The sequence below is a fragment of the Oryx dammah genome, unplaced genomic scaffold (assembly GCF_014754425.2).
Source record: "Oryx dammah isolate SB20612 unplaced genomic scaffold, SCBI_Odam_1.1 HiC_scaffold_19, whole genome shotgun sequence".
Taxonomy (NCBI): domain Eukaryota; kingdom Metazoa; phylum Chordata; class Mammalia; order Artiodactyla; family Bovidae; genus Oryx; species Oryx dammah.
The window spans coordinates 55,044,107-55,188,285 of NW_024070203.1; the positions used below are offsets into that span (position 1 = coordinate 55,044,107).

A 144,179-nucleotide genomic window follows, 5' to 3' on the forward strand; every position below is an offset into this window, starting at 1 on the left:
TGGTTCTCCAGGGTAGAAAGCAAAAACATGTGATATATTAGCTACTGCTGCCTCGATCGATAACCTTCAAAGTTAGTAGCTTTAAACCACAAGCAATTATTTCATAGATTCTGTGAGTCAGGTATATAGAAGTAGCTGAGCAGTTCTAGCTCAGGGTCACTCATGATGTTGGAGTCAAGAGGTTGACCCAGGCTTCTGTCAACAGAAGGCTTAATGCGGGCTGATGGGATCTGCTTCCAGGACGGCTCACTTACACGGCCGGTGGCAGTTCCTCACTGGCTGTTGGCAGAAGGCCTTATTTACTCATCACTGGTCTCTCCATAGGGCTGCTTGAGTGTCCTTGCAGCATGGCAGCTAGCTTGTCCCAGGATGAAAGTTCCAAGTCAGACAGTAAGGCAGAAGCTATGACGTCTTCTATGACCTAACCAGTAGTATCTATGCTGTTGGCCACACAGACCAATCCTGATATAGTATGGGGAAGGACTATGCAAGAGTGGGAATATCAGAAGGTGGAGATAATCAAGGGTCATCCCTTAGGCTGGTTACCACATGTGATTATGCACTGAAGGGGCACTGGCAGCACAAGATATACCAAAACCTACACAGAACTGTCTACCCCAACCTTGGCTGAATAACCATATGAGACCATGAAGATAAAAGTTGCGGTGTCCAGATACCTTTTGGAACCTTCCATCACTCAGATCAGATCATTTCTTGGGCTCCTCCAGTTCAACCCAGAAGGATGTTCAAATTAAACAAAGAGTTCAGAAAATACTGATGGGCAGAGCTAAGCTATAGAGTTCTAAAATACAAATGCAACAGATGATCTGAAAATGGCATGCATCTTGGATTGACTAAACCACCTCAGAAAGTTTATTTCTAGGTTTTCTTTCACTCCTAACCTACAGCAAACAGGCTACAGAAGCCAATACGAGACTGTCTGCTTGTAACAGGGAGCAAAGCTGATCTGATGCTCGAGTTTTAGGGAACAGGGCAAAACACAACCCTAAGGGGAAGCAAATTTGTGTTAAAACACTAATGTTAATTGAGTGATTCATCAAAGAAGATTCATTTTGGTTGAAGTCCAGTTAATGCTGCAACAGACTCTTTCAGATTGTTGGGAGTCATTGAAAGACATGTGACAAATTTTGCATGGGTATAGAAAAAAGCATTTTCACCTGCAGAGTAGGCTTAAAAACTATAAGTTGCAAACACAACTAATTGTCCATCCAACACCCATCTTTCCCCTTTTCCTAATTACAGAACCTAAACCTAACTTTCATACTTAGTTTTAGAAAGTTTCCCATCTTCTCTGGCAAAGTGGAGTGGTCACGTGCCACTGTTCTGACCAATAAAATTCATGTGAAGTCTGCTGATGAACTCTGTCTGAAGTTTTGCTTTCCTGATACACAAGTCACTGTTACTGCCTAGAAAATTGAGACAGTGACTCGAGCTGGAGCATAAGCAGCTACCTTGTAGCCATGAGGAAAAGACCAAGAATCACAGATATCTTGAACCACCAAACAACCAGTCACTAAGAACAAGAAACCTCTCTGTAGCTTTAGCCACTATCATTGGCTTTTCTCTTACATATGGCTGAACCTAATCTTTGATAAATACAGCTCACACAAATGTTTCTGGATCACCCCTAGCCAAGTGGGCTTCCCTGGTGGCTCAGTAGTAAAGAATACACCTGCCAACGCAGAAGACACGGGGTGGATCCCTGGGTCAGGAAGATCCCCTGAAGAAAGAAATGGCAATCTACTCCAGTATTCTTGCCTGGGAAATCCCATGGACAGAGGAGGCTGGTGGGCTACAGTCCATAGGGTTGCAAAAGAGTCAGACACAACTTAGCAACTAAACAACTTCAACAACCAAGTCATAATTTTACTGCATTAGTTAAAATTTAACATTTTTCTCCATCTTCAAAGAAACAGTTTCAAATTGTAGGTTTTGTAAAACCATCATTATTGATTTTCTCCTGAAAAAATACTCTCCCCATGATAATCCTTTGGAATTGGAATGAAAACTGACATTTTCCAGTCCTGTGGCTACTGCTGAGTTTTCCAAATTTGTTGGCATATTGAGTGCAGCACTTTCACAGCATCATCTTTCAGGATTTGAAACAGCTCAACTGGAATTCCATCACTTCCACTAGCTTTGTTCGTAGTGATGCTTTCTGGCCTGGCGTGCTGCAATTCATGGGGTTGCAAAGAGTTGGACACGACTGAGCGACTGAACTGAACTGATGATAATCCTGACACTTCTGCCCACTGATGTTTCTTCAGTCTGCATCTGGCCAAGCTCTTCCACAATTCCAGGTCTTCATACATGTCCCTGCCTCCAGGTTCCCCCGTATTTCCTTACTGAGGTTCTTCAATCTAAACCAAGTCACCCAGTTATAGTTTCATATAAACAACTTTTTCTTTATGGAACTTATCAAGTTTCTGCTCATATATTTATTTTTGAGAATATGTGTATCCTGTCTGTTTCCTCACTGAAATGAAGCTCGGGGAGGCCAGGGCTGTACCAGCTTGGCTCACCCTTGTAGCCCAGTCTCCACAGTAGTGCCAGGGGGATTGTGATGGCCACACTATATTTCAGGGAAGCCCTGGAAAGTTTAAGCATCGTGCTCTTGTTCTGAGGATGTAGAAAACTCAGACACTGTCAGAGGTGTTCCTCATACTGGATTCTGCTCATTGAGATGTTTAAGCTTTTCCACTTGTTTCTCTTTGTTGAGTATTCCTTGCTGAAATCCTCCAGGGAGCAGGAGTACCTCCAGGAATAGGGACCTCCACCACAGTCCAGGTGGGTTTCCATGAAGTCCAGACAGGTTTCCATGAAGTCCAGACAACTGGTCAAGCTTCCAGGGGGACAGGCCAGGTTCTTACCCCTCAGTCTCCCTAAAAAGGGGGAAAATACTACTAATTGTCCAAAGTTAGAGACGAGAACCTCTTAAGGCTTTTGTAAGTGTGTGTGCCCGTGTGTGTTTTAAAGGGCTGCATTTTGAAGAGGTAAATACAGACTGAAAAATATCTGTTTACACTCTGGTGGCAGAGCAAGCATCTGGAGAACATTTAACTATGGTGATACTTTGCTCCCAAGTAAAGGTTCTGTTTGTTACAATATGACAGAGTTATTTGGCTTTTCAGAAAGACGCCATTCTCCTTCTGGGTTCTCTACAAACTCGAAGACAAGATAAGCTATTTTGAGAATATTAAAACATGCACAAACCAAAGTGAAAAGACCAGGAAAGACTGGAAAGGAATCCAACAAGCCATGAGAAAAATTGAAAATATATTACCTACTTGGAAAATATGTTATCGTTTGCTGCTGCTTCTGTTTCTTTTAAGCACCTACTACCACAGAAATGCCCTAGGTGAGCCTTGCCTACCCAGAAGTCTAATTAAGCCAGACCATCTGAGGCTTGAATGATGAGGAGGCAGGAAGTGATATAAGACAGGTGAGGAGGAAGAGGTTGGTTGGATGCTGCATCTCCAGGCAGAGATTACACAATGTGAGGCTGAGAGGTCTTAGTTACAGAGGGTCAGCTTGGAGATAAGTGTTTTGAGATATTTGGGTGCTTACATATTTAGATCAAGGAGATCAAACTAGTCAGTCCCAAAGGAAATCAAGCCTGAATACTCACTGGAAGGACTGATGCTGAAGCTGAAGCTCCAAGACTTTGGCCATCTTATGCAAAGAGCCACCTCACTGGAAAAAACCCTGATGCTGGGAAAGATTGAGGGCAGAAGGAGAAGGGGACAACAGAGGATGAGATGGATGGATGGCATCATCGTTCAATGGACATGAGCTTGAGCAAACTCTGGGAGATGGTGAAGGACAGGGAAGCCTGGCGTGCTGCAGTCATGGGGTCACAAAGAGTAGGACACGACTGAGCAACTGAACAACAAAAACAAATATCCAGATAACTCAGCTTCCAAAGGAGCCAAGGAGAAGAATTTCTATTGAATAAATTAAATCTTCAGTTCAGTTCTGTTCAGTTCAGTCACTCAGTCGTGTCCGACTCTTTGCGACCCCATGAATCGCAGCACGCCAGGCCTCCCTGTCCCTCACCAACTCCCGGAGTTCACTCAGATTCATGTCCATCGAGTCGGTGATGCCATCCAACCATCTCATCCTCTGTAGTCCCCTTCTCCTCCTGCCCACAATCCCTCCCAGCATCAGAGTCTTTTTCAATGAGTCAACTCTTTGCATGAGGTGGCCAAAGTATTGGACTTTCAGCTTTAGCATCATTCCTTCCAATGAACACCCAGGACTGATCTCCTTTAGGATGGACTGGTTGGACCTCCTTAGCAGTGACTGGATTCAAGGTAGTAATTTTTATAAATTGCTCATTTTCTCTTGGAATTTTAGGATATAAATCCTAAAAAATTAACATTTAAATGACTAACAATGAACATAAAAGTAGGCTACATGAAGAGGGACACAAATCAACTTATGAATCCTTTAGTATTTGAGAGATAACTACTTGAAGAGAGAAAATATACTATTATTGAGGTTCTTAGTGTAACCTCAATACCTAAAAATACAGAGACAAAATAATAATTTTTAACTAATAATACTTTTCAATGCCTTTTAAACAAGAACTTATCACAGGTTACTGGTAAGTTATCTACCAAAGAGGTGACATATCATAAAGAATTGACCAGAAAATATCAGAAACATGGAGAGAATAAATCTAAGATAGAGAATTGTATACTTTTGTACTTTCTATATCTCTATAACAAGGGTAATAGGTTTAAATTCAAAGAGGAGGTATTGTCTTGCTGGAGACAGAAATGTTAAGTTTGGATGTTTTTCCACTGGAAAAGTTTTTTTTTTTTTTTTAATTTAATATACTTTTAAAGGTTACTCTCCATTTACAGTTATTACAAAACATTGGCCATATCCCCCACGTTATCTAGTACATCCTTTAGTCTATTTATACCCACTAGAGTCTACCTCCCACTCCCCCACCTTTGTATTGCCCCTCCCCCCTCCTCACTGGTAACCACTAGTTCTCTATATCTTTGAGTTTGCTCCTTTCTTCTTATATCCACTAGTTTGCTGTATTTTTTAGATTCTGCATATAAGAGATATCATATAGACTTTGTCTTTTCTGACTTCTTTCACTTAATGTCCTCCATGTCCATCATGTTACTGCAAATGGCAAAATTCCATTCTTGTAATGGCCGAGTAGTATTCCATTGTAGCCATATATAATCACATCTTTATCCATTCTTCTGTTGTTGGACACCTAGGTGGCTTCCGTATCTTGGCTATTGTAAATAATGCTGCTATAAACTTTGAGGTACGTGGATCTTCTTGAATTTTTTTTTTTTTTGGATGTCTGCACCGGAGTGGGATTGCTGGGTCATATGGTAGTTTTATTTCTAGCTTTTTGAGAAACCTCCAAACTGTTTTCCACAGTGGCTGCACCAATGTACATTACCACCACCAGCGTATGAGGGTTCCCTTTTCTCCACATCCTCGAGGACATTTGTTATATGTGTGCTTTTTGATTGTAGCCATTCTGACAGGTGTAAGGTGATACCTCATTGTGGTTTTGACTTGCATTTCCCTGATGATTGCTGAGGTTGAGCATCTTTTCATGTAGCTGTTGGCTACCTGAATTTCCTCTTCGGAAAAATGTCTGTTGAGGTCTTCTTCCCATCTTTTAGTTTACTTGTGAGTATCTAACATATACATATAACTCATACAATTCAACATCAAAACAATTTTTTAAAAGCCAAATGGGCCAGAATATCCATCTAGAAGTTATGTACTTATAATTAAAGTCACTTTCAAGTCCACAAAAACAGGGTGCCCTCTCTTTATCTAATCCCTGGGGGATCAGATACATAGAGCTGAACTTCCAGCATATAGATTGTATCAGTGCCAAAAAAGTTTAGATAATGGCTTTAAAAAAGTTTTTTTAATTGTTGCTGTTTTAACTACAACTTGGGATGAACACAGAAAAAGAACAGTTCTACATATCTGTTCTGAAGTTCTACTAGATAAATGAATGAATAAATTCCTCGACCTTGCCCTTGAGGGTATATGTAAGAAGACTGTCTGATGTCATAAGTGAGTCTAGCCGGGCCTCTTTCATAGCTCCACTGCTTACATTTTTAGGTAAATAATAGAAATATTTCACCTACTATGTCACAGCTTAATCCGTGGGACTTGGGCTAGAAGAAACACAGATGGAACGGATGGAAGTTTTACTGTGTAGACCATGCAATTACTCACTATGTCTGAGTGATGTTGTTTTGTGTATAGACATGGAAAAAAGTTTAACAAGCCATTGTTAATTATGAGAATGGTGGCATAGGAGGGGTTCTCAAACCAAAGAGCAGAGATTATCTCTTTGTGAGGACAAATTTGATTAAGAGGCATTCTTGTTCACTTTGGGGGCCACTGAACAGGGAGTCAAAAGATTAGCTTCAGTGGAACCATCTTTCCAGCATCTTTGAGTAAAAAGCTGCTTGTCAACACTTGGGTAAACAACACCTCTGAGTGATGGAGGGAAGAGTACCGAGAGGCAGAAAAGCAGTGGGCACTGAGGCACCAGACCTGTGGGCAGTTCATGAACATACCGGAAAGACACCCCCCCCCCGCAAAAATGGAATTCAGGCCTTCCTTTCCTGTCTCCTCAAACTTCCCACATCCTTTAGGCTCAAGAACTTCTTCCTGGGTTGCAATGAATATAGTGACTACTCGAATGTTTGTGCCAACAGAGAAGAGCCCAGTTAACATAAAATAATGAGAGGTCCTGTCAAGTAACATGCACAGTTACTGCCTCTGTCCCTGCTCCGCAGGCCAGCAAAATGCTGAAGTAGGAGATACAGGCCCAGCAATCAGTTTTTGCTAGAAAATTATTAGGAGACATGAACAAGACTCAGATGGATACATAAAATCTGTTCATGCAGCATCACCTCTCGAGCTTCTGTTCAAAGTCTCTAAAACAAATGGTGGCTCGGAAAGCACGGGGTGGCAGTGAGGGGAGGGGTGGAAGTGGGGAAGAGCAACGTGGAAGGGAAGCCAGGAGGTTACTGGTACCAATCTCACTGAAAACTGTCTGCTTCCTACCATGAGGGGCAGAGTTCAGAGACCATCTAAACTTTTTCTGTTGATAGAGGTTTTTCTACAGTGGTGACAAAATGAGACCATTCAGTGTACACTGCATCAACTAGCTTACATTAAACAGATACAGATGGATATTTCCTCTGTGTCTGATACTGTGTTGAGCACAGAAGACATGAAAATGAGTAAAACATAATCCCCATCTTGGAGATATTTACAATTTATTAAGAAAGTGTAAATAACTCTCTAAGAAATAAATCCACAAAGTACAGTACTAATAGTGTTCAAAGCAGAAATAATTAATCAAACCATTCATTCATCACTTATTTACTTAGATTTAGATGCTTTGGGCCTGGAAAATTGTATCAGAATACTCCTAAAATTGATCTAAAATCTCATCAATTATTTTCTTATTTGTTTTTCTCTTTTTTCTAAAACCTTTCATTTCAGTGATAGACTGATAGCAATTTTTGGCATCTACAACAGAGAGGTGGTCCTGAAAATAATGGATTAAAAGGCTTCAAATAGAAAAATAGATATCACAAAATGTGTGCACATTTCTACAATTCTACAAAATATCTCTCAACCCTCTTCCAAACTAGTGTAAAACAAGCTTTTAAATTAGACACAGAAAAGAACACTGACTTCAACAAAACTGACAGCTGACAGAAGAGGAAGGAAGGGGCCAAAATGCCTGAAGCAAACAGAAGAGCTGAAGGAGAGTCACTGAGACTCAGTTAGTGTATAGCCACAGTCCCGTGAAGTTAGATTACGGGCAGCATGGGGATTATGAGAAGAAACAGGTACACTGGCGTAAGTAAAAAGCATCAGGCAATAGCAAGGGAGGTGACAGGCAACAAGTTTAAAAATTTCAAATAGTGCAATGGTCCTGGACCACTCAGTAGGAACTGGCAACTCTACTCACCTTCATAATCCCTGGGAAATCACATCATTATGAAACTGTTTTCCATAATGGTGGCCCTGAGTCATCAAGGGAAACTTTAAATCCTGTTCAGTATTCTCTATTTTGAAAAGCAGGAAATGTCTGGGGGTGGGGGTGGGGCAGAAGACTGAGTAATCCATTTTAGAGGTTTTTAGGCAAGATTTCGGAGAAGGCAATGGCACCCCACTCCAGTACTCTTGCCTGGAAAATCCTGTGGGTGGAGGAGCCTGGTGGGCTGCAGTCCACGGGGTCGCTAAGAGTCGGACACAACTGAGTGACTTCACTTTCTCTTTTCACTTTCATGCATTGGAGAAGCAAATGACAACCCACTCCAGCGTTCTTGCCTGGAGAATCCCAGGGACGGGGGAGCCTGGTGGGCTGCCATCTATGGGGTAGCAAAGATTTGGACATGACTGAGTGACTTCACTTTCTCTTTTTCCTTTCATGCATTGGAGAAGGAAATGACAACCCACTCCAGCGTTCTTGCGTGGAGAATCCCAGAGACAGGGGAGCCTGGTAGGCTGCAGTCTATGGGGTCGCACAGAGTCGGACACGACTGAAGCGACTTCACTTTCTCTTTTCCCTTTCATGCATTGGAGAAGGAAATGACAACCCACTCCAGTGTTCTTGCATGGAGAATCCCAGAGACAGGGGAGCCTGGTAGGCTGCAGTCTATGGGGTCGCACAGAGTCGGACACGACTGAAGCGACCTAGCAGCAGGCAGCACCAGGCAAGATTTGGTTGTGTAGACATTTACATTTTTCCGAGCAACTGACATCTCTCTGATTAAACAGGAGTTTACCAAATTTTGGATCAATAAAGATTTTAAAGAATTTTCTTTAATAAATACCACACATGTTAACATATAATTAGAAATGGCTAATCAGAAAAATACATTTTCCATATATCCCTAAAATTATTTTTAGGTATAAATGTGGCTTATACTGGGGAAGGCATTTTGTGTTGAATGTGTATTGATGAGAGATGACAGGGAGAATATTGAAAGTAAAACAACTTGAAGACTGTGGTGTTTCGGCGCCTTTGCTAATGCTAGTGTGAGCTCACTGTGCCACCAGGTCTGTGCTGCTCAGCGCATGACAGTCCAATAAGCAAGAGGCGTTGGGGCAAGGAAGAGTGACTTTATTTAGAAAGCCAGCAGACTGAGATGACGGTGGACGGGTGTCTACATCTTGCCCTAGTTTGGATGCTAGTTTCTTTCATGGAACAAAGAAAGGGTGGTAAGGAGGGAAAGCAAAAAAGGCAGTAAATTGTTGCGAATATTTTCTGGTTCCGGCCAAGACTCTGGAAAGGATGTGTTAATTGCTTGCAGCCATTTACAGGTTGGCCAGGTCAGTATGTTTCCTGTGAGCTAAAAAGAGGTATTTTAACTTAACACTCAGGCATGGGAGGCAGAACTCCCAGAGATGGACCATTATGTGTACTTTAAGCTATATATAGGTAACATCCCTTTGGTGATTAACTTGTTTTGTGTGTTAGTCCCTCAGTCATGTCTGACTCTTTGCGACCCCGTGGACTGTAGCCTGCCAGGCTCCTCTGTCCATGGGATTCCTCCAGGCAAGAATACTGGAGTGGGTTGCCATTTCCTTCTCCAGGGAATCTTCCCAACCCAGGGACTGAACCTGGGTCTCTGGCATTGCAGGCAGATTCTTTACCAGCTGAGCACCAGGGAAGCCCTTGTAGCAAAAGCAATAGATACAAAGGCTAAAGTAAGAGAAAGGGATCCAGTACGGAGTCAGATTTGGTCTTCCCCATTACCACTGCACAGGGACTGTGGTGGAAAGAGGAGGTAGGTCCCCACAGGTGAGGCCCTGAGGTTTGGAGAACATGCCTCTAAATATCTCGCTGCAGCAGATGTGAAGACTACAGTGTTTTACCCCAATATGCAAATCCTGTCCAGGCCCTGCAGAAGGGATATACTTCTGGGAATGGGAAATAAACCTGACAAGCAGGTCCTTACACAGGGGAGAGAAGACACCTAATTTTCTAAGAGCCTCGTTTTTCTGGGCTTTGACTTGGAGCTGTCTAGATACACTTGAGGTGCTGTGTGAAGGAACGCCTGGATGAAAGCAGAAGCTGCTGTCTTGAGACAGGAAGGTAGGGACAAAAGCCCAAACATACCCTCGGGTCTTACAAGGATAAGCAAGTCTCGTCTAATGAGCTCAAGTTCTTTGTTACAGGTGGGTTCTGAGTCTGTTTGCCTGAATAACTGTGGAAACTTTGTAGAGTCTTCCCTAAACATTACAGCCTCTTCTCAAGTGGTCATCCAGTTCACGCCGTAAATAACCATGATGGATGACTTCCTAGGCTTAGAGAATCGTTTAGAAGGTAGTCACTGTGAAGTTAATTCACCTCACATGAGTAAGACCTTCATTTGTGGTTTACCAGAGGATCTCACTTTATAATCACTCTTCTTGCTCTTTGTGGAATCATGCTTTTTCTGTTTTTTTCTAGTTCTGCTCCACACCAATCAAGGAACATTTAAGTTAGAATATGTGGAGGCTGATTATAATATCCACTTGGTAGATTTTCCAGGACGTTTTCTCATCCATTAGTCATTTCAAATTTTAACACCTGCACTAGAGGCTGAGTGGGAAGGGAAAGGTGTTAACAAAGATAGAAATGACTAATGGACCAGAATTTTTTAAAAAACGAAATGATAGGCATGGGATTACCTTAAATTATCACCTATCTTATGTGTTTTTATGGAAATTTACTAGTGTATTGGTCATCACTAAATATATCTAAAAGATAGTCATGCTGGAACATAACTCAGAAGTACCACTATTTCCCACCAAGAGACTTGCAGGGTTTTCCCACAGTCCTTGTCTCAGCTGCCTGCCTTAATGGAATTCCCACTCCTTTGGTCTGGTTTTGGGAGTTAGGACATCATTTTTATCTACTGGCTTCTGTGGTATTTACTGCATCTAAAAATGAAAGATGCTGTATTTAAATGTTGCCTGGAAAAACAACACAGTGTCTTACTTTCTTTTATTCTTTTGAAGTAATTATTGCTATCACAGTCTCATGTGCATTTTTCCCAAACCATAATGATTTGAGACTTATATGTAAAAAAAAAAAAAAGTTGGACTGTTTTTTCAAGCAGGCAATTTTGTAAAGCAAATGCTAGTAATCTGAGCCACTTTTTTGGTTTCTAAAGATTTCATCTGTCCACAGGATGATTTCAGGGTCCCATGCAATTTCTTACCTGGAGGCTAAGACCCTGTGTTCAAAATCCTGTTTTCCATTTCCTACACATAGAATGCAGGTGTGAGAACATAAAAACACACACATTCATTCATAAGGGTTTCCCATATCCTTTGGCTTAGAGCATTTCTGAGTTCTTTGTAATTCATTTAAAAGAAACATGGGGGGAAGAGTTACAGTCATTTCAAATAAACTACAAGTTTCCTTTAGGAATTTATACTAAAATTAGTATTTATTTTTAAAAACCAAATGATATAAATATAAGACATGCAATACTGGGTCAACCCAATGGTCTAACCAGCCTGTGGTTTCAAAGTCTCGTAGTATTGCATTAACGCTGGCCTCAGAAGTTTTGGGATTCATTTCAAACTCCCTGGTTTCCTTTATTACTCAAATCTGGATTTACCATTCATGGATTCATATAAATGTTTCCTGAACTTACTCATATCTTTAGGGTATATCAATTATGGAAACAATGAGTTCCCCAATAGCAAGGGTTGTACACCCCATACATCATGAGACTATAAGCAGGGGTTCTACTACAGAAGAAAGAAGAAATGGAGAGAAAAAATTCAGCCTATTTTGGTTGTCCTCTTGGATACAACTATTCACATCTCACTCACATGAAAAACTTATTCACTCCCATCCAATGACCACCCTCTCCCCTAAGCCTCATCTAATTATGGTATTTGTCAAAAGATCAGGATCCTATGATTTGCATCAGTTCAGACTCCGCTACTCTCAACCCAGAGACCTATACACTGAATAGAAAATTATCTTTCACATACCTAAGGCAGGAAGCCTCTAAGATAACCCCAGCGGCCCCTACCTCTTGGCATACATGGCCTTGAGCTATCCTCTTCCTTTTAGTAACCAACTTCTAATCAATAGAATATGGCAATGGTAAGGGGATGCCACATTTGTGACTAGGTCACATAAAATAGTGACCTTCATCTTGCCAGCAGTGTCTTTCTTGATGACAAAGTGTCACATGGAAGATGCTCTGAGGGTGACCTCTACTCAACAGCCACCAGGGATTTGAAGTCTTCAATATAGAAACTCTCAGGGAACCGAATCCTGCCAACTCTGTAAGCGAGTTTGGGAGAGAGTCTTTCTCTAGTCACACCCCAAACTCTAGCTGACAACTTGAATGAAGGCTTGCGACAACTCAGAATCAGAGGAACCAGTTAAATTGTGCCTGGAGACCTGATCCACAGAAACTGTGAGATAATACATGTGTGTCATTTTAAACTGCTAAATTTGGGGATAATCTGTTACTTAGCAATAGATAATTACTTTAACACCTAATGTGCAATGCTGGAACATGATGACAATAATAAATACGATTTAAAAAGGTAAAAAAATAGAGGGCACACAGCAATCGCTGAACCACAGCAATTCTACAATCCCACTAGGTGTTACAGACTCCCTATTGTTAACCAGTCAAGCCCCTTTATCTTAAGAGGTGTTCCTTGATTAGACCCCTATTCTGCATCACAGGAGTAGCTCTCAAGTCCATTTTTCTCCATGGTTCCTGGGTTCTCTGAGGTCCTTTCTGTTCCATCATGCTCCTTGCTATCTTTTGACAGGAACACAAGTACATAAAAACATACCAGCTAAGCCATTTTTTAAAGACCCCTTTCTTGCTGTAGGAGTCCAGGTCCATGAAGTCTTTTTATATCTTGAACAGTTTCAGTCTAGACTGGAAGCACTTTTGTCAAAATGTGTCTTCCCAAAACTTTATGGGCTTTCTACTTATTTGATTCCAATAACATCATTTGCCAAAAAGCACGCCCCCCCCCGCCTTTTTTTTTTGAGATAAGCCTTTATGTCTCTAAGCTTAATTACCTCACTTTGGGTACAGTCAGGCTTCTATGACACTTTGTCCTTAAGATTTCTGAGTTCTTCTGTTGATCTGAAAGAATCTACTAGACATATTTTAGTCCTTTCGAAAAGTCCTTTCAAAATGTTTTAGTTACATTCTAGATTTGGTCTTTACCCTGGGATCATGTCAACACTGTGGATTTTACTTTTGTATGAGCTGTTTTAATGCCTACACCTTTGATAAAATTGTTCCTGAATTCATTTTAGTACCTGATTAAGTGCAGCTTATGCTTTCAACATTCTGCTTCAAAATTTTTTTTTGCCCCAATGTCTCTGTTAATTAGGCAATTTTTCTATCTTCTAAGTTACCTTAGGTGACAGTTTTAACAAATGCTTTGCTACTATTTAACACAGGCTGCTATTTTTTCAGTCCCTCATTAACCTTTTTTTTTGCTGCCCACCACTCTATCCCAGGACCAGTGTCACTTTCAGGTACTAATTTCTGTATCAGTTAACAAAGAGCCACAAAAATGTCCGTGGTTTGTAAGCTTTCACTTCACTCACTGGTCTACAAGTCTGGGATGGTTCTGTTTCAGGCTTGACCCTACTGTGGGTCCATTAGGCTTGGCTCTACTTTGAGGGTCTGTGCCACAGAGCAAGGCCAAACATGAAGGCATGCTTCAGCCTCTGCTCACTGCCATTAAGATACCATTGGCCTAACAAAGTCATACACCCAAGTCCAAAGTCAAGGGGTAGGAAAGTATACTTCACAGACCATGTTGTGGGTATGCATGTACAATATTACTACGTTGACAGGAAGAAGCAAGATAAACAATCCAACCTTTCACACCAAATAAAATTTTATTTGAATAAGGGTTTCTGTGCTGATGGATGTTTTAAATTCCTAGCCTAAATGATTTCTAGTCTTTCCTAGTTGTTTGAAACATCATAGAAATAGAAAGAACATTTGCATGGAAAAGGGCAAATCAGAAAATACAGAAAGAGTCCAGTACTTTTTGTCAAAACATGGAGGGTGGTTGCAGATTTCATTAAACACCTGAAGGGGTACAAGAAAGCAGTCTGTAAAGATGCTGCACAATGAACCAGCTTATCTTGAATCAGCCCATTATTTCTTATGGGATAGTATATGTCTCTTGCATGCCCCAAGTTGTTCAGGTAATGGACTCATTCAATTGCAGGTTGAAAACTATATACTTATATACAGACCATTCAGGTATGGTCAAATCCCTTATGATTATACAGTAGAAGTAACAAACAGATTGAAGAGATTAGATCTGACAAAGAGCCTGAAGAACTATGGATGGAGGTTCATGACACTGTACAGGAGGCAGGGATCATGACCATCCCCAAGAGAAAGAAATGGAAAAAGACAAAATGGTTGTCTGAGGAGACCTTACAAATATCTTAGAAAAGAAGTGAAAGGCAAAGGAGAAAAGGAAAAATATACCCATCTGAATGCAGAGTTCCAAAGAAAGCAAGGAGAGATAAAAAAGCCTTCCTCAGTGGTCAGTGCAAAGAAATAGAGGAAAATAATAGAATGGGAAAGACTAGAGATCTCTTCAAGAAAATTAGAGATATCAAGGGAACATTTCATGCAAAGATGGGCACAATAAAATTGTATAGATCTAAAAGAAGCAGAAGATATTAAGAGGTGGCAAGAATACACAGCAGAACTATGCAAAAAAGATCTTCATGACCCATATAACCACGATGGTGTGATCACTCACCTAGAGCCAGACATCCTGGAATGTGAAGTCAAGTGGGCCTTAGGAAGCATCACTATGAACAAAGCTAGTGAAGGTGATGGAATTCCAGTTGAGCTATTTCAAATCCTGAAAGATGATGCTGTGAAAGTGCTGCACTCAATATGCCAGCAAATTTGGAAAACTCAGCAGTGGCCACAGGACTGGAAAAGGTCAGTTTTCATTTCAATCCCAAAGAAAGGCAACGCCAAAGAATGCTCACACTACCGCACAATTGCACTCATCTCACATGCTAGTAAAGTAATGCTCAAAATTCTCCAAGCCAGGCTTCAGCAATATGTGAACCATGAACTTCCAGATGTTCAAGCTGGTTTTAGAAAAGGCAGAGGAACCAGAGATCAAATTGCCAACATCTGCTGGATCATCGAAAAAGCAAGAGAGTTCCAGAAAAACATCTATTTCTGCTTTATTGACTATGCCAAAGCCTTTGACTGTGTGGATCACAATAAACTGTGGAAAATTCTGAAAGAGATAGGAATACCAGACTACCTGACCTGCCTCTTGAGAAACCTGTATGCAGGTCAGTAAGCAACAGTTAGAACTGGACATGGAACATTTCCTGGAGTTTGCTCAAATTTGTGTCCATTGAGTTGTTGACACTAAACTTAGCAGCTTTCAAATATATGATACAGTATTAGTAATTATAGACACCATACTGTACATTACATCCCCGTGGCAAATGTATCTTATACCTGAAAGTTTGTACTTTTTAACCACTTTCACTCATTTTGCCCACTGTTACCACCATCAACTCCTGCCCTCAACTACCAATACATTCTTTATATCCATAAGCTCTTTTTCTTAGATTCCACATATAAGTGAGATCATAGTTTCATCATTCTCTGACATTTCACATTACACAGTGCCTTCAAGGTCAATCCATGTTGTCAAAAATGGCGAGATTTCCTTATTTTTTAATGTCTGAATAATATTCCATTATATATATGATGCATGTGTGTGCATGTATATCACAGTTTCTTTATCCATTCACGTATTGATGGACACTTGAAAGTGTTAGTCACTCAGTTGTGTCTGACTCTTTGCAACCCTGTGGACTGTAGCCTGGCAGGCTCCTCTGTCCATGGAATTCTCCAGGCAAGAATACTGAACTAGGTAGCCATTTCTTTCTTCACGGGATCTTCCTGATCCAGGGGTCAAACCTGGGTCTCCTGCAGAGAAAATCAGTTTCTTTATCCATTCTTTCATTGGTGGACACTTAAGTTGCTTCCGTACCTTCGGCTATTGTAAATGCTGCTGCAATGAACACAGGGGTGCATATATTTTTGAGTTAATGTTTTCATTTTCTTTGGAAATACCCATAAGTGGAATTGTTGTATCATGTGATAATTCTATTTTTCATTTTTTGAGGAATCTCCATAATGTTTTCCATTGTGGCTGCACCAATTGACATTCTAATAGCTAGTGCACCAGGATTTCCTTTTAAAATTCCACATTCTCGCCAACTCTTGTAACTTCTTGCCTTCTGATGACAGCCATTCTAACAGGTGTGAGGTGGGATCTCATGGTTTGACTCATTTCCCTGATGCTGAGCACCTTCTCATGTAACTCTTGGCCATCTGTATGTCTTTTTTGGAAAAATGTCTATTCAGATCCTCTGCCCCTTCTGCTGTATTTTTGTCCTTAGCATTCATCACCATCTAACATGCTATTTATTTTACTTACTTGTCAATTTCCCCAGCCAAAGGTAAGCCCTAATAGGCAAGCAATTTCATCTGATTTGTTTACCACTGTTTCTTTTGTATTTAGAACAGTGGCATACACATAGTGAACACTCAAAACATATTTATTGAAGGACAGAATTTCTCAGTACAGTTTATGCTATTCCAATCAAAGGAAAGAACGGGCATAAAAATAGGGGGAGGGGAGATACAGCTAAAGAAAATTCTAACAAATAAGAGCTATAATTATAGCTTTCATTGACTATGTCTTTTTCTAATCACTTATTCATAATTGTCTAACTGTGTTCTTGAATATCTGCATTCAACATAAAAGGAGTGAAAGCACTCAGCAAAGTTCATTTACTTTTCACGACGTTCCTCTTTTGATTTTGAGTCTTTACTCTCCTGGAGTCCTAACAGAATTGCTTCAGCCTCTACGATGGTTGTATCTGTTGTCGCTCCCAGGAACCTAGATGTGAGTTCAAGATCTAATAGTCGCAGCCGGACTCTGGTTCCTTTCTGGTATTTCCTAAATAGTAAGAAAAAAATTCCATTAATTCTTCATATCATAGAATGAACAACTAAAATCAAACTCAAGTTCTAATTCTAATTTGTGTTGGCTCCAGATAAGGAAATTACCACTGGCATCAGGGAAATAGTTGTTTTTGACAGAAAAGTTATTTAGTTGTATCAGAATTTTTATGTTAAAGTCACCTTTAAAGATTTTATAACTGAAATGAAAATGTATTCCAAACTGAAATTCAAACAAGTTGGTCCTTGAAACTGACATTTATTTTAATGTCATTCATTTTTAAAGTCAAAGAGTATCAAGGGGAAAAAATGTTTTCAGAAACATTCTGTCTTCTAAAATTAGTATCTTCTTTGAAAAACAAAATGGAAAAAAGTCTCACTGCAAAATACTTACTATAGGGGATTGACTGCACTGTAATTAAAATATAATGCTGGCCCCAAAATGTATGATGGCTCAATTTGGTAAAAATAAAAATATTCAAGTATTTCACAATACCAAGTGAAAACTGATGCCCATTTATCTTTCTTCCTTGATCAATCATTTTAAGAGCTTAATATCAACATTATGAAAAAGTACAGGAGAGTGAAAATATTGCAACTGAATGAAAATCACAACTCTTTCTTAAAAACATTTAAATATACACCTCAAGTACCCTAAGGTAATTTTTAAATTAAAATAATTTTATATAAACAGAAAATGAAGAAACAGAGTTCTCCCAAAAAGAGAAAATGATTTTGGTAGAGCATACAATGAATAGTCTCCACATAATGTTTGATTAGGTATTCTGGAGGAATTTATAGGTGATTCATCAAGTAAACCTGTAGGTTATTTGGCTTTTTTCTAAGGCATTTTTCTTTCTGATTACAGAACAAAATGTCCTGGCAAATCAAGGGTGGGACTCAGGAATTTGCTTTTTTTCTTGTTAAGAGTTATGTTTTTTTGTCAAGAGTTGGTAAAATTTGAAAAATCATGACGTCAGTCACACTTCCTAGGCTTTCTATATGTATATTTATATATATGTACGTGGGTGTCTGCATGTGATAGCACAGATCATACTTCTTTGTTTAAAATAACTGAAGAGATATCCTAGAATAGCAAGGCCTAGCTTTATACTCTTAGAAAACAGAAATTCCCATCCTACCCCTCTTTGCCTTTTGCACTGCAGCACTGCTTGGACCTTCCTTATGAAAAAGTCCTGTTGGTTCCCAGGTATCCAGGTAGAATGTATCAAACGCAGCCCTTGAGAGTTTCCACATTCTCCTTATCAGAATGCAGATTCTGTCACTGGAATTCCCAAGAAAGATGGCGTAGCCAAGTAAGCACAAATGTTAGTGCCGTTCACTTACCTCTATTAGTTATCTGTGTAAATCTCTGATTTCTTATTAGATCAAACACTCCCCAAGATCTGTCACTGTGTTCACATCTGCATCCTTCCAGGGCCAATGCAGCAGGAACGCAAATGTTTGTCAATAAATTAACAAGACGCTTGCTGACAAAAGCCACCAACCACCTCATCGACAGTCTAGATACTCCATTCTCTTGGCTTTAGCAGCTGTGTGGCCTGGTTCATTTACTCAACCTCCCTGAAGCTTGCCTGGCCCAGTGCCTGGTACACCGTGGTTAATAAATGTTAGTTTTCTTCTCCTTCCATTGTTTGGAGTTGGACAATAAACTGACCATGATAAAGGGGAACAGTGATTTTTTTTTTTTTTTAATGAAAAGAGTTGAACATGCACAAACACTTGGGACACGCTATCTGGGCATAGTCACACTGAAGGGGCAGCTCTCAGTGGAGACAGTCCTGTGTCTTGTAAATGTTAGCAATCTCCTGTTACAAAAATAAAATCAGAAATACCATGAGTGTCCAGTATGCTTGGTAGTTTATGGAAAGCAAAGCTGTCCCTATGTTTAGATGGCTGCTGCTGCTGCTAAGTCAATTCAGTCGTGTCCGACTCTGTGCGACCCCATAGACGGCAGCCCACCAGGCTCCCCCGTCCCTGGGATTCTCCAGGCAAGAACACTGGAGTGGGTTGCCATTTCCTTCTCCAATGCATGAAAGTGAAAAGTGAAAGTGAAGTTGCTTAGGTGGAGGAGCCTTTAATAATATCAAAGTTTTGCCTTCATCTCTAAAAAGTATGGAAATTTAAGAAGCTATCCAGTGAGTTGGTAACCGAAATGAAAAGTGAGCTGCAGGCCTTTACGTGTGCTGAATGAATCAAGAATCACCCACACTGTGTACTAAACAACAACAACAAAAATACCTCTAGAAGATTCTCTGACTTCAGTTGTCTGGAAGTAGCTGTTTCTACTTTTATGGTACTTAATTTTCACTGTGCATTATTTCTATGTGTTATCTTCCCTAGCAGACCATAAGCTCATTAAGGGCAGGGCTTTTATCTCATCTGTCTCTCTTATAGTACCCAGAGGAGACCTATACATTTCATACATCAAAAGCAACTGCAGTGCTCCTTAAAAATGCAAATGAGGGAAGCAACCCCAGAAAGTGAGTTGGCAAATCTAGGGTGGGACTCAGGAATTTGCTTTTTTTTTTTTTGTTAAGAGTTATGTTTTATTCAGCGGGAACTTTTAGGACTTCAAGCCTGGGAGACAGCATCTCAGGTAACCCTGAGAGACTGCTCTGAGGAGGCGGGGGCATGGAGGGGCAAGGAGCGGGGAGGAGTCAGGTTATACAGAAGTTTTGCAACAAAGGGCGGGTAGTCTGAACATCAAAAGTATTTTTGTGAATTAAAGAAAACCAGATTATCTCAAAAGTTAAGGAATTTGGTGCTTTCTACTTTTCTATGTATGGGAAGACTCAAGTGTTGGGGCTCACTGAAATCATTCCTTCCACAGGCATCTCAGTGATCTGGGGCCCATATGCTGAGATTTTTCACATCCTGAGTTCTTCAGTGCTCACCTAGGGAGGGGCTGCAGGGGAATTTGCCTTTTTAAAGCTCCCCAGGTAACGCAGATGCAGTCTTCTCTGATCAGTATTTGAGAAAAATCTGGCCTAGAATTACCTGTATTATATACAAGGCAAGGCATCCTACATACATACAAAGGACCAATAAAATGAGGACCTCTCATGGACTTTGCGGCCACCATGAACAGCCTTTGAGAGTAACAGCTGTTTTCCACAAGTGATGACAAAACCAACAAACTTCAGGATAAGTAATTTAGATTGACAAAATAAAATAAAATAAAGCCAGGCAATGACAATATATAATGCAGAAATGCTCCTTAAAAGAGCCCCTTAAACAAAGCCTGGTGACCACTGGGGCAGGACTGACTCTCCCACACACAGACTGTTCTCTCTGAGAAACCCAGGATGTGGAACGGTTGGTAGTCCTCACTCACAGGAACAGCAGCCATATCATTAATGTGGAGTTTATCCTTGCTTTAAGTTTGAAATACTTCATTAGAGGGAAGTAAAGAAACAACTGATGTATTTCGGAGAATTCCATTTCTGCCAATGTAATTTGTGGTGACCCTCCAGTACTGCAGTCTTTGATAATCACTTATACCACTTAGTCTTCCCATTCAGGTCTCCACTGTTTCACATAACAAGATTTAAAACGAAAATGCCAGTACACTCTTTCCCCAAGACCGCATTGTTCATACAGCTTCCAAATGCTCCTTTTAGTCAAAGATTTTGGCCTAAGTATAAATATCCAAAAAGGCAATGAGGTGGTGAAGACTGCAGACTCTGGAGCCAGATGACTAGAAACGTGCCGAGCTCCATCCCTAAACATGCAGCTCTGAGCTAGTTATTTCATCTCTGTTTCAGTTTCCTCATTTGTAAAATGGAAATAATAAATATGGGCTTCTCTGGTGTCTCAAATGACACCAGATGAACTTCCAGGTGAACTTCCAGATGTTCAAGCTGGTTTTAGAAAAGGCAGAGAAACCAGAGATCAAATTGCCAACATCTGTGGATCATTGAAAAAGCAAGAGAGTTCCAGAAAAACATCTATTTCTGCTTTATTGACTATACCAAAGCCTTTGACTGTGTGGATCACAATAAACTGTGGAAAATTCTGAAAGAGATGGGAATACCAGACCACCTGACCTGCCTCTTGAGAAACCTGTATGCAGGTCAGGAAGCAACAGTTAGAAGTGGACATGGAACAACAGACTGGTTCCAAATAGGAAGAGGAGTACGTCAAAGCTGTATATTGTCACCCTGCTTATTTAACTTCTATGCAGAGTACATCATGAGAAACACTGGGCTGGAAGAAGCACAAGCTGGAATCAAGATTGCCGGGAGAAATATCAATAACCTCAGATACGCAGATGACACCATCCTTATGGCAGAAAGTGAAGAAGAAATACAGAGCCTCTTGATGAAAGTGAAAGAGGAGAGTGAAAAAGTTGGCTTAAAGCTCAACATTCAGAAAACTAAGATTATGACATCCGGTCTCATCACTTCATGGCAAATAGATGGGGAAACGGTGGAAACAGTGGCTGACTTTATTTTGCGGGTTCCAAAATCACTGCAGATGGTGACTGCAGCCATGAAATTAAAAGATGCTTACTCCTTGGAAGGAAAGTTGTGACCAACCTAGACAGCATATTAAAAAGCAGAGACATTACTTTGTCAACAAAGGTCCGTCTAATCAAGGCTATGGTTCTTCCAGTAGTCATGTATGGATGTGAGAGTTGGGTTATAAAGAAAGCTGAGCACTGAAGAATTGATGCTTTTGAACTGTGGTGCTGGAGAAGACTCTTGAGAGTCCCTTGGACTGCAAGGAGATCCAACCAGTCCATCCTAAAGGAGATTAATCCTAGGTATTCATTGGAAGGACTGATGTTGAAGCTGAAACTCCAATGTTTTGGCCACCTGATGTGAAGGGCTGACTTATTTGAAAAGACCCTGATTCTGGGAAAGATTGAGGGCAGGAGGAGAAGGGGACGACAGAGGATGAGATGGTTGGATGGCATCACTGACTCAACGGATATGAGTTTGGGTAAACTCCAGGAGTTGGTGATGGACAGGGAGGCCTGGCGTGCTGCATTCCATGGGGTCGCAAACAGTCAGACACACTGAGTGACTGAACTGAACTGAACTGGTGTCTCAGACAGTAGAGTCGACCTGCAGTGCGGGAGACCCAGGTTTGATCCCTGGGTTGGGAAGATCCTCTGGAGAAGGAAATGGCAACCTACTCCAGTATTCTTGCCTGGAAAATCCCATGGATGGAGGAGCCTGGCAGGCTATAGCCCATGGAGTCGCAAAGAGTCAGACAGGACTGAGTGACTTCACTTTCACTTTCAGGTTACTATGAGCATAAAATGAGTTAACACCTGCCAAGTCCTTATACATGCTCAATAAATGTTAGCTACCATAATCAATCACCACCACTACTACCACCATCACCATCAAAACAAACCCAGTGACAACAGATGTTCCAGCCTTGGCATCATGGAGGTACAAGAACACTCTCAGGGGATATAGATATATGTAAGGCTGATTCACTTTGCTATCCATCAGAAACATCAGCAGTGTAAAGCAACGATACTCCAATTAAGAAAATTAAGACTACAAGAAAAAAAATAAGAACACTCCCAGATATAATTTCAAGTTATAATTAAATCAGTTAAAGGATTTCTATAGATAGTAAGCTTTGGGGATGGGTTTTCTTTCAATAATTTGCTTTGATTCAAATCTTACTTATTTTAATGATATAAACATTCCTCTCTTAAAATTTATTATAAATGTCCTACCAAAAAGAAAACAACTATTTGAAATGAATGTTGAATTTCTTTTGAGGATGTGAGGAAAACTAGCACTGAACAAAAGCAAGTAAAACTCACAGAACTACACACCACATTCACGCCACATTTAATGGTCCACACTTCCCCACCTTAGCTACATTATACCTGAAAACAATAAAGTAGAAATATATGGTGAGTCACAGAAGGGTCACAGTGACTCATCCACTCTAGTATTCTTTTTGACAGGGGCTCAGTGAACACTGAGGGGCAGGCAGAGCTGTCTAATTTTACCTTCTCCTGGGCTTCCCTGGTGGCTCAGAGGTTAAAGCATCTGCCTGGAATGCAGGAGAACTGGTTCGATCCCTGGGTTGGGAAGATCCCCTGGACAAAGAAATGGCAACCCACTCCAGTACTCTTGCCTGGAGAATCCCATGGAGGGAGGAGCCTGGTAGGCTACAGTCCATGGGGTCACAAAGAGTTGGACACAACTGAGTATCCCCAAAGCTTACTCTCTGTAGAAATCCTTTAACTGATTTAATTATAACTTGAAATTATATCTGGGAGTGTTCTTATTTTTTTTTCTTGTAGTCATAATTTTTTTAATTGGAGTATAGTTGCTTTACACTGCTGATGCTTCTGATGGATAGCAAAGTGAATCAGGCTTACATATACCTATATCCCCTGAAAGTGTTCTTGTCCCCTCCATCATGCCAAGGCTGGAACACCTACTGTCACTGGGTTTGTTTTGATGGTGATGGTGGTAGTAGTGGTAGTGATTGATTATGGCAGTTAACATTTATTGAGCATGTATAAGATACCTTCTCCTATCACTCCTTAATTCTTCATGGAGTTCAATGAATCTATTTTTAGCACATAACTATTTCTTGGAAGGGGAAGATGATCCTTTCAATAGGTTCATAATTTTTCTTCTTCGTTTAAAACGTACCATCTCAATAGCAGACTTAACTTCGAACCTGTCAGATATCCCTTTCTGTATAGAACTGACTCTACCTCCTCTGTCTCCTATGTGTCTCAGTCACTTGGTCATGTCTGACTCTTTGTGAGCCCATGGACTGTAGCCCGCCAGATTCCTCTGTCCCTGGAATTCTCCAGGCAAGAATGCTGGAGTGGGTTGCCATTCCCTTCTCCAGGGGATCTTCCTAACTCAGGGATTGAACCTGGGTCTCTTGCATTGTAGGAGGATTCTTTACCATCTGAGCCACCAGGGAAGCCCTTTTCTATAATGAGGTTTTATTTTTCTTTTGGACTTCCAAGGAGGCATAGTTGGTAAAGAATCCACCTGCCAGAGCAGGAGATGCAAGAAACATAGGTTTGATCCTTGGGTTGGGAAGATCCCCTGAAGGAGGAAATGGCAAACCATTCCCATATTCTTGTCTGGAAAATTCCATGGGCAGAGGAGCCTTGGCATGTCAATGGGGTGCATGGGGTCGCAAAGAGTCAAACACTACTAAGCATGCACGCACAAAAAGATTATTCTTTTAATTAGTTTTCCCTCATTCCTTTTATTGTATCAGTGGACTCTTCCTTCTAAAAATCATACAAATGCCCATAAACATAACTGGGGTACAATTTCAAGAGGTTCACAGATTACCTGAAGGTCATCTATGGACCTCTAAGATTAAGAAGTTCTGTTCTAGATTTTAAGTCTGTTTATAATTCTGGATATAATCATATAATATAATTGGGAAAGGAGTATGACAAAGCTGTATATTGTCACCCTGCTTATTTAACTTATATGCAGAGTACATCATGTGAAATGCCAGGCTAGGTGAATAACAAACTGGAATTAAGATTGTTGGGAGAAATACCAACAACCTCAGATATGCAGATGATACCACTCTAATGGCAGAAAACGAAGAGGAACTAAAGAGCCTCTCAAAGAGGGTGAAAGAGGAGAGTGAAAAAGCTGGCTTAAAACTCAACATCGGCGTCCGGTCCCATCACTTCATGGCAAATAGAAGGGGAAAAAGTGGAAACAATGACAAATTTTATTTTCTTGGGCTTCAAAATCACTGTGGACGGTGACTGCAGCCAGGAAATTAAAAGATGCTTGTTCCTTGGAAGAAAAGCTATAACAAACCTAGAGAGTGTATTCAAACATTGTTTTGCCAACAAAGGTCTGGATAGTCAAAGCTATGGTTTTTCCAGTAGTCGTATACAGATGTGAGAGTTGGACTATAAAGAAGGCTGAGTGCCGAAGAATTGATGCTTTCCAACTGTGGTGCTGGGAGAAGACTCCAAAACTCCCTTGGACAGCAAAATCAAACCAATCAATCCTAAAGGAAATTAGACCTGGATGTTCATTGGAAGGACTGATGCTGAAGCTGAAGCTCCAATACTCTGATCACCTTATGAAAAGAGTCATTTCATTGGTAAAGACTCTGATGCTGGGAAAGACTGAAGGCAGGAGGAGAAGGGGATGACAGAGGATGAGATGGTTGGATGGCATCACCGACTCAATGGACATGAGTTTCAGCAAACTGCAGAGATGGTGAAGGACGGGGAAGCCTGGCGTGCTGCAGTCCATGGGGTTGCAAAGAGTTGGACACGATTTAGGTATGTCGTGTCCAACAACAATAAATAGTTTCTGAGGTAAAAGGAACGAGTTCTCATTCTATCTACACAACAACATGGCCTTATAATTATTTCTGTTTTATTTCCAATGTGTTTCTTAAGGAAACTTAGGACTTCAGTGAACAAGCTCACCAGGCCACTGCTTGCAGCCACACAGCTGTAAGTGGTAGAGCGAACCTCTACCACAGCCTCATTTTCTAGTGTAAATAAGACAAAAGTTCACCGCATATCCAAGTAAAGATGGAATTTTTCTTTTATTACCCCTGGTCACTTCCTTAAGTCTAACCCTATTATGAATGAATAAGGACAAGTCTTAAAGAGAATTAGGTGCACAGCAGCATAATATTTTCAATTAAAAAAATATGGAACAGGGTAGAGAGGAGGGATAAATTAAGAGTTTGGGATTAGTAGGTACAAACTACTATATGTAAAATAAATAAACAACATGGTCCTACTGTATAGAGAATTATATTCAGATCTTATAATAAACTATAATGAAAAAGAATAAGAAAACATATATAACTGAATCACTTTGCTGTATGCCAGAAACTAATAGAATATTGTTAATTAACTATCAGTTCAGTTCAGTTGCTCAGTCGCGTCCGACTCTTTGGGACCCCATTGCCTGCAGCGCACCAGGCCTCCCTGTCCATCACCAGCTCCAGGAGTCTACCCAAACTCATGTCCTCTGAGTCGCTGATGTCATCCAACCATCTCATCCTCTGTTGTCCCCTTCTCCTCCTGCCTTCAATCTTTTCCAGGATCAGGTTTTTTCAAATGAGTCAGTTCTTTGCATCAGGTGGCCAAAGTACCGGAGTTTCAACTTCAACATCAGTCCTTCCAAAGAATATTCAGGACTGATTTCCTTTAGCATGGACTGGTTGGATCTTCTTGCAGTCCAAGGGACTCTCAAGAGTCTTCTCCAACACCACAGTTCAAAAGCACCAATTCTTTGGAGCTCAGCTTTCTTTATAGTTCAACTCTCACATCCATACATGACTACTGGAAAAACCATCTAGCCTTGACTAGACAGAACTTTGTTGGCAAAGTAATGTCTCTGCTTTTTAATATGCTGTTAGATTGGTCACAACTTTTCTTCCAAGGAGTAAGCGTCTTTTAATTTCATGGCTACAATCACCATCTGCAGTGATTTTGGAGCCCCCCAAAATAAAGTCAGCCACTGTTTCCACTGTTTCCCCATCTATTTGCCATGAAGTGATGGGACCAGATGCCATGATCTTCGTTTTCTGAACGTTGAGCTTTGAGCCAACTTTTTCACTTACCTCTTTCACTTTCATTAAGAGGTTCCTCACTTTAATTAAAAAATAAAAAACATGGGAAAAATTAAATTTAAAAATGTATGCAACAAAAGAACAGGCTTAAGATGATGATCTTGAGAAGTTGAAGGAGGCTACCGTCTTGAATATTTATACCATAAATATTTATTTATACCAAATATTTATATCAAGATCTGTTGAAAGTGTTCAGAGGTGCTGTTTGGTTGTCACAAAGATCAGGCTGACATCTAGCAGGAGTGGATGGGATGGAGACATTATGTAATGCAAGGAACTCTTCCATGCAAGAGTTGTCCTGCTAGCCATTGATAAAATCTGCTTGCAATGATCTAAGCCTGGAACTCTGTCTGCTAAGTATTTTTTAAAGGTTCTTTTTTTAAAAATAAGAGTTTAAGTAAACACTATATTTTCAAGAATGAGATTACAATGTAAATTAAAGGAAGACTGATTTTGTCTAAAATATTACCAAGAGTTGTTCACAGTTTCAGAAAAATCACACTGTCATCAGCATCACCATCATTTCATTTTTGTGTCTTGCTACATGGGTTAAGGGCTTCCCAGGTGCTGCTAGTGGTAAAGAACCCACCTGCCAATTTCAACCTGTAAGAGACGCAGGTTCGACTCCTGGGTCAAGAAGATTTCATGCAGAAGGGCATGACAACCCACTCCAGTATTCTTGCCTGGAGAATCCCCTGGACAGAGGAGACTAGGGGGTTATAGTCCATGGGGTTGCAAAGAGTCGGACACAATTGAAGTGACTTAGCATGCAGACACACACACATAGGTTAAATGTATCTTTACAGCTTCAACTTTGGCTTATTCTTGGCACTGGGAGGAGATCAGTCTCCTCTATACCTGATAGCTAAAAATATACAATTTATCTTCTTGGCTTTCAATGGAATAAATTGATAAAACTCAGCTTCCCTCCTAGCTAAGTTGGTAAAGAATCTGCCTGCAATGCAGGGGACCCGGCTTCAATCCCTGGGTCAGGAAGATCCCCTGGAGAAGGAAATAGCAACCCACTCCAGTATTCTTGCCTGGAGAATCCCCATGGACAGAGGTGCCTGGTGGGCTACAGTCCATGGGGTTGCCCAGAGTCGGACATGACTGAGTGACTAAGAACACTGGCATACATACCTACTACCCCAAAATATACAATTTATCTTCTTGACTTTCAATGGAATACATTGATAAAACTTAATTAAAATATCAACAATTCCCAAACATAACTTTCTACAATGACAGAAACATTCTATATAATGTGGTCATGGAACACTTGAAATATAACTAATGTGGAGAGGAAGCAACTTTCTAATTTTATGTAATTTCAATTAAATTTAAACAGCCGCTTGACAGTGCAGCTGTAGACAACTTCAAATTGACAATAAAAATAGTAAAATACTTGTCTTACAAATATATAAACATATCAGTGACAGAAACTCTAGTTTTACAGGAAAAATAGCACTTTGAAGTTATTTGTTATAATAAATAACTATTCCTAATTAGATTCCAGCAAGAGTAAACCATCAGATCCATGCTTGCCATTCCTAACTGCTCATGTGTTTCTTTCCATTCTGTTACCTTTTATATTTTTCCTCATATCTGCGTGACACTGCACTAGACACAAAGCAATTGAACTGTCTTTTAGATATTCAGCGGTTAAAACAAAATTCCCTGTAAAGATAGCTTACACCACGTTATACGCAGAAAATTAAGATACATGAAATCATTTGCCAATACCACAAAGTTGTATAAGATGATTTAGATTTTTTTCCCTCTTCCTTTTCTTCAGTTCTCAATTACCTTGACTTCTTCCAAGAACTGGAAACCTAATCCCTTTGGCAGTGATAAGAAGTTACCACTTAATGTAGTCTCATAATGTCATCCCTTTGAAATAAAATGTAAACCATGTTGCTGTCACCCAAGTCATTGTTTTAATTAGAAAAATGGTTACTTTCAATGGTAACAAATAATAAATTATCAAAAAAAAACCACCCCCCAAACCTGAAACTGTATGACTTTATGCAAGGTTGTCTATTTTTCATACCTTTTTTTAATTAGGAGGAAAAAAAACCTTAGATATTAGTTTTTCAGAAATGCTGCATTTCATATTAGAAACATTGAATACTGCTGTCCTGAAAGCGAATAGGACGTCTCCAGTGAGTATATTCAAAATGAAAATAGCCCGTGTTTTCACTGGTCAATGTGTTTCTTTAACTTTGAACGCTTGCCTCTGCTGGATCTTTGTGAATTCCAGCCTAAACGGATTCAATCTCAGCCTTCACCATGACTGCTCTCTTCCAATGTGCACTTTCGCAGACCATATGCTGCAGTAGATGAGTCTGCATGTCTGAGCTGTTTAGGAAAAGGGCAATTAAATCTGGTTTTGCATTTCTGTATTAAGGACATGGTTTAAAAACTTTTCTAAGGAGGGGGTTTTGACATTCTTTCTACATTCTTTAACATCTGTCAGTGCAGGCTGGTGACAGTTCTCATAGACTTAAAATAGAGACAGTGTCTTGACTAGTTCTTTGATATACATAAATTAAATAATACAAAGCCAACAAATACAAGTCTTGGATTGAATCTCAGTATCCAAAGAGAATTTTGTAAGGAATTCTGCCTTTGAGAGTCAATGTAGCTGCCTTACTATAATCAAAGTTCACAGAGATTTCAAGAATAGTTGTTTTGAAATCATTAACCATCTATGTTTTCATCCCAACAAGTTAAAATATTTTAGAACTTTTCCTGATTTTCTTATGATTTTGTTATTTTAAAGTTTTAAGACTTTGGAAATAAAATTTTCTTTTCTTTTTTGGAGAGAAACAGCTAAGATATCTTTAATGGTTTAATTACTCCCTATTTGTTTTTTCTAATTCATTCAAACGTGCGCAGTAATGCTGGCCTCTCTGTGAAGCCAGCACTTTGTGTGTGTGCCTTGCGCACGCATCTGTGAGGGAAAGTGCCTGCACAGGAGAGTGAAGGGATGTGTGTATTATACTCTCCTTTAATTGAACTCTCTGGGGATCAACTTCCTCATCTTTGAAAAGCATAAGCTTAGAACAGACCTAAGGTCTTCTGCAGTTCAATGATTTTATTCTACTTTTATACAACTTAAAGTGTTTGAAAACTAAACAGTGCCGAGAGCTACTGAGTGCAAAATTGATTCAATATACATACAAAATGCAAAATGTTAAGACTTTTTATTAGCTACATATGATATTATAGTCTTAAATATTTGATTAACAAGTAAAATTTTCTATGCAGGCTCTTTGGTATATTTCAGATGTGTCTCCCTTTTTCAAACACCATCCACTGGGTTTATTTGACTGTGTTTCTAGTCTGCTGCTTCTTTCTGCTCAGTTTGTAGGATGCCTATGAGATTGACTCACCACCATACTAACTATTCTGTCTTATTAAGCACAACAGCCACAGTTAAAAAATAAAGGTAGAAAGTGCTAGCTTTCTATAATTCCAATAATTATAACTCCAATAATTCAACTGATTAAAATTTAAATCACTGTTCATAATGCTAAAACGTACTTCCTCAAATTGCAATCATCCTGGAACTTAATCTTTTTCTGCAACTCTATGGTAAACATATGATTTTGTTTTTCCCTTAAACCAAACGCTTTTTAACCTTGCCCTGCTAGTTAGTATTCTGTACCACAAACAAGCTTTATCTCTTGTTCAAACATTGATTTATTTTGTGAAATGAAACATTTTTAAATGTCAAATAAAATATTTCACTTTTTAATAATGTAGAACATGCATATAATGTAATACATTACATATAGCATAAATAATGATAGTTATAAACTTTTCTTAGAGTTAGCAAAATAAAATGTGTCAAGAAATTAGGGAAAGAAATATCCTAAAACCTAATGACTATATAGAGTCTATTTTTCTGAAAAAAAAAAAATATATATATATATATATATGTGTGTGTGTTGCTGGTCAGAATATGCATATGCAATAAAAAAGAATATATATATTTGGAGGGACAAAAAATCCAAAGGAAACAGAAGGAATAAATGCCTTCAGGCACCTGAGATATGCTGATAACTAACATTAGATCAAAGCTGGAACTAGAATTGGAGTATCCAAGAAAAAAAGGATATACCTTGTGGTATACAAGTTTTGTTTTATGAGAGAAGAAAATATATACTTTTCTTGTCAGAGATAAGTTTTGTCAGGGTACAGCAGAGGAAGGAATCTGAGCTTTAAAATGTCATCGAAAGGCCTAGATCTGGCCATGACTGAGCGTGAGGCACTTAGCTCGTGCGGACTGCTTCCTGGGTGCTCAGTGCTCAGTTGCTGTCATGTCCGACTCTGAGCTCCCACGGACTGCCAGGTTCCTCCGTCCACGGAATTTTTCAGGCAAGAATACTGAGTGTTGTCACTTCCTATTCCAGAAGATCTTCCCGACCTGGGGATCGAACCCCTGCCTCCTGCATCTCGGCACTGGCAGGTGTATTCTGTACCACTGAGCCACCTTGGAAACCTTGGACTGCTTACTTAGCTGTAAAGTGAGTATATAACACTTGGTAAAGCTGCTGAGATGATTAACACATTATGGCACATAGCACATACTCAATAAATAATAGGTATTATGAAATTCATTACATTGATTCTTATGTATAATATAAAGTGTAACAGATAACTAAAAGGATAATAATTTCAAATATAAACTAGAATATTGCTCAGATGGACAAATCTGACAGCAGCCTTCAATATATACAAGAGAAACAAAAGGAAGACAAAACTGACTGAAGGCATTCTTTGAGTCTGAGTTTGGGGCTGAGGGATGAGGATAATAAAATCCAGAAGTTACTTTATAATTTACAGAGACAGACTTATCACTCTGCAGGGAGTCAGAGCTCAGAGGCAAAACACAGTCAATTGGCTGTGGAAGATTTTTACAATTGTTTTCTTTCCTTTTTTATAAAAATATTGATGCCTGGGGTCTAACCCAGACCTACACCATCCAATTCAGTAGGGTGGCGCTGGAGATTCATGCACATTTAGGAAAAACTTCTCAAATGAGTCTGGTTTGAAAAGCATTGGCTACAGTATTCATAAGTTACATTCTCTGAGTCTCTGTCTCAGTCAAACTCCAGATAAATGGTTCATGGCAGTCAAGGGACCAACCTGAATCTTGGTCAATTCAAGTTTTGGTTTCCCTAACAAGGGCATGCAGTGCAGACATTACATAGAAAGTCAAAGTTAGAACTGCACATTTTAAATATCAAGTATGAGATAAGCAAAGCTGCTTTCCTATTATGAAACTGAAGAGATTAATATGTATTTCTCTCTAAACAAGGGGCTTCCCTGATGGCTCAGATGGTAAAGAACCTACCTGCAATGCAAGAGACCTGGGTTCGATCCCTGTGTCAGGAAGATCCTCTGGAGAATGGAATAGCAACTCACTCCACTATTCTTGTCTGGAGAATTTCATGGACAGAGGAGCCTGAAGGGCTACAGCCCACAGGGTTGCAAAAGAGCTGGACATGACTTAGCGACTAAACAACAAAGTACAGGTTCAACGTTATATTTCCCACATAATAATTCCAATCTCCTTTCACTTTTCTGACCACATCTCGGGAACTGTCATCTGTTTGGAAAGAAGACAGTCAAAGAATCTTGTAGTATGTAAATGAAAAATTAAGGGAAGGAGCAGTTTGAACAAAAAGTAAAGAAGGATCTTATACCTGTCTAAAGAATCTGGAAATCTTTAATACTAAAGAGGTCACAATATTTATTTTGTGCATCTATTTTGTATGCCTCCAAGAAAGCAGAAATAAGAAAAATAGTTAGAAGTTATAGGGGATGGCAGATTTATGGCAGATTCAGCTTTAATATGTGGAAGAACTTCTAACAGAGTTGGCTGGAAGGGGAACTGGTTGTTTTGTGCATTACTAGAGGAAATCACAAGGAATTTTCATGACAGATATGCACTGTGTCATGGTCATCTCATGATGGAGTTTGAATTCAGTAAGGGCTGAATTAGATGACTTCCAAAATTCCTTTCATTTCTAAAATTTTATGAGTCTATGACTCAAAATACTTATTAGGTCTCCCACTATCAGGAAGCACAAAAGCTGGAAAGCAAGTTAAAGAAACAGCAGCCAAACAGTCAGAAGGTAGGCTGGGTATGCAGTAAAAAATTTTAAATCAATTTTTAGTGTACCTTTCAGTAGTTAACTCTTTCAGAGCATGAAGTACAGTTACTCTCATTAATGACTTACCACCTCCTTTGGTGGCTGGACTTATTTCTGGATAGCAAGATCTGTTAGGCATAATTAACTTACTCCTCTGGCTTGAATCTGAAACTAAATCATCCTTCTTGACATGACTGCTTGCCAGATGGCCAGGTAAACTTTGTTTCAGATAGAATACCCTTGTGGCTCAGCTGGCAAAGAATCCCCCTGCAATGTGGGAGACCTGGATTCGATCTCTGGGTTGGGAAGATCCCCTGGAGAAGGGAAAGGCTATCCACTCCAGTATTCTGGCCTGGAGAATTCCATGGACTGTATGTATAGTCCATGGGGTCACAGTCACACACGACTTGAGTGGCGTTCACTTTCACTTCACTTCTGCTTGGATACAAGTAAGAAGAGTGACAAATAAGCTAAATATAGCTACCATTTCCTGTTACCTACGGTCCTCTCTTTAATAAATTTATGTTAATGTGATACTTTTAAACCTCTACTTGGTAGCACTGTGCTACACTATACATAATAGGCATTTGATCACGTCTGCGGAAGACCATAATCAATACACTGGAGAAGGAAATGGCAACCCACTCCAGTATTCTTGTCTGGGAAATCTCACAGACAGAGGAGTCTAGAGATCTACAGTCTGTGGAGTCACAAAGAGTCGGACATAACTAAGTGATTGAGTACACACACGCACACACATACACAGTGAATATATATTCTCAGTTCAGTTCTGTTCAGTTCAGTCGCTCAGTCATGTCCAACTCTTTGTGACCCCATGAATCGCAGCACACCAGGCCTCCCTGTCCATCACCAACTTCTGGAGTTCACTCAGACTCACATCCATCGAGTCAGTCATGCCATCCAGCCATCTCATCCTCTGTCGTCCCCTTCTCCTCCTGCCTCCAATCCCTCCCAGCATCAGAGTCTTTTCCAATGAGTCAACTCTTCGCATGAGGTGACCAAAGTACTGGATTTCAGCTTCAGCATCATTCCTTCCAAAGAAATCCCCAAGTGCTGCACAAAACTTCTGCAACTGGTTCTGTAAACTGGGAGTCTACATTTGACCCCAGTGCATTCCACCACCAGTCATATGTGTCTTAACTGAGCTCTAGTCTCAGTGCCACACAGATTTATTCAAAGTCCCGAGAGCAGCCTGCGTGTTGTCAGTGGGTTATAGGATGCTGCACATGCTGCCCGATCGCTGGGTCCTTCCTAGCAGAACAGGAATGTGACTGCACAGTGACCAGAGGCTTCTGCTCAGCCAGTTGAGGATTTTTTTTTTTTGCTTCCAATTTAAGAAAAGTAATCGTTTCCTATTAACAGCTAAAGAAAGCCACTGTTTATTAGGACCATGATAACAAACTGACAGTGTCTAAAAGCAATTCTGTTCCCCAATTTACTCATCTTATGCAAACAATTCTATGATCATTATGTAATGCTGGGCAAGGTTATCTTTATTGTAAAAAGGGAATCACCACAGTATCTACCTCCTAAGACTGCTGAGAAGATGTCCAAGAGAATGCAAATAAAGGACGGAGGAAGCGTTCAGTGTGAGTCGAGTTTGGACAGGCCTTGCTTTAACAAAGCAATAGTTCAGGCATATAACTTGCTCCGTCACAAGTAACGCAGGCCTGGCTGTAAGGCTCACTGGGGCCGGCAAGCTGACTTGGCACATGAGTTGATCTGGGGATAGACACCGGTAGACAAAAAAAGTTTTCAAAGATCTCCTGCTCAAAGAGATTAGGTTTAACTTTTGACGGATGTTGATTGCTTATCTACTGGATACGCAGCTGGACTCTTGATGAAGAAGTGTGTTCCTAGGCCCTAAATGGACTTTCTGTGGCTAGCAGGTCTCCTGTGACTAAGGATACAAGAACAGTATATGAACCCTGAGAAAGGTGGCCCGCATGAGTGCTTGCCGGGGACCCGGGGCTCCAATCTGTCAGTTTGTTTATTGCTTCATTCATTCAACAAACATTTCTTAAAGGCCCATCTGTGGCAGGCACTCTTCCACATGCTGGAGTAACCAACAAGAAAGGCAAGGTTCCAGTGCTCACTGGCTCATGGAGCTTACGTTGTAGCAGGAAGGAAAAGACAAATAAACAAATCGGACAGGAGTAAGAGCTATGCAGAAAATTAAAATAAAGTGGTATTACAGACAGGAGACATGTCATAGGGTGGTAAAGGAAGGAATCTCTGAAAAGTGACATTTCAGTGGATCCCGGAATGGTAAATCAGGGGCCAGCTGTGTAAAGATGGGGGCAGAGCCTTTCAGGCAGAGGCACAGTGAATTCAAAGGCTCAAAGACAAGGACAAGTTGGCATGTCGAGAGAAGCAAGAGAAGGCCACTGTGGCTGGAGAGCACCCAGTGACAGGGACACTGGGAGGAGTCAGATGGCAGACAGGAAGGCAGGGGGCAGGTCACCCATAGAGCCTCAGACGCCAATGGAAAGGGTGTGGGGAAACGCACCACCAAATTTGTTTTTAAGATCATTCTGGCTACTCTTCAGAAAGTGAATTGTAGGAGATGAGGATGGAAAGACGCTGGGTATGGAGGACTGAAGTGCTAAGTAGGAACTTATCCGTGGGCAAGGGTGTTGCAGATACACCTGTGTTGGCACACCACAATCCAGGCTCAAAGATCTAATCCTACTGATAACGCTGCATGTCTTGGTTACACTTCATCCAGGATCACAGTAGAACTTGGCTGAATCTTTAAATACACCGCTTGTATTCTTGTTTTAACAAATAATTTATGCCAGTGCAGAGTCACCTACTTCCTGTTATAATTGGCAGAGCCTGGCTGCAAGGTCCTCTGGGCTGGCAAACTGCCTTGGAAATGGAGTCGGATTCTTATGGAGATAGACAGCGGTTGACAAAAGTTTTCAGAGATGTGTGGTGGGATCTGGGGAGGCATGGCTTCTGAGATTTCCTAAAGCAATGTCTGCTCTTACATTTGTTCACGGAAGTGCATACTAGTGTGTTTGGGCTGCTGTAACAAAACTAGGTGTTCAAACATCAGGAATTCATTTTCTCACAGTTCTGGAGGCCTGAAGTCCAAGGTCAAGGTTCTGGCTGATCTGGCCTCTGGAAGAGACTCTCTCTCAGCTTGCAGACTGCTGTGCTCTTGCACACAGCAAGAGAGGACTCTCTCCCTTCCTTCTGTCTCCCCCTCCTTTTGTTGCAGGAAAGGGGACCCCTTCCAGGGCCCAAAATGGAGCTTTTGTCTAACACTTGGAAATGAACTGTCTGAGGAGAAACACATACTGACAAAGCAAGAGACTTTACTGAGAAGGGGCGCCCAGGCGGAGAACAGTAGGCAACGGCACCCGGAGGACTGCTCTGCCACGTGGCTCACAATCTCGGGTTTCATGGTGATGGGATTAGTTTTTGGGTTGTCTGGCCTATCACTCTGATTCAGGGTCCTTCCTGGTGGCACCTGCATTGCTCAGCCAAGACAGATGCCAGTGAGAAGGATTCTGGGAAGAGGTAGGATACGTGGTGTTTCCTTCTGACCTTTCCTCTTCTGGTTGGTGGTGGCTTGTTTGTTCCATGTTCCTTACTGGAACCTCCTGTCATCAAATAACTCATGCAAATATTAATAGTTACTATGGCACCTGGACTGGGTGGGCAGCTTCAGTCAGTGGGACACCAATCCCACTGGATACTAACCCCACTTAACCCTTAATGTCTTAACTTCATCCTGATCTCACTTAACTTTATTACCTCCTCATAGGCCCTACATAGTCATAATGGGAACCAGGGCTTCAAAATATGAATTTGGGGAAGACAGTTCAGTACATAACAATGTGTTATTATGAATTCTTTTGTGTGAGTACATGCAAATGTTAAACTTATTTGAAACATATTTATTGCCATTATATGCCAAGGAGATATTCAGGATATGAAGAATAAATCTGTGATTTCAAGACATTTTGCTATTTATTTGCTCAGTTGTGTCCAACTCTTTTGCAACCCCATAGACTCCAGTCCGCCAGGCTCCTCTGTTCACAGGATTTTCCAGGCAAGAATACCAGAGTGGGTTGTCATTCCCTTCTGCAGGGGATCTTCCCGACCCAGGGATGGGACCCATGTTTCCTGCATTACAGGATTCTTTACTGCTGAGCCACTTTATATTAGCTCAAAGTGAGTCATTATGCTTTGGGTAATTGATCTCCCATGAGGATTTCCTTTTTCCTGCTTCCTTTCCCTAAACTATTCCCTCCTCCCCATCTGCCCATACCTCATCCTTGGCCCAACAATGAAATGTGGAACACTATACTGGAGGTTAGAGGGCATTTATACTAGAGGCCATTTCCTTCTTCAGAGGATCTTCCCAAGCCAGGAATCAAACCCAGGTCTCCCACATTGTAGGCAGACACTTTACCATCTCAGCCACCAGGGAAGTCCATACTAGAAGTAGTATATATTAATGCAGAGAATTCTCTTAGGCGAAAAAATGTCAGGAAACCCATAAGAAGAACTTAAAGTTATGTTAAATTTTAGAGAATGAGTGGGAATTCACCAGTGAGACAGACAAGAAAATCCAGACCTACCTCAAAACTCAACTTCTATGAAAAAGATTTTCCTTGACAGCCTGAAGACATATATCCTTTTACTGAGTTTCAAGGATAATTATTGTTTGCACAGTTCCTTTGGCCTTTAAAGTACTGCTTTGAGATACAGCTTCCAGTATTATCTTAAATTATTAAGTCTTTCATTATCAGCAAGTTTTAATGAGTATATGCTTATGTTTCTTGAAGGTAAAAACCATATCTGATGGATCGTTCAAGAGTAGTAAATGAACATTCTTTGATTTAATGACACTGAAGGATGTAGAAGAGAGGACTAAGATATGAGAATTAAGAGCAGTACAATCAGGTTCTGACACCTCATTAACAGAGAATATTCCTGGTTAACTTCTCTGAGTCTCCAAAAGAGAGTTGACGTTTTTTGCCAAAAGAAAGAGTTGACTAGGTAGGTATCTATGGTTCTGACGAAGTCTGTGAATATACAAGTTGAATCTCCATGAACCTTCAAGTACACACTAGTTCAATTTCTCATTCAACAACCCTATTTAATTAGGATTTTCTTAAAGGTACTAATCTTTACTACTTTAAAAAAATTTCCTTTCCATTCTCATTCAGATTTTATACAAGCAATTAAAAGTTCATAAAAACTCACCCAGTATGATATTTAACATACAGGGGGAAGGAAGGAACAACAACAAAAAATTCAATTATCAATCCTTCAAGTTTAAATGTTAACCTTAAAATACAGTTAACATCTAAGGTAAACCATATGGAAAATCAGGACAGAAAATACTGGCAAGCAAATTATATACTCACTTTTGCTTTCTAATGATTAGATTTAAAACACATGGTCCAAGCATTTCACAATGTAATATTTATGTTTAAACAAAAACACACTCCAGCTATACACAAAGAGATTGCTAAAATGTAAAACATATAAGCCATGCACCTTTTGTAACAAAAGCTCATCCCAAATGATCTAGTGGGTTGAGAAGAAGCAACTCAATTAAAAAGATATTTTCTACAACAATTCAGAAACAGACTAGTTTAGTAATTATCCAAAAACGGAAGAGTTCCGTTTGAAAAGTTGGTTACAGTTCTAACTTTACATTCACAAACTCTTTTGTGGGATGATGTGAAACAAATTGGTTGTTAAAAACTAGTGCTTGCAAAAGGAATTCTGATGCCCAAGTAAGGAACAGGCTCCATGACCACAAACCTATGCCAGCTCTACCTTTTCAACAGAGTTTGCCAAGATGAGTGTGTTATTAGCCAGGCTTGGCTGGAACAATCTACTGCCCACAAAGTTACTTTAATGTACTGTCTCTATTGAAAATCACTGTAATCCAACAATACATCACGATACTTTCCCATCACTGCCTCATTCCCACCACAGGCAACACTTTGTCTCCAACAAAGAAGCCTCACATTCTACGTCTGCACAAACCCTGATCCTGCCTAGTCCTGTGTGGCGGCCAAGCGGAACATCTGTGTGCTCGACAGTACACAAAACTGGCTCTTTTCTTTTTTCTTTTTCTTACTTTCTGTTTGCTTCTTTTTTATTTCCTAGACAATAAACTGTGTGATTGCTGGTAAGGAAATGGTCTTTCATTCCCTTCCTCTTCCCTTTTATTTATTAGTTTGTTTGTTTAAAGTGACAAACAACTACATCTGCCATTTACTCTCACTTTAATTCTAAATCCCAAAAGCAAAGTATTTTAAGTCCAAACCCTGATTCCCTATGCGTTTAGACTTGTGGTCATCTGAAGACTATTGATTTTAAAGATAAAGATCCTTAAAGGTATATTAACAGAAAGAACATATTCAATTCTAAGAATATTCTAGAACTTCATTTATATTTACAGAGTGAAAAAAAAACCCACTAAAAAATGGTAATATACTCAAGAGAATAAAAAAACTTATAAAATAAAGTTTGTAGAAAGTTTACAACGAAAGCTATTTTTCCATAAAGTATTACATTTTGATGTTTCATGCCAAAGAAAGACTTTTCTATTATGTTTTTCCTACTATATTTCACCTCAAATCAATATTTGGGCTTAAAAAAGTAAAAGAAATTAAGGCACATAGAGAAAAATTACATATTATAAACCAACAACTTCTATTTGCTTCCCAAACAAAACAGAAAAAAATGTTCAATTTCATTAGTCATCAAACAGACACAAATTAAATCTGGATACTTTTGCTATCAATATGACTAATATTTAAAAACAGAGTACACAGGTTTGCAAAGGAATGGAACAGTGGGCATTTTAAAGTAGTACTACCTTTCCAGAGAGCAATTTGGCACTATGAGTGTTTATATTTACTGGCCCAGCAATTTCACTTCTTGGATTTTATCTAAAACAAGTGAGAAGACAGGCATCCAGATGTCTACTTTGGCTTTATTTAAAATAGAAACAATTTAGAAACAGATAAATATCCAATTATAGAGGCTCTGTTAAATAAATTATGATACATCTCTCTGAGAAGTACTATACAACCAAGAACAATAAAGTTTAAGGGAATATATAATTCATGGCATAGTTGAAAAAATTTATTGCATAGTTAAGTGAAAATAGCAGGTTATAAAATATGATACATAATGGCAATCCACTTTTTAAAAAATGTATGCCTGCTTAGGAAAAATAAAAAATGTTAACAGTATTTTCTCATGATGATGTAAAAATAAATTTCTCTATTTTATAATAAACATGCCTTTAGTTTTAAACCAGAAAAAAGTCCCTGAATCATTTCTTCTTAGAATTGATGGCAAATTTTAATTTATTATCATTAAAAAAATAAAGGGCAATTCATTTCTTCTCAAAGATACATTAACATTTTCCCAGGTTTTCAAAACCTGTTCCATTGAAAATCAAGTAAAATTTCATATGAAAGCAGTATCAAGAAACAAACAGAGGGAATCTCTACAAAAATTTCAGATTGAGAATGGAAAAATCTCTTAGATTTACCATTTCAAGTAGAAGTAGGCAATCATACAATTGTAGCTCAAAAAGTTTAATGAAGATAGATAGAGCTGACATTGATTTCAGAGCCTGAAAGATCAGTCCATGTGAAATGTATCTCTAATTTTAGTAGATTAAAACAACATAAACAAACAACTATAATTTATCTGTGTGTGCTTATTGACAGAAATGGAATAAATAGAAAATAATGAAGTTTTTTAGTCTTTAATTCAAAGACAATATGAAGAGTGCTTTTTTTCTACCTGTCTTACCTTATACTACAAAACTAGATTAATAAGGAAGTGACTTTCCAGTTTTATTCTAACAAGATAAAAGGAATTTTCTGCTACTTTATATTTAATATGTTTACTCTCCTCTGACATCTTGCACAGGAGCCAGAAAGCTACAAACAGAAGATCTGTGAGTTCCGAAAGCTGACAAAGGATGAGCTTTATCCTTTGAGTTATATCATTCTTTTACTATGACAAACTCTATAAACTAATTTTATGCTACAATCACCTGGGTATTTCTTTTGAAAAAAAATAAAGTCAACTGCTAAAATGGCCATACACCAAATAAAGTGTCTGCAAAGCAGCTGTTAAAGAAATGAGACAGACAGAGCTGTACTCTATTAATTGACACTAGCTTACTACGTGGTATTTAAAAGCCATCACTGGAAAAGCAATAAAAAGTGTCCTGCTTTGTGATCTGGATTTCCTTTCACTGGACACAGAGTTCATGTGATGTTTTTAAAGTATTATTATTTTATATGCTAACCTGTCCAACCATTCTTTACATTCAATATGACCAAATATGTTCATAAGTAAAATTATGTTCACTAATATATGATCAAATACATTCAGAAGTAAAATTAACCCCATGCATTGGAAGCATGGCGTCTTAACTCCTGGCTGCCAGGGAAGTCCCAGTCAGTGCTCTTTTTACCAAGTTATCGAGTCAAGAGAAGTAGATTGATTGAACGCTGAAATTGTAGGACCCCTAAGTTTCAGCAGTAACAGCATCAGATCAAAGATACCTTACTTGTTGCCAGTGTTTTCCCTCTCCTCAAGACACCTGCAAAGTCCATTTGTTATAGCACAAGTTAGATCCAAACCACGTGTTTGACATGAGAATTTATAGATAACTGGACAATGATTTTTTTTTTTTTTGCAAATCTGTCAAAAAGGCACAGCAGACTGTCAAGTTCTAACCTGACATCCAGAGAAGCTGAACTAACAGATATTAATGAGTTTTCTGTTCAGGAAATTTTTATTTAATCACATAAACAAATGAAAAAGAAACAAAATTAATCTTTACATACATTTGAGACTATTAAGTGAAACCAAACATTTAACATAAAATCCATGAGTGGGGCATTCTCTGCCTGTGGGAAAGGGAGGAGGGTGGCAAGATGTCTGTAATGACTATTACTTCCACTTCTAGTTTCTATTGATAGGCACTAGCAATCATAGTTTGAGATAGTTATTGAAAGATTAGGGCAGAGTTTCTCTATGAATTTCTTAAGACTGATTCAGCCACCTGGTTTCATGAATGATTTTCATCCTTCCCTTCAGGATGATTTTGCTTACACTGGAATAAAATACCTTTTGTGGCCGCACCACATTCTCACACATTTCAAAGTGGGTCAAAACTCCTTTGACAAAGTCATTGCGCACTGAGGGGCTTATTGATTCCTAAAGTCTCATCACGATAGAGTCAAGCAATCAAATATCATCCAAGTCATCAATCGGCCATTTAGCATTCTGTTAATCTGTTAACACTTTGCCTGCATGATAATTTATTACATTTTTATTGGAGTATAGTTGATTTACAATGTTGTGTTACTGCCAGGTGTACAGCAAAGTGAATCAGTTATACATACACATAGACCCACACTCTCTTTCTTTTTTTTTTTTAAGATTCTTTTCCCATATAGGCCATGATTGAGTACTGAGTAGATACATGGTGATTTTGAAGGAGAAATGTATACCTATTCAGAGTTGCCTAAAATATACATAATTCCTTGCTTTTTTTAGGTCACTGAGAATAGAACTGCATCTAAAATTTTATTGTACAAGCAATATTATAATAAGAGGTAAAACTTAAAAAAAAAAAAAAAAGCCCAGCATGGTCTCAGTCATCATTAAGATGACTTGGTACTTGCCTCAATTTCCCATTTAGTTTTTATAAGTAAACCACTTCTGATCTCCTCTTAGCTGAGAAACCCCCCAAAAAATCTTACTAAGAAATACAGGTTAATGAAGGTTGGTGAAGCTCTTTACAAGCGTTGGAATTATACAAATATTCATTTGGAGTAAGCACTTGAAGTAGCTGAGGGATGTGTTAAAGGCTAATTTCTGGGCCTCATCCCCAGATGTTCTGATTTGGGGTAAAATTAAGGGATTACATATGGAGCAGAAAATATCTAATAAGAAGATACCAGGTTTTAACACAGAAGTTCTGTGGCCACTGTTTTCAGAATTCCACATTATTTTCAGGTTCTCTGCTTTGTTCTGAAGAGCTATCATTATCGGAGTCTTATTCTAGATAAGTGATTTTTAAAGCTTTTCTTATAAATTTTGCTTTTGAAATCAGTCTTGTAGGATGGGGTGCATACTATAAATTTGGAAAGAACAACAGGCAAATGATTAAGAAGTCCTGACTTTATTTCACAGCCCAAGAAACTACGCAGCAGAACTATATCCTTCTACTTTTCTGTATATTTATTCTATCAATTTTTAAATAAATTTATTTGTTTTTTAATTGAAGGATAATTGCTTTCCAGAATTTTGTTGTTTTCTGTCAAACGTCAACATGAATCAGCCACAGGTATACATATGTCCCTTTGTTGTGTTATTTTTGAAAGTTTGACATTGAAATTCCAACTACAAATCTTAATTTATCTACTTACAAAATAATTGTGATATATAGTGGAACTGTCCCTAACTTTGTTCTGTATTTTCCAAGTCTCTTGTAAATGTGTTATCATACTTTCACAATTTAAAAAAAATTAAAAAACAAAGAGCAAAAAGAAACTATACAGCAGAATCTTTCTTTTTTTCACCATCTCCAGAGGTGGCGTGTAGCTTTCCCACAGTATCGGGTTGCTGGTCTAGGTACGAGCACAACCTAGGTGATAATTCACTCAGATTTAAACTACTTTTTTCAAAGCCAACTTTCCCCAACAAAGCATCATCTACATTTTAAATGGTAGGTGAAATTCTACCACCACTCGAAAAGAAAGGGACAAGGAGGTGTTATTGTACTGGACAAAAGAAATGGAGGAACCTATTGACAGTACAAACAATCTATAGCACCCCTGGGTAGAAAGATTTGTTGAAAGTTTTCTCACACGAGAAAAATGCAATGAAGCATGTAACATTCATTATATTTCATGAATTTTTGGACCTAGGTGTTGAAATACCTGAAAAGAAACCATCATTTGTGAATATGTGTAATCCCTTTTCCCCTACTAAAATCAGTGATATAATCCTATGCTTAAATATAAAATTAAAATGTTAGATTAGCAGGACATTAGAAAAATAAATGTCTTTAGAAAAAGTAAGACATATAATCAATTGCTGGTTGCTGCTTTATAAAATTTAATCACTTGGAGAAATCTATGAAAAGCTCAACTATTCCAGCCCTTCCTCAATTCCAAATGTGGGAATGTAACATCTTGATCTGTTTGCTCTCTCTGAAAGATGCTCCAAATGGCACAAAGATATAACTATTATTTTCCACATCCTTGAATTTGTATAATTTTTAAAAATTTTTTTATTGAAGTATAGTTGATTTACAATATTATATTAGTTTTAAGTGTACAGCAAAGTGATTCAGTTTTACATATATAGGTATTCAGCTATATACATATATATTTAGTTAATACATACATTTAGTTATATATGTATATATATATATATGTTCTTTTTTAGATTCTTTTCCATTATTAAGTTATTACAATATATTGAGTTGAGTTCCCTGTGCTATCCCTGTAGCCCTTGTTGTTGGGTTTGTACAATCTCAAACCCAGAGATGTTCAATACTCACACTAAGCTCACGCTAAGTTCCCTACACTAAGCCATTACTGATTACGAAAGGGATCTGCAGAACAGAACAAACTAAATATAGTATAAAATTTACCTTCTTGAGGTTCTGAGAAGTCACCCAGTCAAACCTCTTGCCCTTGGTCCTTCTAAATCAAAAAGCTGTATACAGCCATCCTAAATCAACAGGAGCCTGAAATACAGCTCCTCCAAGATTTTAGGTTCCATTTTTTTCTTTAAAGTCAAAATTAGCTGGCATTAACTAATGAGCTGAAAATTAATTTGAGAAGTTTGCTTTTTTTTTTTTTGTGAGAAGTTTGCTTTTAAATGTTGAAAAGTTCAGTGTTACGTGCAAAAGAAGGAGAAAACTGTCAACAATTTATTCAGATCTAAAGAGAAGATAGATATATCTTCCATTATACCATCTGTCACAAAAAATTATAATCAGTACTGGACAGCAGAGCAAAAGGGATTAAGGTAAAAAATGTCTTTCATGTTCATGCTCATATTATTACTTTGACCATTGCTATGGAAGAAGGAAAAGCGTAGTATATGCATTTAACTTGGATTTATGTGGTCAGATGGCAAGAAAATTTGTTGAAGAGGTTAGTAAGTAAGTTACATCAGATAAAGCACCTGGAGGTCTGAGACTCAACTTGACTCCCTAATGCACACAGAATTTCTTACTGAGGGGACAAGATGTCTGAGAATGGTGACCTTAAAATCTGGGGGTAACACATGCCGGGTGCAACTAAGTCCGCACACCAAGAGAAGCCTGAGAAGATCCTGTGTGCTGCAACTAAGACCTGCTGCTGCTGTTGCTGCTAAGTCACCTCAGTCGTGTCCGACTCTATGTGACCCCAAAGACGGCAGCCCACCAGGCTCCCCCGTCCCTGGGATTCTCCAGGCAAGAACACTGGAGTGGGTTGCCATTTCCTTCTCCAATGCATGAAAGTGAAAAGTGAAAGTGAAGTCGATCAGTCGTGTCCGGCTCTATGTGACCCCAAAGACGGCAGCCCACCAGGCTCCTCCGTCCATGGGATTCTCCAGGCAAGAGTACTGGAGTGGGTTGCCATCACCTTCTCCAACTAAGACCTGCTCCTGCTGCTAAGTCACTTCAGTTGTGTCTGACTCTGTGAGACCCCATAGATGGCAGCCCACCAGGCTCCGCCATCCCTGGGATTCTCTGGGCAAGAACACTGGAGTGGGTGTCCATTGCCTTCTCCACCAACTAAGACCTGAGACACAGTCAAATAAATAAACAAGTATTTTAAAAAATTTTATTCAGGTAAAAATAAGAACATTTTGCTTTGCTTGAGGAGGTTCAGGGTCAGTCTTCTAATCCCATAGTTCAGTTCAGTCGCTCAGTCGTGTCCGACTCTTTTCGACCCCATGAACTGCAGCACGTCAGGCCTCCCTGTCCATCACCAACTCCCAGAGTTCACCCAAACTCATGTCCATCGAGTCGGTGATGCCATCCAGCCATCTCATCCTCTGTCGTCCCCTTCTCCTCCTGCCCCCAATCCCTCCCAGCATCAGAATCTTTTCCAATGAGTCAACTCTTCGCATGAGGTGGCCAAAGTATTGGAGTTTCAGCTTTAGCATCAGTCCTTACAAAGAACACTCAGGACTGATCTCCTCCAGAATGGACTGGTTGGATCTCCTTGCAGTCCAAGGGACTCTCAAGAGTCTTCTCCAACACCACAGTTCAAGAGCATCGATTCTTCGGCAAAAAATCCCATAGAGAAGTGGGTAAGGAGATGGCGATAGAGATTACACTGACTCCCCTGGCCAGGCCAGGCTGCACCTAAGGAAGCAATACACTTCGAAGATGGGTAAAGGTAAGGTCACAATTTCAAGAGAGCCATACACTTTCAACAGCATAAACTGTGTTTTGCAGCTACCTCAGGATGGCTCGGGTTCAAGAACTGATTCTGCTCAAAGTGAAGGCATGACATTTCTGGGATTTTGAGACTCATCTTCAAAATCCTAGAATTATCCCCAAATTTCTGGCTAAATGACCAATTCCAGGCAATGTTTGTATCCATCTGGTTCTGTGACACTAATTTCTTTCATAAAATTTCTGTGAACAAAGCCAAGAGGACCAGTACTTCCAGGCCTGGAGTCAGAGTTGTTATGGGTGAATGTGAATTTATCCAACCGTTCTCAAGAATACCAGTGTATTCACTGACTTCATCAAAACCCATCTCTGTGTAATACCAGACCACTATTTGTATGCTTTTATCATCTAAAGTTAATTAAGCTGGTCTTAAGAAGTAAAGTGAAGAAGTGAAGTCACTCAGTCGTGTCCGACTCTTTGTGACCCCATAGACTGTAGCCCGCCAGGCTCCTCTGTCCATGGAATTCTCCAGGCAAGAATACTGGAGTGGGTTGCCATTTCCTTCTCCAGGGGATCTTCCCGACCCAGGGATCGAACCTGGGTCTCCAGCACTGCGGGCAGACGCTTTAACCTCTGAGCCATCAGGGAAACCCTAATGGTCTTAAGCTGGTTTTAAGATTGTTTTAAAAATACTTTAAAAATTAGTATTTTTAAAGTTTCTAACAAGTCATTATAACTATGGCTAACCTAAGATAAAACCTCATGTGCTGTCTATAGATAAAAGGAATTTTTAATATGTGGACCTACTTTTGAATAAAACAGTTGTATATGTCCCTATCCCAAATAACTCAGGAAGGGTAGATTGTGAGGGAAATAAAAGGCTAGCAAAAAAACTCAATTAAAACTACTTTACTCTCTTTCCATTAATTATCTATATTTTTAGAGGAATCAATAGCCCTATTCCATTTGAATTGGCCAAGATCTAAGATTAAAAGACTCAACCCAGCCCCTGCCAATTGTCTTTTTCATACTTCTGTTAAATTTTGTTGTTAATACCAAGTGCTATTTCCCCAGCTGTGAAGTCAGGCTAGCAGCTGCCACAGCAAACCATGCCAACTAACACTACAACAATATATAAGGACAGCTGCCTTGTCTGTCTTTACAGATGAAAGAAGGGTGCTAAAGGCCTAGAAAAATCTCTAGTACTGGCAATGGCGGTGTAGGCAGCTGCCTGCCCATCATACTGCTGTAGAGTGTGCTATGTGACAATAGCTACAAGAGACCAAGAAAAGATGAATACTACTAATTTCTACCAATGACACATCCTATTTCCAAATTGTTTTCTCTTTAGGATATTACATGGTTTTTGATATTTAAAATTTTAGATTCTTCACCATTCTATGCACAGAGGCAAAACGTCACTATTAAGTAAACAGTACTGATTTCTATTTTAATAAATTAAGCAATAAAGAATCTTACAGATTTGCATACAAAAATTTAAGAGTTACAAACAATAAAAGATTTTTCTAACATTAAGAAGAGGTAGCAAGAATACACAGAAGAATTGTACAAAAAAGATCTTCACAATCAAGATAATCACAATGGTATGATCACTCACCTAGAGCCAGACATCCTGGAATGTAAAGTCAAGTGGGCCTTAGAAAGCATCACTAAGAGCAAAGCTAGTGGAGGTGATAGAATTCCAGTTGAACTATTTCAAATCCTGGATGATGATGCTGTGAAAGTGCTGCACTCAACATGCCAGCAAATTTGGAAAACTCAGCAGTGGCCACAGGACTGGAAAAGGTCAGTTTGCATTCCAATCCCAAAGAAAGGCAATGCCAAAGAATGCTCAAACTACCACACAGTTGCACTCATCTCACATGCTAGTAAAGTAATGCTCAAAATTCTCCAAGCCAGGCTTCAGCAATACGTGAACCGTGAACTTCCAGATACTCAAGATGGTTTTAGAAAAGGCGAAGGAACCAGAGATCAAATTGCCAACATCTGCTGGATCATGGAAAAAGCAAGAGAGTTCCAGAAAAACATCTATTTCTGCTTTATTGACTATGCCAAAGCCTTTGACTGTGTGGATCACAATAAACTGTGGAAAATTCTGGAAGAGATGGGAATACCAGACTACTTGACCTGCCTCTTGAGAAACCTTTATGCAGATCAGGAAGCAACAGTTAGAACTGGACATGGAACAACAGACTGGTTCCAAATAGGAAAAGGATTACATCAAGGCTGTATATTGTCACCCAGATTATTTAACTTCTATGCAGAGTACATCATGAGAAACGCTGGACTGGAAGAAGCACAAGCTGGAATCAAGATTGCTGGGAGAAATATCAATAACCTCAGACATGCAGATGACACCACCCTTATGGCAGAAAGTGAAGAGGAGCTTAAAAGCCTCTTGATGAAAGTGAAAGAGGAGAGTGAAAAAGTTGGCTTAAAGCTCAACATTCAGAAAACAAAGATCATGGCATCTGGTCCCATCACTTCATGGGAAATAGATGAGGAAACAGTGGCAACAGTGTCAGACTTTATCTTTTTGGGCTCCAAAATCACTGCAGATGGTGACTGCAGCCATGAAATTAAAAGACACTTACTCCTTGGAAGAAAAGTTATGACCAACCTAGATAGCATATTGAAAAGCAGAGACATTACTTTGCCAGCCAAGGTCCGTCTAGTCAAGGCTATGGTGTTTCCAGTGGTCATGTATGGATGTGAGAGTTGGACTGTGAAGAAAGCTGAGCGCCGAAGAATTAATGCTTTTGAACTGTGGTGTTGGAGAAGACTCTTGAGAGTCCCTTGGACTGCAAAGAAATCCAACCAGTCCATTCTAAAGGAGATCAGCCCTGGGTGTTTTGGAAGGAATGATGCTATAGCTGAAACTCCAGTACTTTGGCCACCTCATGCGAAGAGTTGACTCATTGGAAAAGACTCTGATGCTGGGAGGGATTGGGGGCAGGAGGAGAAGGAGATGACAGAGGATGAGATGGCTGGATGGCATCACCGACTCGATGGACGTGAGTCTGAGTGAACTCCGGGAGATGGTGATGGACAGGGAGGCCTGGTGCGCTGGGATTCATGGGGTTGCAGAGTTGGACACAACTGAGCGACTGAACTGAACTGAACACTGTTATAAAGCTTCAAAATAATCTGACAATCATCCCAGGGTACAACTGACTTTGATATTGACAATAATTTGATGGGAACTAACATTTATAAGAGTGTTTCTGTTTCATTAAAATGGTCCACTTTGTATACATTTCATATGGATTAAAGTCCACATAGAGTTTATAAACAGATCTGATATTTAGATTTCTTTTTTAGAAGACATGTTACTTTAATAAAAATATTGCATACCATACTTGATCAGGATGCCTGCAATTTACTTTGAAATATTTAAAATTATACTTACATACATTTCAGAGGATGTTCAAGTGTAGTCATTAAAAAAAAAAAAAAAAACCATATTCTTAAGGTAGCCCCTATAAGTTCCTCCACCATCTGTATTTCAGAGGACAACTGATCTTTTGCTAATCACCATACTGTCAGAAGAGGTTTTGCTGGTGAATATAGAGGCCTACTGGAGAAGGAAATGGCAACCCACTCCAGTAATCTTGCTTGGAGAATTCCATAAACAGAGGAGCCTGGGAGGCTACAGTCCATGGTGTTGCAAAGAGTCAGGCATGACCGAGCAACTATCACTCACATAGAGGCCTGTATCCAGCATGATGAATATTAAAAATAGGGTCCCATTTGGGAAATAAAAAGCATTTAAAAAATATGGGCTGGATTAATAGCATTTTATCAACTTGTGCCATTCTTTCATGAGACGAGCCTAGGGATCAAGTGGGCATAGATGCTTTCCTTGATGGACCATGCCCTCCTTTAAATCCAATATTCCTTCATCAGTCTGAATCATGGAAGACTCTGCTTGCCTGTTGCTGGTATGAAGGAGGCAGAATTTCCCTTGTGGTAACCTCTTTTCTGCAAGGTGTTGGTCAGAGCCGCTGTGAGGTCTTAGAACAGGGATTTCCTCCTACTCCAAGTAGAGTTTTCCTCCTGTTTCGAGCACTCCTTTGTGCCTTGTTAATACTTAAGCAACAAATTTCTATATGTGTGTCTTCAGGTGCAGCAGAATCAGGTCTGAGATTTGCTTTCATTATAACTTGACAATGATGTTGTAAGAAGTAGCTTAGTCCTTACCTACTTCAAATTTCTTTGGAGGTTATCATTATCTACAAAAGGAGCCCAAGAGTAGGGCATAACCACACTTGCTTAGGTCAATGTAGAAGAGCAGTAAGATATGTATAGTTTAAATTAATCCTATTTAAAGCTACAATCTTGTCAAACACAAAACTGCAGATCAACTATTACTATCAAGGGGTGTTTACTAATAACACAGATTGATAAGCATAGGAACATGTGACTTCACACAAAACATATAACAAGTTTCAACAAAACTAGTATATCATTTTTGAAAGTTCTGGCACCCTGGTCACATGGAAAGCCATTCAGAGACCTTTTATCATATTAGAGAAAAATATACATATATAACCATATAAAGAGAACAACTAGAGGGATGTTGGAAAGAAGCTTAACCAAAAGACAGTGTGTTTATAAATTTACTTTTCTAAAATCCCTCAGCAAGAGAACTGAGAATAAATAATGCTGAAACAAACCTAAGTAGGGAATTTAGTATATAATAGAGAAACTATTTTAATCTTCTAGGAAAAAGGAAGAATCATTCAATAAATTGTATTGTACAAAAATGGGAAATATCTTTTTGACCTCAAGGTAGGAAAGATACACAGAATACAATTATGACAGCTGGATAAAAAACTACCCTAAAACAGTGGCTTCAAGTAACAACAATCATTTATTATGCTCAAGAATCTGAAATGTGGCCAGGACTCAGCAAGGACAGATCATCTCTGCTCCACATGTCTGCTGGGGTGGGTGGCCTGGGACTGGAGGATCCTTCTCCAAAAAGGCTACTCACGAAGGTGGGAGGTGAGAACTGGCTGCTGGTTGCTGTCCACATGTAACATCCTACCGGGCCTGGGCTTCCTCACAGGATGGGGGTTTTACTTCAAAAACATCCCACGAAATAGGAATTACATGTTACCGGTTTCTTAAACCCTGGGCCCCCAAACTGCCACAATGCCACCTCTGTTCAGTCTATTGTTCAAAGAATCATACGGCTCAGATTCAAGAGGAGGTACAGACCCATCCTTGATGGGAAGAATGTGCATAGAATCTGAAGGCTGTGTTTTAAGACTTAAAATAGCCATTCCTGAAGGAAAAGTTGGGCAGAGTTGACTACACCAAAATTTAAAATCCTTGCATAAGTCACTGTGGAAAAGGTAAAAGGTAAAACATAAAGACAATTTGAAAATAGCCAATTTGTAACACTGACAAGAAAGAATATCTAGAAAATATTATACACACACACACATACACACACGCATCAGGGGAAAAAGAAAAAAACAGCAAACAGAGAAATGGATGAAGAATATGAACAGTCAGTTCATAGGAGGGAAAACCTAACTGGATACTATATGAAAAAGAGGCTCAAAATCATTTTATAGTGATGAGGAAAAACCAAATCAAAACATATCACCTATTAGACCGTCAAAGTCTTTAAGACTTAAAATACCCAAAGTCTGATGAATATGAGGGAAAATGGCAACCACCATAAACTTTGAGTTTTAAATGGAATAATGATGTTAGCAATTTGGAAGTATTTAATAAAACAGAAAAAAATATATATATATATAGTTTTTAACCAAACAATTAAGCTTTCAAGATGATATAAGGAAACAAATGCATCTGTCTCTGGAGACATAGAGAAGAATGCTAATGCTCATAATATTCATAATAGTTAAAAACTAGAAACCAACTCAAGTTTCATCAATAGGGAAAAGTATAAACTGCTGCTGGGAGGGCAAGGATTATATTTCCCAGCACCTTTTTGTTGAGGTGGAGTCACGTGACCAAGAGAATATTAGCAGAAATGAGGTTGGTCACACAAAGACCAAGGAACTTAATTTTAAGCAGTTGGAATGCCTTTCACAGTCTCTCTTTTCTATCAGTTTGATCTATACGAGCACTGTGACCTTGGAAATGTGCTGAAAATGGTGGAGCCACAAAGTAAAAGGAGTCTAGGTCTTTCCATCACCAGCCATCACCCAGGAACAGTGAGTGACATGGCACTGTACATGAGTGAGAAATAGTTGTAAGCCATTAGAATTTTGCAGCTTGCTTTAGCTAGCTTTACCTGAATAAATTTAATATACTGAATGACTTCAAAATTTTCAAAACTATATAGAAAGATATAATGGTCATCTGAGTTAAATTCACCCATTCCAGTCCATTTTAGTTCGCTGATTCCTAGAATGTCGACGTTCACCCTTGCCATCTCTTGTTTGACCACTTCCAATTTGCCTTGATTCATGGTTCCTATGCAATATTGCTCTTTACAGTATCGGATCCTGCTTCTATCACCAGTCACATCCACAACTGGGTATTGTTTTTGCTTTGGCTCCATCCCTTCATTCTTTCTGGGGTTATTTCTCCACTGATCTCCAGTAGCATATTGGGCACCTAATGACCTGGGGAGTTCCTCTTTTGGTATCCTATCATTTTGTCTTTGGAGTAGCCATCATGGTCAACAAAAGAGTCCGAACTGCAGTACTTGGATGCAATCTCAAAAACAACAGAATGATCTCTGTTCATCTCCAAGGCAAACCATTCAATATCACAGTTATCCAAGTCTATGCCCCAACAAGTAATGCTGAAGAAACTGAAGTTGAATGGTTTTATGAAGACCTACAAGACCTTTTAGAACTAACACCCAAAAAAGATGTCCTTTTCATTATAGGGGACTGGAATGCAAAAGTAGGAAGTCAAGAAACACCTGGAGTAACAGGCAAATTTGGCCTTGGAATGCGGAATGAAGCAGGGAAAAGACTAATAGAGTTTTGCCAAGAAAATGCACTGGTCATAGCAAACACCCTCTTCCAACAACACAAGAGAAGATTCTACACATGGACATCACCAGATGGTCAACACTGAAATCCGATTGATTATATTCTTTGCAGCCAAAGATGGAGAAGCTCTATAGTCAACAAAAACAAGACCAGGAGCTGACTGTGGCTCAGATCATGAACTCCTTATTACCAAATTCAGACTTAAATTGAAGAAAGTAGGGAAAACCGCTAGACCCTTCAGGTATGACCTAAATCAAATCCCTTATGATTATACAGTGGAAGTGAGAAATAGATTTAAGGGTCTAGATCTGATAGACAGAGTGCCTGATGAACTATGGAATGAGGTTCGTGACATTGTACAGGAGACAGGGATCAAGACCATCCCCATGGAAAAGAAATGCAAAAGAGCAAAATGGCTCTCTGGGGAGGCCTTACAAATAGCTGTGAAAAGAAGAGAGGCGAAAAGCAAAGGAGAAAAGGAAACATATAAGCATCTGAATGCAGAGATCCAAAGAATAGCAAGAAGAGATAAGAAAGCCTTCTTCAGCGATCAGTGCAAAGAAATAGAGGAAAAGAACAGAATGGGAAAGACTAGAGACCTCTTCAAGAAAATTAGAGATACCAAGGGAACATTTCACGCAAAGATGGGCTTGATAAAGGACAGAAATGGTATAGACCTAACAGAAGCAGAAGATATTAAGAAGAGGTGGCAAGAATACACAGAAGAACTGTACAAAAAAGATCTTCACGACGCAGATAATCATGATGGTGTGATCACTAATCTAGGGCCAGACATCCTGGAATGTGAAGTCAAGTGGGCCTTAGAAAGCATCACTACGAACAAAGCTAGTGGAGGTGATGGAATTCCAGTTGAGCTATTTCAAATCCTGAAAGATGATGCTGTGAAAGTGTGCACTCAATATGCCAGCAAGTTTGGAAAACTCAGCAGTGGCCACAGGACTGGAAAAGGTCAGTTTGCATTCCAATCCCAAAGAAAGGCAATGCCAAAGAATGCTCAAACTACCGCACAATTGCACTCATCTCACACACTAGTAAAGTAATGCTCAAAATTCTCCAAGCCAGGCTTCAGCAATATGTGAACCGTGAACTCCCTGATGTTCAAGCTGGTTTTAGAAAAGGCAGAGAAACCAGAGATCAAATTGCCAACATCCGCTGGATCATCAAAAAAGCAAGAGAGTTCCAGAAAAACATCTATTTCTGCTTTATTGACTATGCCAAAGCCTTTGACTGTGGGTCACAATAAACTGTGGAAAATTCTGAAAGAGATGGGAATACCAGACCAACTGACCTGCCTCTTGAGAAATCTGTATGCAGGTCAGGAAGCAACAGTTAGAACTGGACATGGAACAACAGACTGGTTCCAAATAGGAAAAGGAGTGTGTCAAGGCTGTATATTGTCACCCTGCTTATTTAACTTCTATGCAGAGTACATCATGAGAAATGCTGGACTGGAAGAAATATAAGCTGGAATCAAGATTGCTGGGAGAAATATCAATAACCTCAGATATGCAGATGACACCACCCTTATGGCAGAAAGTGAAGAGGAGCTAAAAAGCCTCTTGAGGAAAGTGAAAGAGGAGAGCAAAAAAGTTGGCTTAAAGCTCAACATTCAGAAAACTAAGATCATGGCATCTGGTCCGTCCCATTACTTCATGGGAAATAGATGGGGAAACAGTAGAAACAGTGCCAGACTTTATTTTTTTGGGCTCCAAAATCACTGCAGATGATGACTGCAGCCATGAAATTAAAAGACGCTTACTCCTTGGAAGGAAAATTATGACCAACCTAGATAGTATATTCAAAAGCAGAGACATTACTTTGCTGACTAAGTTCCGTCTAGTCAAGGCTGTGGTTTTTCCTGTGGTCATGTATGGATGTGAGAGTTGGACTGTGAAGAAGGCTGAGCACTGAAGAATTGATGCTTTTGAACTGTGGTGTTGGAGAAGACTCTTGAGAGGCCCTTGGACTGCAAGGAGATCCAACCAGTCCATTCTAAAGGAGATCAACCCTGGGATTTCTTTGGAAGGAATGATGCTAAAGCTGAAACTCCAGTACTTTGGCCACCTCATGCTAAGAGTTGACTCACTGGAAAAGACTCTGATGCTGGGAGGGATTGGGGGCAGGAGGAGAAGGGGACGACCGAGGATGAGATGTCTGGATGGCATCACGGACTCAATGGATGTGAGTCTGAGTGAACTCCGGGAGTTTGTGATGGACAGGGAGGCCTGGCGTGCTGCAATTCATGGGGTCGCAAAGAGTCGGACACGACTGAGCAACTGAACTGAACTGATATAGAAAGATACTCTACAGCCTAAAAAGGTGGGAGAGAACAAAAGAAAAAGTCCACATAAGCAATTCTTTCCTAATTAGAAGAAAAACAGCTAACATTTCCTGAGCACTGAGCATGTACTTTGGGGCTTTCCTAGTGGCTCAGCTGGTAAAGAATCCGCCTGCAATGCAGCAGACCTGGGTTTGACCTCTGGGTTGGGAAGATCCCCTGGAGAAGGGAATGGCTACCCACTCCAGTATTCTGGCCTAGAGAATTCGATGGACTATATAGTCTATGGGGTCACAAAGAGTCAGACATAACAGAGCAACTTTCACAGTGTTTTAGGCTCACACTGAATAGCTGTCAATGATAACAGCTAACATTTTCTGAGCACTTAATATGTGTTAAGTACAATTTCTTAATGTTAACTCAGTATGTCCTTCAAACTATACTGTAAGGTACACTATAAAGCCCTAATTTAAAATGAGAGTGAAAGAGATGATTGAGAAATCTTCCTAATACTACTAAATCTGTGTTAGGAACCCATCCAAAAAGGTCTAACACAATTTCAAGAGCAAATTTTGCTTATCCAAGGTTCTTAAAATGGAAATCTAAAAAATCTTTTTGACATCAATGCTCAATTTTATATATCAATTCCATGGCTTAATACTGTCTAAATATTTCATGAATCCATTCTTGCCTTACATATCGAATCAGTTGAGTTCAGTTCAGTTGCTCAGTCGTGTCTGACGCTTTGCGACCCCATAGACTGTAGCACGCCAGGCTTCCCTGTCCATCACTAACTCCCATAGTTTACTCAAACTCATATCCATTGAGTCAGTGATGCCATCCAACCATCTCATCCTCTGTCACCCCCTTCTCCTCCCACCTTCAATCTTTCCCAGCATCAGGGTCTTTTACAATGAGGCAGTTCTTCGCATCATGGCCAAAGTATTGGAGTTTCAGCTTCAACATCAGTCCTTCCAGTGAACACTCAGGATTCATCTCCTTTAGGATGGACTGGTTGGATCTCCTTGCAGTCCAAGGGACTTTCAAGGGTCTTCAACACCACAGTTCAAAAGCATCAATTCTTCGGTGCTCAGCTTTCTTTACAGTCCAACTCTCACAATCAAACATGACTACTGGAAAAACATAGCCTTGATTAGACGGATCTTTGTTGGCAAAGTAACGTCTCTACTTTTTAATATGCTGTCTAGCTTGGTCATAGCTTTTCTTCCAAGAAGCAAGCATCTTTTAATTTCATGGCTGCAGTCACCATCTGCAGTGATGTTGGAGCCAAAAAAAATAGTCTGACACTGTTTCCATTGTTTTCCCATCTACTTCCCATGAAGTGATGGGATTGGATGCCATAATCTTAGTTTTCTGAATGTTGACCTTTAAGTCAACTTTTTCACTCTCTTCTTTCACTTTCATCAAGAGGCTTTTTAGTTCTTCACTTTCTGCCATAAGGGTAGTGCCATTTGCATATCTGAGGGTAGTGCCATTTGCATATCTGAGGTTACTGATATTTCTCCTGGCAATCTTGATTCCAGCTTGTGCTTCATCCAGCCCAGCATTTCTCATAATGTACTCTGGATAGAAGTTAAATAAGCAGGGTAACAATATACAGCCTTGACGTACTCCTTTTCCTATTTGGAACCAGTCTGTTGTTCCATGTCCAGTTCTAACTGTTGCTTCCTGACCTGCACATACCACTGCCCAAAGTTAAATCATTAAGTCAAAGTTAAATCACACCTTGACTATGGCAGTCATCTGGTACCTCTCTTCTGGGCTCATCTCACCCTTTCCTCCACCTAGAAAAAACTTAGAAAATTCTATGACAACAGTCATGTTTTGATACACTACACTGTGGCTTTCTTGGATTGCTCTCTTAATATGTGTTTGCTTGAAGGGAAGAAGGAATAGATGTTGGAACATAAGTTCTTTCCTACTACTGAAAATACAAACAATCCTCCTAGCCAAAAGAGTTTAACTTTTTTTTTTTTTAAGTGAAATCCAATTTAATATTCACTTGGAGGTTCAAAATCTTATAGGAAGAGAACCAATTTGCCAAAATTATAGCTAGCTTTTAAAAATATTATTCAGTCCTTCTCTGTTCAAGATATCCTACTTGGGAAACAAATCCTCAGACTCCAACACACTGTTTTATTTCCAAGGGTCATTTGCGAGTGGAATGACGCATTTTCTTGTTTCTTTGTTTTTACATAATTTCTAAATTTTCCAGTTACTTTTACAGTAAAGAAAAAAATATATCAGCAAGTTTGATCCTAGTTGTAGGTTTTACATGCGTGCATGTTAAGTCATTTCAGTCATGTCCGACTCTTTGGACCTATGGACTGCAGCCCACCAGACTCCTCTGTCCATGGGACTCACCAGGCAAGAACGCCGGAATGGGTTGCCATGCCCTCCTACAGGGGATATTCCCAACCCAGGGATCAAACCTGCATCTCTGGCTACTCCTGCATTGTAGGTGGATTCTTTACCGCTGAGCCACCAGGGAAGCCCTGTAGGTTTTTCACAGATGTCTGTATTAAGTTGAAGAAGTTCCCTTCTATACCTAGCTTGCTGAATGTTTACTATTGAATGTGTGTTGAATTTTGTCAAATGCTCTATGGCTGATTATATTATTCTAATAACATGATAAATTACACTGTGCAAAGCTTACATTCCTGGAGAAAAAACTACACTTGGGTCAAGACTCCTTTAAAAAGTTATTTTTGGCTTGCTAGCATTTTAAGGATTTTTACATCCAAATTCATGAGCTATTGTCTGCAGCTCTCTTTTCCTGGGACACTTTGGTCTAGTTTTGGTAGCCTATGTGCACGCATGCTCAGTCTCTCACTCTTGTCCAACTCTCTGTGACCCCCGTGGACTGTAACTCGCCAAGATCCTTTGTCTGTGGAATTTTTCAGGCGAGAATAGCGGAGTGAGTCGCATTTCCTACTTCAGGGGGTCTTTCTAACCCAGGGATTGAACCTGGACCTCCTGCATCTCCTGCACTGGCCAAGTGGATTCTTTAACCCAGTGCCATTTGGGAAGCCCTTCTATTCTGATCATTATGAGATGGTGGAGAGTGGGCCACCCCAAGGAGATCTCTCAGCTAGTTTCATGAGCGTGTGACCAGTGCAGTCACTCAAGGCCTTATGCACAGAGAGGCCTGTGTTTGGGGTCATGCTTTATGGTCCTTGACATGAAAATTTTAATAAATTGACCTTTGCATTTGTATTTTTAAGTGAAATATGATGAAACAATGGTGTATGCACTCAAGGCTTCAAGCCTTGACTTGCGTGTAGTCTTGCCTTCCTAGGGCAGGGTCTCAGCTCCCCTCCTCCATGCCATGATCAGTGAGGAAAAGCCCACACTCCACTGTCACCCTCCATCCACAGTGGGGGGCCTGGGCACAAGTCCAGGAGCCCCTCACTCATCTGCAATCCAGGTTCCCCGGTTGTCCCCCATGGTGAATTAGGGTTGTGGGACCACAGGAAGGGAAGATTAATTTCCTTGCTCTTGATTTGGGCATCATACTTTCAGTCTGTACTGAATCTCGCAAATTTTGCAGCCAGCCCGAGCAGATCCTGACAAGTCTGAATCAGTCATGGTGGTCTGTTCCACCAATTCTGCTTTGTACCTTGGCATATGTTGAAATTCCAGCCAATAATAGAAGGAGGAATATTTGCAGGGGAACTTTTGGGAAGGGTTTCTTACTCTTAAAAGAGACATAAGAGACTCCCTTTTTGCATGTGTAATCTGCCAATTCTGGATGTGATACTTGTACTGTCACCACTATTTTACAATCATAAAGAGACCAGCCTGAGTACAAACCTATATGGAGGGGAGAGCTAGTTAGACTACAGAATGACGAAGGGGAGGACCCAGGGCACTTATCACAACTAAATCACAACTGTCCTACCTCTGGATTCCTTGGGATGTTAGTTAATACATTTCCTTATTGTTTAAGACAGAGTGGCACTTTCTGTTAATTGCAGCTGAAGCATTCTAAGTGCTGAAGACATTTTGATATATAAGATACTACAACTTTGATAGCAATACAGACCTCATAGAACCTATTTTATCAACTGTGAAAAATAACTGCCTATTCCTCTGAGTGAATTCTATGTATTACACTGCTCATATTTTAAACTAAACCATTCAAAAACATGCCCTTTCAAACTTGCTAGAATATTCTCAGTGGTTTCTAGATCATAGCTAGCTAGTCAGAAAAAATTTATTCCTATAGATTCAGGTGAATCATCATGATAGATTAACATGGATAGATTTAATATTAGAAAGAAGCCAACTTTCTATTAAATCTATTTTCTTTCTCTTCCTATCTTGGCCTTCTAAAATCAAGCTCACCATCAGTGAAAAGTGAAAGTGTCAGTCACTCAGTCATGTCTGACTCTTTGTGATCCCATGCACTATAGCCCTCCAGGTTCCTCTGTCCATGGAATTCTCCAGCAAGAATACTAGAGTGGGTTGCCATTCCCTTCTCCAGGGGATCTTCCTGACCCAGGGATAGAACCCAGGTCCCCTGCATTGTAGACAGGTTCTTTACTGTCTGAGCCACCAGGGAAGTCCAAGCTGGGTACCACATAAACAGAGAAGAGGAGCATATTTCCACTGAAACTAGATATGTATGGCACTGTATTCTATCTGGTAAGAGAATGACATGAGCTTTTGGGCAGAGGTAAAATGTTCTTCCTATGGAGCACTGCGGTACCAAGATCCAAATGGTCTGGAATCTCATCTCCACACAGCAAATCCATCATCAAGGAAAGCACCCCAGCAGAGGCATCCCTGTTCTCCTACTCCACACATCTGGGTCCTCCACACAAGGAAGGGTCCCACACCCCCAACAGGGTTCTTTTTTTTCCCAGGAGCAGTTTCTCTGCTACAGAGAGCCAGCTGTTCGATACAATAGATGGTTAGGCGTCTTCTGAGAGCTGCCTGGGTCTGCACAGCAAACGGTCTATTCATGGACAATCATAAAAAGAAGACAGCATGCTGACATTCACAATTGGAGAAACGATAAATCTGTGTTAGGTAAAGCATATGAGCTTTAGGGACAAAAATCTCATCAGATTTGGGGGGAAAAATCATAACTGACTGCAAAAACCCCAAACCAGTTAAAACACACGATTACAGCTTTCTTAGAGAAAACTAATTAAGCATTCCTTGGAAGCCATGGGGCTGAAGTCAGTGCGCTGACTAAGGGAGCAGCTGTCAGTGCAGAGTGGGTTTCTGTCCTAGCCCTGTTCTGACCTCAGACTTGAGCCTGAGAACCTGTCAGAAAGGTGCTCTCACAGCGCAAGACATCGAGCAGCAGCTGCCTGCGCTCTGCAGGCTGCACCCGCTGTCTCTCAATTAAAAAAACACACACCACCATTCTGCTTGTATACTGCATGACACACGGGGTGTGTGTTAGTTCTCCTGCCACCACAGAGGAGAGTGAGGTTTCGACTCCATTACTATGAATACACTCCTGTCCCGCGACAAAAATGACTCTACTATTGTCACAGACAGGAACACGGTCATCTCAACAGGCTAGCAAAAGAAGCCAGACACCAAAACCACCTACTCCACCGGTTCCATTTAAACAAAGGCAAAAACCAGCCAAATTCATCTCTGGTATTAGATGTCAGGAGAGGCCTGACCTTTGCACAGGGAGAGGAGAGGAGGTGAGGACTGGTGGGGTAGTGGAGGGGGAAACGTGAGGCACTTGAGGTACTAGTATTAACAGTTTCCTATTCCTTACAACATCCCTGGTGACTCAGATGGTAAAGAATCTGCCTGCAATACAGGAGACCTGGGTTCAATCCCTGCATTGGGAAGATCCCCTGGAGGAGGGCATGGCAACCCACTCCAGTATTCTTGCCTGGAGAATTCCATGGACAGAGGAGCCTGGCAGGTTGCAGTCATGGGGTCACAAAGAGTCGGACATGACTGAGCGACTAAGCATAGCATAGCAAATACCTTAAACTGGGTAGTGGTTACATATGTATGTTCACTTTGGGATAAGTTATTGAGCTGTACACTTAGGATTGGTATACTTTTCTTTATGAATGGTATTTTTCAATTAAAATATTGAAAAAAGAAAAAAAAAGATTAATTGCCAAACACAACAAAACTCATAACCACTCTGACCAAACAACCTACCAACCCCGAATTAGGCAGCAGTTCTCAGCCAGGGTTTCCCACATGGTTTCCAGGCACGGAGTGTAACATTAGATATGGCTGGGACCTCAGCTGGGGCTGTCACCCAGGATACCTACCAACCCCGAATTAGGCAGCAGTTCTCAGCCAGGGTTTCCCACATGGTTTCCAGGCATGGAGTGTGACATTAGATATGGCTGGGACCTCAGCTGGGGCTGTCACCCAGGATACCTACGTCTGGCCTCTCCATGTGATCTGGGGTCCCTCACAGCATAGTGGCTAAATTCCAAAGCGGAAAGTAGGATCACATTATGACCTAGCCTCAGAAGTCAGGTCACTTCCTCAGTCACTTCCATGGCCTCCTATTTGTGAGAAGTGAATACATTAAGGCAAGCCTGTATTCAAAAGGAATGGAACTAGATTCCACCTCTAGGTGGGAGGAGCATCAGAGAGTCTGTGGATATGTTTTAAAATCACCACAGCCCAGTGATGACCACAGATTATTTCCATTCCATGCCCAAGATCTCCACAAGTCTCATTTATAAAAATAGCCCCAGGCTGAGGCTCAAAGTCCAAGGTTTCATCATCTAAGTCAAGTCCAGGTGCAGAAGAGATGCCACTATCAGGGTTTCATGGGAGCAGATTCTTTATAATAAGTCCTCTTGATATGAAGCCCTGTAAACTGAAAACAAACAGAGTGCATACCCTATACATAAACACCCAGTGAACAGTAGTGGGAGAAGCATAAGGCAACTGCTCTAAACACTCTGTTCTAAAAAGAGGGGAAATAGGAAGCACAGAGCAGATTGTAACAACTCTGAAATCCAGTCAGTGTTGCCAGTTGCTTGATTAGGGCTTAGTCTCACTATCTGGGAATATCTCTCCAGGGCTCTTCTCTACATTCTTGCTTCCTCTGAATTATTTTTCCTTTCTCAAAAAATCCAGCCTGCATTTGCAGAAGAACGGTAGTTTTCTCAGCCTGGCACCTCCCCTTAGAAATCCAGGAGTCCAAATACCTCTTCATTTTAGACAGTCTACGTCCCTTTTAGTCAAAGCCAGCAGTGACTCCTCCAATACAATTCTCTTAAATATTCTGGGAGTTTTCTGTGAGTCATACTAGAAGTCACTCCATTAGATCAAAGCAAAGACACCACAAATGTTGTTGAGATAGCCCTTCTTTTACTTTAAGACTGCTATAGAATAATGTCCTTAAGAATATTAGAAGCTCTATTTAATCTATTTAATGAAAGAAGATAAGTGAGGCACAGCCATAAGATTTGAAGAGAACCTTTTGTCTGTTTAAAAGTCTATAAGATACTGCCTTATTAAATCATTCTGACGTCTTGATAAAGGGTTTTACAGTGATGTCGTTGACTTCATCTTTAGACCATGTTTCCCTGAAAACACCCTTGGATTTCACCTTTGCCCATAAACCATTTCTTAATTTGAGAATCACCTACTATCTGGAAAGGCTAAGAATGAAAAAATAATATTTTTTTTGAACCCAGCAAGTCCTAGCTGATTTATAGTTAACATCTTGTATTTTAGTTTATTTCTCCTCTCTCATCATTTTACTATAAAGGGTAGAAGCAGGGTTACCTTTAACCTCTGTCTGGAAAGTTCTTTAGCTAGATCATCTAGTTCCTTCAATTTTCCATATTATTGTGATTATGTTGCTAAATTTCCTTCACTTTACATTAAAGATCCCTTTCCTTCAACTTCTGCTAACATCTAAGCCCTCACTTTCCGTAAAGTTCTTTAGGCTCCTACTAACATATTAAGGTTCATACAGCTTCAATCCACCGCCTAGTCCCAAAGCCAGTGCCACATTTTTAGGTTATTTTTATATCAGTATTCTACTTTCAGGTACTAGAATCTATGCCAGTTATCTTTTTTTCTGCAAGATACCACTCCAAAACTCAGTGGCTTAAAACAAAAACAGTTATATACTTTATAAAACTATGACTTATCAAATTTTGAAACAAAGATTTTGGTCAAAACATTTGTTCTGTGAGTAAAGTTCCCTGGTAGCTCAGCTGGTGAAGAATCTGCCTGGAATGCAGGAGAACTTGGTTGGATTCCTGGGTCGAGAAGATCCCCTGGAGAAGGGATGGGCTACCCACTCCAGTATTTTTGGGATTCCCTAGTGGCTCAGCTGTGAAGAATTAGCCTGCAATGCGGGAGACTTGGGTTCGATCTCTGGGTTGGGAAGATCCAACCCAGGTGGAGGGCATGGCAGCTCACTCCAGTATTCTTGGCTGGAGAATCCCCATGGGCAGAGGAGACTGGTGGGCTACAGTCCATAGGGTCATGACTCAGCAACTAAGCACGAGTAAAGTTGACTTTCTATAGGTGAAGACGACAATTTTTCAGAATTTCTTAGTTATTACTAGACAGTGTTAGAAATGTTTCTGAAAATTAAGAATAGCTAACATTTACTGAGGAGAAGGCAATGGCGACCCACTCAGTACTCTTGCCTGGAAAATCCCATGGACGGAGGAGCCTGGTGGGCTGCAGTCCATGGGGTTGCTACAAGTCAGACATGACTGAGCGACTTCACTTTCACTGTTTACTTTCATGCACTGGAGAAGGAAATGGCAACCCACTCCAGTGTTCTTGCTTGGAGAATCCCAGGGACGGGGGAGCCTGGTGGGCTGCCGTCTACAGGGTTGCACAGAGTCAGACACGACTGAGGTGACTTAGCAGCAGCAGCAACATTTACTGAGCGCCACAAAACCTTTCAGCTTCTCGTTTTCCAAAAGCAAGTGATAAAGGATGAAAGCTGTCGGAATGGGACTCAGAGAGTTCTAGGTGTCAATCCTGGTTTGAACAAAGTTCTCTGGTCCTTGGTCTAAAAAAATGAAAGGCTGAACTGAATACTTCCTTTCTGCACTTGAGTGATTATACATTTCTTAAGTAAGAAATGAACAGTTCCGAGAGCTCTTCTTTTGAGAAATTAGCGGAGCTTATCAGGCCCTTGGTACTAGACGCTGCCTGCCTTTCTGGTACTGCTGGTCTCGGGTGGCAGCTCCTACCACATGGACTCTTACCTAAGACAAAACCTGGGCCACCTGCAGTTCTTGAATTGTCTGGGCTTGTTTTGTTTTCCGCTTATCCCAAGGCCTTGTCATGAGCCATTCACTCCTTCTGCTTAGAAACCTTCATCTCCCTGGTCCACTGTCTTTTTTCTCCAATTAGACCAAACTCTTGTTCTCAAAGAAACTTCCCTCATGCACTGGAGCAGATACAGCGTCCCCAAAACCCGCTCCTGGCCGCCAAGTATGCCACTGACCCATGCCAGCTGTGCTGATGCTTTTGTCTGTCCACTCTCCTGGCGGTGAGACTCTGGAGGGCAGAAACTGTACTTTTGGTCATGTCTATCTTTTTAACATGTAGACTACACCTGGAATATAGCAGAAATTCAACAAATATTTGCTGAATGAATTGTATGTTAACTCTGCTGATAATATGGTCCAAGAAGCCACAAAGTGTAACACTCAACTTTCAGGACTGTATTGATTAACTTCTGTATTGTGGGTATTATTACAAGATATTAAAATCAAGCCAGGCTAATGGTTTAGTTCACATACAACTTTTATTTACTATGCTAAAGTAGTATAATTTGGGAGAGATTATCTATTAAGCAAAGAATATTAATTTTTATCTACAATATTTTCTATAACTACAGTTTTTTAAAAACAGCTCTATTGAATGAATTCACATATAAAATTTACCCATTTAAAGTATACAATTCAGTGATTTTTAGTATTTTCACAGAGTTGAGCCACTATGGCCACCAATCTAATCTTAGAACATTTTTATCACCCCAAAGAGAATCCCTGCACTTATTAGCAGCCATTCCCCACTTACCTCGCTCCTGGCCCCTAGCAGTGACAAATCTACTTTCTGTTCCTACGGATTTGCCTATTCTGGACATTTCATAAAAACAGAATGATACAATAATGTGGTCTTCTGTGACTGGTTTCTATCATGTAGCATAATGTTTTGGGGGTTCATCCATGTTGTATTATTACAACATCTTTATCTTTTGCAATGTTTGCAAAATCAAGAGCTAGAAGAGAAACATGTTATCATCACTTTTGCAAATCTCCCCAGAGAGCATAATATAAAAAGAGATCACTGAGTGAAGGAGAAGAGGTTGAGATTCAGAGGAACTCAAAGCCTATTTAAAAACTAATTTTTATTGCTAATTTTGATTGGTACAACAATTAAAGACATTTACACACACACACACACACACACACACACAGAATAGTCACTAAGTTGATTTTGTTGGGTTTCTCCTTAATGCAAATGGGAGTTCAGAGACTTTGTTGATGGGTGTGTATCAACACAAACTGACACAGGGAATGGCAGCTGCCCTGCTCTTCCACTCTGTCCACACAGCTAAAACACTCAAAAACATGACACACGCTCAAAACTACAGACACTGGATTCTGCTGGTACAGAGTCAGGGTGAATTTTTCTTAGATCTTCTAAGAAATGTTTCAAATTTAACCCCCAAGTATACCAATACTAATTGGGATCTGCTCAACTCACTTGAATCAAGCAAATTACACAACTGCAGTTAATAAGGTCTCACTGTAAGCCTTTGTACAATACTGCCTTAAAGAAAAATATGGGGTTACAATCCAGTCTGGAGAGTTAAATAGATAATACAAGCCCATCTACGACTAAGTACCAAAATAAATGTGTGATATAGACAATGGCAATAGCCTTTTTATAGCTGGAGTTACACAACAGATTTTAAAATGAGATTCTTTTCTGTTTTCACCTGTCAGCTTATAAACGTTAGAGTATATAGGATTATGTTATTTTAACTGCAGCAAAGATTACGGAATTAATGACAGTCTATTGTTAATCTGACTTTAATTGTAAGACCAAATCAATTCCAAAATACTACTACTAATTTTCTTGTGATCGTGAAATAGCACTATATAAATAATGCTTCAAGAGTAGGTCACAGGCTGAGATCTTTGTTACAGAAAAGAGTATAAAACTGAGAGCTGGAGGTCTTTGTTATACAAAAAAGTATAAAACAAATAAAAAACAGAACTGTTATTCCCAGGGAGGCATTGTATCCATTTGTAATAATCATAGGAAAAGTGACTTTTCTAAGTAAAAAGATGTAACACAGCTTTTTCTAAGATTGTCAAGATTTTAAAGTTACATGTTTGTTGGAGTCAGTTTTTTAAAGCTAGATTTCATCCCGAAAGATTAAACAGTATGACACTAAATAAATGGGACAGAAGGAGGTTTCTAATATGAAGTGGTTTCCCCTAACTAAAAATTTCACCCAGAAATTTTTTCTGGCAGAAAGAAATACGTTTACTATACAGATTTTTGGTACAAAAGGAAGTTTACTATAGAAGCTTTAATCTTAAAAACTTGAGTTATGAATCATCAAACAGCAAATCAGTTTATTTTAGCCAGAAAGAGAAGTAAAAGTATTTAATTAAAATCCTTGGTCTTTTAGTTTCGGACACTTCACAAAACCAGTGTATATGTTTTAAAACTCACACTGATAATATCTTATTTCAAAGGCTCATAATCTTGTGATTGATATTGATTTTATCATTAATAATGACAACAGAACTCTTATACTTTCTTTTCTTGAAAAAGCACTGAGGCTAAATAAACATTGACGGATTGAAACTTCTCAACCCTTCCAAAGCTCCCCAGGGACCATTCCCAAACCTCAAATCCTGACAACATCCTGAGCCACAAGGAAGACCTCTTTCCATACGGTGCAGCCTCAGAGAGAAGACTGCAGCCTCAGAGAGAAGAAGGGCTTTCCTCGGGGGTTTAAATCAGCCCCTCCCTGCACGGCATGAAATGAACCACTACTGTCTGGATCACAGGTACCCCTGATCCCTTTGAAAGAGACAAATTACAACAGGAAAGCTGGATGGGAAAACGCCCGGTGCTTTGTCCGTTGTCTGGACAGCCTCTCACTTTCCCACAACAGGTAGGCACAAGCACAGACTGTTGCTGAATACTCCAGACCGTGCCAAGATGCTGAAACCCACTGGTTTCCGCGGCTGTCCCATTTTCTACTGATCCTGGCTCTTCGCCAGAGCTTAATTAAGCCACTGAAAATGCTAGATGGTTAATCCTCTCTGTATTGCACCCACCTACAATTATTTGCAAAGCACTTCGATATGTTTTCCCTCTTCCCAAAGATAAAGATAAGCACCAGACTATTAACAGTGTACCTTAGGGTGTGTGGATTGTGCATGCAGGCACCCAGGGTACTGGTAATTGCTACCAGTACTTACTATAAAGGAGAAACTCAACTGCTAAGGCCAGGGTTCAGAAAGCCACTCCAAAATATTATGTGGAGTTTGGTTATATTTGTTAGGGTCTAGAATAAAATGCAGAAGACTTCTACAGTTTAATCATGTTTAACCTTAGGGAACTAATTTTCCATTAAGAGAAAGAAAAGTATTTGGATCACCCTCTATGCTGTGAGTCCTTTTTATCATACGAACAAAACATTATAGCGCTTTTGAAATTCCCAGAGTCGCTGCTGTTCATTAAAAGGAGAAAGCACCCTTTTAAGACTGAGGTGCTTTATCTTTTACAAAATGAAAAGATCAAACATAAAACCTTATTTGTAAGCAGGGCAATGGTGTCTCTGGGTCTCTCGCTAAGATCAACAGCTATGAGGATGAATGAGGGGAAGCAGTGACAATGGTCAAAATGGGTGAAAGGAAGCTCTCTGTTGAGGCCAGCCTTCCTTGATTGCGATCTTAAACCCAAGCCCATAACTCTGTTTAACTACTATATCCTGACTAAAAAGTTAATTCTGCTCTAATGAGAAGCAAGTGAAGTCACATGAGGAGAGGAAGACTGAGTAACCTAATTGAGCCCCTACAATTTGATATCAGAGAGATCTGTATTTGAAGATAATTTAAGGATATCGGAATTGGATTCAGGAGAAATGCAGGAAATTGATTGGTCAGGCTAATTATTCTCTCTTTTTGACAACAGGGTATCCCACTACACACACCAAATAATGAAGTGATCTTCTCTCATTCTGTATTCTCTAGCAACAGACTTGATAGAGGCTCAGCTTCCGTCTTCCTGATAACAATGAGGAAATCTTTAAGGGACCAAAGTGACAGGAGTCACTTGTCAGCTACCCAGTGCCAAATTCATATTGTCACTTTATCCCCCAAATTTCTCCCATTCTTGTGCTTCAAATATCTGTACTTAAAATTTCCATTACGTTGTAGGAGAATAACACCAGCAGTTAACTGCTTTCCCTATTAACTATCATGGATACACAGGAATATTCCTATTTGTTAAAGACAGAAAATTTCACAGCTATACACACCACAATATGGTCAAAACAAAAGAGTGGCTTAATTAATTGCTGGCTGAGAGCCACATTCTTTCCAAATCGAGGCTTCTGCAAGATGGCATATGGTTTGTTATTTCTTACAAATATGTAAAGCCTTTTGAAGTGATTATACTTGTATCTGTCAAAATAATTCTATACATGAAACTGTACAAAATTTTTAAAATATTATTTGCAAAAAAATTTCATTATAAGAATTTGGAAATAGTTTTCATTTCTAAGAGTTAAGACAGTGACCAGCATGCATTTTAGCAAATATTTTAATTTCACATAGTGGTTGTTCCATGTAGAATATACCAACATTACTTAGGAACATTAACAGGAAATATAACTTAAATTTTTATTTATTAAAAAAAATTTTTTTTTTGGCCATGCCATGCAGAATGTGAGATCTTAGCTCCCAGATCAGGGATCGAACTTGTGCCTCCTGCATTGAAGTGGGGAGCATTCACCACTGAATCATCAGGTAAGTAACAACAGGAAATAAAATTTTTAAAGTGAAAAGATTATTTCTTCATTTTTGGCCAATGTTTTAAAAGGCAGAATATATTCAACACTTGATTTTTTATTATTTATTCTATTAAATTTAATCATTATGCCATTTTTTCCCCAAAACCGTGCTTATATTGAGGATAGTTTAAAAAAGAAAGGCATTTAATCTGTGTTCCCTGATTGTAAGAGTCTTATATTATCATCATTATAGCTCCAGCACCTAGGATACAGGAGACTGTGATGATCTGTCATCCCTGAATAGTAACAGTCTCCCTGAATAACCTCACAGTCTCAAAGAAGGCAGCACACCCAGCCCTAGCACACTCGGGGCAGTGCACAGCAAGAGGGCACGGGCGAAGCCGGGTCCCCAGAACTCTGGCTCAAAAGGCAGCACCATCCAACGCTCGGGCATCCGGGGTGTTCTCTCCCCAAGGCCCCAGTGGGATGATAACTATCCACTTAGACACATACGACATACGGCTAAACATTTAGGAGATAGGAAGTGTTAAAACACTAGAAAAACCTTGAAGCTGCTGCTGCTGCTGCTAAGTCGATTCAGTCATGCCCGACTCTGTGCGACCCCATAGACGGCAGCCCACCAGGCTCCCCCGTCCCTGGGATTCTCCAGGCAAGAACACTGGAGTGGGTTGCCATTTCCATCTCCAATGCATGAAAGTGAAAAGTGAAAAGTGAAAGTGAAGTCACTCAGTCGTGTCCGACTCTTTGAGACCCCATGGACTGCAGTCTACCAGGCTCCTCTGTCCATGGGATTTTCCAGGCAAGAGTACTGGAGTGGGGTGCCATTGCCTTCTCCGAGGTATTGGGTTACCATTTAAAAATAAAAATCTGCCATCTTAGTTTTTCTGATTTACATGATCACTAGTAGTAAGCATTATGAAGTCTACCAGGATAGAACTGAGGCAGGAGACAGAGTAAAACAGTTTTAAGACCTTGTAGGAGAAGGCAATGGCACCCCACTCCAGTACTCTTGCCTGGAAAATCCCATGGACAGAGGAGCCTGGTGGGTTGTGGTCCATGGGGTCGCTAAGAGTCGGACACGACTGAGCGACTTCACTTTCACTTTTCACTTTCATGCATTGGAGAAGGAAACGGCAACCCACTTCAGTGTTCTTGCCTGGAGAATCCCAGGGACAGCAGAGCCTGGTGGGCTGCTGTCTATGGGGTCGCACAGAGTCGGTCACAACTGAAGTGACTTAGCAGCAGCAGCAGCAGCAGCAGCAGCAGCAACCCAATACCTACTCCAGAGTCGATCACCTACCAGGCTTTAAATAAACATTGTTCAATAATGAATTATGGAGGTGAATGAAATACAGGCACAGCGTGCTCTCGTGGTAAATGGATTTTCATGGTTGGTGGCAACACATTTCTAAATGTTTTTTCTTCTGCTAATATAAACGTATTTTGTTTCCAAAGGACATCAAGGATGTAAGGTATCAGGGCTGACTTATTCATAACTTTGGCTCCTTAGAATACTGAAAGAAACTAGAAAGGACAGACTTTATTAACATAATTAATAGCCACGAAGGCCCAATTCACTCCGGTGTACTTCTTATGACTGGGGAACATGGACGTGTTGCATATATGATCCGACACTGGGGGGTCAGGGCAATAAAACACATAGATAAAACCAGTAGGCAAGCAAGTGAGACAAAGCTATGAGAGAGAGCTTTCAAAGTGACTCAGTAAGATGGGCTTGTATGGGATGGAAACATAAAGATTATCTTTACCTCACACACCTGAGAAATTAAAACGGAGCCAGGCTTACTCCATCTTGAGTCATGGGAATGCACTGTGTCATCAAAGGGAAGTGTACATGCAAACAGCTGCGGCAGAGGCTATTTTAAAGTACCCACCTTGCGGCTCTTTTAGTCCCCCTAAACCATTGTCTATTTTCAGTTAAAAATCATTAATGCCCACCATATAAGAACTGAGAGACAGACAAAAAACACACATTTTTCTTTTCCTATGGGGGTGGTAACCAGATGTCAATAGCTGCAGCTGTGACTATATAATTACCTGTTTGCATTAACGGAGACCACAGTTTAGATTTAATAGGTCAGATGACAATGCAGCCAAATGCATTTAGCCTATGATTACCCCTTTTCAAACATTCTCTCACTCGCAACTTCGACCCTGGGAACATAGCAGGCACAGACTTAGGTCAATAAGAAACACTGGCCGGCACAATAGGCCTTGCCTCAAACAGCGCTGTTGACAGACACCAGCACAAAGGAAATGAATAGAGTCCCCCTCAGTTCTCACACGGAGCGAAGAATGACTCAGTGTGCTGCTGCTTTGGTGCTCTGTTTGTACAGTGTATACAGCTTTTGTCCTCAGCCACTGTGCACAGCTCAATGGGGGCCAAAGAGCCGAGGAAGTGAAGGCGGAAGAATGGTCCACACTCTTGCCGGTGGCCAGCAGTTGTCTCCACAGGCACAGAACAGGTCAAGTGAGAACTGGAAAGTCACTTGATAAAACTCCTCCTACCCCAGCTTACAGGACTAAAGTGGTTTCTGAGTTAAAATACAAAGAGGGCATTATTTAGAGTGCCTAGAAAAGTCACTTTTGGTTTGATACTAATATATTTATTGATTGAATTTCTGGCCTTTTGGCATTTTGTTCTCTGTCATATTTCTTGTACTTCTTTTTTAAAAGCTTATGTTAGGTGCAAAGAGAAACTGGGGCTGGCTCGCAGTAGGGAACTAAAGTAATGCAGGCCAGGACTCACCAGAGACCACAGGAAAAGGGGTGGAGAACAGGTGAGGAGTCAAAATCAAGGTAGGGGGTCCGAGGCATCAGTAAGGCTGGCAGAGGCATGTCTTCACTTAGGTATTAACAGTATACTGTCCCAGGTATATACACATCTCTCTTTATGCCTACTTCCCAAGGTAAAAGGAGTTTAACAGTGAATAACCCAACCCAGGGATAAAGTAGCCTTCTAAGACAATTCAGTGGAGACTATGAACAGATAGTACCATAGGCTTAAGACTGGTTTGCTTGATACTGGCCAAGAAACCTAGATAAAGTGAGGGACAGGTGCCAGCGATGAATGAAATGTCATTGCCTTGAGCCAAAACCATCTTGGCAGAGATGTATTTACATTTATGTACATGTTTTGAAATTGGACTGTGTTCAAATTCAAATCGTACTAGCTGTGTGATTTTGCATAACCCCTCCAATTCGCAATTCCTGCATCTGTAAAATGGGATGTCCCTCCATTTCTTTATCCCAAAAAACAATTATGGGGATATTAATAGTACCTACTTGTACCACTGATGCAATGGACATGAACCTGGGCAAACTCCAGGAGATGGTAAGGGACGGGGAGGCCTGGTTTGCTGCAGTCCATGGGGTTGCAAAGAGTTGGACACAACTGGGTGACTGAACAGCAACTTCACTGGTTGCTGTGAAGATAAAATACAAGTAAAGCACGTAGAAGAGGACCTGGTATCATGTAAATACTCTGTAAACATTGCCTATACTCAGTGCTGGTCCCTATTGCTATCAGAATCACTACTCTAATTCTCTAGCATTAACACCACAAACTCCATCACCGCTCCTGAAGAGAGAACTGCCTTTGCAGGACTCTATAGAAAATTCTTGCCAGATAATTTAATTAAGATCACCGACCCTTGAGTCGAGGAGGATATTTCATGTACTCAGAGGCTGTTTTTAGTGGTCCCCAGTAAAGAAATTCAAGCTTTATTAACTAACACTATGCTGCTGCTGCTAACTCATTCAGTCATGTCCGACTCTTTCTGACCCCATGGACTGTAGTTCACCAGGCTCCTTTGTCCATGGGATTCTCCAGGCAAGAATATTAGAGTGGGTTGTCATTTCCTTCTCCATGTGAATGGTATACATGTGATATAAGTTATAAATAAGACACATAAGCCTATTAATATTCAAACTTTTAAAAAATGTGTATGATTTGAATTTTTCTCAAATCTACATCAATGTAAAGCCTAATAATTATTCCTAAGGGGGAAAACAATAGCAATTTTATGGCAGCACTAGTTACTCTACTGTCTAAATACTCTTCTAAGAAACTTATTCAAGGTATAATATTTCTACAGTGAAGAAATTAAAGGGCAAAGCATTAAGTAACTTGCTTAAGATTACACTGTTAAATAAGTAAATCCAAGCAATAACATTCCATCTTGTGCTCATCAACACTACATTGTACTGTTTCATTAATATTCTTATGAAAGCATCTGTAACAACTTGCTAAGTGGTAACTATTCTTACTCTTACACTTAACAAATGAAAGCAGTCCTTTCCATGGAACATCTGGCACGGAATCAAATCATATACCCACAGCAATCTCATAAATAATAATATACTATGAATTAAAATGTTTAAGGTATATCCTTTTACCCTCTTTGAGGAACAGGTAGTTGCTGACTACTAGTCCAGTAGGAGTCAAAAAGTAAAATGCTTTGTTTAATTGCTTTCATCACCACACAACTGTAATTAGTTCCGTGCTTATGAATTTGATCTTACATGTTAATTATATCTGCAATGATTCTGAGACTGCAATGAAGTTAATGAATGAAAAGTAACTGCCTTGAGGATAGATGCTTTAAGCATATAAATGATTACAAAAAGAAAAAAATGTACCCAATTTCAATAACTTTCAGAATGCCTTCCCACATCTAAATCTCTCATGGTATTGGTCAATGAAACATCAATACCAAGCAAGAACATGTCAGAAGTTCAAGTAAAATTTTGCCCTTATTTAAAAATTCATTCTGTATGGCTCTGATTTAACTTATTCTTCAAAATCTAGACTTATATAAACATAGAAAAATATTCATGAATGACCTTTATTATAATGAAATTAAAAACAAAGATAACAGACTTCCATACCCAGCAGTATGTTAGGATAAGTAAACTAACCAAAGCTCCTGCTAAAAAGAAATAAACACAGTGGTTAAAATACCCTGCAAAACAGTTTTCTTTAATTGTATCAGAGTCAGCAGTTTACAATTGATTATAGAAAGGTAGAAAAAGAAAAGAGAGCCAGAACTCAAAGAATAAACAGAGCACTGAAGCTGGGTTTTGAAATCTTGAGCTTCTTTTCACATTTTTATAGACACAAAGAGTCACTACATAATGGGAAAAAAGGAGATAGTTACCTAGAGGATAGGAAATTCTAAATTTGTAGAAAAGAGGTAAAAAGTCTCAAGTTAAATACAGTAAAAATTTAAAGGATTCCTGGCAGAAAAGACAAATCCACCATCAAAATTCTTTTAAAAATGGAACAGTTAAAAAAAATTGATTCAAATAATTGACTTTTAAAAAGTAAATTTTAACAAATATAAAAAATTTGGTAATATTTTCTCTGGCCATAATACAATTATGCCAGAAATTAATAATAAAAAAATTCTCATTTGGAAATTTGAAATATACTTCTGTATAATTTATAAGTTAAAGAAGAAATAATGGAACTTTGAAAATAACATGAAAATACATAAATTAGCCAACTTGTTCAAATGTACTATGTACCAATAAAGCAGTTTAATTCTTATAAACTTATTGAACAGCCTGCAGTTTGTTTGATTTTAGTTTTTTATAATTTATAAAAAGAATACTTGATTATCACAGTATAATCATGTATGCTAAGTATAAAATATGATCAATATTTTTTTCATTAAAATAAATTATGTTCTGTTTGTGTGTGTGCTCAGTTGTGTCTGTAGCCTGCCAGGCTCCTCTGTCCATGGGATTCTCCAGGCAAGAATACTAGACTGGGTAGCCATTTCCTCCTCCAGTGGATCTTCCTGACCCAGGGATCGAACCTGCATCTCTTGTGTCTCCTGCATTGGCAGGTGGATTCTTTACCCACTGAGCCACCTGGAAGCCCCATGTTCTAATTTACTTTATATTTATCAGGAAGCTTCCTTGATTAGGTTATCCCAAAGTATTACCTGTTTGAGTTAGTTTGGCATCCTAAAATTTTTCATCTTGAAGGTATATATTTATGATTCTTTGATTCTAATGTAAATACACTCTTTAAAAACTTTTGAGCAATTGCATACCTGCATGTAAGGCACCCTTGATCCCTGAACACCACAGAAATAATGTTTATGTCCCCCTAAAATTCATATGTTAAATCCTAATGCCCAAGGTGATGGGCATTATTTGGAGTTGGGGGCTTTGGGAGGTGATTAGGTCACAAGGGTCGAGCCCTTACGGGTAGAGCGGTTAGTGACCCTCTAAAAGAGACCCTAAAGACCCCTTGGAACTTTCACCAATTGAGAACACAGCATGAAGACAGCTGCTATGAACCAGGAAGTAGATCCCCAACAAATACCAAATCTGCTAGTGCCTAGATGATGGGACTTCCCAGTCTTTGGGGCCATGAGAAGGAAACACTTGCTGTTTAAGCCACCTCATGTATGGTATTTTTTTAACAGCAGCCCAAACAGACTAAGATACTGAATAAGTTCCATTTTTCCCTATATTAAAAAACTGGCTATAAAACTTGGCAAGAATCATTTGAAAAAAGTTAAGAAAAGAACAGTAAAAACCAGAACCCTGAATTAAGTGTTCAGAGATATACTGGATACGTACTTGGATTTAAAAACTTGTGTTGGAACCCATACCACTGTGTTTCCCACTTAAAATGGCTAATTGTGGTAATGTTCAATTAAAATGCCTAAGCTGGACTGAAAATATGAAAGCCTGACCCGTATTTTGAATCACTGAATACAAGGATGTGGTCTGAAGGCCAAATACTTTTCAAAAATGGCAGCCTAGTGTGCTTAACAGCACATCCCAGTAGCATACCTTTCAAAAACCAAGAAAGAGACGAGAACAAGAAGGGTTTGATGTATAGATACTGACTCTCAGCTCTCCAAAACAGAAAATTAACCTAAACTAGCTTAAGTGCACTTCCCTGGTGGCTCAGATGATAAAGAATCTGCCTGCAATGCAAAAGACCTGGGTTTGATCCCTAAGCTGGGAAGATCCCCTGGAGAAGGGAATGGCTAACCACTCCAGTATTCTTGCCCAGAGAATTCCATGGACAGAGGAGCCTGGTGGGCTATAGTACATGGGGTCGAAAAGAGTCAAACACAACTAAGCAACTAACACTTTCACTTCACTTTCAGCTTAAGAAGAGAGGAAAAATGAACTCATTATAAGGATATATGGTGCCTTCAGAAACCCTGGAGCAGACTTCTCTTGCGTCTCTTGCACTGGCAGGTAGGTTCTTTACCACTGCACCACCAGGGAAGCCCCTCAAGAAGGGAAGGATCCAGAAACTCTGAGGAGCCATGAGAGACTCAGGCAGTGAACTTTCTCTAATGCATCTCACCTCTCTTCTTGCCACATGACTATGTAATTCCTTCTTCTTTGAACCAGCGTTCTTCAGTCTGCATGGCATACAATATGGTTACTCAAAACCTTTCAATTTATGTTAAAGGCCAAGATATATGACGAGACTAATCACATTTTTCTTGTTCACAATTCCAAAATCCAGGGGATGGAATTTGGTTTGATTGCAGCTTGGGGTGGTGCCTACTCTGGTCTAATCAGGTGGAAGAGCCTACGTGGCTTCAGCATGGCTGCCCATAGACCACTGTTTGGGTGGTCAGGTGTCACTAACGGTATTGGAAAACAGTGTTGGAAATTGCAAAAGACACTCAGCATAAGCAAGAAACAAGGGTTGTGCATGAACAATATGCTTCTGATGGAATTTCCTATCACCCTGTACAGGTGGGGCTAGAGGTAAAGAACCCGCCTGCCAATGAGGGAGACGTAAGAAATGTGGGTTCAATCTCTGGGTTGGGAAGATCCCCTGGAGAAGGAAATGGCAACCCATTCCAGTATTCTTGCCTGGAGAATCCCATGGATAGAGGAGCCTGGCGGGCTACAGTCCATGGGGTCACAAAGAGTCAGACATGACTCAGCTGACTTAGCATGGTACCTGGGAGATAGGTGTCATGTTGGATAACCAAGGTTGAGGGCGTTGTCTGAGGCCTTGGGTAGGGGGATGGGAAACCAACTGGGCTCTAAGCAAAGAGGTGGAGGGAAGATTTTCTCAAGTAGCAAAAGAGGCTACAGCAGAGAGAAGTGTGGCCAGCACTGCCCCAAATAGCTAACAGGACATGCTGAACATACATTCAACGTGTAGAGAAACATGTAAGTTTCTCTATATTTGATCAGTAACTTCTGACAGAACTGCTAAGTTCCTTTTCCCTGGAGCCTTTACTATTAATAAATATTTTGAGATTTTGATACCTACACTAAACATTCTGCTTGGTCTCAATTCACATAACTTGACACATACTCTTTATATTATCTACTCATTCTTTAGGAATCAATTCAAATATGACCGACCTCCTCTGTGAAGCCTTCCTTGACTGCCTCTCGCATTTATCCACTCCTGACTATAGAGTTTAAGAGGCAATATAGAGGGGGTTAAGAGTATAGGTTTTGTAATCAGACTCTAAATGTTTGAATTTAAGTTCTGTGAGTGGGTGACAACTTGGCCTCGGACAAGTTATTCAACTTCTCTGTGCTCTCAGTTGCTGAAACTATAAAATAGGAATGATACTGTGTGCCAATTATAATGTTGTAAGGGTTAATGAGTTGATACATGTAAAGCATTTGCCTGGATCATAGCGATTGGTCATTAAATATTAGTTTCTTGTTTAAAAGTTACTCCTATAGCTGAGATTATGAACTAGACTTTTATATTAAGTCAATTAATTTAAGAATTCCCTTTCTTAGGTATGGTATAAAACAACAACAAAACAAAGAGGGTAATTTATATGTGAACTTCAATGTAATTTCATTTACTTCTCAAAAAGTAACTGAAGATAATGTACTAAACCTATTTAAGAAAAAAAGGCATTTATATGGAAAGGATTTTCTTTTGAAGTCATTCACTAGGTAAGTAGAAAAACCTTCAAAATCTTAGATATCTATTTGAATTTCAGAGAAGAAAGAAAATATTGAGCCCAGCTTTGGGCTATTGTTTTTTAAATGTATAGAAAAAGAACTTGGAAATCTGGACTGAAATCTCACAGAGCAAAATTTCCATCATTTATCAAACCAAAAATTTAGCCAAAACTACATTTCACGAGATCCTGCAGGTTTTGAAAATAAGTAGAAACAGTACAAAACCTTTTTATGAGACCTCCCTTTTCTCTAATTACTAAAGTAATGTCTGAAATGGAAAAGACTGAGTGATGGAAAAATCTGGTTATCTGCAACAAAAGAGAAACAAATGATGGCTGTGCAAGGTGAGAAGTAAATGGTCCTCAAACGCCTCCTCTGTAATGTTATTAGATGCATTCTCATTTTGTCTTATTCTGCTTCTGAACTATCAGCTATTAAGAAAGGGTAGATGGTAAAGAATCTGCCTGCAATGTGGGAGACCAGGGTTTGATCCCTGGGTCAGAAAGATTCCCTGGAGAAGGGAATGGCTACCCACTCCAGTATTCTTGCCTGGAGAATTCCATGGACAGAGGATCCTGGGGGGGGCTACAGTTTATGGGGTCACAAAGAATTGAACACAACTAAGCAACTAACACTTTCTTCACTTTCAGAAAAAAGATACACAGAAATCTGGAAATAAGAGTCACTTCTTCCACAGAACACATCTCTCCTTGGATCAATTTCATTCATTCAATAAATATTTACAGAGCACCTACTATGACACGTTTGGCCACAGCAGCAAATCGAAGAGCCAAGCATGTGTGTTGCTATTTCAACAAATCCAGCCACCTTACATGCTGCCATGAGGAACATATGGCTCTACCTCCAAATTATCACCATTAGTGACTCCAAAACATGAAATTAACTTGCTCCCAGATTTCCAGACCATGGATTTTTAACCTAAGTTCATGGGTCTCTAAAGGTTAATGAATGTGTTGGGAGAATTGTGAACCCTGTGTGCTATTACATGCAAAATGTGTGCATGTATATACAAGTGTAAACTTTCCTAGACACACAACGTGCTTCCACTATATTTTCAAGTTGGCCTATGACCCCCAAAGTATAAACCGTCACTGCTCTAGGCACAGGAAAATTCCTATAATTTTATCCTACTGAAAAGACTGCTGCCGTATACCAACGTGGACAGCAGCTGGTAGATTCTCATCTGACATTTTATAGCACAATATTCTATGATTTTATTGACAAGTTACATTTTACTCATCTAAGTTCTGACTTCTAATGTTCTGAGTACCAGCAATCTAGTCAAGTTTGTCAGACAAAGACTTCTTCCAAAAAAACTGTTTACAGAACTTGGGCTCCAGCAACTCTTGCAATATAATTCTTGTGTATAACTGAACCACAGAAAAATAACTCCTTAATTTGTGGTAAGGATAACCACTGCAGAAAAACCTACGGTGGGTGGCATGAAACTATCACAATTATAAAGTAACCAAGCAAATAATATACTACGTCTATAACAGATAGAATGTTATAAATCCAAAACATACAGGGCTATAAATAAAGTCTGAGGTTATTTGCTGGGATCCTCTGACTAGCATGGCAGTGACAAGGACCTCTCTGAGCTTGTTTTATGAAGGACTAACTAGAGCCATTTGACGGTAGACTCTGTGGCACCACATGTATTGTTTGGGCTAAGAAATGAGGTGAACTGCACTGTATAGTAACTTTGGGAAAATGCTGCCTTTAATATAAACAAACAATGGACTTTCCTTTAGAAGCCATGATAAGAGAGAGGAGGGCAGCGGGATTAGTCCTATGAAATCAGCATGCCTGCAATTTTGGAAACCATGAATAAGAGCAGTCAGTGTGTCTAAATGCCTATTTGTTGACAGCTGTAATCAGATCATTTCCCCCAAATTAAAATCATAGATTTTAGAGTTGGTAAGTCACAAAAAAGATCAACAAGCTAATGGGACTGTGGACCAAAGACCATGTGTGACTTGCTCGAGTTCACAAGACGAAACAGAAAAGCAACTGGGCCTCCCCGAGGCTGCCATTTCTTTTTCAGGAAAAACTACTGCTCTCTGTTTCCATCTGCTCAGGATTCAAAATGACTTGACTTGGGGAAAGAGAAGGAGACGCACCCAGCTCCATGGCAGGTGACACAATGTTTTTGAACCCTCTCTTGGCAAGGCAGAGTTGGCTAAGTGAGTGAGTAGCGTGGACAGCATAAAAATCTAACTTTTGGCACCATCTGACTGCTTTCAAAAGCTACCCATTAGAGTAAATCAAAGGGAAGCAGGAAGTTAGACATGCAGATTCTAATGTGTAGCTCCAGAACCACGCCTTGAAAACCAGCGGGGTAACAGAATGTTCTGTTGGCCAGGTGCTCACTGAAATTTATCAGGAATTCCAGAAGACACTGAGTATGGATGGTTCTCTTAAGACAGTACAGCGCTTCAACCTGGGCTCCCAGAGACACTTTCAGAGTACTTATGAGATGCAAAGTCATCATAATGCCTCAAAGATATTACTTGGCCTTTTCCATCATTCTCAAGTAAACACTGGATTTTCTAACTACAAAACTGAATGAAAAGAAAACAGAAGCCTATGAAAACCTTTTTTTTCCCCCACTCTTAAAAAAAGAGATCTATGACAGTTTCAAATATAATCATGAATTATAACAAGATAACCATATGAAAAGACTTAAAATATAATTCACATAGCACATAATTCACCCATTTAGAGTAAGGACTTCAATGGCTTTATGTATACTGTACTCACTAAAAGAAGAGTTGTGCATTCATTATCACAGTCAATTCTTAAATAGCATCATCACTCCAAAAAGAAACGCTATAGCCCCTAGCCATCAATCCCTTAAGCCCTTCCGCTCATCTTCACATCCCTAGGCAACCACTAATCTACTTTCTACCTCTAAATATATTTGCCTACTCTTGACATTTCATGTACATGTAATTGTACAAGATGTAGTCCTTTGTGACTGGCTTCTTTCACCTAGCATAATGTTTTCAAAGTTCAGCCAGGTTGTATCTTCATTACTTTTTATGGCTGAATCACACACACACACACACACACACACACACACACACACATAAATACCACATTTTGCAGTAGGTGGGCATTTGAGTTCTTTCCACCTTTTAGCTATTATGAGTAACACTGCTATGATCATTTGTTTATAAGTTTTTGAGTAGACATATGTTTTCATTTCTTCCTGTTATAAACCTGGGAATGGAATTGCTGGGTCATGTGGTAACTCTGTTTTAAGTATTTCAGGAACTACCAACCTAATTTCAAAGTGGCTATAGCATTTTATGTGTCCATTCATCAGAAAGTTCTTGCTTTTAAAAATCATAACAATTAAACAGACTGTGAATACAAACTCCTTATTTTTTCCTAACAGGTAACTGAAGAAAAAAATACAAGTATGATAAATATGATTTTTTAAAACTACATACTATTAGCATATGAAATTCAAATGCAGAGATCAAAAACACAGAAAGATAGCTTTAAGTTGCTATTTTAAAAAGGGTTGCCATGTACTAAATACTCCCTGTATTATTTAAACCAAATGGAAATATTATACATGGACTATACATATTGGGGCTTCCCTTGTAGCTCAGTCAGTAAAGAATCTCCCTGCAATGCAGGAGACCCAGGTTCGATTCCTGGGTTGGGAAGATCCCCTGGAGAAGGAAATGGCAACCCACTCCAGTATTCTTGCCTGGAGAATCCCATGGACGGAGGAGCCTGGCGGGCTACAGTCCTTGGGGTCACAAGAGTCGGACACGACTTAGTGACTAAACCACCACCACCATAGACATACATCACTCTAAAATAGTGGGGGATCTTAAATATAAGTTTAAAAGAACAAATTAAATGTCTCAGAAACTAAACTAGAATTTATCTACTCAAGGATAACTCATACTTTCAGTCATTAGAAAGAAGAAAAACTATCTTTAATATGGAAAACTAATATTATTCATAGGGCAAAGTAAAGGCAGTAGGCTGATCTGGAGAAGAAAATGAACGCTAGCTTCTACAACCATATGGTAAAGATGAAAAAGAGGTATTACCCAACAGGTTTGCAGCACACAATCTGGGAACAGCAACTTCCTAAACTATGCAATAAACTGCATATTCTAGACAGTGAGGGGCTTTATTTCTATAAATTGGGTGTGCTTCCTATACAGGAAGACAAGGCAAGTTAGTATCTATAACTAAGTGTGTAGCAGAGATTAAAAGAAAATTTGGCCAAGCACCACTAACTCCTACGGGTGCTTCTGCCAGGAGGAAGTTTATAACACTGGAAACAGCAGCAGGCTGACAAGTGACCAGGGGGAAAGTGCGATTAGCAGCAGAAGACAGAGGGAAGCTATTCAGATCAGAAGATCCAGGCGCACACAAATCAGAGCTCTTAGCACATTCCGGCACCAGCCACTTTGTCTTTCCTGGTCAGCAGTGCCTTTAGTCTTCCACAATTGCCTTTAACCTCATCTTTACAATCTCTGGACAATGATGGCTGACAAAGCAAGAAATGGTTTACAGCATAACCTAGCACCCTCATAAAGACACTCCTTCTGGGATTCCCTGGTGGCTTAGTGGTAAAGAAACCACCTGCCAATGTGGAGATACAAGTTCAATCCCTGGTGTAGGAAGATCCCACATGCCACAGAGCAACTAAGCCCACAGGGCCACAACGACTGAGCCGTGCTCTAATGAGCTCATGTGCTGCAACTAGGAGAAGGCAATGGCGCCCCACTCCAGTACTCCTGCCCGGAAAATCCCACGGATGGAGGAGCCTGGTAGGCTGCAGTCCATGGGCTCACTAAGAGTTGGACACACTGAAGCGACTTAGTAGCAGCAGCAGCAGCTGCAACTACTGAAGCTCACGCACCCCAAAACCCATGTTCTGCAACAAGAGAAGCCACCTCAATGAGAACCCTGAGCACTGCAACTAGAGAGTAGCCCCCCTTGACACACCACACAAAAGCCAGCACAGGAATGAGAATGAAGCCCCAGCACAGCCAAAAATAAATAAATAAATATTTTTAAAAAGAGAGAAATCTTTTATACACACATTAACACACAACTGAAATAAGTTTCCTAAAAGCTATAATTAGTCTTGCTATGTGCAGCACATTCTAATATATCCTATTCTATTTTACCAATGAAGAAATGCTGAGAATGACACAATACATTGTGGTTTTCAGTCTTTAGCTCAAAAATAAGTTAATAATATAAATAGTCAAAATAGGGACTTGACTGGTGGTCCAGCGGCTAAGACTCCATGCTTCCAATGCAAGGGCTGGGGTTCGATCCCTCATCAGGGAACTAGATCTCACATGTCACAGCTAAGACCCAGCACAATCAAATAAATAAATAAAAATGAATATTATGTTTTTTAAATAGTCAAAACTAATTTTGCATATGGGCAGGCAATGACAACTATGTCACAAGTGTCACCTGGACAATAGAGATTTTAAGGAATAAGAGAGGTTAGAATTCAAATAAACAAGTCTTAAGAATAATAAAAGAAGGTAATATGAGATCAATGCATATCAGTAATTCTTATTATGGGGGGCAAGAAGTAGCAGTTCTGACTTATTCCAAGATAAATTTTAAATATTTTAAAATAAACACTGAAATATAAAACTATAAAATACTAGAAGGAAACATATGCCAATATTTCCACGGAGACAATAGTTTTTCTGAGCACTGACAACCAAAGTAGAAAGTATAAAAGAAAAAGTATATAAAAATCAATAATAATAGGAAAATGTTATATGACAAATGTAACCAACAGTAAACTGGTAGTAAATAGTTTTAACAGTTTGACAAAGGGTATATATTAAAAAGTGACAAGTCCAAAGACTAATGAGCAACTGGAATAGGGAAATGAAACTGGAATACAACATTCATTCCAGAATTTAATAAATGGCAAGATGTTAAACACTGCTAGTCATCAAAAGTACAAACTAAAACAATGCCACTATTTTTATCTATTAGACTACATGAAAGACAAAATGATATAACAACCAGTGTTCAGTTCAGTTCAGTTCAGTTCAGTCGCTCAGTCAAGTCTGACTCTTTGCGACCCCATGAATTGCAGCACGCCAGGATGGGGAAACAGTGGAAACAGTGTCAGACTTTATCTTTTTGGGCTCCAAAATCACTGCAGATGGTGACTGCAGCCATGAAATTAGAAGATGCTTACTCCCTGGAAGAAAAGTTATGACCAACCTAGATAGCATATTGAAAAGCAGAGACATTACTTTGCTAGCAAAGGTCCATCTAGTCAAGGCTATGGTTTTTCCAGTGGTCATGTATGGATGTGAGAGTTGGACTGTGAAGAAAGCTGAGTGCTGAAGAATTGATGCTTTTGAACTGTGGTGTTGGAGAAGACTCTTGAGAGTCCCTTGGACTGCAAGGAGATCCAACCAGTCCATTCTAAAGGAGATCAGTCCTGGGATTTCTTTGGAAGGACTGATGCTAAAGCTGAAACTCCAGTACACTGGCTACCTCATGCGAAGAGTTGACTCATTGGAAAAGACTCTGATGCTGGGAGGGACCGGGGGCAGGAGGAAGAGGGGACAACAGAGGATGAGACGGCTGGATGGCATCACCGACTCGATGGAAGTGAGTTTGAGTGAACTCCAAGAGATGGTGATGGACAGGGAGGCCTGGCGTGCTGTGATTCATGGGGTTGCAAAGAGTCGGACACGACTGAGCGACTGAAATGAACTGAGGCCTCCCTGTCGTCCCCTTCCCCTCCTGCCTTCAATACACACACTATATAGTCTTTAACAATTTTCTTGATGACATACCTAGATATCTAACTATTTGGAGGGAAAACCTACTTATAAAATTGTTGTTTTAGAGGCTAAGTTATGTCCAACTCTTTTGTGACCCCACAGATTGTAGTGCGACAGGCTCCTCTGTCCTTGGGATTTCCCAGGCAAGAATACTGGAGTGGCTTGCCATTCCCTTCTCTAGGGGATCTTCCCACCCCAAAGAACCCATGTCTCTTGCATTGGCAGGCAGATTCCTGACCATGGAGCTACCCAGGAAGCAGTTACAAAATAGTACTCAAAAATAAGATCTTTTGTTAAGAACTTATTTTACATTATTTTTTTCACTAGATGATCTCTGTTTATTTCTGCTAATTTACTTGAATTTATTGTATTTTGCAATAAGCTTGAATTACTTCTATAATAAAATGATAAAAAGATGAACATTAATTATATCTAACACTCATCATATACTTAGGTTAGGAAGATACTACAATCTCAAAAAGATAAATTAGCTCAGCAAAGAAACAGACAATTTACAAAAAAAGGAAATACTATTAATAAATAAATCTATAAAATGTTCAATCGGTTTGCATAAGCCTGAAAAATATTAATAAGCTTTGTGAGTGTGTTAGTCACTCAGTCATGTCCGACACTTCTGACCCCATGGACTATAGCCCACCAGTCTCCTCTGTCCATCAAATTTTCCAGACAGGAACACTGGAATGGGTTGCCATTCCCTTCTCCAGGGGATCTTCCCGACCCAGGGATTGAACTCACATCTCCTGCACTGCAAGCAAATTCTTTACAGTCTGAACTACCAAGAAAGGTCAACTTATTTAAATTAATCTTTCTTCAGGAAATAGTCCTAGAAGTCTTACCCCCAAAGATGTTCACAGTTATGCCACTTACAAGAGTTAAAACAGCAGAAACAACCTACATGTCTAATAAACAGGACTGCTTAAAGAAACTGTGCTATATTAGGTGATATATAAGCATTCTTCATAATGAAAAAGGCTGTGCTACAAAATTAAGTGAGAAACTTATGATTCAAAATTATACCGGAAGATTAAAACCATATACAAATAAGATGAAAACCTGTATCTAATGAAAAGACTGAAAGGAAATTCACCAAAATGACTGGTGGATCTATGAAGGGTTTGTTGTTGTTGTGCCTGTCATTTTAGCAGTTTTATTTATTTTTGGGGGGGGGTATAACTGACAACATATTATATATATATATTTTTCATATATTATATATATATATATATATTTTTTGAGGTATAACTGATGATATAACATTATATTCAGGCTTCCCTGGTGGCTCAGAGGGTAAAGCATCTGCCTACAATGTGGGAGGCCTGGGTTTGATCCCTGGGTCAGGAAGATCCCCTGGAGAAGGAAATGGCAACCCACTCTGGTACTCTTGCCTGGAAAATCCCATGGATGGAGAAACCTAGTAGGCTATAGTCCATGGGGTCGCAAACAGTCATTCACGACTGAGCAACTTCACTTTCACTTTTCATAACATATTAGTTTCAGGTTGAACCACATTATGTTTCAATATTTGTATATACTGTGAAATGATCAACACTGTTAAGTCTAGTTAACACTCATCACCATACATAGTTAAATAATTGAACCTAGGAATTTTTCAAATTTTCTTACTTGGGAATTTCCCATAGCTTTTTTATGAGACTGCATTACTTTCATAAATTGAAACAAAAAGAAAAAAATTAACAATAGAAATTCCAATGTAAGTGCAACTTTAGTAGTTTGGCATGATCAATCGAGATAATTAGCTTTGACACTGCAGGGATCAATATATACAGTAAATAAATGAATTAAAGCTTTAATCTAAAATGAAGGAACAAACAGATTCAATTGAATTTGGTTTGGTCAGTAGCATATTTTTTATTACAAACAAGAGTATACAGAAAAATGGAAAAGACCAGTAAGCTATCAATTTTCAGTGTAAAAGGACACAGTATTGGATGATACTTAAAATGATAGATGTATACTTTTTTCTACTTTCCTTTTTTAATAATAAAAACACATTTCAAAATACTCTGTTCAACTGTCCAATTACAGAAATCAAAAGGATAAACTACAGTTTATACTTAATAATGTTTCTTTATTATTTCACAAAAGCTTACTGCAATAAAAATGTTGTTCAAATGTAAAAAGTGATTCCTGGAGGCATTTTTTTCCTGGAGGAGGGCATGGCAACCCACTCCAGTATTCTTGTCTGGAGAATCCAGTGGACAGAGAAGCCTGGCAGGCTACAGTCCATAAGGTCACAAAGAGTCAGACATGACTAAAATGACTTAGCATATATGCATGCAGAGGTATTTTTTATTTGAGAAACATGTTATTAAATATTTTAAAAGAAATGGAATGATCTGTTCTAAGTGAACAGACTGCTAAGGATTCTATCCTCCCAACACATCATGCAACAGGTTGGGCTCCAGGCCAAACCCTACAGTGTACTAGTTCACTGATTGCGGAAGTCGCCTTACTTCTCTAGGCTTAGTCTCCTTGCCTACAAAATGTGAATAATTCTGCCTGGCTCAAAATATTACTGCACCTTATCCTTTTATCTCTATAAAATTCAATGCAACTTATCTCAAATGTTAAAAAGACAAAATAAAAGAGTAAGCTATGGTTATGTATTTGAGGGCTGAATCAAGAATCTGGATTATGACCTTCATTTCACCCACTATTCATCCCACCCCATCTCTGAAAAAACAAAACAAATAAATAAATATGCAGTTTCCAAGAATTGTGACATAATTTCATTCCAGAAAATGAAATCAGTGGATAACCACCCTTTAGGAAATGAGCACAGAACAAACTCATTTACCATGAGTTAAAACATAATAATTAGAACGGAAAGGGACAAAACCTTATTACGTTAATGATGTATTGAATATTATGGGTGTTTTTTTTACTACTGAAAGTTGAAAATGTTATCAGAAATTCCCTGAAATAAACATAACTTGGTAATCATATCTAATAGAAAAGCACTCAATCATTAATTATTGGTTTATATTTTATTTGAAAATAGGGAGGGACAACTAATTCATACCTCAAAATTCAGCCAGCCTAAAAAGGTAAGTAATTTTTATTCTGAAAAACAGAAAATTTCGAGAAGAAAAACCGTGCCTGTATACAGATGTTGGAAAATGGTTCTTCAAATTGTTTGTGAGGATATCTTAATTCTTTGAGAGGCAGAACTGGAGAAATAAGCTTTGGAGCAAGACACACCTGGATTAGGTGCTTCCCGGTAGCTCAGTGGTAAAGAATCCCCCTGCAGGAGCTGCAGGTTCTTTTCCTGGGTTGGGAAGATCCCCTGGAGGAGGGCATGGCAACCCACTCCAGTATTCTTGACTGGAGAATTCCATGAACAGAGGAGCCTGGTGGTCTACAGTCCATGGGTTGGCAGAGAAGCAGATGCAACTGGGCACATATACACACCCACCTGGGTTAGAATCCCAGCTCTGCCACTGAACAGTTGTTGGAGCTTCAGGAAGATCCTCTGGAGGAGGGCACAGCAACCCACTCCAGTATTCTTCCTTGGGAAATCCCATGCACAGAGGAGCCTGGCGGGCCACAGTCCATGGGGTTGCAAAGAGTTGGACACGACTGAAGTGACTTAGCACGCACAGGCAAAGCTGCCGAGCCCTCTGGCTAGATAAGAGAAGCCCTCCCCTATTCCCTTGCAGCACTTCACAATGAAAAGATTAAACTCTGGTTTTCAGAGTTTTCTCTGCAGTTAGGGAGGAGCCATCAGGTCTGATCAAAGAAAAGTGAAGTTGCTCAGTCGTGTCCGACTCTTTGAGACCCCATGGACTGCAGCCTACCAGGCTCCTCAACCCACGGAATTCTCCAGGCAAGAATATTGGAGTGGGTTGCCATTTCCTTCTCCAGGGGATCTTCCCAACCCAGGGATTGAACCTGGGTCTCCCACATTACAGGCAGACGCTTTACTGTCTGAGCCACCAGGGAAAGGTAGGCTGAAATCTGGAAGAGATTGCTAAGATTTTGTTTTCCTGATAAAAGAGGCAGAGAAACTGACTCTACCCTCCCAGACTCTCTTCCTCTCCTGAACATAGACATGTAGCCCAGGGGAATCAGCAGCCTTTCTGTACCTGTGATGCAAGAAGAAGGTGATGCTAATGTCAAATAGCTGAAGCCCCCCCAGAAACCACCAGCATCCAGGATTTTTATGCAAGAAAAATAAGTCTCTTATCTGTTTAATCCACAAGTTTGTAAGCTTTCTGCTAAATATAACTGATAAGCCTAAATGATTTGGAAAGTCGCTTAATTCTGTGAGGCTCACTTTCTTCCACTGTAAAGTAAATATGAGAGTTAAGATATGTATGTAAAGTATTGTTAGCTGTTTGACCTGTAGAAAAGGTAATGTCAGATGTTCAAGAGGATGATGACAACCTTATTTAATTCTCACCCAAACCAATTGGACTAATCATCTCATTCATCCATTTTAAAGGCAACAAAACTGAGGTTCCATGAAGTTAATCACCTTCACCAAGATTACACAATTAGTAAGTTGAAGAGCCAGGATTCAAGTTCAGGAATTCTTATTTTCAGGGCCACTGGGCCTAAACCACTATGATGCTAAGTAAAGTGACTCAACATAGTAAGAGCTAAAGCTAGTAACTGCTGGCTGTAATGATTATGATAATGTTAGGCAACTATGAAGACAAGAACAGATACATCCTAATTTTCATTCTGGAAAATAATAAATTTTCATTAATTCAACATTAATTTTATTTTTCTGCTTAAAATTAGGATGATCTCACTTCTTTATTGAAACAGGAATACATAGTACTCATCACTGAAGGCAATCTTGTTCCTTTATAACACAAAAAGGGAACTAATAATAGTGTTATCGTGTGTACATGTGTGGTAAGTCATGTCTGACTCTGCAACCCCATGGACTGTAGCCCATCAGGCTCCTCTGTCCATGGGATTTTCCAGGCAAGAATACTGGAGTGGGTTGCCATTTCCTCCTCCAGGGGATCTTCCCGAGCCAGGAAACAATAGAACCTGCATCTCCTGTGGCTCCTGCGTTGGCAGGCATATTCTTTGCCATTGTGCCACTTAGGAAGCCCAGTAACAGTATATGCCAACCAAAACTTGCAATACCTAATGTGAGCTAAATGCTTTTGTGACTCTTGCCTAACAAAAAGGTAAGCAATGACTGTTTCTGGTGAACATCTACAAAGCACTATACCAGATAATTTTAAACTATTTTTGCCAAAAGGGAGATTTCACAAGCCAGTGCTAAAGTTAGGAAGTGGCTGCTGCTGTTAGCAATCATCTATGTCATCATCACCATCAGTTACATACCTAGAACTTATATCAAACTAGCATATACTCAACTTTAGGTACCACTTTGGGAACATTTTCCTTCAAACTCCAGAAAGTTGTCTTTGGTGAAATAACTGAAACCAACTTTTAAAAAATTCATGCTGAAGGTATAGTATTTGGAAAACAAGCAAAATTAAAAATGAAAGTTTCCAAATAAATTACATTCAAGAAATAGACAGGCTAAAATATTTCCAGTTGCAATTAGGAAAAGATATTTAGTTTCTGGAACAGATTGAGACTTTAAGAGTTTATGTTTAGCTGTTAACATTCAAAAATAGTTTGGCATATGTCTTTCCAGTAAATAAAAAATAAAGGTGAAGGCTGAAACTAAATGGATGGTGAGTAAAATTAATTCAAGTAAAAATGTTAAGTCTCAAAATACATACCTTCACAGCAACATATTTTGGAAGCCCAATAACTTTAAATCATATATTCCACATTGGAAGATGGGTAGTTTTCTCCACTACATATCGTAACAAATACTCGATAACCACATTTTCAAAGAAGGACTGTGTATTTTAAATGCTTTTAAGGAAAATACATCAAGGAAAGAATCATTTGCTTAATAAATTAAAAAATGACACAGGCAACAGCATAAAATCCACATGAACATTATAATATGCTCAATCAGTACTAATTAAGGGTCTAATTATACCTATTTCAGAGCTAATTTGCATTTTTAAAAGGAACACAAAGTATTCTATTTTAGGTCCAAAATTAAGGTTCTGAAATAAAATTTTAGAGGAACGCTAACTGCAGTATACTTATGGAAAAAAAATCTGTTCTTAAAAATTAAAACAAGTGAAAAGCAAAGCATCATATTTTCAAGTATAGGATCATGTTGAACCTGAATTTACCAAATGAAAGAAGTAATGCATATCAACTGAGACATTTATAGTGTCATTTATAGGCTTTTAAGAGGGCTTCCCAAGAGCTCAGTGGTAAAGAATCCACCTGCCCATGCAAGAGATGCAGGAGACATGGGTTCAGTCCCTGAGTCAGTAAGATTCCCTGGAGGAGGAAATGACAACCCACTCTGGTATTCTTGCCTGAAAAATCCCATGGACAGAAGAGCCTGGGGGGCTATAGTACTTGCAATCGCAAAGAGTCTAACACAACTGAGCACTACAGTCTTCTAAAGTATTTTTCAATTATTATAATGCTGGGATTTTTTAAAAATAGGAGACCTCTAATACACTGTTTTTTGAACAATTCTCTTGGTTAAAGTAGAGCTTCCCAGGTGTCGGAGTGGGAAAGAATCTATCTGCCAATTCAGGAGCCACAGGTTCCATCCCTGGGTAGGGAAGATCCTCTGGAGGAGGAAATAGCAACCCCTCCAGTATTCTTTCCTGGAAAACCCCATGGACAGAGGAGCCTGGTGGGCTACAGTCCATGGGGTAACAAAAGTCAGACACAACTGAGAGAGTGAGCATGCCTGGCTAAATTGACCTAGGCTTAAATTCTGGGGTTAAGTTCAGTTCAGTCGCTCAGTCATGTCAGACTCTTTTCGATCCCATGGACTTCAGCATGCCAGGCTTCCCTGTCCATCACCAACTCTGAGAGCTTGCTCAAACCCATGTCTGTTGAGTCAGTGATGCCATCCAACCATCTCATCCTCTGTCGTCCCCTTCTCCTCCTGCCCTTAATCTTTCTCAGCATCAGGGTCTTTTCTAGTGAATCAGTTCTTCACATCATGTGCCCAAAATATTGGAGTTTCAGCTTTAGCATCAGTCCTTCCAATGAATATTCAAGACTGATTTCCTTTAGGATGGACTGGTTGGATCTCCTCGAAGTCCAAGGGACACACAAGAGCCTTACCAACAGTTCTAAAGCATCAATTCTTCAGCGCTCAGCTTTCTTTATGGTCTAACTCTCACCTCCATACATGACTACTGTAAAAACCAGAGCTTTGACTAGATGGACCTTTGTTGGCAAAGTAATGTCTCTGCTGTTTAATATGCTGTCTAGGTGGGTCATAGCTTTCCTTCCAAGGAGCAAGCATCTTTTCATTTCAAGGCTGAATTCACCATCAGCAGTGATTTTGGAACCCCCCAAAATAAAGTCTCTCTCTGTTTCCATTGTTTCCCCATCTATTTGCCATGAAGCAATGGGACTAGATGCCATGATCTTAGTTTTCTGAATGTTGAGTTTTAAGCCAACTTTTTAACTCTCCTCTTTCACTTTCATCAAGAGGCTCTTTAGTTGTTCTTCACTTTCTGCCACATAGACATCACCAGATGGTCAATAACCAACTTAAATCAGACTGATTATATTCTTTGCAGCCAAAGATAGAGAAGCTCTATACAATAAGCAAAAACAAGACCAGGAGCTGACTGTGGCTCAGATCATGAACTCCTTATTGCAAAATACAGACTTAAACTGAAGAAAGAAGGGAAAACCACTAGACCATGCAGGTATGACCTAAACCAAATCCCTTACAATTATACAGTGGAAGTGACAAACAGATTCAAGGGATTAGATCTGATAGACACAGTTCCTGAAGAAAATGGATGGAGGTTCGTGACACTGTATAGGAGGCAGGGATCAAGACCATCTCCAAGAAAAAGAAATACAAAAAGGCAAAATGGTTGTCTGAGGAGGCCTTACAAGTAGCTGAGAAAAGAAGAAAAGCGAAAGGCAAAGGAGAAAAGGAAAGATATACCCATTTGAATGCAGAGTTCCAAAGAATAGCAAGGAGAGATAAGAAAGGCTTCCTCAGTGATCAATGCAAAGAAATAGAGGAAAACAACAGAATGGGAAAGACTAGAGATCTCTTCAAGAAAATTCAAGATACCAAGGGAACATTTCATGCAAAGATGAGCACAATAAAGGATAGAAATGCTACGGACGTAACAGAAGCAGAAAAATATTAAAAGAGGTGGCAAGAATACACAGAAGAACTGTACCAAAAAGATCTTCATGACTCAGATAGCCACAATGGTGTGATCACTCACCTAGAGCCAGACATCCTGGAATGCAAAGTCAAATGGGCCTTAGGAAACATCATTACGAACAAAGCTAGTGGAGGTGATGGGAATTCCAGTTGAGCTATTTCAAATCCTAAAAGATGATGCTGTGAAAGTGCTGCACTCAAAATACCAGCAAAATTGGAAAACTCAGCAGTGGCCACAGGACTGGAAAAGGTCAGGTTTCATTTCAATCCCAAAGAAAGGCAATGCCAAAAAGTGTTCAAACTACCGCACAATTGCACTCACCTCACATGCTAGCAAAATAATGCTCAAAATTCTCCAAGTCAAGTTTCAACAGTACGTGAACAGTGAACCTCCAGATGTTCAAGCTGGTTTTAGAAAAGGCAGAGGAACCAGAGATCAAATTGCCAACATCCGCTGGATCACTGAAAAAGCAAGAGTGTTCCAAAAAACATCTACTTCTGCTTTATTGACTATGCCAAAGCCTTTGACTGTGTGGATCACAACAAACTGTGGAAAATTCTTCAAGAGACGGGAATACCCCACCTTACCTGCTTCCTGAGAAATCTATATGCAGGACAAGAAGCAACAGTTAGAACTGGACATGGACTAACAGACTGGTTCCAAATGGGAAAAGAGTATTGTCACCCTGCTTATCTAACTGCTATGCAGAGTACATCATGCAAAATGCTAAACTAGATGAAGCACAAGCTGGAATCAAGATTGCCAGGAGAAAGATCAATAAGCTCAGATATGCCTATGACACCACTCCACCCTTATGGCAGAAAGTGAAGAAGAATAAAGAGCCTCTTGATAAAAGTGAAAGCAGAGAATGAAAAAGTTGGCTTAAAACTCTGGGCTAAAAGAGCTTTTACTGTACATACTGATTGTCGGAAGATTAGAACCAAAGGCCTTTTGCCCTCCACACTCATGTTCTTCCTGACACTTGCCCTGCTATCAACTTCCCTACACATTCCAAAAACAAGAGTATCTCCTTCCTATCATTTTTATTCTCTAAAATTTTAGAAAGCAGTTTTAGAGGAATGTAAAAAAAAAAAAAAAAAAAAGAACAAGGAAAGAAGGAGAACCAAGAAAAAGGAGGCATATGACAATTTCAGAAATGAAAATGGTCAACAGACAGTATTGAATACTACAGAGAGCTTCAGCAAAAATAACTGGGCAGAGGACTAGAAGGTCACTGATGCATTTAAGAGGGAGCTTTTAGTTAGCACTTGGCGAGGGCAGAGTCAGGTGGGCTGAACTGAGGAAGAAATGAAATGTAGAAAATAAGGGCAATCTGGGAGACAGGGAGGAAGAGAATAGTTTGAAGAGTAAAATGTTTCAAATTTTATCAAATTTTCTAGAAAACATAATATCAGAGAAAATTTATAGTAGAGAATAGGAAAGCCAGGGAGTACTAAGTTGAATTAATATGATATTTCAGATATTCAACTATTTTTTTTACTCTAAAAAGTAGCAATTTTATATAAATTAAACTAATGTATGAACTTAACTTCAATAACGAAGGAGATAAAGTGATCTGCTAAGGAGGTGGAAGAGAGGAACAAGAGGACTAAGAGTGAAAAAGGTAAAGTAACAAGGATTCTACCAGAAATAAATGAAAGCATTTTCTGAACTCTGCTTAAATATGATGCTATGCCGAATACACCTGGCAAGGCTGTTATCCTCTGAAAGGATCCCATCTGCTAGTTTTACCTTTGCATTTATTTCACTTTTAGAAACAAAGCTATTGAGCTCTAACAGGATGCCTGAACCTGAACACTGCAAGATTTCTTTCGGGGGAAAAAAATCACTCTTGCTTAATGTGGCACAAACACAAAGCTGCACTGATGCTGTTGCCTTTGTGTTTTGTTTTTTTTGCTGATACAACAGATATAGAAACTTAGAGCCCAATATGAAAAGCAGAGACATTACTTTGCCAACAAAGGTCCATATAGTCAAAGCTATGGTATTTCCAGTAGTCATGTATGGAGGTGAGAGTTGGACTCTAAAGAAAGCTGAGCACCAAAGAAATGATGCTTTCAAACTGTGGTGTTGGAGAAGACTCCTGAGAGTCCCTTGGACTGCAAGGAGATCCAACCAGTCAATTCTAAAAGAAATCAGTCCTGAATATTCATTGGAAGGACTGATGCTAAAACTGAAGCTCCAATACTTTAGCTGCCTGATGCGAAGAACTGACGCACTGGAAAAGACCCTGATGTTGGGAAAGATTGAAGGCAAAAGGAGAAGTGGATGGCAGAGGATGAGATGGTTAGATAGCATCACCAACCTGATGGACTTGAGTTTGAGCAAGTTCTGGGAGTTGGTGATTGACAGGGAAGCCTGGCGTGCCGCAGTCTATGGGGTTGCAAAGAGTCAGACATGACTGACTGACTGAACTGATGAAGTTGCTAATTTCAGGTCTACTGTTTTTCTATATCTTAATTTCTCATAAATTCAGCTGCAAATGGCAAACATCTACAGAATAATCACATGTCTAAAACCAAGCTCCATGCCCTGCCCTATGAACAGCAACTCTATCCAACTTCCCTTTTGCTGTGACCTCCATCTTTCTAGTCATCTGGGCTGGTACCAGTCACTAAAACCTATCAGTCAACTTCTTTGAACAGTCTCTCCTAACTTTCCTTTCCCATTTTTTCTTACTCTAGTCCAACCAGTAGTCAGCCCATCTAGATATCTATGATAGTCTCAGAACTGGCCTTGCCCATCCACTCCCATATCACTACCAGTGTATCATCCAAAAACACCAGTCCCCAAATTCAGCTCCTTCGTATCTCCACCATCACAAATTTTCATCTTGAAATTCAGTTTTCTGTAAGGATCCTTGCCTGTCTAGTAAAGCAAATATTTAATTGCTGTATTTTAGTCATTAAGTTGTGTGCAACTATTTGTGACCCCATGGACTGTTGCCCACCAGGCTCCTCTGTCCATGAGATTTCCCAGGCAAAATACTGGAGTGGGCTGCCATTTCCTTCTCTAGGTGATCTTCCTGATGGAGGGACTGAATCCATGTCTCCTGTTTCATAGGTATATTCTTTACCACTGAGCCATCTGGGAAGCCCAAATATTTCATTACTCCTTAAAATTTCATCCAAGCCATGGGCTCTTGACCCATGATGATTTTAAATATGTATACATGTTATGTTCACACCTCCCTCTAAAAGGTGGGGACTAACTCCTCAGCCACTGAATGTGGGCTGGGCTTACTGACTTACTTCTAACGAAGAGAACATGGCAGAAGTGACAATGTCTGACTAGGTCATAAAGGACATCACAACCACTTCCAAGGTCTCTCTTATTCACTCAGGGGAGAGCTAACTGTTATGCAGTGAGGACACTCAAGGAGCCCTGGAGAAGTCCATGTGGTAAACCCTAAGGCCTCCTGACCATAGCCAGCACTAACTTACCAGGCATGTGAGGCAGCCACTTTGGAAGCAAAATCTCCAGCCCTAGTTAAGCCTTCAGACGACTGCAGCCTGGCCAATATCTTAAATGAAGCTCATAATAACCTTGAGCCAGGACGGTCTAGCAAAGATACTCATAAATTCCTGACTCACAGCAATTGCATGTGATAATAAATGTTTATTGCCTTAATCCATTAAGTTTTTGAGTAATATGTTACGCAGATGGAGAAGACAGGCTTTTCTCAATTCTGTGCCATTGCTCATGCCATCTCCTCCACCACTGTCCTCTCATTATCCATCTTTCAATGCCCTTTCTCCTACCCTTCAGATTCAAGCCAAAGTTTCATCTCCGTGAGGAGCCCCCTTCTTTTTTTCATAAAATCACTTCAACTCTTACTTCTCCAGTTCTACTTTGAACATGTCTATGCTTAATCACATCTTTCTTTTGGCATTCATTCATATATTCCTGTGTTACTGGGCTATATGCATCTTTCCTCTTAAAGACATCATACAATTCTTCTAAACTGCATTCAGTTCAGTTCAGTTCAGTTGCTCAGTCGTGTCCGACTCTTTGCAACCTCATGAATCGCAGCACGCCAGGCCTCCCTGTCCATCACCAACTCCTGTAGTTCACTCAGACTCACGTCCATCGACTCAGTGATGCCATCCAGCCATCTCATCCTCTGTCGTCCCCTTCTGCTCCTGCCCCAAATCCCTCCCAGCATCAGAGTCTTTTCCAATGAGTCAACTCTTCGCATGAGGTGGCCAAAGTACTGGAGTTTCAGCTTTAGCATCAGTCCTTCCAAAGAAATCCCAGGGCTGATCTCCTTTAGAATGGACTGGTTGGATCTCCTTGCAGTCCAAGGGACTCTCAAGAGTCTTCTCCAACACCACAGTTCAAAAGCATCACTTCTTCAGCGCTCAGCTTTCTTCACAGTCCAACTCTCTCATCCATACGTGACCACTGGAAAAACCATAGCCTTGACTAGATGGACCTTTGTTGCCATTCAGCACACTGTAATTAAGATACTCAACGTCTGCTGAGAAAATTAGCAAGTCATACATACACGGTGCACCCCGGAAGTGCATTTGATGAATAAGTATAAAGTAGAGGTTAACAATATGGACTTAGAGCTAACAGTCTCTCCTCTCTATTTATTTACTACCCGCTGTCCTTGGGTAAGTTACTTTAAATCTCTGTAAGCCTTTATTTCTTCAGTGCTTTTTAATAAGGATTCTAACAGTATCTATTTTAGTATCTACTTAATAAAAAGATGTTTAAAAAAACACACGCAAATCTCTTAGCAAAGTGCCTGGCACAGACTGTTCAACAAATGTTAGTTATTATTGCTTATATTATTAACCACAAATGACAAAGGACATGTTGAAATTCTGGGTTCCTGAAAGTCTCTAGATGTAATCAAGTGGCAATTTAAATTAATATGAAATTCTACAAACTAAAACAGGATTCACAATTTTTATTAAGATAATTTAATTTTTCTAAAATCTACTTTTAAGTCAATAGAACTACAGCCTGAACCAATTGTACAAGTGCAGCCTTGACTTTTTCTCCTTGTTGTCCTAATAGGATATTAACTTCAAAGCTTTTGTGGGAACACTTAATTGCTTGCATTCCTTAACAAGTAGCCACCATAGGAGTTTCCAGATACACTTTTAACCTTTACAGTCCTGAGAAAGTATATAAGGCAAACTTACGAGACATTTAAATTTACACAGTCTCTGGGTTGATACAGCTGCATGTATGTGAATAAGCCACAAAAAGTAAATGAATTTTGTACATCAATCAAAATAGAATCCAATAGAAAAAAAAATCAAAATAAAAGAACACTGCTATACCATACACCTGAGGGAAGGTGGGTGGGAAACTATAATGTTATTCATTAAAATATTTTTTTTGTGTGGTATAATTGACATTTGCTATTATATTAGTTTCAGGGGTACAACGTAATGATTCACTATTTCTGTATATTGTGAAAAGGTCTCCACAAGTCTAGTTAACATCCATCACCATAAACAGTAACAAATGTAACTTTTTGTGATGAGAACTTTTAAGATCTACTCTCTAAACAACTTTCAAATATGCAACACAGTATTATTAACTGTAGTAACCATGTGGTGCATTTTATCTCCATGACTTATTTATTTTATAACTGGAAATTTGTACCTTTTGACCACTTGCACCATTTCACCCACCCTGCAACCTCTGACAACCACCAATCCATTCTCTGTATCTATGAGCCCCTCCATTCTCTGTATCTATGAGCCCCGTCCCCTGTCTTTTTTTTTGTCTAATGTTATTCAGAGTCAGCATTACATGTGTTTCATGAACTCAGATCATTCCTAAGCTATTTTATAATTTACATATATTCTTGCTGCTGCTGCTGCTAAGTCGCTTCAGTCGTGTCCGACTCTGTGCAACCCCACAGACGGCAGCCCAACAGGCTCCCCCATCCCTGGGATTCTCCTGGCAAGAACACTGGAATGGGTTGCCATTTCCTTCTCCAATGCATGAAAGTGAAAAGTGAAAGTGAAGTCACTCAGTCCTGTCCGACTTGTAGCAACCCCACGGACTACAGCCCACCAGGTTCCTCCATCCATAGGATTTTCCAGGCAAGAGTACTGGAGTGGGGTGCCATTGCCTTCTCCAACATATATTCTTAACCATTTCCTAAAAAATAATCAGAGCTCTGTTGAGAAAACCTAATAGAATGATTTTCAATAACCACTCTATTTAAAAACAAGCCTACTTTTTAACTGTGAACCAAGTCCTCTGGAATAAAAAGAGCTACTTAATTTAAATTCTTATTTTCTCTTTCCCCCTACTAACATACCTTGAAAACTTTAGTTTTTGAAACATTCAGTATCCATTCCACTCTTTATGTGACCCTATACATCACACAACCTGAAATAGAAACAAAGACTGGAAAATTAACTTGTTTATTCCACCTCAGTGTCAAACAAAAGTACAAATAATATTCAGTGCATGTGCTAGTTACCTTAGAACTGCCAATCATGCTTGTTTTGAAAGCTTTTGATTTTCAGAGCTGTCAATCTTATGTGTTGTAAGAGAGAAGTGAGTGTAGAAATAATGCTTTAAGAGATGCAATCTTCATGAAACATGAATAAATCAATGGACTTTACTCATAAAATTGAATTTTAGGATTTGACAGAAAGGTATACAATTCTCACAAAAAAATCAAAATATAAATTAATGAAATAAAAACACTTAGAGAATAAGGCTCTTTAACCAAAAAGGTAAGCATGGTTCAGCCATAAGGATTTGATATTTCAGTAAAAAAGAGGAATGTTCTTTAACTGATACTAATCAGAAGTATTATAACCATTGAGTGGGAACGGGAGAATCAAACTAATCTAAATCCGGACATTAAAAAAATTTTTTTTGAAGCAGGCAAAAGTATCAAGATAATAAATTTCCATTCTCCACCTCCCCAATACAACTCAATTTTCTATTTACCTATTCATTTGTGTCTAAAATCAAACACCATTAGAAGCTTTGCCCTCTGAATTGCAAGCCACAATTAGTCACCAACACCTGTTTCTTCTATCTCCTAAATTACTAGTAAAAATCTCCTTTCCTGACCCCTAGACTTAATTCCTAGGAGAAGGCAATGGCACCCCACTCCAGTACTCTTGCCTGGAAAATCCCATGGATGGAGGAGCCTGATAGGCTGTAGTCTATGGGGTCGCTAAGAGTTGGACATGACTGAGCAACTTCACTTTCACTTTTCACTTTCCTGCATTGGAGAAGGAAATGGCAACCCACTCCAGTGTTCTTGCCTGGAGAATCCCAGGGATGGGGGAGCCTGGTGGGCTGCCGTCCATGGTGTCGCACAGAGTTGGACACAACTGAAGCGACTTAGCAGCAGCAGCAGCAGCAGCAGCAGACTTAATTCACATTCTTGTTATTTCTTCCCAGAAGCTTCCTTACTGGCCTAACTCTGCTTTCGTTCTTCTAATACATACTCCACATCACAGCCAAAATGATCTCACTGAAACACAGTGTGGTCCCTATTACCTGTCAGGATATTTTAAAATCTTTACCACTTTCAGAGTAAAGCCTCAATGTCTGAAAATGATACATAAACTCCTTGAGGACCTGGCTCCTGCCCATGTCCCTACTCTCCCAATTCACTTCTCCTAAACATAAGCCAACTAAGCCACTTGAGTTCTCTCTCACTGAAAACTCTGGCCAGTGCAGCTCCCTCTCATTTCCTGCACTTTGTGTCTCCTATCCCTCCTCTACAATCAGTTCAACTGCTAGTTCCTCTGGGAAACTGTCTCTGCCACAAGCTGACTCTATCATGGATCCCCTCTTCTCCGTGCTGGTAGGGTACAGTAAACAAAACTTGACACGCTACTATCTGCATTGGTTTACATCTCTATCCCCCAGCTGAATCACAAACTCCATGAACACTGGGACTGTCTTTCATCTGTACATTGCTAACATAAAACAAGAAGTGGTGCACTATAGCTGCTCATTAAATGTTTGCTGACTCAGTGAAAAATTATACTATGGCCTATTTGTTTAAAAATAAGGTTAATAAAATCAGCAACTTAGTTCTTGAGATTAATAAAATGTATTATGGGTACATTCCAAGCCAACCAAACTAATCAATGCCACAAAGCAATACTTTGCACACAGGCTTCTCTTGTGGCTCAGCTGGTGAAGAATCTGCCTGCAATAAGGGAGACCTGGGTTCGATCCTTGGGTTGGGAAGATCCCCTGGAGAAGGGAAAGGCTACCCACTCCAGTATTCTGGACTGGAGAATCCCATGGACTGTATAGTCCGTGGCATCACAGAGTTGGACCTGACTGAGTTGGACCTGACTGAGTGACTCACTGTAAGAACTGGCACCATCTCAAGTAGTATTTGAGATCCAATAATCCCATCCTATTTTCACTACTGTTCCCACTAGAGGTGTTAAAGTCTCAACCATGACAACTGCTCCTGTCCAGGACACTCAGTACCTTGATTGCAACAAACACTTTTCTGATATGTGACCATCCCTATCAAGGGCTTCAGTGAACACGTAGTCAACACAGGGGCAAGACCCTGACCTGGTTACATGTCACTGATCAGGAAGTTAGTTATCTGGTGACATCAAGTCTCCACAGAACCCAGTGAGAATTAAGCAGGGGAGCTTAGGAGTGGTCAAGATACACATTGACGTTCGCATATTAAAGTACATACACTTTACTTACTTAAGAGGCTCTGAGGTCCTTACTCAAACTCTAGTTATCTTATTTTAAGCACAATTTTGATGACTGATTTCCCAGGCATCAGAATATTAGAAGAAAATTAGGAAGTCTAAGAAAGCTAAAAATGCAGACACAAACACAAATAGAAAAAGAAACATGACACCCAAAGGTGAAACACAAAAACTGCAAAACTGGAGGGTTACATGGCTGACTAACAATAATTCTATATATTTAAGTTGTGATACAATACAGAAATTAATGTTCATAATTATGACCTTGGATCATCAAAACAAAGACAAACAAGTTAAACAACTTTAGGTCTAATAAGGTTCAAGAAAACAAATGATACATTTTATAAAATGAATCAATTAAAAATTGTGTTATACACAAAGAGTCAACTTTCTACCCTTTGCAAAATAAACTTTTTTGAAATATGTCACTCCCAAATAACAAGAGGCATGCTGACTCTAAGCTACTTATCATTGTCAGACATTAACTAGTTTCTGTGACTACAGGAGTCACCACAATCATGATTCACAACCATTCCAAAACAAAGCCTGGACCTGCTGGCCATTACATTATTGGTGGTAATACTACCCAAACACACTGTACCGTGGACACCATAACCCAGGATATTAGAACTGACTACCTACCAGTCTTTAACAGACCTCTATAGAGATTCACTACCATACTGCTTTTAAGGTCCCTGGTATAAAGCTAGTTCGTATGTCAGACTATCTTAAGGAAGTTTCTATAACACTTTAGTACTAATAGCTACATGCTGTAGGATTTAGAGAGCAGCACAGCAAAGTGAAAGAACATTCCTGAGTGATGGATACTCACAACCCTAGGCTTTAATCTCTGCCTTGTTAATTACACCTATGTGACTGCAGCACCTTGTTTATGCTCAGAGACTTACTTTCATTTGGGAAATGGGGATAATATCTTCTATTGCCTATGCTTCTTGTGAGGAACAAATCAGACAATGTACATAAGGTGCCAACATATGTTTTAAAAAGCCTGGCTATCATGATTATCAGATACAGAAATGAAATGATCTTAATCCACAATAGGACAAATTTTGTGAAACTGTGTGCTGTATTAATAACAGATAAATGTTTAAAGGGAAAATTGTTTTATATTTTTAAGTCACAGTAGAAGTCCCCTGACTCATAGATTGGTTCATGGAAAAGCAGGTCAAAGTGAGGAGGACTCCATAAAACAAGTATACACATAAACTGTAGAGATATTAACTTAGCAATTAATGCAAATATTCTGAGAGGGGGCCAGGCCTTCTTACTGAGGAGAGGTCCACTCACTGGAGCTCTGCACTGATCTTCTTAAATAAACAATATCTATACTGCAAAGTCAGGGATTGCCGGGGTCAGTCACTTTAAACTAACACAGGGACAGAAAGAACTGCCGCCCTCATCCGCATCTTTACAGTTTACTTAAACTAATTCAATAGCAATTTTATTTTTAAAAGATTCCTTTATGGTGCCTTTCTAAAACATTATAATTAGCTTTCACAAGAACAAAGACCCTTTTGAAACTCCTATTTTATTAATTTATGTAATAATCAAATAAATTATTAAGCAATAATATAAATGGGTTTGGGAACAAACACAACTAGCTTTTGCTAAATATATACCTCAACTGAAAGAAGCAAAAATGCCCAGTTATGGTACAGAACTATTAGTTTCTAATTGTCTAATTCTAAGTGCTGATACCATCCTAAAGCAGATCAGTCCTGGGTGTTCATTGGAAGGACTGATGTTGAAGCTGAAACCCCAATACTTTGGCCACCTGATGTGAAGAGCTGACTCATTTGAAAAGTCCCTGATGCTGGCAAAGATTGAGGGCAGGAGGAGAAGCGGACGACAGAGGATGAGATGGTTGGATGGCATCACCGACTCAATGGACATGGGTTTGGGTGGACTCTGGCAGTTGGTGATGGACAGGGAAGCCTGGCATGCTGTAGTTCATGGGTTCGCAAAAAGTCGGACATGACTGAGCAACTGAACTGAACTGAACTGAAGTGCTGTTATGGGTTAATGGGTTTTATAGAAGAAAATCTTGATTAACTTTAACAAGTCAGTTAATTCAATGATAACTGCCAAAAAAGTTAATGCTAGGGTCATTTTGATTTGCTATAATCTGACTTCTGATTCCAAGTCATAAATTGATGTTTAAAAAACAAAATGATTAAAACTTTTGAGGCTGGTACTGTAAGAGTTAGGTCCCAACCACAGTGCCAAAATTTCTAAATGTAATTATAATATGTCTACTTTGCAACTCAAAGTAGATCACACTATTTTTCATGCCTAAATACTATACTTTATATTCTAAATATTACTATTAATGCAATGTCTTTCTAGACTTAATTTTTCTTTTAAAAGTGTTTTTTGAACTTTTTTTGTATGATAGAAATACTCACCACCACTCCCCCCAACACCTTAAACAAGACATTACCAGAACTGTAGTATATAGAAACAGTGAAAGCAGAGCTGCTCTGAAATAGGACCTAACTGCCCCCTTTTCTCCCAGAGCAACCTCTGAAGCCTTTTTGCATAACTCTATCCGATTCAATGGATATGAACCTGGGCAAACTCTGGGAGATGGTGAGGGTCAGGGAAGCCTGGCATGGTGCAGTCCATGGGGTCGCAAAGAGTCGGACATGACTTGGCAACTGAACAACAACATGCTTCTTGGGACAAAAATGGAAAACTTGTTCTTTTAAACAACAATCAGAAATGAATATTAAAACAAAAAAAGCTATAGAACTTATTAAAAGGCTGTAATTTAGCTAATTAGAATATTCAGTTAACCAAAACAATTTGGGATCTTTATCAGTTATCACTTTTTTAAAAAAGAAGCATTCTGGTGGCATTTTAAACATTTAGCAATAGAAACAAAAGTCAAAGATCTTCTCTGATTACTGTTATCGTCTACTCACTGAACATCTTGTCATCATATTACCTCTTCTTACTCATTTAATTGCCAATTTTTAAAACTGATTTGTGCACTAGTTTATTATCTATCCTCCATCCTCCCAAGAGAGTAAGTTCCCCCAACTTCATGGAAGCAGAGAGCTAATCTGTCTTATTTATGAGCCCTTATAACAGTGCCTGCCAAACCGAAGAGATTCTAAACTCTTGGGTACTGTTAGCAAGAGCAACAGCAGATCATTTTTCATTAATAGAAAATATATCAGTAATTTGCAAATGAAGTATTATTTCATGTAAAGAAATCCTTTCTTCTCCTCCCTACAACTGATAAGCTTTACATCGTGCCACCATGGATGCCACCCAGTTGAAATGGCTATCCTTATTCTTACAAGTTGATCTAATGTGAAGCCAGACCAGCAGGTATTAGCTTTATAAAAAGATGCATTTTATATATAAGTCTGCTGAATTATGAATATTTTACCTGCTCAGCCAAATTTATTATAAACTGGCAAATGCCAGTGATATACATGTTTCTTTATATTTGTATATATTAAAAATTTATGGAAAAAATTCATTTCCATCTTGCTGACTATCATTTTCCAATCTCAGAGTTTTAGTTCTGCATCTCTGTTCCCTCTTTATATTCTATTCCCAGGTCTCCCACCTTAGTGGTTTTCATAGGCATATTTATATGCACAATTACCTTTATCTACAAAGACTATAAACAGAATGAATTCTGTTCAAATAATAGGAAATATGGTAATCCAGAGAGCAGATGCAAAACAGGAAGAAAAAAATATGATAAAGAATCAGAATTTGGTACAATAAGAGAAAAGGACATAAAGAAAGAGAAATCAGAGGTTTCTTTTCAAAGGCAGATGGAGACTGTGAAAAAGAAGAGGCACAAAAGTTACACATTCAATGGGTTGAACAGCATGTATTACTCCAAAGATGGTTTTAATTTTATGATGTGGAATGGTTTATTATCAGGATGGACATTCAAATCTTTCCCAAAACTGATCTCAGCTTTGAGAAGACATGAATTTAGCCTAACTTGACTAATATCACATGATGTGAACTTGGCCTACATGGACTAACTAGCATAATGAAGAGAAATAATCCTATTTTCTATCTTTTCAAAAAATCACCACTTAAAGTCCAACAATACTTTTGAGATATCTCAACTTTTATGCACACTCTTAAAGCATCTGGAAATGATTCTACTTACTCTCCATCCACTTCCGGTCTTTTACATACACAATGAAACTTGCCGCCAAAATCTATATAAAGATCGTTCTCCACGATATGAAAGATTCGCCCAATGACTATTTTATCCTTTGCAGGTCCCATCTGTGTAAGAGGAGAATGTCTCAGCATAGACGCGAAGGATTCCACATTTTTCGGAGAGCCCTAAATATGAAAAGAGACATTGATACGCATGCAATTCAATGCAAAGGTATAATACGGTAAGCACAGTAACAGCTTCCGTGCCCACGCAGCTACAACCTCTTGGCTTCTCTGGTTACTCGGACGGTAAAGAATCTGCCTGCATTCCAGGAGACCAAGGTTCGATCACTGGGTTGGGAAGATCCCCTGGAGAAGGGAATGGCAACCCACTCCAGTATTCTGGGAAATCTCATGGACAGAGGAGCCTGGAGCGGTTGCAAAGAGTTGGACAGAACTGAGCAACTAACACATATACAAACAGAGTAATAGCTTACAGGGGAAGTTTTTAAAAGTCAATTTGCTGTATATTTGTTTTGCAGCAATAATAAAAACACTGAAATAAAATCTTGCTTTAAAAAGTCAGGTACACTCTTCAGCTTCCTCCTCATTCTTTTCCTCCTTGAAGAGCCAGAGAAAAGCAGGCATCTGTGCTTGGGTGGCGATGTGGTGGCCCTGGGTACAATCTGGAAGGTGAGCAGGTAAGAAGTGTCCTCAGACAAAGCCTCAGGCCTGGGGTGAGGAGGTGAGTATGCACGGAGGGTGTCCAAGAAGGTAACCGGCTTCATTCCAATATGCTGTGCTTAGTTCTCCAGTCGTGTCTGACTCTCTGTGACCCCATGGACTGTAGCTCCCCAGCCTCCTCTGTCCATGCAATTCTCCAGGCAAGAATACTGGAGTGGGTGGTCATGCTCTCCGCCAGGAGATCTTCCCAACCCTGGGATCGAACCCAGGTCTCCCTCATTGCAGGTGTTCTTTACTATCTGAGCCAGCAGGGAAGTCCTCATTCCTATATGACTATCTGCAAAAAAAATACCTTTGAATACAGGTTAATGAAAGTGACTATAGTTTTAATACAAATTTAAATAAACATTAAGATAAAAATGATTATGGGTCATATAATTAGTAGTCTGAATTAGCAGTTCTTGTTACATAATATTTTTTAATGACCTGACTTTAATTTTAACATTATATTTTAATGCTGTAATTTTCTTTTCCTAAAATAAAATTTTTAAGGAAAGATAGCTTTAACTGTTTTGTCTTACTCATTTCTAGAAGTTGTTTTACATACTGAATTTATTTGAAGTAGGGTTGCCTATATAATACAGGGTGATTATTTCTTTTTATTTTAACTTACAGAAAATTTTTTTTCAAACATATGCTTTTTCAGAAATCCATGAGTACAGATTTGTGTGCCTTCTACTCATCTTTGGCAGAGAAGGCAATGGCACCCCACTCCAGTACTCTTGCCTGGAAAATCCCATGGATGGAGGAGCCTGGTAGGCTGCAGTCCATGGGGTCGCTAAGAGTCGGACACGACTGAGCAACTTCACTTTCACTTTTTACTTTCCTGCATTGGAGAAGGAAATGGCAACCCACTCCAGTGTTCTTGCCTGGAGAATCCTCCGGGACAGGGGAGCCTGGTGGGCTGCCATCTATGGGGTCATACAGAGTCGGACACAACTGAAGCGACTTAGCAGCAGCACTCATCTTTGGGCTTCCCTGAGGCTCGTTAGTAGAGAATTCGCCTGCCACTGCAGGAGACATAGGTTCAATCTCTGGGTAGGGAAGATCCCCTGGAAAAGGAAATGGCAACCCACTTCTTTCTTTTTCTTCATCTGTTTTTTGGGAGTGGAGGTATTACTTAAAATTTTTTAATATATAAAGCATATGTGCATTGATGAGTGGTCATTAAGCCATGTCCAATTCTTTGTGACCCAAAAGACTGTAGCCCACCAGGCTCCTCTGTCCATGGAGTTTTCCAGGCAAGACTACTGCAGCGGGTTGCCATTTTCTTCTCCAGGGGATCTTTTCGACCTAAGGATCGAACCCTCATCTCCTGTGTCTCTTGCAATGGCAGGGGGATTCTTTACCACCAAGCCACCTGGGAAGCCTATAAAGCATATGCATAAATTAATATGTATAAAACTATCATGCATATGAAGATATTTAATATACAGCTTGGATTCAGAGGAAGCACAGGATAGCAATGAGTGCAGGCACCTCATTTCACACATGAATACCGTATCTGCTACTCACAGCCATGTGACAGGATGAAAAGTGATTTTAAATACAGGTTGCTTCAAAAGATGGAAAGTAGAAACATGACTAAGAATCTTAAAAGGAAGCAAACAGTAAAGAAGAATAACAAATATTCAGGAAATCTGGGCTCTATGAGTAACTCAGCCACTAAATAGCTAAAAATCTTGACTGTCACTTAACCTCTCTGGATCTGTCTTCTCACTTGTTAATGAAAAGGTTGGATACCTATCAAGTTTAGGAGTAGGAATTCTTAAATATTCTACAATATTAAAATGGTTTTATAAAGTAATAAACTGTTGAAAGGGGAAGACAAATCCTACCCAGCTCCCTCTTTTAACACAAACAGTAACAAAAATAATGAAATGGTATATGTAGTTTACTTCGTATTAGTTAACAAGAAAAACATCTTTACATGTGTCTTCTCTGACAGGTAATATAAAAATGACTTTCTTCTATTAACTGTGCTGCAACAACTTCAGTTTCTTCAACCTAACCAATAAATGCTATGCTCATAACAAAGTTCTTTTAGTAAAATTAATGGAGTAGTGGTTCAAGATGGCACAGTTGATCCTTAACATGTTTCTCTCCCTCCCTCTGAAATTCCATTCAGTGATGGTAAAGAAAGTGACAGTCACTCAGTTGTGTCTGACTCTTTGCGACCCCAAGGCTTCTCCAGGCCAGAATACTGGAGTGGGTAGCCGTTCTCTTCTCCAGGGGATCTTCCCAACCCAGGGATGAAACCCGGGTCTCCTGCATTGCAGGCACATTCTTCACCTGCTGAGCCCCCAGAGAAGGCCAAGAATAATGGAATGGGTAGCCTATCCCTTCTCTAGTGGATCTTCTCAACCCAAGAATTGAACCAGGGTCTCCTGCATTGCAGGCAGATTCTTTACCAGCTGAGCTCCTAGGGAAGCCCAATGATGGTAAAAGAATGAACAAAAAAATTACAAACTGCCAATATTAAAGAGAACAGAATGGAGACAAAAAGTATGCAAGAAATTTAAACAACTTTCTAGTGGACCAAAGTATGCAAAAGGATGATAACTAGTGAAAGAGAGTGAAGGAAACTGCAGCTAAAAATACACAGAAGGAAGAAGCTATGAAAATAAGTCAATCTATTCTGAAGAATTCCATAAAGGCACAGGACTCCATCATGCCAGGAATTATAGAAAGCTGGAATGAGAAGCGAGGCTGAAAACAAGTGGAATAATTAAAAGAATATAGTCACAGAAGGCAATTTTCTGTCCAGCACAGAACATTTGACAGAAAGGCCAAGTGTACCACACCTAGAAATAAAAATAAGATGTTTATTGTCCTGGCAAAATAAATACAATATATTTTTTCTCTTCTCTCAAAAACATAATAATTAAATGGTCTAGAGAAATAAGTCTGGAGGGCTGATTATGCAGCAATAGGTAACTCAGTCCATCAGGAAAGAAAAGAATCAAAATGACAGCTGTCTGGCAAGGCATGAGCAGTTGGTAAGGGCTGGAGTAGGAGCACAGGCTCCTCAAGGCTCTGAGGTTGGACTGTGTGGCTCAAGTCCTGATGGTCCATTCACCTGCTCTGCGGTTGGGGCAATGCACTTAGACTCTCTGTGCTACTGTTTACTCACATATAAAAGGGGGTTAATAATTATGCCTATTTCACAGGGCTGTTATGAGGATTAAATAAATAAATAGCCACATGTAAAGCTCTCAAAATATGCCTCTGGTAGGACCAACACCCCCTAAAATGTAGCTTAAAAAAAATTAATCAATTCATTATAGACCCAGTCATCACTGGGGCTTCCTGGGTGGCTCAGATATTAAAAGAATCTGCCTGCAATGCAGGAGACCCAGGTTCGATCCCTGGGTTGGAAAGATCCCCTGGAGGAGGGCATGGCAACCCACTCCAGTATTCTTGCTTAGAGAACCCCACAGACAGAGGAACCTGACAGGCTACAGTTCAAGAGGTTGCAAAGAGTTGGACACAACTGAAGCAACTTAGCACTCATGCACAGGCAGAGATTCAGATACAATACATTAGCTTAAGTGGCTGGGAGAGGCTTTTAATAGCTTGCTTGGTGGACTTAATGAAACCTGGACCCAATGAAAGACTACACTAGATGAAGTTGAAATATCAGAACTTCCTTAGTATACCACTGAGAAAAGTATTCAAAGGCTAGAAGAGAATATAACGTTAGGATGGATTTATTATTTATGATGTGTTCACCACCTCTTATTATGGCCCCAGGAGGATCTATAAGATACGTACTTTACCAAGACTAAGAGAAACACCTTTGAGAAGGGAGTACCAGCATGTCTGAGAGCCGTGTGGTAGCTGTTCTCTGTAGGCCAGGACTGACCGTGAGAACTGCTGCCAACAAGAGCTCCCTGAACTCAATGGGAAATAATGAGATCCTTTAGTGGCAGGAGTCAGGTCAGCGCTTCTTAGCCAACAACATGATGGGCATGGTTATCATAATGCTGCAGAGCCTAACAACATTTAGAGTTTTCAATTGTACAACAACCTGTAGAGTTTTCTGGTACTGGCTGATTGGTTATGGTGTCCTTAGAAATAAAATAGATGGGAAAACTCTAATTCTAGAGAACAAAAGTCTGATTTGAATCACCACATATGAAACTCACGGCTCCTCAACCAACTCCCTTGAACCAATTCCCAGACATCAAGCTTTTCGAATGAAGAGAAGGTCGTGTCCCCTTGCAGAAGGATGCTGTTACCAAACTCAAAATCTGGACCACCAATCTTCCCTCCAGCTTTCCCAAAGGGGTCTGTGGCTATTTACCAGAACTGAGGGAGGAGAAATTAGCAGACTTTTCAGAGATAATCTGAACTGACACTAACTCTTCAAGAACAAATTCAGTGCCAGTCAGAACAAAGGCTTATGGAGATTGTGTGATAAATGGAGTTTTAGCTCAGATCTGTCTCATCAACCTGCGTTATGGTTATTCTCCCTAGAATGCACAACTGGAACATGTATAGTCAGCCACTGGCAGGATCTCCACACTGGTTCCTTGATCTGTGGAGTGAAGACTATTAGAGTAGGAATGGCCAAGTGAGAACGTTCGCTACCTACCAAAGAAGTAAGTCAAAGGCAAAATACCACCTTCCTAGGGCACTGCAGCAGTCATCACCTCTGTCAAGGACCTGGAAGATGCAGGGTGGTGGCTCCTACCACATGCACATTCAACTTGCCTACGAGGCCCTGCAGAAAACAGACAGGTCTTCCAGAGGGACAATTTATTGTCATAAACTTAACCAAGGGGTAACTCCAATTGCAGCTGTTATTCCAGATGTGATTTCATGGCTGGAGTCAATTAAAAAAAATATCCCTCAGCACCTGGCATACAATAATTATCTAACAAATGCTTTCTTTTTCTAGACCTGTTAGTAAAGATGATATACCTCCAGGTTACATTAACTCTCTAGCTCTATGCTGCAGTCTAGTTTACATAGACTCTGAAGGCCACTCCATTCCACAGGACAGTATGCTACTCCATTACACATGCTGACTTGACCTGGAAGCAGGAAACTGCAACTACTCTCAACACATGGTAAGACATCTCTATGCCAGAGGGTGGGAAATGAATCTCGCAAAAATGCTGGGCCTTGGTTGAAATTCCCAGGGGGCCAAAGGTCTGGGCTATGTTGAGATATCCTTTCTTACCACAAAGCAGCTCAGTGCTTAATGGGTCTCTTTGACTTTTGCAGGCAACAAATACTTCATATGGACATGTTTCTTCAATTCTTTTAACAAGTAACCTAAAAAGCTGCCAGTTTTGAGTGGGGCCCAGAACAAGATAAGACTCTGCAAAAGGTGTAGGTCATCAGGCAAGCTCTTCCACTACTTGAGTTTTATAACCTGGCAGACGTGATGCTTGCAGTACAGAGATGGACAATGAGTATTCTGAGGTTTCTATGAGTAGCGTATGCAGAACTAGAGTAGCCCTAAATGACAGCAGTAGAGGGCTCTGAGCAGGGCACTTGAATGATTATCTCTCTGCAAAGACAGATGGATTAAAGTGAGGACCAAAAATGATTTGTGTCAAGTGACTAATGATTGTGCTGGATGGTCAGAGATTTAGCAGAAACAGGATTGGGAAATATGTGACAAGAAGGTCTGGGAAAGAGATAGGAAGACAGATCTCTCTCAAACAGGCACACAGTGAAAAAAATAAATGAGTCACATGTGAATAATTTCTTCAGCAGAGAAGAATCTTAATAATCAAGGGACAAGACAGCTAGTCATATGGAGTCAGTCAACCTCTCTCCCTGACACTCTTGCCTACCTCCCCAGTGGGTTCAAGAACAAACCTGCCATGACAACAGGGATGTGCTTCTGTCTTGGGGGTAGGAAGAGTATCTCAACATGGCCCAGACCACTGGCCAACTAGAAATTTTACCAGCTGCTAGGCCCCTGAATTTCTGTGGTATGGAACTTATACATAGATTCAGGAATACTGACTTCCACTCACTCTGTGAGTAGTGATCTGGCTACAGTCACTGCTAAATGACCAATCTACCATGGCAGAAACCACTACTAAGCTTCCGAGACAGTATGATTCCCTGGGAGCATCAGCCAGCCACCTCACCTGGTGGCAAATTGGTGACATAGGACTATTTGAAATGGAAAGGACAAATCACTGGAATGGACGTTTATTCTGAATATGGATTTGCCTTCCCTGCCCACAAAGCTTCTACCAAAACCACCATTCATGAACTTCAGATTCTCATGTTCATTGTCATGGTATTCCAAATAGCATTGTTTCTAAACCAAAAAAATCATTAATTATGTGGGAGAATGGGGTCACACTTATGGACTTCACTGGGCTGACTAGTGCTGGATCTGGCAGACTAGTGAAATTTCTATTTAAATTAAATTTTCTATTTTGAGACCATTGTAAATTCACATGCAATTGCAAGAAATAACTCATAGAGAGCTCCTGCAATGTTTATCAGTTCTCCCAATGGTAACATCTTGTAAATCACAGTATAATATTACAACCAGGAAAGTGACATTGATTTAATCCATCAGTAGTATTCAGATTTCACCAGTTTCAGATGTAAACATTTGTGTGTATATTTAGTTCTATACACTTTTATCAGATGTGAAGGTTCATGTATGCACCACCACAGTTAAGTCACAGGACGTTCCATCACCACAACGATCCCTTGTGTTGTCCTTCTACTCCTTACCTCCCTTCTGCCCTATCCTAACTCTTAGCAACTATATATTTGTTCCCCATCTCAGTAACTACACTATTTCAATAATGTCATAGAAACAGAATCACAAAGTATGTAACTCTTTGGGATTGGCTTTTTTCACAAAGCATAACTCACTTGAGAGCCATTCAAGTTGCTGTATGTATCAGTCACTGGTTCCTCTTTACTGTCATATTCCACAAGACAGATATACCACATTATGTTTAATCATTGACCAGGTGAAGGACATCTGGGCTGTTTCCAGTTTTTGGCTATAATAAATAAATAAAGCTCCTATGGCCACTTCTGTGTAAGTTTTTATATGAACATAAGTTTTCATTTCTCTGGGATAAACACCCTCTGCTCCAGTGTGCATTTATCTCCTTTGGGAGGATCTGACCATCTCAACCTGAGTAGCTGGTCAGAGGCCAGAGGACTTGAGTCACTGACTCCTGGACTGGGAGTCTATCATTCCATGTTTGCCAGCTGACAACAGTAGAGTGCCCCAAGTTTACAAAGAGAGGGAAAAGACAAATGGGATAATCACTGTTTAATTTTATTCCTAAATCCCTACTAACCAGGCTTCACTCAAATGTTATTGCTTTATTTCCTGTTATTTAATGTCAACAGATAAAAACAAACTTAAGCATCATAATCACACTAGAAAAATTAATCACAAGAAAAATCTTAATAAAACCTTTAAAAGTAAAAACAAAATAAAGGAAAATCGAAACATATTAAAAGAAGAAAGTGAGATGTCTAAGTAAAAATAAGAATTAGGAAAGAGACATAAGTGAAAGCTAATGCTGAAATCACAGGAGTCTGATTGTATATGATCAGAGCATATTACCACCCAAGACGCAGAATACATACAGAATATATTCATCTTTTCTTTTAGGCAATGTATAGTACTATTTATATCAATATGCATATTACAGCTATTGATAAAAACCTACTTTCCTTAGAGATTTACATCTACCTCAATACACTCTTTCATTGTTATTATATTAACTGGTCATTTCCTCTAAACCTGTTTTGAAAATGTTATTCTCTACCATGAAACTAAATATTTCAGAAGGCTTTTATTACTAACTTGGAGATAATTCTCCTAGAATTCTATAATGTAAAAATCAGGGAATACTATGGTTAAAACCAGAAATGTTTTGCATCATTCTTTTACATGTTAGTTTTTAAAACATTGGTGTAATTTTTTAAGTTGTCAATATAAAACTAGTGAGAAAACAAAGGGGTAAATAAAGCTGTATGAGTATTGCCAGTATATGAATTTTAGAAGATTTATATTAAAAATAAGACAACTGAAACTGATCCTTCAAATAAACTATTTTTGGATTTTTCAGTATTCTGAAAAGACAAAATATCTGATTTAAATATTCGGTTGGAATACTCCAACATTTTGAAATAAAAAATACCAATAAGAAATATTCATGAAAAATTTAAAAATATTTACATAAAATCTATCTAATATATTGCTAAAATGAAACTATAAAGTGTATTATAACATCAGTATTCTACATAAATCAGCTAAAATAGTTACTCACCATCCTAAAACAATAAAATGTTCTGTGCGGCCTTAAAAACTCTTGCAACCCATTTTCTCAATGTGCTGTAAAGTAACATGCCACCCTCTACTGTTAAGAAACAGTAACATTCATAAAGCAGAAAACCCGTTTGTTGCTCAACTGTTGCCACCTGGTGGCTATAAGATGGGTTTTTCACTACACCACAGCTCCCAATCGGCTTAACAGGTTCTACAAATCTCTGTTCTCTAGAGGAAATGGCAACTGCCTCCAGTATTCTTGCCTGGAGAATCCCATGGACAGAGGAGCCTGGCGGGCTACAGTCCATGGGGTTGCAAGAGTCGGACATGACTTGGCAACTAAACTACTACTAAGTGCCATAAGAGGCTTGAAGGTTTTAAAATATTTTTAAAAGGAAAAAGGCATTTGACTTTAAACATGTAATATTTAGCAAATATTTACCAGGTCCTCTATACGTAAGTGTGTGTTATGTTGGTTACAAAATGAAAAGGACTTGGTCTCCACCCTACAAAAAATAAACAAAACACTTTACAGAGACACATGAATAAGCCAATCTTAAAATAATGAACGAAGGAAAAGAGAAATGAGTAAGTGAGCATGGACAAATAAATGGACTTTCAGATCATTGAAACTTGAGATCCCTTGAGATCGCTGAAATAGGCAATTCACATGAACTGTCCTTGATTAAATTCCTGCCTGCAGGGGAAAGTTCCTTTTAAGTATAACTTGCTTGGTTCTTACTGAATATTTCGTATTTCTGAGGTGCATATATAGATATGTGTCTACATTTTAAAGATAAGAATTTAACCAATGGGTACAAGGTTGACTTTCATTCATTCATATATATATATATATATATGTGTGTGTGTGTGTGTATATATATATACACATATATATATGTATATATATGTGTGTGTGTATGTACATATATGTGTGTGTATGTGTGTGTGTGTGTGTGTGTGTATATATATATATATATGTATGCTTCCCCGATGGCTCAGTGAGTAAAGAATCCGGCTGCAATACAGAAGACACAGGAGATGCAGGCTCGATTCCTGGGTTGGGAAGATTCCTTGGGGGACGGCATGGTAACCCATTCCAGTATTCTTGTCTGGAGAATCCATGGAAAAAGGAGTCTGGAGGACTACAGTTCAATGGGTCGCAAAGAGTCAGACATGACTGAGCAACTAAGCGTGCACACACACGGACATTTTAATCAAAGCCCCTGGACTTTCAATATAAGTTTCATCTGGTTGGTGAGATGATAAAGGCCTAAAACAAGAGATGATTTTTACTATGGAATTTGTAGGTAGGGAAGCTAATTTTAGGGGGAAGAGCAAAGGTAAAAGATATCATGCTTTGTTTAGGGAACAGCAAAATGTCTACACTCCAAAAGCTTTCTTTAAAGCAGAAACCATGTTACAAATTAAATCTTATATAGAACCCAATATATATAACAATAAGCATAGTATTTTGGTGGTATAAGTGCATTTTATCAGTTCAAATTCATAGAATTTACTTAATATTAAGTCAAAAACTGTGAACATGCAATTATTTCAATAAAAATTACAAACTAGTATCAGAAGTGAGGGATAACAACCCAGTTCTCAATTTCTGTATTTTGGCTGCCCAATACCAAGAAAATCTACATAATACCCCACATGTATAAGTGGGTGAGGAAACAGGCACTGTCACACACTGTAAGTGGGAGTGTGGTGCAGTCTGTATCTATCAAAACTCAAACTGCGTGTGCATACTTTTAGTCAGTATATATCCCATATATACGGATAAGGGTGGGCTCAGTTGTGTCTGACTCTTTGCAACCCCATGGACTGTAGCCCACCAGGTTCCTCTGTTCATGGAATTTTCTAGGCAAGAATACTGAAGCAAGTTGCCATTTTCTACTCTAGGGGATCTTCCTGACTAAGGGACTGAACTGGCGTCTCCGGCATCTTCTGCATTGGCAGGTGGATTCTTTACCTCTGAGCCACTTCTTTTGCAATTCCAAGGACTGTAGCCCCATGGGATTTCCCAGATAGGACTAATGGAGTGGGTTGCCATTTCCTTCTCCAGGGGATCTTTCCCACCCATGAATTGAGCCCCCGTCTCCTGTATTGGCAGGCAGATTCTTTACCACTGAATCACTGGGGAAAGTGAAAGTGAAGTCGCTCAGCCGTGTCCGACTATTTTCGACCCCATGGACTGTAGCCTACCAGGCTCCTCCCTCCATGGGATTCTCCAGGCAAGAGTACTGGAGTGGGTTGCCATTTCCTTTTCCAGGGGATCTTCCCAACCCAGGGATCGAACTTCGTTCTCCCGCATTCCGCCCTATATAAATATGCAGAAAAAATGTAAACGCTCACTGTAGCACTGTCTGTATTAAGGGGAGGAAAAAAAAAACAGCCTAGAAGCTCACTAGTGAAGGTCTGGTTAGATAAATAATGCTACGTCAAAACATGGAATGCCAAACATATTTTTTCATTGAGGTATACAGATAGCCTCCTGTATTTGCAGATGTGGCTAACAGTACCATTTATATAAAGGACTTGAGTATCCAAGATTTGGGTATCACAGAGGATCCAATCCGTTGTCGGATAGGGACAAGGGTAAGCACACTACACTACACATATATGATGATAAGGAAAAATATTCAAAGTTATACTTAAGTGAGAAGAGCAATTTTCAGCAGCAGCAATGAAAATATACTGAGTGCTCATTACCATGTCCCTGTACTGTTTAAATAATGAATTCATTTAATCTCATAATAATCCCATGATAAGAGTTTCCTATTATTAAAAAAAGGAAAAGAAGATACATGGATATTACATAACTTTCAAAGGAAACACAGGCAGTAAATGATAGAAGAATCATAATTCAAAGCAAGGCCATCTGAATCCAGAGCCTTCATTCTTAAACATTAATGATGTAGTTCAAAAACCTGTATGTTTTTAAGTATATCTGTATATATAATTAACTTATATATGCATACATAAAATCTCTAGTAGTATCAGTTCAGTTCAGTTCAGTCGCTCAGTTGTGTCTGACTCTTTGCGACCCCATGAATCGCAGCACGCCAGGCCTCCCTGTCCATCACCATCTCCTGGAGTTCACTCAGACTCACATCCATCGACTCAGTGATGCCATCCAGCCATCTCATCCTCTGTCATCCCCTTCTCCTCCTGCCCCCAATCTCTCCCAGCATCAGAGTCTTTTCCAATGAGTCAACTCTTCGCATGAGCTGGCCAAAGTACTGGAGTTTCAGCTTCAGCATCATTCCTTCCAAAGAAATCCCAGGGTTGATCTCCTTCAGAATGGACTGGTTGGATCTCCTTGCAGTCCAAGGGACTCTCAAGAGTCTTCTCCAACACCACAGTTCAAACACATCAATTCTTCGGCGCTCAGCCTTCTTCACAGTCCAACTCTCACATCCATACATGACCACAGGAAAAACCATAGCCTTGACTAGGCGGACCTTAGTCTGCAAAGTAATGTCTCTGCTTTTGAATATACTATCTAGGTTGGTACCTTCCAGCTTTGAGAAAATGAGGGAAAGGAGGCTTTTATTGCAGTTAGTAACCTTCAGTGCTATTTATATTCTCCTTTCACAACATCACTTTTATTTATACTTTACAATTTTTTTCAAAAATCCTGATCACACAATAAAGACAAACTTTATTCATCTTGTAATGTCAGGATACTCTGCAATTGAATGGTTCCAGAAACTTTGAAGAGCGAAATGAAAGATTTTTCACAAAATTGAATCTTTACACCAATGCCTATCAATTACTCATAGTCCTCATCAATAAATATGTCAGAAAAATACTGAATACCTCCAATAAACACTGCTGCTGCTGCTGCTGCTGCTAAGTCGCTTCAGTCGTGTCCGACACTAAAATAAAACTAACGTGGTATGTTCTGTTTTCTTATTACTCTGGCAATTGTTCTTACTCTGTTATTATTCTGGACTGTTGCTGCTAAGTCACTTCAGTCGTGCCCGACTCTTTGCCACCCCATAGACGGCAGCCCACCAAGCTCCTGCATCTCTGGGATTCTCCAGGCAAGAACACTGGAGTGGGTTGTCATTTCCTTCTCCAATGTGTGAAAGTGAAGTCGCTCAGTCGTGTCCGACTCTTAGCGACTCCATGGACTGCAGCCCACCAGGCTCCTCCGTCCATGGGATTTTCCAGGCAAGAGTATTGGAGTAGGGTGCCATTGCCTTCTCCTGATTATTCTGGACTAGCACGTTTTATTAACGTGCTCAAGCCTGTGCTATCCTCACTTGTTCAACTGTTTGTGAGCAGTCACACAGAAATCTCCAATTCAAGACTGCCCAGTCTGTCTTGAAGTTCAAATGTGCACTGGGCGTTCTATTCCTTCATTCATGCATCTGGCAAACACGGACTGCCCACTAAGAGCCAAGCACTGCAGTTTTCTGTAGCCCAGGACACTACCCGTCTGTGAACTGTTTGGGACTAGTTCCTAAGGGGCTAAGTACAGAAATTGGAAGTTTATTTTTATACAGTTTAATACTGCCAACTTCATGTCTGCTAGCTCGCTAGCTCAAAAAAATCTAATTTGTATTTCTGCCTTTTCTTCCATTTCACCTATCTAATAATTCTATCGTATTTTACAGAATTATTGCCTGGGGCAGATGGATTTTTTTTAAGGTCATTTACAGAAAAAGTGAAGCACTGATAGGTTAAATTACTTGCTCAACTTCGTAGTGACACTAATTCTGTCATTTACCTATCCACCGAATTAAGAAATATTTCTGAAGAGCCTGGGACACCAGACACTAAGCTCCACGCTGCAGCTACTGTGCACAAGAGAAGCCGAGAGCCCAGCCTCTTCCAACGTGAGTCCCACTCGGAGTCCCAGGAGTCGCCCTAGACGTGCCGCCGGCAGCTCTCGCTGCTTGTTTCCCTTCTAGCACTCAATTCAGAAGACGCGTGCAAAGGTGTGTGGACAACGCAGGCCCAACATGTAGATACCATACAGAAGTACAACAAACCGAAGAAAACTACGACCGCACTGTTCCAAGTGACCAGCCCAGACTTTACTTCCTACGCTGGGCCCCGCCCCCGGCCCCGCCTCTCGGTCTCACCCAACTTAGTCGAGCCCAACGACGTCAAGCTCCGCCCTGCCCCCGGCTCCATCCTGACTCCGCCTCCAACCCCGCCTCCGGGCTCCGCCCCCAACTCCGGCCCCGCCCGCCAACGAGTGCCTGGCTTAGTTCTCGCGACTCACCTTCGCCAGGCCGAGCTCCGCCTTCCGCTGCAGCTCCGAGAGCCGTTCCAAAGCGCTCGCGAAGCCGCCTGAGCGCGGCCTAGGCTCCGTGGAATCAGAACTCTCGCTTCCGGAGCCACTCTCAGTGCCTGCTCCTCGACAGGCTCGAGAGAAGAGAAACACTCGCAGAAAATGACTCTCGACAGTCACGGCACGGGTCCGACACAGCGCCGCCATGACGGATCCACGACCTCTGACCCTTGGCTTCTCCGCAAGCGCGCAGGTCGCGGGGCGGAGCAATGAAGGGCCGCCCATTGCAGAGCCGTGGGCGGTGGGCGTGGTCTGGTCGGTGGTGGGGCCAAGCGTGGGTCGAGAGAGCTTCGAGTTGGTGGACAAACTCTTTGATGGCTAGCAGCTAGCCCCTGCTAGCAGCGGCCCGCTAAGTTTTGCCTGCAAAGCGTTCTGACTCGCAGCAATTTCGCCCTCCCAGGTACCCCTTGGGCCTTGTGCTGCTGTAAACTCTGGTAATGCGACACTTGCTGCCCCCGCCTCCCGCGTCCTTCCCCAGAATGTCCGAAGGTTCTTACCCCCACCGCTCTTCAGGACTTTGCTCAACTGCGAGGTTCTCCTTGGCTATTTTATGCAGAATAGGAACTCCAAATACTATCGGACCCTCGCCACTTAACACTTATTAATATGCCATGTAGTTTACTTACAATAATTGTGCTTAGCGTGTGCTCTGAATTTATGAACTCTATTGGAAAAGACTCTGATGCTGGGAGGGATTGGAGGCAGGAGGAGAAGGGGACGACAAAGGATGATATGGCTGGATGGCATCACTGACTCAACGGACGCGAGTCTAAGTGAACTCCGGGAGTTGGTGATGGACAAGGAGGCCTGGCGTGCTGCGCTTCATGGGGTCGGAAAGAGTCGGACACGACTGAGCGACTGAACTGAACTGATGACGGCAGGAATTGTGCTGTTGAATCCCTGACAGCGAGCACATGGTAGGGCTTAAACATTTGGGGTTCCAAGTGTGTCCTTCTTTGCCTATTCTGTGGTCAGCCCAGCCACGTTACAAAAATACTAATTTGAGACGTTTTGGGTCACCTTCGGCTGCAATCCCTTCTCTTAGGGAGTAAGTTCCTAATGCCTAAATATGCACCACCCAGAGGACCCACACTCACTTATGATTTTCTCCCTTCCGGCGCCATGTTAATTGCCAGAATTTGCCTACCTTCTTCAAAACTGAACTGAACACCATAGTTGTGTTAATGAGTTAAGCTATCCATCCTTCTACCCAGCATTTTTATAATAATACACAATTATTTACGTGAGCAAGCACTGTTCCATCGCATTTGCAAGTACTCTGAGGGGAGGAATTTTTATGTATGACCCCAGACCCTATAATACTGCTTTTGACTATGAGACTTTTGTTTTTGGCCAGGCCAGGCATCTTGTAGGGAGCTTAGTTCCCTGACCAGGGACTGAACCCTGAACTGGACAGTGAAAGCTCAGAATCACAGCTAGTGGACCCACCAGCGAATTCCCAATGATGCTTTTGACTATGGATTTTAAAACTGATATTCTCCTCAATTGTGTAGAGAGTAGAAAGAACACAAGAAGTGGACTAACCTTTGTTGTTCAGTCGCTTAGTCGAGTCTGACTTTATGACCCAGTGGACTGCGGCACAACAGGCTGCCCTGTCCATCACCATCTCCCAGACCTTACTCAGACTCAAGAAGCTGAAGTTGAATGGTTCTATGAAAATCTACAAGACCTCCTAGAACTAACATCTAAAAAAGATGTATTTTTCATCATAGGCAATGCCAAAGAATGCTCAAACTACCACACAGTTGCCCTCGTCTCACATGCTAGTAAATTAATGCCCAAAATTCTCCAAGCCAGGCTTCAGCAATACATGAACTGTGAACTTCCAGATGTTCAAGCTGGTTTTAGAAAAGGCAGAGGAACCAGAGATCAAATTGCCAATACCCGCTGGATCATCGAAAAAGCAAGAGTTCCAGAAAAACATTTTTCTGCTTTAGTGACTATGCCATAGCTTTTGACTGTGTGGAGCACAATAAATTGGAAAATTTTGAAAGAGATGGGAATACCAGACCACCTGACCTGCCTCTTGAGAAATCTGTATGCAGGTCAGGAACCAAGTCAGAACTGGACATGGAACAACAGACTGGTTCCAAATAGGAAAAAGAGTATGTCAAGGCTATATATTGTTACCCTGCTTATTTAATTTATATGCAGAGTACATCATGAGAAACACTGGGCTGGATGAAGCACAAGCTGGAATCAAGATTGCCAGGAGAAATATCAGTAAACTCAGATATGCAGATGACATCACCCTTACGACAGAAAGTAAAGAACTAAAGAGCCTCTTGATGAAAGTGAAAGAAGAGAGTGAAAAAGTTGGCTTAAAGCTCAACATTCAAAAAACTAAGATCATGGCATCTGGTCTCATCACTTCATGGCAAATAGGTGGGGAAACGGTTGCTGATTTTATTTTTGGGGGGCTCCAAAATCACTGCAGATGGTAACTGCAGCCATGAAATAAAAAGACACTAGCACAGAGAGTTTGGAGTATTTTGAGAGTCTTAATTAGCATAAAAAAAAGAAAAAAAGAAAAAAAAAGACACTTACTCCTTGGAAGAAAAGCTATGATCAACCTTGACAGCATATTAAAAAGCAGAGACATTACTTTGTCAACAAAGATCCATCTAACCAAGGCTATGGTTTTTCCAGTAGTCAGGTATGGATGTGAGAGTTAGACTATAAAGAAACCTGAGCACCAAAGAATTGATGCTTTTGAACTGTGGTGTTAGAGAAGACTCTTGAGAGTCCTTTGGACTGCAAGGAGATCCAACCAGTCCATCCTAAAGGAGAGCAGTCCTGAGTGTTCATTGGAAGGACTGATGTTGAAACTGAAACTCCAATCCTTTGACCACCTGATGCGAAGAACTGACCCTGATGCTGGGAAAGATTGAAGGTGGGAGGAGAAGGGGACAACAGAGGATGAGATAGTTGGATGGCATCATTGACTCAATGGACATGAGTTTGGGTAAACTCCGAAAGTTGGTGATGGACGGGGAGGCCTGGTGTGCTGTGGTTCATGGGGTTGCAAAGAGTTGGACACGACTGAGCAACTGTACTGAACTGAACTTTCATCACAGGGGACTGGAATGCAGAAGTAGGAAGTCAAGAGATACCTCGAGTAATAGGCAGGTTTGGCCTTGGAGTACCAAATGAAGCAGGGCAAAGCCTAATGAGTTTTGCCAAGAGAGCATGCTGATTATAGCAAATACCCTTTTCAACAACACAAGAGATGACTCTACACATGGACATCACCAGATAGTCAATACCAAAATCAGATTGAGTCTGTTCTTTGTAGCTGAAAAAGCAGCTCTATATAGTCAGCAAAAACAAGACCGGGAGCTGACTGTGGCTCATATTATGAACTTCTTATTGCCAAATTCAGACTTAAATTGAAGAAAGTAGGTAAAATCACTAGGCTATTCAGGTATGACCTGAATCAAATCTCTTACGATTATACAGTGGAAGTGCCAAATAGAATCTAGGGATTCGATCTGATAAGAGTGCCTGAAGAACTATGGATGGAGGTTCGTGACATTGTACAGGAGATGGGGATCAAGATCATCCCCAAGAAAAAGAAATGCAAAAAAGGCAAAATGGTTATCTGAGAAGCCCTTACGAATAGCTGCGAAAAGACTAGAAGTGAAAGGCAAAGGAGAAATGGAAAGATATACTCATCTGAACGCAGAGTTCCAATGAATAGCAAGGAGAGATAAGAAAGCCTTCCTTAGTGATCAATGCAAAGAAATAGAGGAAAACAATTGAATGGGGAAGACTAGAGACCTCCTCAAGAAAATTAAGAGATACCAAGGAACTAACCTTAGAATAGTGCATAATTGTATGAATCACACGTGACATTATTACTAGCCACCTGTATGGCAAGCCTTAATTTCAGTAGAGAGCTTAAAGTAAATTCTGCTCTAGGTGAGTTCTCTCCTTTGGTACATAAACTGTTTATTTCCCTCACCTCTTGATGAAGTCTTGCCTAAAACATTTTTGCATTACTTTCTAAGGCTATTGCTACTTCTGTTTCCCTTCAGGGGGAAAAAAAAGTGTGGTGAAGAGCTCTGGCCCAGTACTCTTAGTTCTAATTCAACCTCCAATCCTGATGGCAGGCGAGCAATTTTTTTTGTTGTTGCTCATTTGGTTTCCTCACATACAACCAAGTTATTAGTCTCTATCTTAAGTTTAAGGAAGTGCTCTGTAAACTTAATCAGCATCTACAGAGCAAATGGGGTCGCTAATATCCCAGCTCAAAAAATCAATGGCTGTATTATATTCATGTCCTACCTTAGCCAGATGATAAATTCCTTTGTTTTGATAATGCATTTGGGGACATATTCTGATGTTTTTAATGGATAAGTCTGTATCAACTAACTTCAAGCATGCCTAGTTCTCTGCCTTTGGCAGAGCAACAGAAGCATCAGATATGATACCGTCCTTCCCTATATTAGTGCCAATAGTAACACTGACCCTAATGGCAGTATTTTAACATCATGGCTCCTTCTGATCCTGCTCCAATTCCTTGAACCACACCTTCCTTCTTGATTTATTAAAAATAAAAGCTGCTTTTTTCCCCATGTAGCTTGCAAGTTGTTAGTATGCTTTATAAAAATAGTAATGGCAGTTGGCAAGTGAATAAAATATAATTCAAGTTCTAGCTCTTTGTCTGCTAGCTGTAATCTCATCTATAAAATCATGACAGCACGACAGCCTTGAGTGAGGAATTGAAGTGGGTGTGAAATGCCCATCACCTACTGAAAGCTCAAATAGTGGCTACTAGTGGCTAGATGAAAGTGATCAGAAGGTGATTTAGAAGTTTATGCCTTTCAAACATCCAAGAAAATCTGGAAAAAAGGGCTAGTGATACACTGGAAATACAGATGAGTATAACTGTAAAGATAAGTCCTTTCAGCCACAGAGATGAAAGCTATCATTAAGGAGATTGTGTAGAAGATGACCAGAGATGGGCCATAACATTTAAGGATTTGGAAGAAGACAATGCCAGAGAATAGTCAAAGAGGAAAATGAGAAAATAATTAATTCCAGAAACCAAGGGGAATACTTTCAAGCATGTTGGCATGGAAAGTGTTAACAGTGAAGGTGGCCAAGCAGGATTTAAGTATGAAGTCCTGGCAGGTGATAGGCATGTGAGTTCTTTTGGCTCCTTTTAATTTTGGTTCATTTTTATTTTAGAATCAGAACATGGACTGAAGTCTATGGTTTGCAGTTTTACTTAAAAGTGATAATGCTTTCTTAGTAACTGAAAAGTAAATGGTCTCTATAATTAATCCAATTACAATGGGACAGTTCACTAATTAATGGCCCAGTGTCTCTCCATTATGGGTAAAAATCTGTTTTGTCATCTGGCTCTTAATATAAAGAAACTAGAATATAAATATATAAAGAAACTAGAATAAATAATTTCAAGATTTGTATGGAAATACAAAAAATCTCGAATAGCCAAAGCAATCTTGAGAAAGAAGAATGGAACTGGAGGAATCAACTTGCCTGACTTCAGGCTCTACTACCTAGCCACAGTCATCAAGACAGTATGGTACTGGCACAAAGACAGAAATATAGATCAAATATAGATCAATATGGAACAAAATAGAAAGCCCAGAGATAAATCCACACACATATGGACACCTTATCTTTGACAAAGGAGGCAAGAATATACAATGGAGTAAAGACAATCTCTTTAACAAGTGGTGCTGGGAAAACTGGTCAACCACTTGTAAAAGAATGAAACTAGATCACTTTCTAACACCACACACAAAAATAAACTCAAAATGGATTAAAGATCTAAACATAAGACCAGAAACTATAAAACTCCTAGAGGAGAACATAGGCAAAACACTCTCCAACATAAATCACAGCAGGATCCTCTATGATCCACCTCCCAGAATACTGGAAATAAAAGCAAAAATGAACAAATGGGATCTAATTAAAATCAAAAGCTTCTGCACAACAAAGGAAACTATAAGCAAGCTGAAAAGACAGCCTTCGGAATGGGAGAAAATAATAGCAAATGAAGCAACTGACAACTAATCTCAAAAATATACAAGCAACTTATGCAGCTCAATTCCAGAAAAATAAATGACCCAATCAAAAAATGGGCCAAAGAACTAAATAGACATTTCTCCAAAGAAGACATATGGATGGCTAACAAACACATGAAAAGATGCTAAACATCACTCATTATTAGAGAAATGCAAATCAAGACCACAATGAGGTACCATTTCACACCAGTCAGAATGGCTGCGATCCAAAAGTCTGCAAGCAATAAATGCTGCAGAGGGTGTGGAGAAAAGGGAACCCTCTTACACTGTTGGTGGGAATGCAAACTAGTACAGCCACTATGGAGAACAGTGTGGAGATTCCTTAAAAAATTGCAAATAGAACTGCCTTATGACCCAGCAATCCCACTACTGGGCATACACACCGAGGAAACCAGAATTGAAAGAGACATGTGTACCCCAATGTTCATCGCAGCACTGTTTATAATAGCCAGGACATGGAAACAACCTAGATGTCCATCAGCAGATGAATGGATAAGAAATCTGTGGTACATATACACAATGGAGTATTACTCAGCCATGAAAAAGAATACATTTGAATCAGTTCTAATGAGATGGATGAAACTGGAGCCTATTATACAGAGTGAAGTAAGCCAGAAAGAAAAACACCAATACAGTATACTAACACATATATATGGAATTTAGAAAGATGGTAATGATGACCCTGTATGCGAGACAGCGAAAGAGACACAGATGTGTAGAGTGGACTTTTGGACTCAGAGGGAGAGGGAGAGGGTGGGATGATTTGGGAGAATGGCATTGAAACATGTATACTATCATGTAAGAAAAGAATCGCCAGTCTATGTTCAATGCAGGATACAGGATGCTTGGGGCTGGTGCACGGGGATGATCCAGAGAGATGATGTGGGGTAGGAGGGGGGTTCATGCTTGGGAACTCATGTACACTCATGGTGGATTCATGTCAATGTATGGCAAAACCAATACAGTATTGTAAAGTAAAATAAAGTAAAAAATAATAAAAATTTAAAAAAAAAGAAACATGCAATCCTTACATAGGGCCTTATGCAGTATCTCTAGCACAAACTGAGCAAAAAGTCACTTACAAATGTCTTTGTGTATTCAGCATGTAGATTTTTTGTTTGGTAAGTTGATTCCATACAGCTACTCCTGGTTCTTTCTATACCCAGGATATGACAGGTCTGGAGAGAAGTTGTGTAATTAATGGATTTACCCCTTTCCTCAGCAGATAGGTAATACATACAAAAGAACTCATGCCCAAATTATAGAATTTTTATTGTTTTCAAATACTATACAGAAAAAAAAATAAACAGTAGTATTTCATTAACAGATCCAGAAATAGTCCAAATTCAACACTTTTCCCCCCCTCTATTTCAGTAGTTTGAATTACTACTAAAATAATCCATTGGTTTCTACTCTCTTCCTTGGATTACTTTGGCTTCATAGGTGTAAGCATTCTTGCTTTATTTCCCACAAGCTCCATAAATTAAGGACATTCCTTTGTAAGAAGGGGATAATTTTAGGAATTGTTTTCTTCTATCACACTTCTTGAATCCTTAAGCATCTGAGTTCACACTCTTGTTGCTATGTTCTTCTAGTGTCAAACAGGAAACACAGTAGAATAACCAGGATCCCTCTCTGGTGTTCTTAGTAATTACTGTGTTCTAAATTGCTTAAGTATCTGTGAATCTGTAATATTGGATCTTCCACAGAGACTACTTGGAATAAGATTTCTAGGTTGATGTGTATTTTTCTACATTTGTCCTCCCTCTACTTTTTTTGTTGCTTCTTTAGAGGCAGAGTGCTTTGCCATAGATTAAATCATTTCTAAATTAAGTTTAGGTAGATGTCTATAAAAGTGTTTCTCCATTTTCTTCTTTTATGACCATCACCAGTACCGACATACACCCATCCCACCTTCCAACCCTATCTCTATCATTTCTCCCATAAAATAAAGAGATTTGAGGATATTTTGTTTAACTAAAGAAACCGCTATCTTCTCCATTTTCGCCTTATTAAAAAGACAGGAACAGGGCAGGACATCCAAGAATCAGTGTGATGAAAGCAACTGAAAGACTAACTGGTTGAAAAAATTACTTACCAGCCTTATTGAGTAACCATAGTATCTCTTTAAAAAGACAAATGTATACACACGGATTCCTCTGGGACAATGCTTCAACAACCTTTGTCTTAAAGCCTTTTCAAGTAAATAATTTATGGTACTATGATACCATGAAGCAATGATATAAAGCAGATGGTAAAAAATTGCTTTTTTAAAAAAGCCTGGGTATCAGTTGATTATGTAATACAACAAGCTGTTTCCAGACCATTGGTCTCATAATAAGTATTGAGACCTGTGCTACTGATACACAGAATTTATTAAGCTTTTCACATGTAATAGAGCATAGTTTCAATTGCATCTGAAGTGCTCACAAAAGCTCCAGCAATCAAAAAGGGCAGCATATTACTTCATAACAATCAACACTTGTAGCTTTTCAGATTTGGTTTTCATAAGTTAATTTATCCCCAAGTAAATCTAGTCATGCTTTAAAAAAATGCTTTAGGTCACTCCAAACTTGGCAATTAACATTTGGCAGTAAACAACAATAAAACAATCACAACTTGATAAATAACAAATACAACATTGTAGGCCATAACCATACACAGCATAAGGAAAAGATAGTGGTGATGGGTAAGTAACTACTAGAGTTAATGAGAGTACCTTGGCCTCCATGCAGATACTTCCAGAGGCTTTGGTTCATTAAGCCCTGACACTCTGTTTTCAAAACAGGGGGCAATGCCTACAGTATCATTTTATAATTTTTAACAAACTGAAAACAAGTAAGTAGAAAATGATGAATTGATTTTTATTAATGCATGAAATCCTCAGGAGTTATTACCAACCCCTTAGTATAAAATTTTTTCAAGTTATATTAGTCATATAACTTGGTGTGCTTATTTTAAATGCTGCTAAATGAATTAAGACAGTGTTTCCCCTTAATGCGAATGATTTTAGCACTTTTCAGCTACCTAGATCTAAAAAAACTTTCAGGCTTTGGAACTGAATGTTTGAGGACAATGTTCAAATTTCAACCTATTGATAATACAATATGCTTGATTTAGAATGTCACCTTATAATTTCCTCCTAAACTAAAATTTTAATCTGGTGAAAAATAAGTAGCTATAAGTGGCACAATAAGCTGACACTGAAATGGTTACTGCCACAGATGGTGATAAACAAAGGGCTCCACTCTCAGTTCACCTAGGATTTGAAATTACTGTACCTAATGTCACTTACAAAACTATAAGAAACTGAATATAGAGCAGATTTATGTAGTCTGGTGTCTTTAGATACCCAAGATATAAGATACTTTATCCCCAAACAATATTCAAAAGTATTTTGTGTAGCTGGTAGTTCTTCCCTCTGAGGTAAAGAACATTTCACCAAAACTTTTTTAATAAGCAGGATGCAGAGCATTTTAAAGAACAGTCTAATCTAGGAATCAAATATACAGATTCAAAGAGGAAAAACAGAAACCTGTATCGAAGAAAAAGATCAAACTGGTAGCCCCCACCCAGAGCAACTGTGTAAGCAATTACGATAATCCACAGCGTCTCATATCATTCCAGTGAGGATCCCCAGGTACTAGATGTGTTTTCATTGTGAAATTTCCTAAATAAAGGGGCTGAAATGCACATTAAAGAGTGTTTCCCAGGAATAGAAGTGAAGATACTTTTACATTGTTCTACCCACAAGCTATTTGGTCAAAGGAATATGTAAAGCTCAACAAAAGCACATCTGGTGGAAGTTCATGGCAATGAATGTTGACAAGATGTGCTTGGATCTCGCTTGCAGCATCTGGCAGTGAGTAGCAGAACAAAGGTGGGGGGCTCACAGGCTCTCCTGTGTCTGCTCTGGAAGAGGCTCCGTGGTGGTGGCACTAGCGCTTGCAGTTGAATTCAAGACTTCTCCGAAATCACCACCAGCAGGCTTGTTTCCCCCGACTTTAGACTTTGAAAAGTTCAAAAAGGAAGAGACGTTATGAAACACAAACTTCGCTGACTCTGCATAAAGTAACTCAAATCTTACTTTGAAGAAAAAATAAACCAGGAGCCCAAGAGCTCAGTGATTATTATATTTGTACAGAATTTAGTACTGTTGCCATGTTCCATGCAGTTTCATAGAAAACTTAGGCAGTTTCCATGCTGAAAATATTCAAATTGGTAAATTCTACCCCTTTACTTTTCCCCCCTATCTGCTTATTGTTCTTCACAGGGAAATTTATCTTTATAAAATTTATAGAATTTTATAAGGCCTGTTATGCTAAAGAATCTACTGAATTCTCTCTTTATCTAGATAAAATTTTGTGAAATATTGAGTAAAACAAAGAAAAGAAACACATGTATATTTCCCAGACACAGCATGATGCTCTTAGCTCAGTCGTGACTGGCCACAGACTCATTAACGGTTGGAATCTAGTTGAAATTTGCTCTCTCATTCTTTTTTAGCCTCCCATCCAAAATCTTTGAATTGTCTGAAAATTTTGCATGACTTGTATCCACTGTATGGTTATTAAATTAATTAAAATATTCCTTAATTATAAGAAAATGTTAAGAAGACCTCTTGCAATTTATAAGTCTAAAATAACTCCTTCCCACCGCTGGTCCCTTCTTACTCCAAGGCTGTGAATGGCAGTAGCACCTCCCAGTCAGACTGCTTTGCTATCCTTGGTCCTTCCCCATCTTGTTCCCCATCCAGTTGATCACTAACTTTTTGTCTGTGACTTCTAAATATCTTTTGACTCTGTCCCACTGGGACTAGCTCGACTCATACGCCATCACCTTTGGCCTGATCACAATACCTTCCTCCCACCTTGTCTCCTCCTCCAGTCTCTCTCCCCTTAGATCTGCAGGGCCAACAGTGATCTTTCTAAAATGCATAGAAGAATGCATGACTCAGGTTGTTTAAAGTCTTTCAGTGGCTTCCCACTTTTTCTTTAACGTGGTCCATCTATCTCTCTAGCTCTATCTCTTGCTCTATAACCTATAGCACAGTGAAAGTGAAGTTGCTCAGTCATGTCCAACTCTTTGCGACCCCATGGACTGTAGCCTACCAGGCTTCTCAGTCCATGGAATTTTCCAGGCAAGAGTACTGGAGTGGGTTGCCATTTCCTTCTCCAGGAGATCTTCCCAACCCAGGGATCAAACCCGGGTCTCCCGCACTGCAGGCAGACACTTTACCGTCTGAGCCACAGGTAGGTCAGTAAAGTTCCTCAAAGGGTCCCCAAAACTTCAAACATTCCTTTCAACTGGAAGGCCTCCCTTTACATTACTGCATCTTCAGAGGAATCTCTCTGGCCTTCCCTCCTGCCAAGGGTGACAGATTCCCACTACTGATCCTCACTGCACCCTTGACCTCCACTGTCCTAGTGCTTTGTTGTTGTTTAGTCACTAAGTCATTTCAAACTCTTCTGTGACCCCATGAACTGTAGCCCGCCAGGCTCCTCTGTCCATGGGATTTTCTAGGCAAGAATACTGGAGTAGGTTGCCATTTCTTTCTCCATTGCATCTTTCCAATTTAGGGATCAAAACTGCGTCTCCTGCCTCTCCTGCATTGCAAGTGGATTCTTTACCACTGAGCCATTTGGGAGGCCCTTACCCTCCCTTTATTTTCATTGGCCATTTAATTGCCTCAACATCTTCACAAAGCATTTGTGTCACTCTTGCTCACTGTGGTATTCCCAGTGCCCAATACTCATCTCCTGGTACACGGCAAATACTCAAGAATCACAGTTAATGACTCAATCCAAAACCTAAATGAAAGTACAAGTAGACGCCGTGTTTAATTGAATATCAGTGTAAGTTAGCAAAAACTATATTCCAAGCATACAACTATATTTTACAGCTTCCTTTGTGATATTTGTCTAATACATTATATCCTTTTAAAAATTACATTTTTTGAAATCTGTATGGTGCCTAGTCATATTTCAAAAACTGATTTTTATAGAGTCTGAATATACTCAGGAGGAAAGTACATAGTAATGACCTGGAAGTTTCTCCTCCTCTTCATTGTTAAAAGAACAGAGGCTGCCTGGTTTGCCAGCTAGTCATTTAAAAAACTAACACTCAGGGTAGATTTCAAGGAGAGACTATGATATTCCTAAAATTTTGAGAACAGAATTAGAGTAAAACCTTGACTTCTTGGAATGCACAGTTTGTTTTCAAATACCTAAGTAGGAATTAACAAGAATAAAGCAGGCCTCTGGTACTGACCTAGAAGAATGACCGTGATGTATTTTTTTGCTCATCAAATATGTATTAAGTAGCTGCAGTGTGTCAAGGACTCTTCCAGGCCACTGAGAAGCATCAGTGAGCAAAAAGAACAGGGGCCTGCATTTGTGGATTCATTAGAGCAAGCATGCTGGGGGCATTAAATGAACAAATTGCAGGGCTGTGTGTACAGCGTGATTCCTTTTTGAAAAACACACATTTATGTAGAAAGAGAAAAGGTGGGAGTAGTGTTTCTATATGCAAGAAAAAAGGATCCAGCTTGTGATACAGTGTTTGGTTTTCTATTAGCATACCCTGATTCTGTAATTTTAAAAAGCTGTATTTAAAAAGAGGTGACTCAATTACAATTCTGAAAGATAAAATATGATTATTTTAAAGCTGATATAGGTGAAATACTTAAGATATCAGTTTTATCTTAATACTTAAGTTACTAGTTTTAATTTGTTTTTAAGTTTATTACTTAAGATATTTTATTTTAAACATATCCACCATAATTACCAGAATTAGTTTGGGAAAAAATGAATATGGGCTTTGTACAAACTCTGTGGAGAAGGTTGGACAGTGGATGGGAACAAAACATCATTTCTCATCACTTGTGATCCTTGATGATATTATAGTTTCGAATATAATCTTGAAGATAATGCAATTTACAAATTCATAAAGTTGATTATTATGGGCAAATGTCCACCTTCACCAAAATGAAAGCAATCAAAAAATAAAAGTGAATCATCAATGATCACCATGGCATCATCATAAAGAAAATGTCCAATAATTAAGGACTGAACAAACAATATCCATTATAAGGCTATGCAAGCAGCCGTTAAACATAATATTGAAGAATATTTAATGATACAGAAAAATGTTTATGACTTATGGTTAATTCTTTTTTAAAAAAAAATATGTATTTGGCTGCATCAGGTCTTAGTTGCAGCATACAAGATCTTCCTTGTGTCATGCAGGATCTTTCACTGTGGTGCACAGACTCCCTCATTGCAATTCTTGGGCTTAGTTGCTCCACAGCATGTGGGATCTTAATTCCCCAACCAGGGATCTAATCTACGTCCATTGCATGGCAAAACAGATTCTTAACCACTGGACCACTAGGGAAGTCCCGGTTAATTTTTTTTTTAAGTGTAATAGTATAGTCCTACAACATATCACTGTCCCTCAGTTGTAGGACCATATTTTTATGTTTTACTTTTTGTGCTTTTCTATATTGTTTTTAATTTTCTACAATGAGATTTGTATTACATTTTGTCCAATTACAAAAGTATTTGAAGTGAATAATACAAAAAGCAACACAAACTTCTGAAGTACTACTTTTAAAAATTATACGTTTCTTTTCAGCACTCATGCTGTCATACTACAATATATACTCAAAATTTTTTATTAAGAGTATGTAACACCTTGGTTGGTTTAGTCTCTAAGTCATATCCAACTCTTGCAACCCCATAGACTGTAGCCTGCCAGGGTCCTCTGTCCATGGGATTCTCCAGGCAAGAATACTGGAGTGGGTTGCCATTGCCTTCTCTAATATATCATCTTAAATACCCATTAATAAGGTAAAGATTAAAGTTATTAAAGTTCTTCAAATATTTTTGAAAGGAAATTCTAATTTGAATAATCTACCCACAACAAAGAAAGTTCAGGCACCAAACAAGATAACAGAAAGACCCTGTTCTTTACTTGCCTTTAAGTTTTCGACCTTTTCTTCAAATGATTTGAAAGTTGGGGAGTTTCTATGGAGAGAAAAGAAAAACAAATAATAAAATCACACACACTGAACAAAAATTTCAACAATTCAGAAAACATTAGTTGACTGTATTCCCCTTGGCCATTATTCTCAATCAGCAAAAGAACATATAAACCATATGTAACACCTGTACCATAGGCATTCATACAAATGCTGTCTTATTATGTGAGATTACCAACTTCTGTTCTAAGATTTCTACAACAATCTTTTTGATTCTTTGAACTGAGCCAGTGTTAGACATACAGATAAAATACATGTGTGAGAAGAGGGAACAAAGTCAGGTACAACATTGAGTCTATCACTTCCTCAACCAACTTGTCACCGTATAAGAAAAAGCCACTGTTAGCTCAGTCTGACTTTGGTTAAAGTGTTACAGTCTAGAACTAATGTTTAAATTCATATGTTGCCTGGCAAGATTTCTACCTAAACCCACATCAGCTCAGCAGGATAAGCAAACCAGAGGAGGTTCCACACCAGGGATCCTGGTTCCCAGGAGCAGCCTAACAGGAGAAACAGAAACTGAAAGGAAGGGAGGGGCAGGAAACTCAATTTGGCCACTTCACGAAGCTGCCCCAACTAACAGAGGCTCTCCAAGCCCACAGGAAGCCTCTCCCGTGACTTCACATTCATCCACATTAGTTAGGGAGGATCACAGTGCCTGTGTGTCGCTTTCACCTGGGTTTCCAAAGCTTTTATACTATCCACCAGACCTCCAATATCCTTCCTGCTACCATGATGAAATAAGAGAAGAAGGAAAAATGGGCTTCCCCCTTCCTAGCATCGTGACAGGCAGTCGGTCCCAAAGGGTGATCCCCAGACCAGCTGTATCAGTGGCCCTTGGGAAGTTGTTAGCAAAGCAGATTTTCAGGTCCCACCCCAGGCTTACAGAATCAGAAAGTCGACCCGGGCCCACCAGGCAGGGACTTTTAACAAGCCCTCCAGGGAGTTCTGATGTACACTAAAGTTCAAGTCAAGCGTACATTGTTGAAAAATTCTCTGCCTCTATAGAGAGGTCAGGTGAGATAGTAAAAGGTGCCACTTGTAAGTGCTTACTGATTAAAGAGGACACTAGAATGAGATCCCAGTTGGTTCCAGATGTGACAATGGGATGAAGGAAGTAGAAATGGGGAGGATGAGAAAAAGGGAGACTAACTAAAGCTAATGTGAACAGAGGAAGTGGGCCACCTACATCCATGAAAAGAAAAGGTTGATCAGATGAGCAGTGTTCAATTTTTTTTAATTAAACAGATTCCAGAATGAAACAATTTAACAGGTTTACAAAATAAAGTAGAAATGATAATTCCTTTTTAAAATCACAAACATTTAATGGATTTCTTACACCAACATAATAACATTTCACCAACTGAAAACTAGTAACAGTTTTCACAGCTTGTTTAGAGCAGACTTCTAGCTCCTACTTGGGAACAGTTCAAGAGAAACATCTGGATAAAAAGTAAGAAAGCATCAGACCAACTACATTTTGTGAAAATATACTTTACCTCATAGCAGGCATGCTAATTGAGTGTTGAATGGAGCGTATGCTAAGAGGCAGCATTAAAAAGAGACAGAAATGGAGTTAGTAAAGTGGCGATTAGATATTATAAAAAGCAAACTAAATTTAGTTTTCTAGAATCTTGTTCTTCTGGCACCATAAAAAATTACTTGCTTTTTGAGGTGGAGGGGATCAAAGTTAGCACAACATAACTTTTATTCATGAGCCAATTTGATTCCAGTTTATTCCAATTTATTTCAGCTAATAAATCAACTTGGCATTTTTATAGCACTTTGAAAACTGTCGAGTGCTTTCACCAGTACCTGTAAGGCATCTGGCATCAAGGCTCAAGAGTTAATAATTTATAGGTCACAGCAGAATCATAAATGGAACTTAGGTCTTTGAACTCCTAATCCAGTGTTCACCACCTCCCCTCAAAAGATGAAGCACACACATACAGATATGTACACACACACACACACACACACACACAAACAAGACCACTGAAGAGTTCCTGCAGCCATCATTCTCCCACACATTTGGGACCAGAACAGAAAGGTTTCAGAGTTACTATTTGACAACTTCAAGTGACTTTAAAATGACATCACTTCTTAGTAGCAGTAGTCAGTTTTCTAGTAAGAAACCTGTACTTGCTCTTAATTAAACTAAATGTCCTTATAGGCCATTCAAATAAGATTTGGCCCCCTGTCATCATACAACTTGCAGTTGTCAATCACCCTTGCTGTTGCTGCAGCTGCTGCTAAGTTGTGTCAGTTGTGTCCGACTCTGTGCGACCCCATAGACAGCAGCCCAACAGGCTCCTCTGTCCCTGGGATTCTCCAGGCAAGAACACTGGAGTGGGTTGCCATTTCCTTCTCCAATGCATGAAAGTGAAAAATGAAAGTGAAGTCAATCAGTCGTGTCCGTCTCTTAGCGACCCCATGGACTGCAGCCTACCAGGCTCCTCCGTCCATGGGATTCTCCAGGCAAGAGTACTGGAGTGGGTTGCCACTGCCTTCTCCAATCACCCTTGAGCATACACCTATTTGCATTCCCTTTCCTGACTGGTGGTGGGTACAAGCCCTATTCTGCACAGCAGCAGAATCAAGAGGAGGAGATGGGGAGTATAAAAAGGGAAGCAGAGAGCGATCACTGCCACTCCTTTGGGGTCAGCCTGCTCCCACGTCTTGGGAATGTATTATCCCCTCTGTTTAATAAAAGAACTGTAACTGAGCTGTAACCAGTCGGTCATTTCGAATCCTTGCTACAGTGAGATAGGAACTGAGAAATCCTGTCTGTGTGAGCTTTAATTAGTCTATCGTCCCAAATCTTTGTTACGACGAGACAAGAATGGAGGGAGAGGAGAAATCGATACGAAGCTGCCTCTATTGCCACAACCACCTTGCCAAAGCCACCTTCTACCGTCAGTAGAGTTCCACCCACCAAAATTAATCTTGTGGTAATCAACAAATTGTTTAGACTGAATGAAAAGAAAAACAAAATTATTTGATACAATTAAGATTCTTATCCTGGGATTGTGTAATTAAAACACTAAGGCTAATCAGTTAGTGGTAGGCACTTGAGCTAAAAATTCATGGAGGCTTTAATGTTGAGGAAGATATTTTGGGGGAACAGGTAAAAGTTGTAAGAATATAGAGGAAGCCAATTCCCAAAGAAAGATTTGCATATGAGCAGAGAGGAAGAGGAAAGGAAGGAGAGAGGACCATGAAGAAAAGAGGGTTCAAGTGGGAGAGAAAGGAGTTTCTTCGTTTCTTTGGGCTCTAGAAGCTACCTTGACTTCTAACAGCGCAATCTGCAGGACTAGTCTGGATGGGGCTGGGCTTGCTTCCTTTCCTTGTCTTGAATTACAAAACAACTTTCATTCTGTGCAACGCCTTTCCCTTTTTAGGTGAGCAAAGTCACAGTTTTCTATTTTTCTTAACCAAAAGACTCTTCACTAGAACATTTTGGCAGAAATAATCAAATTCTGGCAAAAGAAAGTACATAATAGCTAAGCCAGTGATAAGTTGTTTGTCCACAGGACTCACACAGTGAATTCCATAGTATCAACAAAATGAGAAAATGGGTTGGATAAAGTAAGTACAAATTCAGAAATGGACAGTTAATTCTGGTTATTCTCCCTAAGCACCTACATAAAAGATCATTTCCTCCAGTGGCCATCTGGTGTGTTCTGTGCCCCTTTAAACCAGGAGACAAGTTAGTTTAAAGGAACTAGGGCAAAGGCAGAGTGAGGAGAAAAATCATAAAAGTGAATTAATTCTAGATGCATCCAGTTGACTATGTAGTCAACATCCAGGGCACAAGTCAATTCAGGATTATACTCCATAAAAAACAAGTGCTGATCATAAAAGTTGAAAAACTGAATTGTAAATGTCACCCAGAATTTTCAGGGGATGAAGAATTAAAACAGGAAAGCAGTGGGGAGCTATGTATGACTCATCAAGGGGTCCTCCCGGGATTAGGTAAGAGAAGGATGGCGGTGGAGCATCATTGAGAGGGGACATCAGGGGGACAGGGGAAACTGACCAATAGGGTAAACAGTTAGGAGAAGATTCAGTAATGTTGGAAATACAGACAACTTTTTAAAAATATTCTGTTTTTACAACATTATCATAGAAAAGTACTACCAATATGCTTCCAAGAAAACCAAAGTAGAAATGATAATTTGGGAGCCTTTTAACTTATTAAGTGCTGAGCATATGCCAAAGATGTTTGTGATATGACTTAAAGAATGTTAAAAACAATCTCTTTGAGAATTCTAAGAAATAGTACAGCATCTCCTGTAGAGGACTTTAGGGTCCTTTATGGGATAATGACAAAGTCATTCTTGCTGGTATTGCACTTCAATCAGCAGCTATGGCAGATAAAGAATTTAAAGATTTGAGTACCATGAAGGATACACTCACTAAATATGTGTAAGTGCGAATGTGTTACAAAAAGCAAGGAAGTAATTACAATAAGGCGTTCATTTTGTGATAAACACAGTTGAATTTCTGTATGTGTTACTTTTCATAATAAGAAAGGATTAAAAAGAACAGAAAATGAAATCAGTTAGAGTAATACAAAGTGAAGGTGTTGCCATTTTTGAAGTAGCCATTACAGCAGCAGGAACAAGGAGTGCATATTAATTTCAAGTCCAAGGGTCAAGGGCTTCTCTACCTGAACATCTCTACAACCCATATTCAGATGAAATTCTAATTTTTCGGTGGCTAGTCTGTAATCTAACAATTGGTCAGTTGTCTTTGCATTTCTAGCTTCCCTATGCAAGGTTACACAAAGTTTCAACTTGCTTCAACTTACATATCACCTCCAATTTCACTGATGTTCAAATATAATATGGAAAACTTCAAAAGCAAAAAGCCATGTTGCTCCTGGACCAGAACTGTCTCTAATAGATGTTAATATATTGGGAAGATTAGCTAGCATCTGTAAAGCAAATTTTGTTCCAAGTTTTTCCAACTGGATTTCAACCCTCAAAGATAGTAACCTACAATCAAAGCAGAAATGTCAATCTGGATTCCTCAAAACACTAAAGGAAAAAAAAATCAAAGAGGACAACCTGACTCTCATTCAGACACACTAAGTATTTTACAATCTAATATTTACCCTTACTTTGGAAGTTATTCTTTTAAAAAGCTGAATTGACTTTTTAAATTTTTGTTGTTTCTTACACAGTTGTTTGAACTTTTCATCCCTAATAATATTAAAGGGGGAGGAGTAGAGGGAAAAGGAGAAGGAAGAATATAGCAAACGGCAGAGAAAGAAGAGAGGCTGGCCAACATGTCTCAAAGCATACTGTGTGCCAAGCATGTTTTTAAGAGCCATTCATGTATTATTATTCCCTTTAGCCCTCAAAATAATCTCTTGATCACAGGTGATGAGCCAAAGTAACTACCAGACAGTGGCTGGAGGGTCGAAGTCTTAAGCTATCATTGCCGTGAGGAGACAGAACAAGGGAGAGGGGACCACAGGCTCCTGAACTCGTGTGTGCCTGGGTTCAAGTCCTGACCTTCAGCCAGATGGCTGTGTGACCATGGGGAAGTCACTTAACCTCTCTGTGGCTCAGTTTTCCTCATCTGAAAAATCAAAAAGCTAACAGTACCTACTATAACTGTTTACCATTATGTTATTATTACAGATGACTTTATTTTTATTTATTTATGTATTTGGCTGTGTTGAATCTTAGTTATTACACACGGGATCTCCCTTGCATCATTTAGGATCTTTTGTAGAACCCCACAGACTCTCTAGTTGTGGTATGCAGACTTAACTGACCCATGGCACATGGGATCTTAGCTCCCTGACCGTGAATTGAACATGTGTACCCTGCATTGCAAGGCAGATTCTTTTCCACTGGGCCACTAGGGAAGTCCCTACAGATGACTTTAACTGAAATTTCAGCAAAATGGAATCATCTGGAATAACTTGAATGAACCCCAAACCAATTTTAAAAAATTAGAGGTTTACATGAAGAGACTCACAGGCCAAAAGGAGAAGATTCCTTTGGAGAGGCAAATCCTCCTGAACATATCAGAAATATTTGTCTAATGAGATTGCTGAATTATTAGAGCATGCTCTTAATAACATGAACATCAATTAAACACCAGCACCAAGTGAAATGAAAACACTCCTTTAAAGTTTCTCTCAACAAAAATAAAGGCACGAGTCCATGTTTATCATGTATGTGTAGAAAACAAGCCAATAGCAGAGGAGTGACTGTGAACACACCACCTGGGACAAGATGTCTGTCCTCAGAGGGCTCCTCTGGCGTGCTGCTGACCATCAATTGTGAGGTTGTCAAAAACAGACATCTCTCGCTGTGTCCCTCTGTCGCTCTCTTTCTTCCTTTCTTCTCTCCCTTTCTTTCCCTCTCTCTCCTTTTCCCCATCCCTCCCCTCCTCTTCCTCTTCCTTCCTCACCTTGTAGACAATATCTACACCTCAAGTGCTAACTTATTAACTGATAACATATTAATAGTACAATGAAAACTGTTGCTGGCTCTAGCAATGCAAGTCAGCAAAATGCCCGCAATTCCATCAGAGACTGAAATCCTCGCCACAAGTCTTCTGGTTGAGCATGAACTTGGAACAAAGGGCCGTCAACAGGATTACCAACTACTGCAAGCACTGGCAAAAAGGGGCCCCTGCATCCACCTCCATGAGCGGAAAGGCCATGCTACTCGGAAGGAAACCCTCAGGCCTGCTGCCCATGCTCCTCTTCTTGTACAGTTCTCAGGGGCATGTGGTCAGTATTTGCCTCTGTGACTCACTCACCAAAAAGATGTATATTTTTTATACATGTTTTCTATTATATATGTTTTATATATTCCTATTATGTTTTCATATATTTTCTATTATATATAAATCAGATTATAATCAGGACACCTTGATCGAGAAATGATTTTTTAAAGTGAAATTAACTCAACTGAAAAGTTGAGTTCAGTTCAGGCACTCAGTCTTGTCCGACTCTTTGTGACCCCATGGACTGCAGCACGGCAGGCTTCCCTGTCCATCACCAACCCCAGAGCTTGCTCAAACTCATGTCCATCAAATAGGTGATGCCATCCAGTCATCTCATCCTCTGTCGTCCCCTTCTCCTCCCACCTTCCATCTTTCCCAACATCAGGGTCTTTTCAAATGAGTCAGAACTTCGCATCAGGTGGCCAAGTGACTGGAGTTTCAGCTTCAGCATCAGTCCTTCCAATGAATATTCAGGACTGATCTCCTTTAGGATGGACTGGTTGGATCTCCTTGCAGTCCAGGGGACTCTCAAGAGTCTCCCCCAACACCACAATTCAAAAGCATCAATTCTTCAGCGCTCAGCTTTCTTTATGGTCCTACTCTTACATCCATACATGACTACTGGAAAAACCATAGCTTTGACTAGACAGACTTCTGTCTGCAAAGTAATGTCTCCACTTTTAAATAGTCTGTCTATGTGGTCATAGCTTTTCTTCCAAGGAGCAAGTGTCTTTTAATTTCATGGCTGCAGTCACCATCTGCAGTGATTTGGGAGCAAAAAAAAAAAAAAAATGTCTTGTCACTGTTTCCATTGTTTTCCCATCTATTTGCCATGAAATGATTGGACTGGATGCCTTGATCTTAGTTTTCTAAATGTTGAGTTTTAAGCCAACTTTTCCACTCTCTTCTTTCACTTTCATCAAGAGGCTCTTTAGTTCTTCCTCACTTTCTGCCATAAGGGTGGTATCATCTGTGTATCTGAGGTTATTGATATTTTTCCTGGCAATCTTGATTCCAGCTTGTGCTATATCCAGTCCAGCATTTCTCATAATGTACTCTGCATATAAGTTAAAAAAGCAGGGTGACAATATGCAGCCTTGATGTACTCCTTTCCCTATTTGGAACCAGTCTGTTGTTCCATGTCCAGTTCTAACTGTTACTTCTGGACCTGCATACAGATTTCTCAGGAGGCAGGTCAGGTGGTCTGGTAGCCCCATCTCCTGAAGAATTTTCCACAGTTTGTTGTGATCCACACAAAGGCTTTGGTGTAGTCAATAAAGCAGAAGTAGATGTTTCTCTGGAAGGCTCTTGTTTTTTCAATGATCGACTGGATGTTGGCAATTTGATCTCTGGTTCCTCTGCATTTTCAAGCTTGAACATCTGAAAGTTCACGGTTCACATACTGTTGAAGCCTGGCTAGAGAATTTTGAGCATTACTTTGCTAGCATGTGAGATTAGTGCAATTGTGTGGTAGTTTGAGCATTCTTTGGCATTGCCTTTCTTTGGCAACGAAAGGCATGAATGGAATGAAATGTACAGACTGGAATGAAAACTGACCTTTTCCAGTACTGTGGCCACTGATGAGTTTTCCAAATTTGCTGGCATATTGAGTGCAGCACTTTCACAGCATCATCTTTTAGGATTTGAAATAGCTCAACTGGAATTTCATCACCTCTACTAGCTTTGTTGGTAGGGATGCTTCCTAAGGCCCACTTGACTTCACATTCCAGGATGTCTGGCTCTAGGTGAGTGATCACACCATCGTGGTTATCTGGGTCATGAAGATCTTTTTTGTACAGTTCTTCCATGTATTCTTGCCACCTCATCTTAATATCTTTTGCTTCTGTTAGGTCCATACCATTTCTGTCCTTTATTGTGCCCATCTTTGCATGAAATGTTCCCTTGGTATCTGGAACTTTCTTGAAGAGATCTCTCATCTTTCCCATTCTATTATTTTCCTCTTATTTCTTTGCATTGATCACTGAGGAAGGTTTTCTTATCTCTCCTTGCTATTCTTTGGAACTCTGCATTCAAATGGGTATATCTTTCCTTTTCTCCTTTGCCTTTAGCTTCTCTTCTTTTCTCAGCTATTTGTAAGGCCTCCTCAGACAACCATTTTGCCTTTTTGTATTTCTTTTTCTTGGAGATGGTCTTGATCACTGCCTCCTATACAATGTCATGAACCTTCATCCATAGTTCTTCAGGCACTGTGTCTATCAGATCTAATCTCTTGAATCTGTTTGTCACTTTCACTGTATAATCGTCAGGGATTTGATTTAGGTCATACCTGAATGGTCTAGTGGTTTTCCCTACTTTGTTCAATTTAAATCTGAATTTGGCAATAAGGAGTCCATGACCTGAGCCACAGTCTGCTCCCTGTCTTGTTTTTGCTGACTGTATAGAGCCTCTCCATCACCCTCTGTGATGTCT

At 39.7% G+C, this 144,179-nt stretch overlaps 2 protein-coding genes across 7 annotated transcripts in view; both read right to left on the reverse strand.

Annotated features, from left to right (window-relative positions):
* Positions 1–16,651: 16,651 nt before the first annotated feature.
* Positions 16,652–121,076, reverse strand: LOC120878993 (28S ribosomal protein S28, mitochondrial). Its single transcript, XM_040261998.1, has 3 exons — positions 120,807–121,076; positions 106,538–106,719; positions 16,652–17,073 (listed from the first exon to the last, which is right to left on the reverse strand). The coding sequence occupies exons 1-3, from the start codon at positions 121,020–121,022 to the stop codon at positions 16,905–16,907; spliced, it is 567 nt and encodes a 188-aa protein (XP_040117932.1). The 5' UTR covers positions 121,023–121,076; the 3' UTR covers positions 16,652–16,904.
* A 7,127-nt stretch (positions 121,077–128,203) lies between these two features.
* Positions 128,204–144,179, reverse strand: part of TPD52 (tumor protein D52) — a 122,820-nt gene continuing 106,844 nt past the window's right edge. For 4 of the 6 annotated variants that reach the window (XM_040261996.1, XM_040261995.1, XM_040261993.1 and 1 more), the window contains 3 exons: positions 136,496–136,537; positions 134,934–134,982; positions 128,204–130,964 (listed from right to left, as the gene is read on the reverse strand). In XM_040261996.1, the coding sequence (XP_040117930.1) occupies positions 130,845–130,964; positions 134,934–134,982; positions 136,496–136,537 (211 nt within the window). In that variant the 3' untranslated portion in view covers positions 128,204–130,844. The remainder of the gene's footprint in view (positions 130,965–134,933; positions 134,983–136,495; positions 136,538–144,179) is intronic. The other 2 variants (XM_040261997.1, XM_040261994.1) reach the window with 1 other exon arrangement.

Coding starts and splice junctions, on each gene's coding strand:
- LOC120878993 (XM_040261998.1), bottom strand. CDS start 121,022: ATGGCGGCGCTGTGTCGGACCCGTGCCGTGACTGTCGAGAGTCATTTT. Junction 106,720..120,806: donor CGGAGCTCGGCCTGGCGAAG/GTGAGTCGCGAG, acceptor TTTCATATTTAG/GGCTCTCCGAAAAATGTGGA. Junction 17,074..106,537: donor AGACCGGAAGTGGATGGAGA/GTAAGTAGAATC, acceptor CTTACTATTTAG/GAAATACCAGAAAGGAACCA.